This window comes from Lagopus muta, chromosome 1, assembly GCF_023343835.1.
Source record: "Lagopus muta isolate bLagMut1 chromosome 1, bLagMut1 primary, whole genome shotgun sequence".
NCBI classification, from domain to species: Eukaryota; Metazoa; Chordata; class Aves; order Galliformes; family Phasianidae; genus Lagopus; species Lagopus muta.
The window spans coordinates 19,664,719-19,806,555 of NC_064433.1; the positions used below are offsets into that span (position 1 = coordinate 19,664,719).

Sequence of the window (141,837 nt, forward strand, 5' to 3'; positions counted from 1 at the left end):
TCACTATTTTTATAGCTATTTCTGGACCTTTCTTACATGAATTTATACAATAACATCTGTAATAACATTTGTACAAATGGCATCTATTTATCCTTCTAGTTTTCAAAACATCCTGTGGCAATGAGTTACACTGTTAAACTATGTTTACTTACTTTGTTTTGAGTTTAAACTGCTTCTACATAGGTCAGTCTTTTATTGTTCTTGCATTGAGAATTGACTTATTATTATTATTAATAATTTGAAGGTTAAGAATATACCTCTTTATTTTCACTATACCTTTTGTAAGATGGAGGTCCCGCTCAGGACTGTTCAGGAGTGATCAGCCCAAAGACCATTAATACAATAGCACAGTGATGTTGGCTGAATCATCAGTGGCATGATTTGCCTCCAACAAAAAGGCATTGTGCCTCTCCCTTGGTGTATCACATTTACCAGTATATTTACAGCAGAAAAGCCAGTTCAGCACACACCACTGTTAGTAGTTTTGCAACTTCAGCTTCAATTGCAATTTATGGGACCCCGTAGGACACTGATTCTGAGACATTTCCACCAGCTTACTCTTTAGTATGTTTCCCTGTAATGAACTCTACTGCAAGCAAGTAATTCATGTTTTATTGTGTGCCTTAAGCATAAGGTGTCCTTTCACATCTCCATTTCTCGTCAGCTCTGTAGACTCCTTATGGGTCTTCCTTCTCATCTTTGGTTAAAAAAGGATGGTATTTTACCTTTCTTAAAACTACTCATTCATTAAAATCTGCTAGATGATGTCTCACTGGAGGATTTCTGGAAGATATCTTAAATACGTTCTCTTCTGAGCTTTCACTATATTACTTTAAAACAAGATCAGCCTGGAAAGTTTCTACCTTTAAAGTTGCTCCTTTTAATTTCCTTTTGGACACTTGTTCATTTTAGATACTTTCACCCTTTCAGCTGTTCCTTTTAAGTTCCTTTTGAATGCTTGTTCATTTTATATAGTTACCTTCTATTCATACTTTAAAGTTGCAAATTTTTTGGATATTGAACTTGCGCCACTATTGAAGAGTGGCTTTTTAAGTGGCTGCTTGGAAATGCATCAAGAGTTCTTTTCTTCCTACGGGGTCTATGATTACTTGCTCTAATCAGCAGTCATTTAAAGTGTTTAAGTCATTTATAGTGTTTATACTGATTCTTTACAAGGAGAGTGGTTAGGCCCTGGAACGGGCTGCCCAGGGAGGTTGTGGATGCCCCGTCCTTGGACGTGTTTAAGGCCAGGTTGGACGGGGTCCTGGGCAACCTGATCTGAATGTGTATGTTTGGTGGCCCTGCTAGGCAGGGGGGTTGGAACTACATGATCCTTGGGGTCCCTTCCAACCCGGGTGATTCTGTGATTCTGTGATTCTGTGATCAAGTTTCTGGATCAAGCCCTGGGGTAACACTCCTCCATTTCCATAGACGTGACTGGTGTCATTCACTATTATTACATTTTCTCCTCTCTCACTCTTCTCTGATGTTTCTTAGCACATTTCTGTCATAGACAAACACACTGGTTAGTAGCACTGCTATAACACTATGCTCTTTCAGTCCTGAAAGTTTCCATAACAGCTGCTACTGGGTTCAGTGAGTTGTTAATAACCTTGTTGTTTTATACTTTATTTTACAGTAAACTCTTTTAAAATTATGTCTCAGCCAGCACAATTTATATTTCCATTCTCACATAATTTGTATCCTGGTATCTCAAGAGATACCACCATTGCTCAAGTACAAGGAGTATGATCTGGAAACAAAAGTTAGGATAGGCATATTAGTAGATATACCCAACTAGTCAGATATTGTGAGTTCCTTTGTAGGAGTTTAAGTGCAGAAATCTATATAAATTTCAACACACGTACTGACTTTGTTGAGATAAACATGTCAGTGCCTAAGCTGGTAGGTATGCCCCTGTCACATCCAGACTGAAGAAGTCCCAGCCTTCTTTGGTCCACAATAGCCACATTCACACTACATTTTGCAAGAGTATCCTGTGGTACAGCTCTACATACTTTCATGTCTCACCAACATAGGCACACATATTATTATTACAGCTGTCTTGAGATGAAGGGCCATAGCCAGAACAGCTCCATGCCTTCTCTTTGAACTCGGTGTGCAGTCACGCTGCCTGCACCACGGAGCAGACATCTTGCCTCAGGGCTGCTCACATCAACCAAAAGACAGCTGAGTGTTTACAACTCAGCAGCTTCTTGTCATGCTAGGCAAGCTTTGGAGTAGAGCCATGTGGGGTACTACAGTCATTAGAACAAAATACTCAGAATGATTCAGAGCCACTAAGGAGCTGCAGTTTTATAGAAGTTTGCCTACATCTCCTGTGCTAAGTGAGCCCACACACCCAGGTCATGCACTAAGTCAGCCACCTGTGGCCTGGCCAGCCCGCCCTGCAGCCACCCTCTGCCCCACACCATCATGGCAGCAGCAGTGCCCTGCCAAGCAGCCTGGCCCAGCGCTGCGTGTGCAACCAATGTCAGCACCAACCGAACATCAGTGTGTGATTGGCACTGTGTGGGCTGAGACCAGGGCACTGGGAGGGCACGATGCAGTGCTGACTCAAGTGATGGCAAATAACTGTATGCATTTTGATACACTGTCTGAATACAGCCATGTTTCTGTTTTGATAAAGGAATTTAAGAAGAGGTTTTTGCTGTGTGATGGATGGCAGCAGAGGGGCTGTCTGACAGAAGGGTGTCTGACATGGAAGTGCATTATGCAGCAAAGGTGTGTCATGTGGAAAAAAATGTGTGTCTTCCATACAGAAAAAAAAATTGCACCTATTGACATTCATCAATGCTTGCTGAATGTTGATAGAGACCAAGCAGTGGCTGTGAGCACAGTAATGCTGTGCATGGTGTGGTTCAGCAGTGGCAACACTGACAGTGGTTCACCTTCACTACTGCAGATTTTTACGGGTGCAGCATGCAGGCTCTTGTTCATTGCTGGCAAAAATGCATGGCTAATGGTGGTGACTATGTTGAACAAGTGTGTTCTGTAGCTGAGAATTTGCTCTATCAAATAGTGTTATTGTTCATCATTATTCATCAATAATGACCAATGATAAGGCAGGCAGCACCTTAAGAGTATTGCCTACAACCTATAGACAAAACACATCCAGAAATGCAGGTAGAGGTTGGAAATGTCATGCAGTCATGTATACAGTATAAGGAGGAGTATTAAGTGCTCAGTGGGATGAAAAAAGAGAAGACTGCTATTTCATCTGTCACAAGGTTCACTACAAGCAGGCACTTACACCCAGATCCATTGCACAGTTTTACCATTTGACTTTCATTTGGTCCTCTTTGGAAAATGCAACTTTCAAAACATGATCTTGAAGCAGAGCAAGGTCTGGTACAACAGACACCTGCAGATTCATTCCTATGTTTGCACCAGCTATTAATATCATGTATACTGTGTCAGGGCAATAATCTCTAAGTAAGAAAGTATTTACTTCCAGGTAGAAAAACTAGCCAGGGTATTGTGTCAGGCGATGTTGCTTCTCTGTCAAAGCAAAAAAGTCTCTCCTGTGAATGAGTGCCTTTTTATTTCTGATTCTCAGCCCACCCCCCTCCTTTGTATCAGGGAAATGGTAAGAAAGGATGAGTCACTGCTGGAAGGAGTCCCTGCCCTCACTCTTCTGGCTCTGATACAAATGCCACATTAACACACTTCTCTACTGAGCACTTTTATTGGTATGCACTTACCTGAACAGACTCATCCTTGACCAACTTGACAAGTTCCAACGATGAGATGCTCAGCCTGATGGAGTAGGGAGTAAAGGCCTTTCACAGTCGCCCCTTTGCCTGTGGCACCAACTGGTAAGCAATACCCTTACATCAATCCAAAAGCTTTCTCATCAGGGAGTGAGAGAGCAATTGGGTGGGAGTTTAGCCTTAGCCAAGGTTACCCCACCACAGGTGCCAGACAGACACCATCTGAATTGATGTATCGACACCGACACTTGTCTACATAACTAAGCTTTTGATTGATCAGTATATCAAAAATTGGTGTGTTTTTTTCTGCCTCTCCAAGGAAATCTGTGCATTGTATCCATTCTTTTCCACTCTGATGTGCTTACAGACATTGCCTCTGGTATAAGCTATGTAAGATGAGCTGAGCAGTGCTTGCAGCTGATGGGACAGCACTGTTCTTCCTGTGCACAAACCCAGCAGCGCCCATCTGACACCAGCACAATCACTGCAACTAACCCTGCAAAAAAAGTGCAAAAATGCATACAAACATGCATTAGCTACAAGTTACAGAGTGATAGGCTTCAGCTTCTGTGCCAGTCAACAGTGCCCCATTTTTGCAGTAATAATGGTGCTAAACATATAAGGGTTTTGTTTATAACACTGCAAGTTAGTTGCTGATAATAAATCATCTTCAACATCAGTTTGTTAAAGTCTTCATCACCCTATTTTTGTAAAATAAAAAAAAAAAATTAAAAAAATAGAGAAACTAAACGCAAACCCCACATTTTTTCAAAGACCAAAGTGCTCTGAATGACTTTAGACATATGGACACTGCTATCAGTTATCACTTTGTCCAATTTCCAGGGTAGGAGCAGGCATTCAGAAATAGATATGAATATCTCTGCAGTAGAGCTGTGCAAAAAGAGCTGCAGCATTTGCATGTTTTTCTCCCACTTGAAAGTGTTTCCAGAGACAAAGCATGTGCTCTTCTGCTTATTACTCTATGTGCTTCCAGAGAGGAAAAAGCCACAAAACCTAATTTCAGTTGAATCCTACAGCTTGGAAACACTTGAGTGATGCATAATATACTTCAATAACAGCAGCCCTCATGTAGCAAGCACTTTTAGACTTTCAGTGACTGTAGCTGTTTAAGCTGTAATTTAGGCACTTCTCCCTCAGAAAGGTATCTGAAGTTTAGTTAGATACCAGTCTCTGTAGTACATGAGGAGTGTGTAGAGAGAAGCGTGCCTGTAACTTCAAGCATCTTGGCAAGTGGCTATTGGCAAATGCTAAGGGACTGCTCTTTAAACCGTGTGCTTCCTTAAGAGCTGATTGATAACTGCAAAGATACATTTTGTTCCCATGGGTCTTCTCTTAAAAGGCAATGATATCTCCTCTTCACACACTTAAATATCAAAAAGAAAAACAGAGCCAAGCATTTTGCATTAATAGTGGCTGGATTAATGCAAAATCACACACAAATAATTAAAAAGTAAAGACTAGAACACACAGTCCATGGTGGTTTCCACTTGAAGATGATTCAGCCATTCACCTATGAACTGACAGTTCAGGAACTGCAGACAGAAGTTTGAAAACCCCTCCAAGCTGAGAATCACTCTGGCCCCAAGGGGGTTCATCCTCTCAGATGTGTGCCCTCATCCCCAGACTTATACATAAAACATGGACATCAGCACTTCATGTAAAGCAGCCACAGATGCTTTTTAAACAGAACCTGACCTAAACAACACATTAAACATGTTCCTGAAACAAGGCTTTTTGTCAGAACACCACCTAGTTCTTCCTAGACTCTTGAGGAACACTGACTTTAATTTGAATCAGTGTAAACCTTTGCAACACAAGCTGAATGACAGACACTATAATTATTTTTTATCTGGAGAAGCACAATATCCCAAGTGGGATATTTCCAGCAGGGGCATAAGCCTCTTATTTTAATCTAGCCCTGGTGAACAGGTACTTTCCTCACTTGACTTCTTTCCCTGCATGCCTCAGCTAACACTAAAATAATATGTACGCATAGCAAACACTGCACATCTTACTGTCATTCTGAAAGCCTCAAGAAGCACATGAATCTACTATAAGATTCTAGGTAGTAACAGAATTTCTTCCCGAAAAACTACCTGAAAAAGACAAATTTTTATGCTATGCTTGACATTATAATTTGAAAGAAGATCTCGCCTATAAATCCAAAGGGAAAGATGGCAGCAATACAAATTTAATATATTGTATTCCAACAATTTCAACATGCTTTAAAAACAATCAGGATCTCTTTTTTTTTTCTTTTAAAATTTTGCAATGTAAAGACCTATTCATTGTCTTAATCTAATTTTTAGCCATGGCTGGGATTTAAAGCAGTTAATTGCAGTAGCAGAAATGTACTGAACAATAGAACAGTAATGATAAAGTAATTCATTTCTTTTCACTGACTATGGCAGGATAGTCAGCTACTCTGCAAATGTCTTCAATACAGAATAAAAAGGAAACATTTTGCCAGAGGGCCTCTTTGTGCACTTCTGTGCAACTCATGCACACAGAACCATGGCAAATGTTGCACAGAAATGTTGACGCCATCTGTTCAAGGTAGGTGTCACTCTCAAGGCAAGTAATGTCTGTTAGTATTCCAAGAATTTCTTTGACTTTCATCTCACAACAGCATTCAGAACCTTAAAAAAATTAAAAAATAAAAAATAAAGTGGTATTCATGGCATCTCTCAACACTTTGTCCAATCACATATATAATTACAAAAGAAAACATTCCACAGCTTAAGGACTTTGTAACTGTAAGATATATCCAACAGCTGCATTGACATGGAAGAGGGAAATGTGTTTTGGCTGGAGAATAGTTCCTTTGCTTAGATTAGGATGCTTTCTTTTGTAGAAAATAAACTGAGGTTTTTTGGTGGTTTTTTTTGCTTGTTTGTTTGTTTGTTTTTAAGATATCCAGTGGTGTTCATAATATCCACAAAGAGAAAGTCATGTGGAGACTTGCTTATACAAAGCAGAATGAACATCAAATTTGAGAGAAAAATCACATCCTTAGAATACACTCACAGTTCTATCCTTCACCCTGGACAATGATGCCAGCATAAGACAAAAGTTTACCATTCCTCACACACTGGATATCTTGAAGTTTCAACCAGACTATGTCAAGTGAACATAAAGACATTTTGAGAATAGCGAGAAATCCATTCCACTCTTCATGAACCAGTGAACAATTCTCTGTGCACATTCCTAAGTCTGCAGGTGTAAGACAGTATCCACAGTTGTAAAGCCTTTCCCAACCACTCACTGAAAGACAGGATTGCCTAGCACTAGGAAAGCACAGACACAAATTTGCTCGTTGCCCTGGCAATCCTACAGTGAAGAGCTCAATATTGTAGACTCATAGAATATCCTGATCATTGCTTCCAATTCCTGACTCCATCAATCAAAAATCAGACCGTATGTCTGACAGCGTTGTCCAAGCGCTCCTTGAACTCAAGCAGCTTGGTGCCACGACCACTGCCATGGGAGCCTGTTCCAGTGCCCAACCACTCTGGTGAAGCACCTTCTTCTGATATTCAACCTGACCCTCCCCTGATTGTGTGAAGATGTGCCTGATTATGGCAGGACTCGGGTTCAAATTCTCCTTTCCATACTTCTATCCTGATAAATACTTCCTTAGATATACATGCCTTGTTCTGCCCTTCACTGGATCAATATTTCTCTCTCCTGAATTTTTTATTTATTTCTGCAGTTCCCCAGATACCTCCTCTCTCAGCAACCTGCCACCCTGTTTCCCAGCAGATTTGAAAAAATCCTTGAACGGCACAGTTACATCCTGATTATATCCAAAGTGTATTTGGTACCCAACCATATGTAATGTGGGGCATAAACCAATATGGGGCATATACCAAGTATGGTACACGGTTTCTATACTTATCCAGCTCTGAAATATCCAGCCATCATCTAAATGAAATGAAGCTCACGTTAATGATTGTGCCAATGTGTCAATGGAAGCAAGATTCATTCCTTAATCTTTTTCTAAATAATTCTTTGCTTAGATAAAAGCCATTTTTTTGTATAAGATCTTAAGAAAATAAAAGCCACACAAAAGGAAAGAGCAGAATTCGGCCAAGGGCAACTTGTGCAACTAGATCATATGATAAAGTAATATGTATTACACCAGCACATGCCAGCAGTAGGTAAGAGGGATATTGTTTCCCTAACACTTGTCTTCACTCCTCAGGAAAGTCACCCAATGATTGCAAAAGAATGGACTAGATGCTCTAGACAATTAAACTCAGTCAACCTTTTTGATTCAGAAGATATTTGAATTACAATATGAATTTAGGATGCTTACTACAGTTTACAGATACATCTCCATCCACCCTTACAATTCTCTGTACGTCACTGAAATTATAATGTAATTGTTGTACATGAATGTCTAGAACTGTATAAGCAGATGTGATGACAATAAATTTGAATTGCTATCATTTTGTAGTTTCACAGAATCATAAATGTTGGAAATGACTTCTACAAACATCAAGTCTAACCATCAACCCATCCTCTACGTGCCGACTAACCATGGCCCTCACTGCCACATTTAAACATTTCTTGAACATATCCAGGGACAGGGGCTCCACCACCTCCCTGGGCAGCCCATTTCAGTGCCTGACCACTCTTTTGGAGAATAAGTTTTTCCTAATATCCACTCTGAACCTCCCCAGCACAACTTATGGCCATTCCCTCTTGTCGCATTACTAGTTAGCCAGGACAAGAGGCTGATCCTCACCTCGCCGCAACCTCCTTTCAAGTAGTTGTAGAAAGCAATAAGGTTGCCCAGAGCCTCCTCTTCTCCAGACTAAATGATCCCAGTTCCCTCAGCTAATCCTCACAAGACTTGTGCTTCAGACTCCTCACCAGCTTTATTGCCCTTCTCTGAACACGCTCCAGGGCATCAAGGTGTTTCTTGTACTGAGGGGCCCAAAACTGAACATAGCACTTCAGTTGCCACCTCAACAGATTAAAGGGGCACTGTCATCTCCGTAGCCTGCTGGCAAGGACTAAGCTATTTCTGATACGAGCCAGGATGCCATTGGCCTTCTTAGCCACCTGGGCACATTGGTGGCAGATGTTTAGATGGCAGTCAGCTAATACCCTCAGAACCTTTTCCTCCACACAGCTTTCCAGTCAATCTGCCTTAGACAGGTATACCATACCCAGAGGGGTATGAGGTGGCTGTGACCAAAGTGCAGAAGTCAGCACTTGGTCTTGTTGAAGCTCACACAATTGGGCTCAGTCCAACCATTTTGTTTATATCAGTGGGGAAAAAAAAAAAATACAGCATTCATACTTTAAAAATGTATTAATTGCAAACTATGCCTTGACTACTTTTAAAAACAATTTTTTTAAAAAAGAATAACACCTCCATCTGTATATGCATCACTCTTCTTGTTTTTTTCTTCAGCATCCTGTGGTATTCCACTGCTGGCATTTTAACGACGTGCTTGGAGAGGAATACAGAAGCAGCTGTATTCCATAAGTCTTCTAAAATAAATCACATTATTGTAAGCTGTGTTTCACTAAATCTAATCAATACCTCAATAACTCTAAAGGAATTCCACTGCCTATTTGCCCTCTGGAAATGAAACACTGGCAGATTGATCCTTTGACTAACCCTCAGCCTAGCGTGAAAAAAACACTTTGTTCAGGCACTGGGTTGGCACTGCCCTCCTTACTCTGAGGGCAGATCTAAAATTAAAACCCTGCCAAGTTCCTCTTGTTCATATCATCAAACACTCAGTCATATGAAACAAATTTTAAGTGAGCGAATGATATTCACATGCCACTTAAAAATACTTTAACATCCACTTAAAAACTTCTGTATGTGTGGGCTTGCATGATTGGAAGTAAATCTGTCTGTACTTTCTGAACTGTTGCATAATCTTTGTTTTTGTACTTAACAACAATCCTCCTACTGAAAAGGAAGAAATCAGACTCTGGGGAAGTCCAGAGAAACAACCTATTATTCTGATTAGAAGTGTGCTTTGTTTTTGTATTTTTAAAAAGGAACAATTTGTGGGTTTTTTTAAGAGGCCATATTTAAGATGATTGTGCAGGCTGTGGGCATCCAGTCAGCTGACTGATGGAGTATGGAACGTTGGAGAGTCTCAGGGCAGAAGTATGTATTCTGTAAATGACAGCTTCACAGCCTGCATCCTCCTTCAAATACTTTGATCTTTTAATTGCTCCATGCATTTGTTATTCGCGGAGAAGAATCCGATGTTCCTTTGAATGTGGTATCAGTAAGATAAGACTACTTTAAAATAGTTCTTTAATTACCAAACTAAAATGCACTTTTTTCTTGCAACAGTAGTTATTTGCTGTGCTTTAAATACATGCCATGCAAGCAATATCCTCCAGTGGTAGGAAACCTCATATTGTAAGCATGTAAAAAGGAAAGCCTTTCCTTCAGAGGATGCTGTTATTTCTACCTTTAGTACCTGCTAGAAGCATAGCTTTCCAAAAAGTAGGAACAAAAGTATGTAAGCACTTTTCACATACAACATAGCTTATAATTATGACCATTTGCCAATCCATCTCACAGGCATTGCGAATGTTACAGCAGTCATGGAAGCTGTGCAAGTTTCTAAAGGAGGCTTTTAAAAGCTATAAAATTTCCTTCTCTTCTCATGTAATAGAAGGGAATGCATCTTTAAGGCCAAACTTTATAGTTATGCAAACTGTACTCAAATGTTCCTTAAGTAGCCGAATGACTAATGGATCTACTTCATCTTCCTGAAGAACCCTGGGGGTAAATGAGGTATCTTGAAGGTTAACATTTTTTGCATTCTCAGTTACCACTGTAAGATGTACGTTACCAGGACATCTTAAATATCAGATTTTACTTGTGAATGCTCTCTCGCAGGAGAGAAGACAGTGAAGCAACAGAACGTTTCTGACTGTATTTGATGTTGTAACGTGCTCAGTTTTCTAGACCCGACTCAGATTTGGTTTGTCTTTCTAAGTGCACACCTATATGTGAGTAACCTGTGAATATCCTGCATTTGGCAAGGTGAACATCTGCTGTCATTGACTGCTCTGTTCTCTGGAATGAGATTCCAGAGCTCCTGCAGTATGTTATAAAGACAGCTAAATATTCTATGGGAGAATAAAAACCATTCTGACTAAGTGATTGCTTAAGTCATACATTCTGTGGCTTTGTGCAGAAATAGTCGAATATGAACAGTTATTAATTTTATTAATTTCCAGGGGTCTCCATCTATATAATGATGATACAAGTTTTCTTTTTGGATGGTAAGAAAGGAAAACGTCTCTTTGCTCTTGATCATAAGAAAGGACACCATATCTTGCATTTATGAACACGTTTCATCATTGGGCAAAAACTGCCTCATTCACAGTTATAATAAGAAGATTGCTGAAACCAAATTGCAGATAGCAATTACCAGTACTGCTAGGTTTCATAGAAAAGGGTTCTTGTGTGTTTGGTTTTTTTTGTAAATTGGATTACCAGTGACTTCAGAAGTCAAAGTCCTAAAAATCCTAAAAGAAATGACATATTTAGCCTTACTATGCAGGGCTCTAGTAAGTAATTGGATACTTACATCAGCATGGAACCTGTGCTGATCAAGTCTAAGTGGTTTAGAAGTAATTTACAATGTTGTATAAATATTTATGTAACAACAGCTGAGGAGTAAGGATGAGAAGAAGAGAGCAGTTTGAGAAAGTGGAACACCAGGGTTTAGTTTGTGTTTTACTTTAATTAAATCCTTTCTTGGCTTAGGACATATGTTTTTGAGAAAGCATGCTGACCTTCAGCCAACTTGTTTTTTCAAAGTCTCTGAACTGATAATCCTTCATGATAGATCTGACAGTAAGATGGCAGGAAACTTCTACAGAGCTGGAACCTGCTTCAGTGCTGCAAGTGTCACAAAGCAACAACACTGAATGAAATACTGGTGGGAAGGTTCAAGCTTTATTGCCATACCACTATCTGACTCTGACTCTGTGGGTCAAACTAATAAAGTGGGAGGCATTGCTTTTGGAGCAGATCTTGTACTTATTTACTGCTTCGTTTTCTGCTAGCCACCAGGCAAATACCTGCTCTATGTCACGTGTCCGATTCTCAGAGTTTGGCCCAGAGTGACTGTACAACTGAAAAAATAACTTCTGCAACAGAAAGATCATTAAAGAAATTGTCATACTGGATATTATGGTTTGAAAACATAAGCAGCAACAACTCTGTCCAAAGGTGCCATCAGTAACATCTCAATCCCTCAGTTGAACTGAGGGCTGTGGCACCACAATGTAAACTATGAAAGGACACCAATGCAATTTGACAACTTTGTAACAAAGAGTGATGTTGTGTGATTTGAGGGATTTGGGGTTTTTTAGGCAGGACAGATTGAAGCATCAGAAGTGTCTTTCTGGAACCTACTCCACAAAAGCAGGCAGTTCAGAGTAGGTTTATGTTTTTATGCTATCGTTTTTCATTTCCATTTCAATCTTGAACTTCAGGGTTTATACAACATGGATAAAATTCTGATTTTATGTAACTTTTTATATAAATCAGATGTTGGAAAGAACATAAAAAATAAATACAGAGACTGAAAGATGAACCATATTGAATTAAATGAAGCTCTTTCCATAGACTTCAGTGGAACTGGGTAAAACAGCATCAGAAGGACGTGAATAATTCAAACCAGGACTGCTGGCAAACAGTGCATATCCCCAGAACTGAGCCCCAGTGAATCAAGGTCTTTGTCTAGAAAAACAAATACCAGAGCAGTTGATATTAATCCTGGTTATTGGGTAAATGGTGAGACTCAAGATCAGTAATAATCCCTGCACTGTCCTTAGGCGGCAGTGGGCAAGCCAGCCTACATTCTATTACAGAGACAAAGAGAACAGTACAGAGGTAGGTAGTGTGCCATCAGCATCTCCTCTCTCATAGGGCTTCTGAAAGCAACCAGTGCTGGGCAACCATTTCTGGGTGGTTCCTGATAAGAGAATCCCAAAAAACACTGGATATCTGTGATCTGTCTCCACAGATCATAAGAAGTAGAACAGAAAAGTGCAGAGCCAGTTTAAACCTATGAGTCTGCCCTCTGAAGAAATGGCCGCTTGCTAACATGCATATAATAAGGAGTTCTCAGATTAGGAGTTGTATCAGATTTTAAAAATGAGTGAGTTTGGGGGAAAATCATTCACATTTCAAAAAATAAAGTATTGCTTTTATATTTTCTCTTCCTGTAATAGTTGATCTTCACAGGATGGAAAGGAAAAATTATAACTTGTTCACTGAAGAGGTGCAGTTTTTGAAAGAATGAACACTGACCTGGAAAGGTAAATTCATTTCTATAAAGTTCAAATTATACTCTGAGGAAAGCTCCACCATTCCACCAGGATATTTTATACTGGGAGACATCTCCTGTCTTGTAAAAGGATGTATGAAAAACATATTTTTTGAAATCATATTTGATGATCCTAATTTGATATTAACAAAATACGCATTTGAAATTAATTGGCCAATACAAATTGTTTTCGTCTTCATCACTTAAAGCTAGCATGGTTCTCCTGCACAAATCTGATTCATCATCATGCCCAGCTCCAGTTTTGTTACTTCACTCCTTGGATGCTTTCCCAGAGGCAGAAAAATTTTATAGTGAAGCACCTCAGCATTAGACAGGTAACACAAACCTAGGGAAAAAAAATAATCCAAATCTCATCTTTTGGAGATGCATACCTAAAAATACATATATAAAATAAATGACACTCGCATAATCTTCAGGTTGTCGGCTTCTCCCTGGGGGACTTCCCACTCAGTAACATACAAATGTTAGTACTTCTAGCATCTGAAAAAACAGGAAAATATTATAAAACCAAATCAGTCGCCAAAGAAGCCTGACTAATGCAGTTTCTGAAACTAATTTAGATCTTATTATTTTGATCTGATGGATACTCTTCAGAAACACAAAACACAGATCACAAGGCATGCCATTTTCTTATTTGGAGAATACATTTAACTCTATTGATAGTGATCTACCAACACAAATTGTACGGTCAGTCATAAGTTGCAGTTCCTGGTATGGATCACGTACAAGTCTAATTTTTGGAGAAGGGGATGGAAACGAGATGGTGCATATGACTGTGCAAACCATAGGTAAGGAATGTGATGGGGAGAGAGAAAAGAGGCACTAAAAACAAATATTCTGGTGATCTACTTCCACTGAAGTCATATCCCAAGTTTTAAAGAGGGCCATTGAGTTTTTCAGTGTCTTAAGCTGGTTGACTAAAACAGCAGAAAAGTGTTTTGTTTTTGTTTTTTTTCCTTTAATTGATAAATTTCTGTGAGTATAGTCAGATACCAGTCACTGGTAGCATGGGGAAGAAGGCCAGAGGAGGCAACCCATTTCAGCGCTGGGTTACATCAGCTTAGGCATCTCATGCCAATCTCCCCTCTCTGCTGCTGGATATGAATGATAGGAAAGATCTAAAAAGCTAAGTGTCTCAGCCATATTTATTTATTTTAGCTAAGACTATTTTTTGTTTATTTACTTATAAACTAGGACCTTAATCCCTGGTAAGACAAGCGGCTGTACATAACAGTCATTCCGCTGAGTTGCAGTTCCATCAGACTCCCAGCAGGACCCCTGCAGCACGGCACGGTGTTGTGTCACCAAGCTGCCGCTAGAGGGGGCGATGACTTTTGTCCCTTGGATTTATGTCTGCATGTTTCCGACCAGGCTTAAATGTGCCAAAGAAGCATAACTGTGCACCTATGAGTTGTTTAGGGCAAATACCAAGCCTCTCAAACACTCTGGAAATCTTCCTCCAATCCTTGCTTTGGCAATCTTAAAAAGTGCAGGTAGCTTTTAACTGTGGTGTATCGTTTCATGTCTGGAACACGTCCAGAAGACACCTTATTTCCATGGGAAGAACCAACCCTTAGGTTATAGCAGGGCCTTCTCCTTATTTTAAAGTCACATCATCTATCAGCACGCCCCAGTGAACGCTACAGGCAATCAAGAGATTTACTGTGGCATACTCCAACACGCAGGTCACTTGTCTGGGGGTAGCAGGGGCCCACAGAGGCTGTTGCTTTGAGATACAAATGCATTTGACCACAGAGTGAGATTTATAGGGAAGCCTGAAAAAGCCTTTTCATATCAACTGCCAGCCCTATATTGGTTATGGTGTAAAAGCCTTCCTCCTACTTCCACAATTTTCTTTCTTGCTTAAGATAAGTCAACTTGCAGACTAGTATCCATAGTCTATTTAGTTTCCTCTTTATTTTAGACGAATGCTTTTTTCTTCACCTATCATTAAAATACTTCAGTTTCCCAAAGGAAAGGTAAACAAACTTGATTACACTATGTAATAATTAGGCTCTTCCAGGTCATTCCTGAGAGAACACTCAAAATCAGTAGCAGTTTAAAAGATTCTTACCATTTGGAAGAGCATCTCAAATCATTTGACACAAAAAGAGACTAAAGAAGCTCAGTGCCTTGTAAGTAGGGCCTTCTGAGGAAAGCAGATTCCTTAAGCACGTGTCACTTATTACTGATTTCTTCTCCATCAGTGCTCAGTAATAGAAGATCTAATTAGATCTCACCTTCTTCATAATCAAAGCCAAACATCCCTTCACAAAAAAGATACCTCTTTTAGGCACAGATTCATTGTATCCAATGCACTTTATCACATACAAGAAAGCCAGCAGCTGAGATGCATTCAAACCCTTCAATTGCAAGACTGTAGCAGAGACGGTAGTATTGTTTATTTGCCTTGCTGATAAAATGTTCCCACCAGGACCAGTAAACAGCAGCAGCATCCTCTGGTTGATGATGAATTAGCCTGGGCCAAAACAACCCACTTTTTTATGTGAATGGAGAGATTTCTGTATGTGTGTTCTTAAGAAGCACTGTTATAAACTTGAAAGAGTATTCTCTGTATATTAAAATTCTAAAATTATATCAGCTCTCCTAAACAGAATAAAAAAAAAACACTAACATACCTGAAGGGCTCCAACCCTCACCGACATACCTGTTTCTCAATTCCCCTCCCCAAAATTGGAGAGCTTTCCACCATGTTCTGAATAAATGATTTGGTTGCACATTCAAAGAGAAAGAATGAACTTCTGCATTCTATCTTTCAAAAACAAACAGGAAAAAAAAAAAAAGACAAAAAAACCCCCACCACTTTGCAGCTAACCCAATGTAAATTCAAAAGTCTATCAATGTGGAAATTTATATTGTTCATAACCTATTCAATCTTAATTCACATAGGAAGTAAAGGCAATCTGAATGGAGGATATAGTTAAAGAGCAACTACGTCCCTTAAGTTTTAAAGATAGTAAGGAAAAGAAATAAATGAAAAATAGCATGCCAAACATACATTTTCAAGTGTGAAAAAACTCCTATCAGTGGGATCTCTGGTTATTTGACTGTATGTGTTTGTTGTTTGTTTGTTTGTTTTACTTTTACTTGGATTTTTGACAGCAAATCTCCCTTTCTCCCTTAAAAGTCAGAAGACGAAGCTGAATTTGAGAAATTATTCTATTTTCATCTCTACAGGTAGCATATCAATCCATATCCTTGAGCTTTCAGATAACAGACTTTTATTTATATAAAAGCAATGAAACAAAAAAGAACTTTACAACTCCTACAAAAGTGAAGTATAAGCAGAAATAACAATTGTAATTTGTATTCATAACTTTACAAAAGCATTTATCAGTTACACTGACTGCATAACTGCAGTTATTGCAATCTCTTGCAAACACACGAAGCCTACTGCATACAGTCATGTTTTATTTCGCTGTCAGTGTGTGAGTCATTACTTTTTTCCCCAATGATAACTTCAAAAGAAAGACTAAGATGCAGATACCAACAGAAAAGACAGATTTGTTAAAAATGTTATCAACATATTTCAAAAACGATTAGAAAGGCAATATTTATTGTGTTATTCATTGGCTCCTACTGCTGTAACTATGTTGCTGTTTATAAACTGGAAAGTTTTTAAGCCTTAGTTCAAACAGTAGATTTATAGGATTGGATTGTACTGTAGTGGCTGTATTTGCAGAATCCAAACTACTGAGCCATCTGCACCACAACTGCTTTCCAGGCTTTGTCTTTGTCAAAATCCTTTAAGGTATTATTGGAAACCTAGAAGTAAACAAATTTCAAACAAATGGAAACACAAAACAACATTTTGGTTAAAAACAGAATTTAAAGCAAGTAAACATGAGACAATCTGGGAGAACATAAACACAGCTATAGTCTGAATACAGTATATACTGTAAATTGTAAAGCTTTGTATACTGTATAGTACATATTTACAACAGACAAATATAATAATGTAAACAGTGTAGTACTTAAACATTTGGGCCAATGAAATTTGGTCAAAATCCTACTTTAAACACATAACTTCAGATATCGTCAATTTTTTTTTGTCAAAAAATTATTTAAAAGCTCTACAACCTAAATCTCTGAACTCAAAGTAGTAACTAGCAGTAGTCCCAACAATGCAACTGAAGCAAGATTCATCTACACACATGCAAGTAAATTAAGATCTTGCCTAAGAATGCAGACTGCTTAAAAGCCACAGAGACATACACCTTCACCTGTCACATTATTCCTGTGTTTAAACACTACAAGGCAAATAATAAGATGTTGCTTTTCTAGAAAAATTGCTTCTTTTTGGCATTTAACTGATACCTGAAGAGAATGGTTTAGCCATGCCATCACTTAAGCTCAAAAATATAACTTACAGCTGTGGGGGTTGGACTCGATGATCCCTGGAGGTCCCTTCCAACCCCTACAATTCTGTGATTCTGTGAAATGCTGCTGAGTTCCATCTTTTATGCAGAACATAACTCTCAGGTCACAGAACCAAAAGATCAGTGACTTCTACTGAATGCCTTCAGCAGCCTGAAGGGCACTTAAATCCACAGCTTCCATTTTCTATTACCAATTGTGTAACAGCTGTACTGTTGCTGTGTACTTCCTGCACATTCTATGTGTGCTGATTCATTGTGGGTGCTCCTTTTAGAGAAAGGACTGAATCCAGCACTCAACCTTTTCAATGCTGAGCCATACAGAAACCATCCAGTTAACACGACTTACTTTTCCCAGCTCTTTAATACAGCACTTTGCTTTGTTCAGAAGAGATGAGGAAAGCCTACGGGCTAAATGTGCTGTGCTGTGCTAGGAAATGCATGTAGTCAATCTGTGCATATCTGACATGATTTGGATTTCACTATTCCCTGGAAGACCACTCAAGTCACATGAATAACAGCAATACTGGCATCACCATGCTCTATGAAAGTATTTATATATCTGTAACTGAAAGGATGGCTCAAACACTTAAGTGCAGGAAGGAAACACAGGATGTCAATTTTGATCTTCATTGCCAACTTTAGTAAAATAGTTAGGACATGGAGAGCCCTGGGATTCCAGACCCTCTCCTCTGTTCACTACTTCAAACTGACCAGCACAGGTAGCCACTCATGCAGCTTTCCAAGTGTTGATGCTATGCTCAGTGTACCTAACACTTCTCATTTGCAGTTCAGGGAACTTAGAACTAACTATGCTTAGCAAATTCACTCCCCTTGGAAATTCACAGCCGTTGAAAAGACACAACTATACTGACAACTCATTTCATGGTCCAAAACTTCTGCCAGCATTTAAAACATTTAATTTCATTGATTTCTCATAGGATCATGCAAGGGTCATGCAAGGCATATCATTTTTGCTATAAATTTATGCTACTTATTTAAACTTCATTGTGGTTATAAATACTTACCTCTGTAGTTCTGTACTCCTGTTTTTTAACCTGTGATTCTGTCCAGGACGAATCCTGCAGTTTCATTTTTGTCTTGTAATTTACACACTGTATTACAGTTCCGATAGTAAGGCATGCCTGAATTAGCAGCATCAACATCAGAAGCAACAGTAGTACATCATAAGACTGCTGAAAATAGAGACACAGATATCTTCATTCTTTTGTTGCTACATTAATTGGTAAATGTTAATTTTCCAATTGCATCAAAATACGTACTTTAACAGCAGGTGGATAATTTTTAAAGATGTCAACAACTTGCATGATACTGAAGGATAAGTATCCAGAAGCAGTGAACAACAGTGGGGATGTGACACTGCTAATGGCAATCAGGACCTCAACCTAAATAAAACAAGATTATAAATATTAAAAGGGGAAAAAAACAAGTAAAAATGTTGTTTGTGAGCTGTATTCCCTTAAGCAAGCATAACAGAAGTGTAAGATTACACATACAAGATAAATCTTAACAGCCATTTACTGTATGGAGATACAGAAGCAAGCTTTGACTAAATTTCCTAGCCTAAATACTCCTGTTTTATAATTCATTTTCCTTTTAAGAAGTGTGATGGGTCTTTTGTCTAATTATAAAAGTGTCTTTCAAATGCAGATAGAGGAAACAATACGAAATTTAGAAAGCTAGTAAAGAAGTATCATTTCTTTTTCAGTTTGTATGAAATACTGAGAATTAACAGCAGATATTGCAGACTTAAAATCTGAAACAACCATTCAAATCAAATTGAGTGCTTTGAGGCAAATTTATTACAATAAAATAGCAGCTTAGTTTTCATTCAAATATCATCCTAAAGGATCAAATTCTGACTTCTGTTGTGGTCATGCATTATGACTGACTTAAGTATGGTTGAATGACTGTAACTTAGAGCAGATGTTTTAAGGAGACTTAACTACACATCTGGGACACTCAGGGAATAAATGTGCTTTATAGAACATTCTTCAGTTTTCTTGCTAGTCATATAGATTAGAAATTTGTTTATAACAGGTTCTAGATCCTATAAGGACTGCACCCCTAATTTTCTTCCTTCAGAAAGCACATAATGGAAAGGGAATGGAATGGAGCTCAGGAGCATGAAAGCATTTCTCTGTGTACCATACGAGGCTTTTTTTTTCCATAAAGCAGTGTCCATTTCTAAGAAACCAGTAAAAATAAAACAAACAAAACAAACAAAAAAAAACCCACCAGTTCTTAGAATTTCATGGACGGGACTTCTTTTCAGAAAAATCAACTTACATTCTTGTTACACAATACATCTGTTGCATTTGTACACGTAACTACAAACAAACAAGCAAATATGAATATTATTATATATTCTAATGGCAAAATTCAAGGACTTTACACACTTACCAGACATTTACTTGGATATTCAGCAGCCACATGACTTGCGATAGCACTAGGAAAGCACTAAATAGAATACAAGATAAGAAAGTGTAACAAATAAGGATTTACCTACTTGAAAATTGCACAGTTTACAACTGTGTAACAGTGATTCCCACTAGTCATAGATCACATCCTAAATTTATTGAAGACATGAAACTGCATATATCTTTAGTGACAGTACTGTGAATCAATTAATTAAACAGAGATAAAACTAATCTTCATTTAGCTTACATTTAAATGAGGATCATGCATTAAACCTCCACATAATGAAATATTAACCACAAAAGTTGACGTTTCCGCCTTAAAATCTAATGAGCCCCACAGAACGCTGTGAGTTTTGCATGCTGAAGAAGTTGTTTACAATCCTTTTCCATTTCCTGAGAGGGATTTTCCAGACATAGGAGCCATATATAAATCTAGTGTTCATTGCCATGCTTCTCAGCTTGTTCAGCTTTTGGCAAGCAGAGTAACACATCATTCTTTACGACTGCACTGTTCCTAGGTGCAGGCTGTTATTAGTGACAAGCATTAGCAAACACAGTCTCAGGCTTTTAATCCAGTTAATTCTGATGAGCTAAAGGTGATATCCTGAGGAACCTATCACCCTAAAATTTAACACAACTTCTTATTTTGCAGCCTGAAACACTCTAAAATCTAGGAATTGTTTCACAAAACACGACGTCTTTAAAACCCTTATTACTCATTTCCATGTTACTGGGGACTGAAAATGTATCACAATATGTTTTAAGGACCAAAGTCTTGAAAATCAAAGTAGAACCATCATTACATAATAGACTAGATATACTGAAGTATTTATTTGCAATGCAGAAATTTCCAATTAATATTAGGGTCAAATAAACATTCCAGCACAGTGAAAAAGAGAAAGAAAAATCAAATACGCTGTTTTAAAAGAGTACATTCATTTTGAACTACTTACAGCAACCAAGATCCAAAAGAATGTTACTGAAAGATATGGACCTGACACCAGAACATCCATATTTAAAGCAATTATGCCACCAAATACTGATGAAATTCCAATTATCACTTCAATTACCTAAAAGAAAGTAGAACACACAAGTTATAAATAGTTCATTTAAAAAACAAAATTCCTATTTGCCTGTGGAAAAGAACTCCCTGGGAAAAAAAAAAATAGCATTTATGCTATTAGATATACAAAAAGTCAATGTTCCACAGATGTAAAATATGGCAAAACTCCAGCTGGCTTAAATGAAAGCAAGTTCAGCTTTATTATGCATGTTTATACTCTCATTTATTAGCTCCACTAAACAACAGTTCAGTTTACAATATTTATCCTTAGGTCATTAAGTAATCTTTTTCCCAATGTACATGGCAGTTATTTATCTTATAATATTCTAAAAGGAAACATTTTAGGATCCATCTCATATTTCTAATTCTTGCAGTGCTTACCTACATCAATCTGTTTCTGACTTTAAAGGATTTTGGCACTTATAATGATGCAAGAATAAATTGATATAAAGACAGAAAACAAGTACTTACTGAGTATGACTTCAGAATTCGGGCAGGAAAGCTGACATTACTCAAAGCAATGGTACTATCGTATGTGGCATTCTAGAAGAAATTAAAAATTGTGACTGAAAAATATGCAAATAATAGATTTGTTTTTACATTTTGTAAAACTTGTTACAGATCCTGTTACAGGTGGCACGTAACGTCTGGTTGGCCCATCAGAACCAAAAGCGACACTTGGCAATACTTGACAGTGTCAGAGTGCATCAGTCACACTGAAAATAAACAAAGTAGTCCCAGATGAGCTGTTACACTACCACCACTCAACAGTGGAATACAGCCATCTCTCTTTTCTACTTTCTTCCTTAGCCTTTCAAAGTCTGAAAGATTTTTGAAAATCTGATGTAAATCCTTCTGATTTTGCTGACACGGTAACTGAAGGAAGACATTTACAGCAGGACTTTGTCTAGCAAACAGTGCTTCCACCAAATCATGAAATGGCTTCAGTAGTAGGTAAAAAAAGTAACACAGAAACAAGAGTGTGATTTGGAAAAGCACTTAAGGAAAAACCTGAAGCCAATATTCATTGTCCAGGTATCACACATAATACAGGAAAAATCTAACACTTTTTTACAGTTACTTAGAGAAACATCAAAAAACAATCAACTCTTTATCAACTCTAACCTTAGGGTACCTACTTTCTTTCTCATACAGCAGTCTTCAGTAGATCTAGCTGAAATGATCACAGTAGTTGCCATGAAGATTTCCAGCAGAATAAGTAGAATCAAGTTGAAATTTATCTGCCAGTGGAATTCCAGACATAAATAAGTTATATCTTTGATATTAAAAGTAACAAACGGGGCAGGATCCAGCTATCTACATGCTGTGATATTTAGATGCTCTGCTGATTGGATGCTTTTAAAAACTTTTTATTTTTGATGAATTTCTAGAACACTTAGTTATCTACATAATATTGAGAATACTTAATCTGAGAAGGAGATATTTATTTCAATTACGAGAATGATCTGCCTGAAAAACAGTACACCACTGTCTCCCAAAAAAGCAGTTAATAACATGGGGGATGTTCTGGGTATTGCTGCATTTTGCAGAAATGAAACCAGAACAGTGCAGCAAATCATAAAAACTCATGGAAAAAGAAAGAAGACAAACAAGAGGGAGCCTGACTAGCCTGTGAGGCAAAGGAAATCCACTGGGAGAGAAAGAGGGCCACAGGCTTCCAAACTCTACGCTGCAATGCAAATTGTCTGATACAATGCCTAATACTGAATGAAAACACATTCCAAAGAACTGGGCCAAGAATCCTAGCTCTGTGTTCTGCCTAGTGCTAGTAGATGTGATTTTGCAACTCTTCCAGGTCTAACAGACTACATTACCATGTAAAAAAAAAATATATGCTGCCATCCCTTCTGCCATTGTTCATCTTCAAGACAAGAATACACCGAATGGAATATTTTTCTTCAGTTCATTATCTACCTCTTTTCATGAGACAATTCCAACTCTACGTGGGTTTAATAATCTTCTAGAGGTGTGCAAGTTAGGCAGAGTAGATCTCCCTCTGTAAGTCTTTGGAAGCACAATGTTTTTCCAGTAGCAGCCCAAAAAAAAAATTTGGTGGCTAGATGTGGCCATTGGGTAAAGCACCAAAAGTTCAAGGAGAACTCCATTAAAAATCTATACAAGCTGAGTAAAACGCAGCTCAGTGAACTAAGTGCTTCTTCATGGTAGACCTATTTCTGGGATGATCAAATCTAAGTTTTTCTCCAACATTACCTTTCATTACATATATATACATATTTATTTTGAAAAAGGTCATAGCTGGCAGATTTTAAAGGCTCTTTTGGGTATAGAATCCAGCCTGCAAACTACAATGTTTTGACATGTAGCACTGGTACCAAGATATGCTGACAAGGCCACATTTACCGTGCAGTGTCAAGTAGATATTCAAGTTTGGGTCCAGAAGCACCATAATTACAGGGACAGACTGGTGTCTGTCATTAACATTCATGTAAAATGTCTGACATAGTTGTATTGAGCTGTTCTGTGATAGTCTGAGCATTTATCAACACTAACAATAATACCTACTACTGCTATATTACTTCACAGAATTATTCTCACACTTCATATTCTTATATAGAATAGAGGAATCAAAACATTTTACCATAACCAAAAAACCCTACAATGTTACTGTTTGGCTTAGACTACCAAAGACAAGTGTTAAGGCTGTGATTCAAAAACAAAGAACTCTCCCCTGCATGAACTAAGTGCATTTTAAATAATACTAACAGCTGCCTTCTCTTTGTTGACAATATATGGGAGAAACATCAAAACTTTCTTTACTTGGTGACTTCAGAAGCAAAACTGTACAATGTAGAAGATCCAAGAAAGAGTTATACTTAATCTGAAGATGTCATACAATACCACTGCTTGGGACACTTCCATTTCAATATAATTTGACCCTGAAAATTGCCTTATCTGTAACTGAAGTACTAAACTGTTTTCACTGTTATTCTGATCCTGCTCTTTCAGAAAAAAAAACATCAAATAATTTAAACAATATTTTTTTAAGAAGTTTCTTCGATCAAAAGAAAAATAAAAAGACTGTTGGTAAAAGTGGATTACCCTTCAACATCTCATTCATACTCCTGAACTTAAAATACAAGAAAGTCATTTTCATGCTCATCTCCAGTAAGTTAGCTGTATCATGAGGTTTTATTTCTGAATTCAATTTTTCAGGTCTTGTCTTACCCCAGAAAGTAAAGTTACTGGCAGATGATCTCTGTAGACTGAAAACTATGTTGTTACTTTTTTTTTTTTTTTTTTTTTTTTTTTTGTAAAGCAAAGATAAATGTTGCTTTAATTAGCAATTATTCTATGAACTTACATTTATAGCTGACGGATTCAGGACAAGTTTGCATCCAAACCAAATTAAACATGTTGTTGTAACAGCAAATGTAGAGACAAACAGAATCTGAAAATTGGGTATCTGTAAAACAAATTTCAGAATGGGTTTCGCTCTCATCTTACAAACAAGAGGAAAAAAAAAAAGATATAATTGATATAATTGCCAAAAAAAATCTTTCACTTACCACATTAATTTTATTCCTTGCTATAGCAAAGCTCACAACTGCTGAAGGAATACACTGGGAAAATTAAGAGAGAAAACTAGTGGGATATTCTGCACAAAGAATATTAAATATATTTTTCTATATGTGTTTTTAATTGAGTCAGATTTAATATTACATATTACAGCTAATAATTAGACAAACTGAAAATAGAAACTCTGAGGAAAGACCATCCTCCTTCACTGGGCTCATTAATTACAACTGGTTCTGGAGGATTACTAGAAGTTTCCATACCCTCACTTTTGACTAGCTACCCAGCACAATGTGATGCATAAAGGAAAGCATGGAAGTCTCATGAGTCATTCCATGCCTTTGTTAGCTAAATTAACTCTAGAACATCTTTAAGAAGGAAAAGAATAGCACAGCTACTCCTGCACTGGGCCTCCATATTCTTTTAAAAATACAACATAATGGTTGTTTAAAATCTCAACCACACTCTTCTGAAGAACTTGATAAAAACCAGTCTGCTGAGACATTACAATTTAAGAATCATGCCTAGGACCTCTGTTAGTTTCACTAGGAAAACTTCACTACAAAAGAGCAGAACTAAATGGAAAAATCACACAAAAAGGAAAAGTTTCACAAAGCAATTTCTCAAGCCCCAGTTGCTCCCCACCACATTAGATATATTACTATTACAGATCCAACTCTCTTTTTCACAGTATGCAATTGTACAGTATATTCATAAGTAAAATACGAATATACTGAACTAAAATTATGGATAAGATTTTCAGGTTAAGTGATGAATCATGTAATAACCGTTGCATTTGTTCACTAATTATCTTCTAACAAGTCTGAGCACTGACAGTTTAACAATGAAACCCCTATAATTAGATTAATATGGAAATTCAAAATTCTTGGCAGCACTGCCTTAGCACCTAAGTGACCCATCTTTAACATCATGAATTGATACATTTATACCCTGAACGCCCTAGGTTCTCTAGAACACAATGTGACTGCATTTAGACAGCTGAATTCTACTCCTAGTCAAGATGGTCAAGACATTCTAGAGAGCAATTCTGCTCTTGGTAAGCCAGACATTTAGTAGTCAGTAGATTATACAGTTCTATAGACTCTTCCAACTACACTGCCATTATCTGCAGGAGGAGCTGAAACACGTTGCCCATATACAGACCCAAACATACACGTCTTCAACAACAGCAAGCCATTCAAACCCAACATAAAAGTGATTTGTCACTTAACCTTCTGTATCTTTAGAAATTCTCAGTAAATACAACGTTCAAAGAGACCATATTTGAGGCAGAAAAGGATATATCTCAGTAACTACATTAATGGTGCATAGTATAATAGTTCAGCGAAGACACTGGCTTCAAAAACTGCTTCAACATTATTCTAATCTCTCTAACAGAAAGACAAGTCACAGCTCACCCACAGAACTCCTGCTACTTGTGTAAAGCATTAGCCTTGCGCCTAACTTAAAATAAATCCACAAGTCAAGTTGACAAAATAGTAATGACAGTACAGAATCCTGTCACAAACAAAACAAGTACATCAGACTCATCATATAAGCTAAGACCTAAAGAATAAGTTAATCACAGAATCACCAAGATTGGAAAAGACCTTCAAGATCGCTCAATCCAACCATACACCTACCACCAATAGTACTCACTAAACCATGTCCCCCAACACAGAATCCAAACGTTCCTTGAATTCCTCCAGGGTCGGTGACTCCACCACCTCCCTGGGCAGCCCATTGCAGTGCTTGATACAATTACATAAGACAAATGTGAGGGCCTAGATGTGCAGTAAAAATTAGTGGATTTTGAAAATGTCAGATATGATTGATTCACATTTTGTTAAGAAAACAATAATAATACAGAGAACTTCTTCAGTCTGCCTCAGTACTTGGGTATTATGGCAAAATATAATGAAAAATGTAATACACTGAAATACATTCCAACAGCATTTAGGCAACAAATTCTGCAAGTGCATAACAGTACAAATTTTTCTTCAAGTAAGGCATAGAAAAACCACTCAAGCAGATAATTAATGGCTGTCCATGGTAAGCTGATAAACAAAAATGGCAGCACAACACCATTTGTGAAAATTGCTATTCCCTTAGTTGTGGCCTGAAAAGTACCCACTTTAACAGAGTTAAAGTGTTAAAGAAAAATAATTTTTCCATGAAGTAAATTAATAATAAAAAGATGAAATACAGAAGAAAATAAACACACAACATTTACTGTTTTTGCTGTCAAACAGCCACAGCAAATAATTAAGAATGCTTACTGAACCTGCTGCGCAACGTAAATAATCCATTTCAGATGGAAAAATATTTCCCAGATACAGTGAAAACCCAGAGGTAATAAGGAGGCAAGCCTGCAAAGCAACAAATAACGTGGATTAGTACAATAAAACTACTGTAAAGATAAAAATCAGTAATTCCTTTCAAGCTGAGCTACTGATGGACAATAATGTAGTCTTTGTGTGAATAATTTTGAAGCAAAATATCTAAGCATGCTGAGTTCTGAGGAATACATTTCACTGGTTACCAAGACTTAATACCAAAAAAGCATGTCTGAATCAGGTACTGTGCCTTGACTTGGCAAACACCTAAGGAAATTATCACAAGGTAATTGCAGAGGGTTCAACATTAAAAAAAAAAAAGTTCCAGAAAACATAAGTAAGCCTCTACTTTGCATAATCTGCTTGGCTTTACCAAAATTCACAGTTCACATGGGCAACTACCAACAAGAAAATAATAACAAAAATAGTATTAGGATATACTGACTAAGGTACATCCACCTGCACTCCTTTCTCCCTCCAAACTCCCTTCCCACTTTGGTTCAGTGGCACAACCATAAACACTCAACTTCTGCTGCTCCCTCTTTAATCACTCCATTCGTTAGGAATTAGCCCACAATTAGGGCTAAACTTTCAGCATCAAATGATTAGTATCTTCTACCAACCATTTTTCTTTCTGCTCTGAGTAGACATTCCTTCAAAGAGGTTGGGAAAGATGGGGGACAGAACTGCTGTTCTTTATTATTTGGGCATTTTTTTCAAGCTGCAGATTTCTGATGTCTTTAAAAAGTCCTCATCAAAAAACTCACTGTGTTCCTGCACAAGAACAGCCATTGCTAGCCACTCTGATGTCACTCTATAGTTTGCAACCACCCCATGAACACAGTTCTGTTCACCATGGAACTTCTGTTGCCTAGCACACATACGCTGAGAAAATTTAATGCAAGGAAAGCCAGTTCTTATTTTGTTCTTTCTGTGTCACCATACATCCAAAAGGAAAGCCACGTTACACAGACTGTCAGAAGAAAAAAAGCATTCAGTTGTTTCCATGAAAGTAAAGCACTACTTTTATTCACTATGCAAAAATGATTTATTACCCTATAAACAGTGAAACATTTCAGCTCTTACAAAAATTAGTCTTCAAAACATACCAACTCATAGAAAAGAAAAAAAAAGACTTAAGAAGACTTAATTGTAATTGCTATAATGAGCTTTAATTAACTTGGCTAGAACATGGAGTAACATGATGCTTGTGCAAGATCAGCGTCCAGTGATTCTACCAGTGCTACAATTCATATCACTATGATGTTCATGTAAGAAACCTAAGTCATTACATGAGAATTCTATCAAAAAAGTCCATAGCTTTATGAAAACCTAAAGTAAAATTTGACGACTAAATACTGCATGCATTTTTAATGTCAAAATGCCATGAAGGCAAGTACTCTCAATAGTTTAAATAAAAATTTAAAGTAGGCACGTGATTAGGATAATTTACATACTTCACAAAGAGGCATTACTAATTCATAAATAAAGGTTGATATTCACAACTACCACACGTACTTCATTTAATGTTAAATACAAAAATCAGCCTTCATGAAGCATATTTAGTTACTGCAAAACGCTCCAAAGAATATTATTAGTCAATTAAAAGTTACATTTTAAGTTTGCTAAGTATGTTTCTTTCCATACAAGTATTTATATTCAGTCCTATCAAGGGTGTAATTATGACTCCCTAAATGATCTGAAACAGGACAGATTAGAGAACCTCCCCAAGAAGTTTTGATTTTTACTCTTTATAATTTACTTACACCCATCAGCAAAGAAAAGATCCACGTTCTGTAAATAAAGCAGGGGTGCAGCCTCTTTGATAGCTGAAGGTCACTGGATTTGATATCCGGTATATAATTTCCATTCTCTTGCTTTCCCCGCTCCAAAGTTGGCATTCTGTCATAGCTGAACTCTTCTCTGTAACCTTCTTCCCTAGTCATAACACTTTGTAAAGGCAACTAAATAATAATGGCAATGCAGAGGACAAAGAAAGATCAAAAATCTAACTTAGTTTCTTTATATACTCAGATCAGTGCCCAATTATTTTTTTTTCTATTTAAGAAGAATAAACAAGTAAAAATTAGCACAGAGCTGCATTTATATTCTGAAGTATATATGCTTGCCAACTAATTGCACTCAGTAACTAAATTACATTATATAGCCATGGTTCACAATAATACATCATAATACAGTATAAATACCAACAAAATGAAAGTTTGTGTATCTACACACAAACTCAACAGACTTTTATGGGAAGATCTAAAAAACATCTTTGGAGACGTGTAACTTGAGGGTAACCCTACAACCAAATAATTCCCTTCTTTTTTATCTTTTCTTTTTTTTTTTTTTGAAAAAAAAATCTGAGGGATTGACAAACATTTTAAAACATGTCTAGATGTTAAATTGCATTTGATTTTAAAACTTACCAGACATCTGAAATGACAGACTTCACCATGACACCAATAAGCTCACAAAATCACAGTAATTCGGCTACAGCAATTTCTTTCTAACTTGTCCAATAGCAACCATGTTGCTTGTTTGCCCCATTCTGTTCATCTCACTGCCTGCAATCTGTTGAAATACCTTCAGTACCTTACATTAAAGTTACTGCACATTTTTCAACAGTTAAAGAACTTCACGCTTACCTCTGACTGAAAAGTTAACTGTCAGTTTAAAGCAGTCCTGTGAACACAGATGCCCGTCCACTTTGTGATCTCCTCACCGCTCAGTGAGTCATGCCGTCTTTGAAAAGTTCTCCCTTACACTTTGGCTTTCAACAACATCTATTCAGATACGGAACAAAAGCACAGCAAAAACTTGAGTTAAGCCAGGGAACAGGAAAATGCTTCTTGAATTTTAATTAACAGAATACACTAGAAAATGACCGCACTACTCACATTAAGAGCTGCTTCCAAATCACACCAGCAAATTAAAAAAGTTTCAAACATCTTTTTTTGTACTATTCTTTACTCGGCATACTAAATTAAATCTTACTTGTGGTTTATCAGCTTTAGTTACTATCATAACTTGTGATTATGATATTCAACAATCTAGTCCTTGTTTCAAAAGAGCAAGAGCTACTTAAAACACAGCATTTTCCTAGGATAACCTACAAGTAAAAATTCAAGTATCACAAAAAGTTGGGAAGTTATAAGTTAAAAACTTATCAAGAACCTTATCTTCACTGTAGAACTCTTTATCTTTTTTCTATTAACCTTGTCTTTCTAGAGTGCACAGATAAAACCTGCACATTGGCATCATACTGACATTCACACTTATACCGTGATGACTACACAACTTATTTAAAATCTAGTAGGCAGCAGTGACATGCAATGGCCAGCAAACACTGGATCCAGTTCTCCTGCTTATTAGGCAATTAAAAAAAAAAAAAAGAAAGAAAGAAAGAATGCTTTTATCTTGAATATGTTGGCATCTTGACAACTACAGCAATGACAGGGGCTCTTGTGTACACTTCAATGAAGTAACGAAGACACAATTAGATTTTCAGCACTTTTGGACAAGAGCATCACCTTTTAAAGCATGCTAAAAAAAACTTCAGAGCACCCCTACTTTTCATTTTGGGCTGACATGATTTGTGTTCTTCTCAAAGTGAAAGCTAATACTAAAAAAAATATTAAAAGGTACAGTTTTAATAGTCTGAAACATGGAAATTAATCACACACGGTACACAGCTGTGTACTGTGTTAGAGAAGAGGGGAAAAATCTCTGTAGCCTAGCAAAACTGTCGTGAGTAATTAAGGCTTTCTGCTCGAAGACAACATGCTATGCAAGTATTTCCACTCTTTGCACCCTTTCAAAGGCTGTGTTTTAATGGAAAATGGATAACGCTGACTTCACATCCTTTTCAAAGACTGCTAGGTACTAAGAGCAAGAGTTTAACACAAATTAGTAGAGATTTAAAATAGGATCATGTTTTTTTTTTCCCTTTTGACCATTTAAGTCAATATAGGGAGATTTTTTAAGTTAAAAAGAAAGAACTGGGGAGCTCTTCAGATATTTACTTGATTTAATCTCTTTGAGTAAAAATGAATTTAGAAACTTTTATGTCACCGAACAGAGCAACACCCAACAACACCAGGAATCATAACTGAAAATTCCAAGTATTTTAGCCAGAATGGAACCTGAAGGCCATCTCTCTCAAGCAGGGCACTACAGCATTTCCTCTGGTTACACTGTGATTCCTTCTTCACCCTCTCCTGAGCATTTCCTTGTATTTGTTGCTTTACTTTTTGCACAGAGGTTCATTGCATGATACTCTCCAGATTTTTCATCTACGTCAACAAAAACTTCCGATTTCAGCTTCTACCCAGAGTTTTTTGGGTCCTTTATTTTAGTTCCCTTAATTCTGTGTTTCAGATTTTGTACAAAATCCTGGCTCCTTTTTGTGTATACACAAAAGGCACAAGGCACAATCTGGTAGTCAGAGGCCAAATGACCCTACAATCCTAAGTGCTGTACAAAGGTGTTGTATGAAGAGATTCCTACTAATTTTAAAAGCTGCACAGGAAACCTGCACAAAGACTGCAGAAAGTGTAACAGCTCCAGCAGGACATTACAGACCTCTCAAAAAGGTTTACAAACTACGCATTTTTATTCTAAGATAGGTCAAATGATATCAAGAGATGACGATTGAATCAAATTGTAAAAGGCTGTGAAGAACAACTTAACAGCTACTAATGACAACTGAAAGGGTTCAAATTCCCAAAGCAGCTGTAGCAGGTGCTAGGTCATTTGCCAATGTCAGTATCTGTATTACTTTGGTATTTTCAGCTCTAAAAATCAGCTCTTTGAAGTACTTTGTTTCTGTGGAACCAATTCCTCAAAGCGTTTGGTTTCCCAGCTTATGTAATGGGGCATGTACAGAACAAAGTACAGGCCCAGTTGCTTCAAAACTGCTCCCCCATTACAACACATTTTTATTTGCTTTTACTGTCTTTCACGTTAATCATGATCTAAGGAGTTCAAACCAGTCTGACCAGTATATATACTATCCACTTCATGCTACTGAAACATTAAATATTTCTAAATATATGGGTGTAATGAACAAACATAGCACATACACATTTTAAAGGACATCCAGATTAAATACTTGCCTTTTCCACCTTGCAGTAAGATTGCTGAGCAGCACAAACAACCTGTGAAGGCTTTCATAAATAATGTCAGGAGCAGGATCTTCAGACAGGAATTTATCTCCTTCTAAAGAGATCAGTGACTACAGGCACTCATACTCACTGGGAGGTCCCTCCTCCCAGTATGCATCACATCCCCCCAGTTACACCAGAACAAGAGCTGGGAACCCATGTGCAATTACTGGCAGCCAGAATTTCCTTGGTCTAGGAACTGTGCAGAACTCTATAAAAAGCGTCACGCAGTCTGCAATGCATTCCTAGCCCTTCCCTCCCTGAACAGAGCTGAGCTAACTGTGCAAGTACAAAAGGTTGCTGAAGACAACCGCTACCCTAGCCTTGGAATCCGCTCACAGACCACACCACCTTCCCATAACAAACAGCCGTACAGCAGTTTGCCATAGAGGCACAGGCTGCGTTGCCAAACCTTCTGGACCCTCCCGCCCTGGCCTCGTGCTGCTGCTCCCAGTGATGCTACTGGGACACTGAGCTCACCAAATCAGAAACTCACTTGCAAAATGCCCTCTGCTATATGACATTTAAAGGAGCTTACACCAAATACCTAAAGCACACTGCAAGAGAACTGGTAAATAGACCGGCAATGTCCGCTGCAGCCCAGAAAGCCAGCGGTATCCTGGGCGGCATCAGTAAGTGTGATCAGCAGGGTGAGGGAGGTGAACCTCCCCTTCTGCTCTGTGCTGGTGAGGCTTCATCTGGAGTACTGCATCCAGATGTGGAGTCCTCAGTACAGGACAGACATGGACGTGTTGGAGCATAGCTAGAGGAGGGACACAGAAATGATCCGAGGGATGGAGCACCCCTCTATGAGGACAGGCTAGGAGCTGGGGCTGTTCAGCCTGGAGAAGAGAAGGCTCCAAGGAGACCTGAAAGCTGACTTTCAGCATCTAAAGGGGGGGGGTGGGGTGGGAAGGAAGGAGACCAAATTCTTTGGTTCTGCTGTTTACCAAATTTATAACATTCTAGAGTTCTAGTGCTTTGAAGCATGCTTCTATTGTTATTACAGTAACTCAACAACGTGATTCACAGAATCATAGAGTCATCATATAATCGCTTGCATGCATGCACTCTCCCCTGTACTCTGCTTCTCCACATCAGCGGGCCGCGCTTAGCACCCGAAGGCACAACACGAGCACAAACAACAGTCACCGTACAGAGCCAGCCCCTACCACGCGCCCGCGGCGGGAAGGCACAGCAGGCAGCTGCGGCCGAATGGCCCGTCACGTGACTCCGAGCCAGCGCCGTGATTGGCCGGCGGCGCGGCAGGGAGGCCGCAGTGGTGTGTGAGCGGGCGCTGTGTTTGGGGTGGTGAGGCTGTGCGCGATGCTCGGCTTTCTCTCCAGGGTGTTCTCCTACTTCTGGAGACCTGCGGATGGCGAGGAAGGAGGAGGTGCGAGGTGGACGGACTCAGGTAGAAGTTCCAGTTCGACTGTGCAGCTGGGTGTGGAGCTCGCACCAGGCTGGTGGTGAGGGCCGCGGTGGTCTTGTCCCAGGTGAAGGGGCTGGCTGGGAGCGGCCTGCTTCAGGAAGGAAACAACGGGGAAAGGGCTGGCTTTTAGTTTCCGAGCCATGCAGTGCTGTGCCTGGCAGCTGTTTCTCACAGCATCTCCCCGAGTGTGTTGGTCTGTGGTGAGAGTACTGAGAGGAATGGTTTTAAACTGAGACAGGGGAAGCTTAGGTTAGATATTAGGAGGAAGTTTTTCACACAGAGGTTGGTGACACTGGAACAGGTTGCCCAAGGAGGTTGTGGATGTCCCATCCCTGGAGGCTTTCAGGACCAGGCTGGACGTGGCTCTGGGCAGCCTCGTCTGGTGGTTTGCGACCAGATGATCGTTGTGGTTCTTTTCAACCCAGACCATTCTGTGATTCTGTGATTCTGTGATTCTGTGATTCTATGATACAGAGCAGGGTGTGAAGGCCCGTTGTGATGGTGGGCAGTGGGTGCCTTCAGCCTTCCCATGTGACGCTGTTTCTGTGAATAAACTAATTTCTGTTGGGCTGTTGATGGAGGTGATAGCATAACCTCAATGTTTGGAGGCTTCAGAATGGTTCGTGTTTAGGGTGCTTTCAGTGGATTTGCACAGAGGTATTGTGCAGGAGGAAGGGGCAGCTCCACAGTTACACACATGAGAAGCCAAGAGACACTTCTGTCTAAATCTAGGACAAGCAATGAAAAGAGGTATTAAAGGTTGCCTTCTTACTCAGGTAGCTTAAACTTAGTTGGGAATGTAAGTGCTGTACATTGCATTGCATAACTGTACAAGTGCAGTCCATCATGTGCTCGTCCTGCTGCGTGTTCTCAAGTGTGCTTGAGACATCAACATGTCCTGAGGGTTTTTACATGAGCTCCCACTGGAATGTTTGTTTCTAATCCACTGCCTCTGTGAGCTGAGTGCATCACAATGGAGAGAGCTGTCTCTCTTGCATGTGGAGCCTCACAGGTGCTATTTACAACATTACAGCTTTTAAACAGAATGTTGTCTTTAGGTTTGAAAACATATGTGTATTTTTTTATTATTTTTTACTGTAGAAATGTATTGGTTTTTTTCCACGTGTGGTAATGCTATGCCTGGATTGTAAGATAGTACTGAGTGCTTGAGGTTGGACCAAGTATGTAGGGAGGCTTAACATGGTGGAGTGCTCCAGATGGCTTCAGTAGAGGATCTAGGTCAGCTGTAAGATAAACACCAACTATAATAAATGTAAAGGGGTCTTAAAAATAACAGTTTACTGAAACTAGTAAGAGGTACTTTTTGTGTATGTATGAAGACAGAAAGCAAAATACGCTACTGCGTTAACAATCTTGGTTGTTAGCGTAGCTAATCATATGTTGGAAATGAGAAGTGGGCTGAAGTGTGTTAGTTTAAGCCTGAAAGTGTAGTGCAGTGCTGTTGTGTAGAAGTTTCTGTAATTAGTAGGTATATACTACATCTAATTCAAAAGATTTGAAACTATGGCTTTCCAGATGAACAGTACATCTCAGTTCATGGGCATATTAACTATAACATAAACAGCTGTGAATAATTGATTTATATAACAGCATGCTTATTCACTTTACCTCTTCCTGCAGTATAGAAATCTCAGATGTGTTAGATTCTCCATGCAAACGATGTTGAGAACTGTTTTCTTTTAGTGTGGAGAGTATTGAAGATAGTTGTTGGACTAGAGCCCTTGAGAAAAGTTGTTTAGCTTGCAGTTTCCTTTTTGTTGTTGTGGCTGTTGTTTTAATCTCAAGCTCTTCATAATGTATTTCTTTCATACAGTTTCAAGACAAACATTATTTTTGCTTAAGTAGCATTTTTCATTAATTGAAACCATAACTCACTGTAAGGCTTCAAGTTTTAAAAATATCAACAGTTGCAAACTAAACAATTTCATATTGAAGTTGGACAAGGGGATGATTATTTTTTTTAATTAAAATGATAGCACTCTTGGTGGCATTCATTCATTACTTGTTGAATGGTTATGTGAACAAGTGGTTTGCTTTTACCTCAAACCTTTTCCTGTGAATGCAGGTGACAAAGAACTAAAAGCTGTTCGAGGAGTGGTGACAAGATTTTGCAACGATTATGGAATGATAAATGACCTGATAGTCTTCACAGAACATGCTGTTGTAAACAATATGCCGCTGGCTGTAGGACAGGAAGTTATTGCTACTGTTGAAGAGGACAAAATATCAAATGGCTTGAGGGCTATCAAGGTAAGAGATGAATATCAACAGTAGTCTCTCAGAGTCTCACTCTCTCTGTAAGTTATTTGAGACTTTAGAAGTCCCTAAACTAAGTCCCTTGTACTTAGTCTCCTGAACAGTACGAATCTGCCAGCACTTCACCTACTGGGAACGTGTGAGTTTGGACTTGTTTTTATTTTATTCAATTTCCTTTAGAATATTATCCTTTTGTTCTCATTCTCTGACAATCGGTCTGCATGCAGTAAATACTAACGTTGAAGTAATTGTGTCAATATTTAATTACACTCGTGACAAATTTGCTTATTGATTTTTTTTTTTTTTTTCTAAACTTCAGAGTTATTTTATCATTTTTCTTGACACTTCATCTGTGAACTCACTTAAGGCTTGATTATCCATTCCTTCCAACTTTTACCTGCTGTAGTTCTTTAATCGTATAGGCTTAACTCTAAGGTGCCTGTGAAAATTGAGCTCTCACACAGAAAAGCTGTGTCGAGTGGCCTTTTGTACATTAACATGACTGGTGCTTGAAAGGCTGACAGGAGGAGCAGTTGGTAGCTGGGTGGTACAAAACCCAACTTTTTGGCTTGTATCTACTCGGCTTAGCTGCATTTACTTTAAGTACAGCAGTGAACTATTGTATTTCGTCTACCAAACTCATCTGAACAGCAGTGCAAGCTAAAATGAGTGAGTCCAGCTGGACACAAGCTGCCTATGCGGAGCCAATCTCAATGTGATTGTGATTTCAAAGTTAATGTAGTTGTCTTTAAATTGTTATTTTGTAGTTAAGGAACTTAAGAGGTCGTGCTATTATAAGGAACACAGTCATCACAGTGACTTCAGGCATTGTGTTTCAGTTAGGAGGAAGTGTAAGTTATTAACAGAAGTTATGAAGTGTGAGTTTAACAGCCAGTTACCAGATTTAAAAACTTAATAATTGCTGTTCACTTACCTTTACTAAACTAAATCAACAGACGATGTGCCTGTAAACTAGAGAAAGGAGGTAAAAAAAAAAACTTGAATTGATTTGGGATTTCTGAAGCCTCCTGCCTTTCTTTTATGCCATACATATTCTGATTTGTTTTTTTTTTTATCCTGATTTTGTTTCTTGTTTGAGACATTTTTGTCAGTTGCCAGCAGCATCCAGCAATAACCAGCTGCATGATGGAAGCAAGTTAATACTGTCTTGACATGTGCAGCAATTTGGTTGCTAACAAACCAAAGTAAGATCAGACCCCTCCCGTAAAAATCAAGGATTTGATCCATTTATTATAACATTCCAGGTATCTGAAATTCAACAAACTTGAAGCTCTGTAACTACTTCGCTAATGACTAATGAGCTCAAACTATTTCTGAGTTGTTAGTAGTTCATAAGAATGAGTTTGGGTCATGGTGATGATTTTTTTTTATGTTTTTATTTTTTTACCTGGATTTAAGACATCTTTTTAATACTTGATTCCAGGAAAACTTCAAAGGTTGCATACTTCCATTTTTCTCTGTTTTTTTCCCTCCTTTTATCCAATATATACTTTAGTAATTGTTCATGTTTCTGAAGTAAATAAAATCTCTTTTTGCTCTTAGAAATATATCGGATAACTCCAAGCAGTAAAATGATGGGGGAGCTTTTCTTCAGTGAAACCACTTCATTTTGAAGACAGTGCAGTTCCATTGTTTAAGTGAGATTAAGGAAAAAAAAAAAAAAAAAAGCAGTAGGAAGAGAGTCAGAGTATATGGCTAAAACAAAACATGGAAGGTAATCTAGTGAAAGAGAAGTCTTGCTCTTATTTTATTTTTAGTAGAATCCAATAAGCAAGGAGACGAAGCCTGTCTTCAAAGGATGTGGTAGTCTGTAAGGTCTTGCAAATAAAGGAAAATTATTTAACTGTTCTTCTCAGATTAGAAAAAGAAGTGCATCTGAGATTACTTTTAAACGAGTAATCATAATTATACTGTTTTCTACATTAGAAGTCATGGATTTTCATCTTTGGTTAGAATCATAGAATCACTCAGTTTGGAAAAGACCTTAAAGATGGAGGGAGTTCAACCACAATCTAACCATACTACCCTAACAACCCTCTGCTAAATCATGTCCCTGAGGCCACATCCAAATTTTAAACACCCAGGGATGGTGACTCAACCACCCCCTGGGGAGCCCATTGCAGTGCTTAACAACCCTTTCTGTAAAGAAGTGTTTCCTGATATCCAACCTACACTTACCATGGAGCAACTTGAGGCCATTTCCCCTTGTCCTGTCACCAGTGAGAAGAGACCAACCCCACTCTCACTGTAAGCACATTTCAGGTATTGGAAGGGAGCAATAAGGTCTCCCCTCAGCCTCCTTTTCCCCAGACTGACCATCCCCAGTGCCCTCTCAGATTCAGTTTCTACTTGTAGGGCACACTCTCCAAGCCCTTCACAAGCCTTGTTGCCCTTTTCTGGACCTGCTCCAGCACCTCCACGTCCTTTCTGTACTGAGGTGCCCAAAACACAGTACTTGAGGTGAGGCCTCACCAATGCTGAGTACAGGGGCAGGATTACTCGCACACCATTCCTGATACAAGGCAGGATGCCATTGGCCTTCTTGGCCACCAGGGCACACAGCTGGCTCATCATCAGCCAACTGTCCATCAGAACACCAAAGTCCCTTTCTATCAGGCAGCTTTCCAGCCACTCCTCCCCAAACCTGTAGGGTTGCAGTAGAACAGCACTGTTGTCCCTTCTCCAAAGACGTGTTCTAAATACTTGAATAAAAACAAATTGAATTTGTTCTATACTCTTCATTTAAACTGTGGATCACTTTCTACGTAGCAGCACAAAGTTGAGATGTATTGAGAGCATTGCTTGAAACAGTCAATAGCGATTCAGTCACAGCTTCTGAGCGTAGGGAAATAAGATTCTTTAATCCCTCAGGCAGGAGAAAACAAATAACTTCCTGAAAATGTTATCATACTGACACAAAACTGCATGCAGTATTATATACAATAATGGATAAATGGGGTAATTGTTTCCCTTGATGTAATGGCTTTTTATATCATAGCATATTTTGTAAGCTTTTGGGAATAAATTGATTTAGACTTGTAATTACTCCAGGCTGGAACAGCTTTGTGACTGCATCTCACTTGTGCAAACAGTGTGGTGTTGTTTACAGTAAACGGTGTAAGAGCTGCTGTAATGGAGTGTACTGAGATCTGATCAGTCGTGCTGTTAGCTCAGCAGTTACCATGCGTGATACCACAGGAGGTACGTGCGAGGTGTCCTTTGGACAAGTCTTCCTGCAGACTCACTGTGTAAGTCTTACGTGGACACTATATATTCTCTTAGAGTTCTTTGTCAATTCCTTTGCTAAGCAAGGCTCCATTGTAAGAAGAGCCAACTCAAAGGCTGGTTCAGGGAGCTTCAGTGCCTTGCTCTTGTTTTGAGGCAACACATCAGGATCTGCATCAAGATCTGTATCACAGAATCACAGAATTGTAGGGGTTGGAAGGGACCTCCAGAGATCATCGAGTCCAACCCCCCTGCCAAAGCAGGTTCCCTACACCAATGCATGATCAAGAATAACCAATTAATATCTTGCTTTGTAATGTTCTGGGTGAAAATCGTGCCTCAAAAAATGTCCTGTGAAAAATATAGTAATAGCATTTAACCAGTGTAAAATTATTTGTAGTGTTTGTGAGAAGCTTGGGTGTAGAACTGTTTTCCATCTGTGCATAAATGCTGATCTGCAAAGGATAGACAGCAAGGTATGGACTTTTGTCACTGGTGACTTTTTTTTCCTTATATATTAAGAAAATACATTCTGAGTTTCTAATCTTCCTGTGGAAATGAAAACACTGCAGCTATATTTGTTCCCTTTTCCATTCAGTTATTTTTATTGTTTTAGTTACTTACATTGTTCTAGCTTACTGTTCAGCTTCTTTATTTTGGTTTTGAATTTGTGAACAGTTGCTTTCTGAATTAATTTTTTATGGAACTCTGTCTTAAAAAGAGTAGAATATAATTGACTGTGTTAACTTAATGCTCTGGCTTGTACTGTATGTATATTATTCATTGAAAAGGTTGTCTCTAGGCATTTCATTGAGTTTGTTTAATCACTGCAGACATGCCTTGCATGTTTTCTTTATGCTTTCCTCAATCCTCATGCCCATTAGCCTCATAAAAGAATTTGAGGTCTCCTTTCTTGCACAGTGCAGTTTCTCTACATACCATCTGAGTCAGCAGTTCTTGCTGAACCATCAGTAAGTGCTTCTGTCCAGTGGTATTGATGTTGTTAATGGTTCTACCAGTCCTTGCAGAGAGCAAAGAAACTCTAAAGAGCAAGTGTTTCAACTGTAGAGCAGGGACTTCGGAAGCCCTCCTGGTACTGGCACTTCAATAGCAAGGAAGAGAAATTTCTAAGAATTGTTAGAATGCTTCTGGAGTAAGTGTGCCCAGAGATGCTGTTATCTTTGCCCCAGTGCAGCTAGGGGAAAAAAGGGTTTGTATACATTGACAGTTTGTGGTCTGTGCTCCACAAAGGCCTGCTTAAGTAAATAAAGTTATGTATGAGGTGGTAATAGGGAGAGCACTTAAGAAGCAGATGTTTGGATTTTTCTACTTTCAGTGATGAAAGAATGATTGAGAGGCAGAGTAAAATGCATAATGTGTTCATAAGCAGCATTTTGAAAACATTTATGTTTCTTGCTTGATGTTCTAATTCAGCAGGCCTGAAGATACAGTTTTTGTTGTCAGTATAATGTTAAGAAAACTTCCAGTAGACTTAAACAAGAGCATCAAAAGGACTTTGCAGATTAATTTGTAATTATAGCACTGACAACTATGAAGCATAATGCAACAGACTCTTAAAGGGGAAGGTACTTGCTGTTTAGTACTTGTTTTTTTAAACATATATACAAAAATGAACAACTGCTATGAGTACATAATGATCTGGTAAGGAGATTGACTTCCAGCAGCAGTTGGAATTCTGAGATTTATAATAAGAGCCCTTTTAAATATACATGTTTGTAAGTGTCAGCTCTGCGAATGTTTCTGTTGTGTTTTGTTTTTTGTTTTTTATGATAAAAACAGGTAGATGCAGTCCAGAGTACATGGGGAGACTACGGTACTGCTTGTAGTGCTACTGAACTACATATGAAAATATTAGTTGGTAATATCACCTCTCTCTCTAAGGATGGTGGCTATATTAGTCACAATACTCTTTTCATGATGGAAGATGTCTGTGAAGGTATGTAGGAGCTTTCTTGTTTTTCTTTCTTAATTTCTGCTTATCTGGTAAGCACACAGTCCACATCCCAGAGCAGTTCTGAGTGGAAGTGTGTGTAGTGAAACAAAGAAAAGGAAGCAACCTGTTTGCGCAAAGGAAGCAACGTGATCATTTTCACAGAGCATAATGTACAAGCAGTCATGGTGTACACAAGCATGCTTTCCACTGGCTTCGATTAAGGAGTTTGTCAGAACCTACTGGAGACAGGAAGAGCTGAAAAGAAAAGCTCACACTCAGTGAATCTGAACAACTTGTTGCTTTGGCTGATCACGTTATTTAACTTAAACCAGTTCTGCATGGGGATAATATAAATGTAATAGATAGCAATTGAACTTGAGAAATGTTCTATTTTATGTAGGTTTTAGACCTTGTGTGGGTGACTGTGTGCAAGCAAAGTATTTCATTAATCCAGGAACATGGAACAGTAGAGCAGTTGCTGTGAAGCCTTTGAGATACAAGCGAGTGGACAAGGTAAATTACTGTAAATTTATTTTGACAAGAGGAATCTTGTGTGAAGTGGGGGTTTTGTGGGTGCTTCTGGACTTGCAAGTATTGCTAGATCGTATGTAACACAGTATATTACAAGATATCAACTCCACAAGGGATTATAATGATTATAGCTTATTTATAACTAAGCTTTTTGAAATTGTGTACACATTCTAGTTAGTACAGGGTGATTAATGTATGTACTGGCTATCAATTCTGAATTTGGGTGCATAATGTTGGTCTGGTTACACTGATTGTAATAAGGATGCATGGATTTTCAGACTCTTGATAAATTCCACTTTACTTCTTAGTCATTACTTCTTTTAGTGTTTAAATTGTCCAACTATTGTGTTTTTAAAATAGTAATGCTCCCTTCTTTATTTTCCTGAAAATATTTGTGCCTTCTAGGAAAACTTATATTGATTTTATGGATTACCGTATTTTACTTAAATTTCTATATAGAAAAATATTTTTTTGTTGACTATGAGGAAAGAAATTTCCTTCCGTTTTGACTGCTAATACTGAAGTATAAATTAGGTAAGTTGCTAAGCTGCAAGACAGGTGGTGCAGTTCAGTCAAATGTACACATAGCACTCTCCCGTGGGGCCTAATACTTAGCTAAGTGCTTCTGTTTCCTACACTTTGAGAGCTAAAGACAAATAATTATTCAAGGTTAGAGTTGTATATTTGTCTTTCATGTATTCTGGATCTCTGATTATTCTGTACTGTTAAAACTAGTATGACTAGGGCAGAGAAAACTAAGCATTGGTTCCATGTCTCTTAGCTTAAGCAAATAATACCAAATAACACTGAATAACAACTGTTGCAGGTCCACATTACCAGCATGTGTGGAAGAACTGGTACAGTAGACGAGAGTATATTTTTCACTCTGGATTCACTGAGACTTCCTTATGGCTATTCACCACGTATAAATGATCTAGTGAATGTGGTTGTGGTGGAGAGCAGTCAGTCATTTTATGTTTGGAGAGCTCTCTGCTTGACTCCAGTCGACCAGAATGGGTAACATTTATTCTTTTGTTCTCCTTCCACTTGCTAACAAGTAGAGATAAATTGCAGTTTAATTTTTCTTGTGTCTGTTGGGAAGATGAGAGTGATATAAGCCCTAGCTTTTTCTCCTTCCTTTCCAGAAGGTGGAGGATCTGCACCTATTGAAGAAGTAAAACAGGTTGAGCTCAGAGATATAGCTGGGCAAGGATTGAATTTTACTGAGTTTAATAAATGCCAAGCTCATGCTTTTATTTCATCTGTAGTCTGCATTGCTCTTTTACTGAGGATTGGTCTGTTAGAAACCTTAATAAAACTGGTATTAAATAAAATAGTTAAATATGGGAAGAAGCACAGTTTCGTGAAGTAGTCCACTACACAAGTGCAGAATATAAAGTCAAGTCAATAGCACTTCTGCAGGAGAGATCTGGAGCTGGGCTCACAAATTCAAGCTAGCATTCTTGGTGCAAGCAGTTCTTGGTGGGCTGATTCTTCTGGCAGAAGATAAGCAGTGAACCAATCAGATAGTCCAAAGGAGAGCACCACAGATCTCTGTAAGCCTCAAAAATATTGTCTGTGGGATAATTTACTTTGTTCTGTCTCTACAGAAGATCATAGAATCTTTTGTGTATGAAGGGACCTTTGGAGATCATGTAGTTCATCTCACCTGCAATGAACAGGGGCATCTGCAGCTCAGAGCTCCGTCCAGTCTGTCCTTGAATGTTTCCAGGGATGAGGTATTTGCCACCTCCCTGGACAACTCATTCCTGTGCTTTACTACTTTTATTGTAAAAATAAATAAATCAGAATTTCCATACACGCAGTCTAAATCTTTAGTTTTGAAACTATTTCCCCTTGTCCTATCACAAAAGACCCTGCTAAAGAATCTGTGCCCTTCTTTCATAGAGATCCCTCGTTAGGTACTGAAAGGCTGCTTTTAGATCTCCCTGGAGCATTCTCTTCTCCAGACTGAACAGCCTCAGCTCTCTCAGCCTGTCCTCACAGGGAAGGTGTTCCATCCCTTGCACCATTTTTGTGGCTTTACTCTAGATGTGCTCCAGCAAGTCTGGGTCTCTCCTGTGCTGAGTTCTCCACATCTGGATTACTCCAGTTGAGATCTACACCAGTGCAGAATAGAGGGGCAGGATCCCCTCTCTCGAGCTGCTGGCAATGAATCATTTGATGCAGCCCAGGATATGGTGGGCTGTGAGGACACATTGCTGGCTCATATCCAGCTTACTGTGCACTAGTACACTTCACATCTTCTTCAGCAGGGCTGTGCTTCATCCTTACATCCCCCAGCTTGTACTTACAGTGGGGGTTGCCGTGACACAGGTACAGGAGTGGGCTTTGAGGGTCAGCTCTGATGTAGCTAATGAAGAACAGCTGTGTTAATTTTCTACTTTGCTGCATTGGGTAACTAAGGAGTACTTAGAGTATACAAATATTGGAGACGTTATTAAACTCTTTTGAAATGCCTTTTTAACTAACTGAATAGTCTTTCTAGTGAAGGAGTAGAAACAGTTTTTAAGATGTCTTTTACAAGTAGCCAGTCAGATCATTGAGAGCGACAAGAAGTTTGTGACTTTGGCCTTGTAGGCTTTCTTCAGTAGTGTAACAGTAGTGCTTAAGGTTGCTTTTTGGTTTCCAGCTTTTTTTTTTTTTAACTTTTTTCCGTTTTGTACTTCTTTCAGATTGTTGCAGTAGGCAGAAGATGCACCCCAAGCATTTACATCTTCAAAAACCTTTAAACAGTCTGTTCATTTTCTCTTTCAAGCTCCAGTGCTGAGTAGGACTGTTGCTAAGGACCTGGTCTCTGATGTTTCTTGCTTCAGCTCCCAAGGAGTTCCACAGTAGCTTCAATCACCATTTGCTTCAGCTCTTCAAGAAAGAGCTAGCTTCTTAATCATTTTAATCTCGTATTCAAGTTTTTACCCTGGTTTGTAGTGGTGTTGATGAAAGGCTTGCTGTTTTTATTTTTTTGCTTAAACTAATAAAGGTAACCTAAAGGTTCAGGAAGTGTAAGTAGCTGAGGAGGTCAATTCTCTCAGCTGCTTCTGCATAAACATTGTCACTCTTCTTTGGTATGATAGCTCTTAATCCAAGATACTTCCTGAGTGTGCTGAGTTAAAAAATACTTTTGAAGTCTATTTGTTTCAAGACTACTATTATAAAATTCAATCTTCTTACAGAGAGTCTCAGTCAAATGGACATGATACAGATGAACCTTATGAAAACTTAATGAGAAACAAAGGAGGGCTGGAGGTATCAAAAATAACTGATTTTGGAACTATGAAGCAGGGGGAATCTAGAAGCATGATCGTTTGGATAGAGTAAGCCCTTCTGCTTGTTCTGATCTTTTTTCCATTCCACTACTCTGTAGTCTGTAAACCTCTATTTTGTACAGAAGTCTCTCATTGTTAAGTGTTGTCATTTATGGTTTTCAAATAACTCATGAATACAGGGATTTTGGAGAAGTTTTTCTTGTTAGAATTAATGACATTAGGATGATCTTTTTAAAGAGCCTGCAATTTTCAGAAAGTGTTCTGCAACTTTCCAATCATAAGTCTCTTTTAAATCCTAGTTTTTTGGGTATGGATGCAGAAATGGAGTCAAAACTGAATGTTCTGTTTGTTATGATGTCTTCTTATTTCCTAAGGTTCATTTCCCTATTACTGGGGAGAAGGGTTTACTGTTACTTACAGTTTACAGACAGTATTTCTGTATGTATATTGCTGATTCTTCTGCTGCATTTCATACGGTACTTGATATGACCTAGAAGTACTAACATCTGGCAGAATTCTAGTCCTTGTGAATTAGAAGAAGCAGAGCAGTTTCTTGCTGATAGTGGTTATGAAACAGCGGTGAATTAACCCCACGAACAATTACGATTTTATGTAGGATTAAGCTTCCCGTTATCAATGCTGTCAGTGAGTTTAATTATATGATTAATCTCATAACTACTTCTAGGAATAAAGGGAGTGTACCACAGTCCTTAATAAGCTGCAGATTAGCTGGATGGGTGAAAGACAAGCAATTCAGTTTTCAGATTCCTCAAAAATACCAGAATAGTCCAGCAGCATATCTGTCATCTTCTCCAGCAAATCAAGAAAGCATTGCAAAAGCTGCAGTGAGTTCCTGTGGAGCAGCATCACAGTCATTGACTAATACATCCATTATGAAGAATGGAATCATTTCAGGTACAGTCAAATGTTACCATTTTAAACTGTGTGTGCAGACTCCACAGAAGACCCATAAGTTTGTTTGAAAAGGCTTGTCTATGCTAGCCATAACAATTCTGACAATAGAATTTATTATTATCTGTTTTCTGCAGAAGGAGTAAATCCTCAGGAAATAAATTTATCAAAGACAGAAGAAAACTTTTCCCTGGTTAAAGATCAGAATCTGTGTCATAGAGAAGAGCAGAGAGATGTACAGCAACCAAGAGATGATGCTGATATAACCAAAGAAATTGTCATCCCACCAGGTGGAAAAACATTCATAGTGATCATATGCACAGCTGTGTAAGTATTTCTTTGTACTGATTGATGTAACAGAAACAGATCATAGTGGTAGTTGTCAATCTTAATGATTCTAAGATCATCCAGTCCAACCATCAGCTCATCACCAGCATGCCCACTAAACCATGTCACTCAGTGCAACATCTACCCATTTCTTGAACTTCAGAGGCAGTGACTCTACCACCTCCCTGTGTAACTTGTTCCAGTGCCTAACTGCTCTTTCTTATAAGAAATTCTTCCTAAAACTGAACCTCCTCTGGCACAACTTAGGACTGTTATTTACTTCTCATCACTAATTATCTGAGAAGAGGCCAACCTCCAGCTTGCCACAGCTTCCTCTTAGGAGGCTGTAGGGAGCGATAAGATAAACTCTTATGAGCTTCCTCTTCTCCTGACTGAACAGTCCCAGTTCGTTCAGCTGTTCTTGTGCTTCAGACCCTTTCTCAGCTTCATTGCCTTTCTTTGGGCCTCAGTGTCTTTCTTGTAGTAAGTGGTCCAAAAGTGAGCACAGTACTCAAGGTGCAACCTCACCAGTTGCAAGTACTGAAGGATGTTCACCTTCCTCTCCTGCTGATTACGCTGTTTCTGATACAAACCAGAATGCCATCGTCCTTCTTGGCCGCCTAGGCTCACTGCTGGCTCGTGTTGAGCTGTCAAATAACGCCCCAAATCCTTTTCCTTCTATGCTGCTTGTTAGCTACTCTGTCCCATGCTGATAGCATTGCACGGTATTGTTGTGACCAAAGTACAGGACCCAGAAGTTGGTATTGTTGAAGATTATACAGTTGGCCTCAGCCTGCTGGTCTGTCCTATGCAGATCCCTCTGTAGGGGCTTCCTAGCTCCCAGGCAGATCAATACTTCCACCCAGCTTGGCATCATCTGCAGGCTTGCTGAGGGTGCATTCAATCCCCTTATCCAGATTATCAATAAAGATATATACAGGGCTGGTCCTAATGCTGATACCCTGAGAAACACCGCTATTGACCCTTTGCCAGCTGCATTTAATTCCATTCACCACTGCTCTCTGGGCCCAGCCGTCCAGCCAGTTTTTTACCCAGCAAAGATTACAGCTGTACAAGCCATGGGCTTCCAGCTTCTCCAGGAGAATACAAATGAGGCAGTCATAAAGCCTTTGGCTTTACTAGGTACATTACATCCACGGTCTTTCTCTCATCCATTAGATGAGTCACCCGATCATAGAATGTTGTGAAGTTTTTTTGGTGTAAAGTAAGCTGGTATGCATTAGCAAAGGGTTTAGACATCTGTACTGGAGATTGAACATTCAACACTTAGTTCTGATTTTTTGTCAAATGAAAAGTTAGTAGTTAATGATGAAATATAGTCAGACTAGATATTTTATGGAGAAAGGCAGTAAAGCGAAGGTAACTTTTACAGTTGGTTATATTTTCATTTAGAAGTCAGTAGTTCCATGAGCACTAGAGCTAACATTTCTAGGGTTTGTTGTTTTTTTTTGGCTGATGTGTTTCCTTCAGTCTGAGTACTCTGAAATCATATTCACATTGTTGCATATCCTAATCTCAAACTTTCCTGGTCAGTGACATTAAATGCAAGTTATCTGGGCTGGAGAAAAAAGGCTTTCTTCCTTAAAGTAATAATTCATGGAGGCTTGCAGATTTCTTTGTCACACTCGTTGAAGTAACAGCGCATTAACTTGCAGACCACTTATGTTAACACTTTCAGTGTTGTGGCGGGGGGGGGGAATTTTCATGGGAAAATGATTTTGGTGTAGTTTGAAAAGTAACCTGAGTGTTTGCCCTGCCTTTATGGAGAAAGGCAGGTGTAGAAGGAGCAATCTGTACTTCACTGTGAATGCCACAAAGCCTGAAAATCTTCTAAGAATACAGAACAGTCTGCTCAACGCTCCATGGGAGACAGAAGCATGAAGATAACAAATGTTTGCTGGCCACTTTGAAAGATCACAGAGACTGAAATTCTAGACTTTGAGTCTGCATCGTTCATTGTCTGCACTGAGTGCATATCAGAGAGAAAACAGGCCACAGCTTTAACCTGAATAGGTAGCATTAGTTGGCATGAAAAAGCGGTAATCCTGCCAAAGCAAAAGTGAGATGGAATCCTTCTGGGATGCTCCTATTTCAGACACACAGTAACAGTATTGAACTGTGTCATTAGTGCCAGTGAGAGAATCTGTCTCAGGATAGTTGTAGGAAGAGCTCATTAAGGTGTTTTGGAGCACAAGGTGTATGCCAGGGGCTTTGGTCTTTAGTTCCTTAGAACTGGATCTGAAGAAAACATTCCCTATGTTTTGTTTTCTTTTATTTATTTATTTTTTAATGAGTCATTCCCCAACCCCACTTACACATACAAAGTACAGTTTTTGAGAAGATAAAGGATAGTTTGTGCTTTTTCCACTTGTAGTTAAGACTCAGTTCTGAGTCCCTTTAAGCAAGGCAAAGCTAAGCTGCTGCTGTACGCACAGAAGGGATACTCTGTAGGTTCCTCTAAGGGAAATGTTCGTCTCATCTTGTTCAGGTACAGTAATACTCCTGTCATCTTGTTATTCTGTATCTAGTTAAGGAGAGGGATTTTGCTCTTTAGCCAAGCTTTTGATGAAACAGAAGTTTTTAAGTACTTTATTTTTTTCATTATGCAAGGTGATACTTGGACTGAAGGGACTAGGGAAGGAAGTGAAGTGGGGAGTTGCCCCACGTTAGCAGCTGTTGTATTGCTACTGAATTGGCACGAGAACTACATTTTCACTGGGGAAAAAAGTAGTACTTATGACTGGAGAAAACAAAATGTGTACATGATGATTTTAAGAACGTAACTTTTTCTTATTTGAAGAAATCCTGGATACAATAAAGAGCTCTTGTTGCTTGGTTTTTCTGATTTTACTATTGGACACTGTATTGAAACTACTGTAACAAATGAAGCGGAATTACTAATAGCACCTGTGGAGCCATTTTCTGCAAGAAAGGTTGACATTTCTTCAGTACCTCAGCAAAAGAAGACAACGGTTGCTGCCCCCAAATACAGAAGGTATGGTGAATTGGAGAGGGGAAAAAATACTACTTGTGTAGTGCTGTTGTATATCATTTGCTAAATGTGAAACTGAAAGAATTTGTGCATATTTTCATAAGTATTATAAGCATGTTAATTAATTTCAGACTTTACTGACAGAAGAGTTTTTCTAGTAATGAGCTGCTTGATTTCCTTGCAATCTGTTCAGACAGAAACGCTCTTCTATGTACGTACAAATGTAACTTACAAATCAGATTACTGTGCAGCTGTGTCCTACAAATGAGTTATTTCATATTTTTCGTCTCTTAATCACGTTTGGAATTATTAAATCCTCCAGCAGTTTGGCACCTCTATCAGATAAATTTGTAGATGTTCATCTTTGATTTAGAATTTTTCATTTTGCAAATAATTGCAAATAATTCAAAAAATCTAAATATTAACTTACACTGTTTGCTTAGTTATAAAAATATGACAAAAGGAAAGAGGATAAAAGTAGGTTCATAATGTTTTTGTACAATCAGTAGCTGAAACACCTTTCATGTCAGAATAGCAAACTTAGAATTACAATCTTGAAGCAATCATTGGATTCATTTCATGCGTATGTTTTTTAGTAGCTTCAATGATGTGGCATGTTAATTAGCTTTCCTTCCCATAAAATTTAAAACCAGTTAATGATATGGTATGTTTCTGTTTTAGAAGTAGCAGAAAATTTCCAAGCTTCCTCCCACATTACACCGTACCAAACGAGTTAAGAAGATGCGTGGAGCAGAAGTTAGATATTCTGAGCTTTCAGCCTCTCCTTGCAGAGGTATGCAAGTGTAGATTTGTATAAGGAAATTTATTTTATTTGTCTTTTCAAACTGGCTTTTATTTGGCAAAAATTTGTAGCTCTTAGTGTAATAGAAGATGATAAGATACCATTAGCAAGTAGACTGACTGTCTGTATCCTTTAATTTGAATAGGTTTTTGTGGGTCACAGAATCCAAGCTTTGTAAGAAAGAAAAATGGAAAACTGCAAGATTGGAGAAGTTGTTGATGCTGGGGAGGGATGTTACAAAAGGTGGCGAAAGATCAGCACTGCTGATTAGACTCACATTTAAGTGAGAATGTATTCTAAGTGAAAGCATTCTTTGCTGTTGATTGTTTAGAGAGTTTTGTGCTGCTGGAAAAACCTCTTCAGAGAGATGTGTTAAGCTCTGAGGGGGAAAGTTCAGGTTCTTTCAGCTTGTCACAAGCCGTGTAATAACCAAACAGGGTGGGCTGATGTGACTCTGTCTTTGTGCAATGTACAAAGATTTTTTTATGCTTTCTGGGATTGGTGATAAGTAGAATTCTGTTTCTAAACTGCCCCTGAATTCAGGTGTTGAAACTGTCTTTGTAGTTAGGCAAGACATCATTAGCTCTTTAGCTGACTGGCTGCTTTATCTTAGCTCCAGGGACTATACAAATTCTGTGCTGTCTGTTAAGGGACTTTAAAGGATTAGTTTATTTAGGTGCTGTATTTGTGCACCTTATTTGGCAACCTGGTTGCTGTGCAGTGTAATTTTAGAGATGTTTAGTATAATAAAGATTGATGGGATGAATGCACTTCAGTGTAGAGGTTACAAATGTAATGTATACTGTTCTTCTTTTCAGCATCTTAATCTGGAAAATTATGAAGCAAAGTTTTCTACTCTCTTGTGGCTTGAAGAGATCTATCAGGAAACAGAAATAAAAAATTTTGACATGTGTGGGGTTACTTTGAAAAGGAATGGGAATTTGTTAGTGTTGGAAGTGCCAGGAGTGGAAGAAGGCAGACCTCACCTGGCTGCAGGTAGTGATTAATGCAAGATAAAGCTGAATACTGTGTTGAGTATTCTCACTGCAGTACAAACTCAGTTGCATTGTCATTTACTTAAGGAAGTCTTCAACAAGTTTGAACACAAAATCAGTAATCTAGGCTACTGGACAAGTGAACTGCACTGCTTGTGTCTCACAATCATGCTGTGGCTGCTGTCTGAAGTGGCATTACATAGGTCTGCCATTACAAGTGATCTGTTATTTTCAGGCTTCTGGATGATTTTTTCCACAAAAATAAACACTGCAATGTGGTAGGATCTAAAGAGCAACAGGTATATCAAAATCAAAAAACTACTAATATCTAATACTGTGGTATGCAAGGTACTGTTCAGAGGAGATGTTGAAGGTCTGATGGCATCAATATCTGATACCTTTTAAAATGTAATGTATACTTGTATATAGCAGTTCAGAACTAGTGCCTAATGAGCTATGCATGGATACAGCAAGTTTGCTGTAGGATGTGTTATCATGCGAATCTCTTGTAACCATACCACAGAGAAAGTAAAACTCTCACTGCAGTGCTTCGCTTGTATTTCTTGTAACTGTGTGTTATCTTTTGTTTCTAATTAGGTGATAAGGTGATACTGAAAAGTCAGGTCTATTCTGAGCATATAATAGAGTACATTGCCTATGTTACTGAGGTAAGTAAGGTCTGTCTTCTGTTGAAAATACTGTAACCCACAGGATTCAAAGGGGAAGCTGGCAATTAATTAACAAGATTAGAGACTAGCTTAATCTGCCTTCCTCAAAACAGGTTATTTTTTTTAATGTACTAAGTGATGTATTTTTATTGTGAATTTAGTTTTTCCAGGGACTTACTTTTCTCTAGATTATAATCCTTACCTGCCCTGAAGGCACTCATAAAGTAATCTAGAACTGTAATATGTTGGTTGTTAATAAATCTAGGTGGCTAAGGTGTTCAGTTTCCCAGTAATTTCAAATATGCTTTTGTGTATGAATGACTGAACTCCTCATCAGTACACTGATCTTTGCTTTTTTCCTACAGATATGTAATGAAGATGTTACTCTTAAATGTAATGCTGATTTTGAACGGGCTTACAACTCAGAACCCATGGATGTGGAATTTGTTTACTGCAGGTATTTTTATGCCCTTCCAAAAATCAGCATTGATGAACTACAAGATACATGATTCCTCTAGCAAAGTAAATTTTGAAAACGCATGAGACTGTCTCACTGTGGTTTTGGTGGTTACAGGAAGGGCACAATTAAGCTATTAGGAGCCAACTCTTTCACCTCTTTCCCACTATCCTGCTTGATAAAAGACTGCAGTGGTAGTCATTGTGTACAAAGCATTCTTGTCTTGTGTCTCTGTTTTATGTGGAAGTGATTATTCCACCACCTGGCATTGAAGCCGTCACTGGGGTTGTATAAATTTTCTTTTTCGTTGTATAAATTTTGATTCTTTGTGAGTGTTTTTTATTTCTTAAGAAAAAATTCCACCATTATGACTGGAGGACTGTTTATAAATTGCTGATGTTAACTACTCACACTTTATTTTTGGTGTATTATTTGTATATAGGTGCTTAATCTTCCATTTAAGATCAGTTTTTGCAGAAAGCTTGCATGAAAAACTATCCAACTCTGAGACAAAAGGTCATATTTCTCATTGAAGAGCTGGAGATGTATTAATGCTCATAGCAAAGCTGTTGACTGACATGTCTACAGTATATTTTCCAATAAATACCCTGCAGTATTTCTGTGTAGAACTGTTTTTATAAGCTCTGCTACACAGAAAATGTACTGGTTACCTTAATGCTTCTGTAGTTGATGAAAATCTGGGATTTTACTTTAATCCACAAACTGTTGATCTGCTGTTCTAATAACAGGATTCCTAGCAGGCGGTGCCAGATGGCAGTTGAGCAAGCTAAGTGTCTGGGTGAAAAAGGTACACTTCAGTTGATTTAAGCTGTCTGGAGAGGATTGTGGGGAGTCTTGTGTTTTTTATTGCTTTCACATCAAGGCATACTTAGATGGATGCATTATAGTCTCTTTTTACAGGAATTTTCTGTTCATTTAATTGAAAAACAGCTCTCTAAATGTAGAGGGGGTCTTATTGGCCATCAAAAAGAACATGAATGAAAACTTAAGCTTTTGTAAATAGTTTGAACAGATAAGATCTGTATAAATCATACAGTTGTAGCAATGGTATGTGAAATGGCAGTGTTTTGTGTTACCTCAGAACTTAACTAAAAAGCACAGATACCCTGTTCTGTGTTTGAGCAGAACGGTCCAGGTGATCTTTGCACAGATCTTTTCCACTTTTGTGTTAGGATTATAAACCAGCTATAAAAACATAGAGCAGGGTGATATATCAGCAAAATGTGTGTTCATGTGGTTCTCAATTTTTTCTACTTTCTCTTCTGAACTTGAAGTGTTATTTCCAGAAAAGCTTCTCTTGCAGTCACCACAAGATGTCAAGACCCAGAATATCACTGAGTATTGTGGAGCTGATGATGGCCTTGAGCTGTGTTTCCAGCAGAAGAGTGAGGTAACTGTCTGTAAATGTTTGTTCTAACTCAGCAGCATCCAAATTTGTAACAGATATGTACTTCATGGCTGTTGTTAGCAAGTATTTGTTTTAGCATCAAATAATTGAAGTCACATTCTGCTACTTTCTGATGACAGAAGTTTGTTTGCTTACCCGAAGACAGGAAATTTTATGACAAATGATGCTATTAAGCTAATCCTCTCATCTAGAATGGAAAGTTCTCGTAACAACCTGTATTATAATAATATGAACTGTCAGATTTCCCTTAAACTAGTTTTCATAGCAACTTCTGAGATATGTGAAGTTCTCTCCCTGTGCCAGGTAACATCCCGATCTGTGCAAAGTTACCTAGGCTTTTTTATTGCTTGTTAAATTATAGGAAGAAATTGTAGAGGTCTTTCTTAAAACAACCTTTAGAATGATATTTAGTCCTCTTTCCTATTTTGGAGTAGATTGTCACCAGCACTGAATCAAGTCAGCTTTGGGGTTAGGTTTATTTAATTTTGTTCAGAGGTTCCACAACATCTGTATAACCTTTCTCAATGTTTTACAACATTTCCACTGAATGATTTCAACCCCCAGTTCACAGTGTGAATCTTCTATCTGCAACTTCAGATGTGGCCCCTTGTTACATTATATGCTACTACAAAGAATTGAGAAGCGTTGGTCTCTTATTTATTTTTTTCCTTTTCCTAACTCTGTTTTAAGCCATGATAGACATTAGGCTGCCTATTTACCTCTTCGTTATCAAGCTGGAAAGGATAAGTTGTTTCAGCCTCTCTAGTTCTTAGTAACATGATGTTTCTATACATGAAGCATCCATAGTAACTCAGTTTCCTGAACAGGGCCTGGGGATCACTGTTCAGTTAGTGTTCTCATAGCCTGTCCTGATTCATACAGTTACTCATTCCCAGGTGCAGAGCTTTCAATTTAGATTTTCATGAGGTTTTTTTTATCTTACTGCAAAATTTCTTCAAATGAAGATGAGCCATCAGGCATTTCAGCTAAGGCTGTTGATATTGTGTTGTTTGCTAATTTACTGAGTGTGTATTTGTTCACATCGTAGTTGCTGAAGATAATAATATTTGCCCCATCTTCTTGTATCATCATTAAGTTCTGTCATCTGTTTCTGAACCCACACAATGCCTCTTTCCACCACAACTGTTTGCAGAATCTCTTCTTCACAGATATTCTATTTATTGAAGTAAACCCATTTAACGGGGAAAAAATAAAACTAAGCAATTTCAAGTATTAGTGAAGATGGTTGCTTGTTTCTGTAAAGTTATAAATGTGTTTACCTTTGTTTGATATTTCCAGGTCAGAAAGCTGCAGAACAAGCGGGCAAAATGCACGCCATCGAGGCAGATAAACATTGCAGGTGCAGCGACTGCTTCTGCGGAAACAAGCCAGCTTGGTATATTCTACTACTTTCTTCAGTATTGAAGTATAGCCAGTTCAAGATTGCTGTCACTTCAGACAGACAGGCAGAGTACAGTGTCTTTGAGATGTCCTCATGCTGGCTTAAGGAGAAACTTTGCAGCAGGAAGTTTCATTAGAGCCCTTGTGTGGATTGTTTAAACATCTTCAGTTAAGCAGACTTCCAGTGATATAGTTTGTACTCAGTAAATTAACTGTTCCTAATCGCAACTGGAATATTTCTGGTCACGTTCAGAGTTTCCACTTTGTTGCTGGAATGTCTACCTTGCTGAAAATGGTAACTATTTTTGAAAGGTTTCAGAAAGTGCCTATCATGTCTGTGCTTATCTGGGAAGTGTGACTTCAACAGTTAAGTGCACTGACACTGAAAGAGAGGGATTTTATCCCTTTGTAACAATAACATACCTGAATTGGGAAGCAGATTACTTAGATGGCACTTCTGTCCAGGAGTTAATAAGATTCTGTTGTGGTAAGCTGCAGCTAAACTGAATGAGGTGTAGGGGAATTCCTGTGGTCAGTATGACTATCATTTGTCATTTAGTACTGGTACTGTCTCTGAAATGGAAAAAAATAAATTAAGGCGTAATATGAATTGCGGTTGCTTTAATCTGTGTATGCTTAAAAATATTTTTGCAATTTTAATATGTACTTATCTTGATCATAGTTGAGGAAACTGAGACAATTAAATGGAGAGGTGGTGAATTTTTCAATCCTATGCTTAACAAGCAGCAGAAATTGGCAGTGAAAAGGATACTGAGTGGTGAATGTCGTCCAACACCTTATATTCTCTTTGGACCACCAGGAACTGGAAAAACAATAACAGTAGTTGAAGCTATTTTACAGGTAATGGTGAATGATAAATGGATAGACTCTAATCTTTTCAATGTTAGAACACTTAAGGTGAATCTGTGAGTACCATCACTTCTTTATTTTCCTAGGCAAGATTTGGAAATATTCTTCGTAAGCCTTTTCACTGAGCTATTCAGAATGATGAAATCAATGTGACTTTGGAAAAAAATCCTGAATGGCTTATTTTTATATCTTAAGGCTTTAGTGAATATTATCTAACTCGTGAGTCTAGTACTGCATAATAGATTCTTGAAGCACAGTATGCATTAATGTAATAACCATGCAGTAGTTCTGCTCTGAGTGCACTCAGCTTGAGAACCCTTAAATCATAGATGTCGAGAGTAGTGTTCTTGAACTGCAAAAGCATGGATGATTATAATCTGGATTCTGTATTCAGTGAAATAAAACGGATGTGTTTCAGCTATTGCTACTTTTCCAAATAACCTTTTCTTTTTGTGATGTCCATCTTTTTGAATACAGATACATTTTACTTTACCAGATAGTCGAATCTTGGTTTGCGCACCATCAAATGCTGCAACAGATCTGATTTGCTTGAGGCTGCATCAAAGCAATCTATTAAAACCAGGAGCTATGGTCCGAGTCAATGCTACTTACAGATCTATAGAGGTAAATGCTACAGATAACCAGTAGTATTTCCTTTTTAATATTTTAATCTTCAAATGCTGATTTATTAATGCAACTGTCAGTATTTATTAGGCTGCTGAGACTTGGCTAGGAAAGTAATAACTGATCTAGCTTTTCCAGAAGATGAACTGAAAAATATGTGTGTATGAAACATATCTACAGTCTTGATAGGTGAAGAGAATGCATATGTCTTCTTCAGTCACATTCAACCAAGAATCCATTTCAGTGCATGGGTCTATGTCTAAGGATTTTGTTCCACTTCCAAAATAGTTTTTTTGGTGAATTTTTTAAATTATTCACATAAAAACATCTGGAGTGGTATTTTGCTAAGCACACTGTTTTGTTTCTGCAGCATGTTGATGACATGGTGAAACCTTACTGCAAGGACGGTGATGATATTTGGAAGGCAGTGTGGTTCAGGATAGTAATTACCACTTGCTGTAGCGCAGGAATGTTTTATCAAACAGGAACAAGGTACAGTACTGCAAACAGGAGTATTGTTGAGACATCTGGCTTCCTGGCAAACCTCTTGTTCTTAATAATGTTTCAGCGGAGAATTTCTTCAGAGTAAATGTAAGAAAGCGTCTTGACACGGTTGTTTTTCCACCACAGGCAGTGGGAACCTTAGCTGCGACGTTGCTGTTTACAATCATGTTGTCTTAAAAGCATCTAGGAGTTCCACTAAAAATCACATTGTAATTAGTCTTTTAAATAAAATCTTCATTAGCTGTAAAGAGCCACCATGTGAAGTGCTGTTAAGTAAAGATTCTTCTGGTTTTGCTTTCAGCTTTCTGAAAGGACACTCTTAAGTGTCTAACTGATTTAAGAGTTGTTTTATAGAAATAAAGGCTAGCAGTTGTCTTTGCTAAACCAAGTGCATTATTCAACTGAAATAGTTGGAGATCTTTGAGAACAAGGAAATTTTTCCAAATGTCTTAACCTTACTATAAATAAAGCTATAATTAAGATAAGCAGTGGTTGTATATATGAGAGCATGTAGGAGAACTAACAGATGAAGAATTAGAAGGAAAAACACAAGGCAGACTGCCTACTGCCTTCTGCCTTTTGATGTACTTTCAGCCTTTGCTGTTGTGTGTGTGGAGGTGCCTAGCACACTTGACAGGGATGTTTACAGAATTGCTCAGATCAGCCACGGGGTGGCAGAATTAACTTATCTCGGGGGGGAGAGGGGGAAAATGCCCTGTTCTGAGTTCATGTTATTTAATTCTAGGCTTGGACACTTCACACATGTGATTTTGGATGAGGCTGGGCAAGCAAGTGAACCAGAAAGCCTGATTCCTATTGGATTAATTTCAGAAGTTAACGGTCAGGTAGTTGTCTCAGCATCATCAAAAGATTATTAGCAGTGTGAATGATGCAAGATGCAAGCTGCTGTTCCTGATAATGAGTATGAAGTTGTGAGTACATGTAATAAACCTCACGAATGTACAATTAAGTCAGTTTTAGCTTTTGAACACAGTTTTCATTTTCCACACTTTAACAGAATTGTTTTATGTCTGAAGCTAGTCTGCATCAGAAGGACAGAGTTCAGAATATGAAATATGTCGAAAATATTTATTTTACGGCAGCGGTTTACTTCTCTTCTGGGTCTAACCCTTTGCAAACAAATTAGGTGTTTGGGGGGAAAGCAGAGAGCTTGATGTACGTTCATCTTGGAATTCTGAAGTGTGCGTGTTATTGAGACAGCATTTTATAACAGTTTTAATAGATGTTGGTTTTTTTACTACACAGATAGTTCTGGTCGGAGATCCAAAGCAGTTAGGGCCTCTAATAAAATCTAGAATTGCAGTGGCATTTGGATTAAATATATCCTTGCTGGAAAGACTGATATCAAGAGATATGTACCTGAGAGATGAGGATGCTTTTAGTGCTGATGGATCATATAACCCTTTGTTGGTGAGTAAAGTTAAATTGTTTCACTTTTTTTCAGATAAAGAATGATAAACTATGTTTACTTAACACTTTTTTTCTTTTTTTTCTTTTTTTTTTTTTGTCTTTTAATCCCCATGCTGAGGTTTAAGTCTGGATTGGACATTAGCTTACTAGTAAGTCTTTATTATTTTGAATATGTATGCCAAATAGCAAGGATGCTGTAACTTTTTAAAACCTTTCTATGCTTAAAAACAAAATTTCTTCAGAGTTGGTAAACACGGCGCATGTGTCAGAATTCTCAATAAGGGTTTCATTGTCCAACTTAAAGTAACTTTATAACATAATTCTCCACAAATTCGCAAGCATAATTTAAGCTTTTAACATGAAAAGACAAGTAAAGCTGCCTCTTTAAATGCAAAGATTTTTTGAACATCTTACTTCAGGAAGTGAGGGGAAAAAAAAGGTCTCTGAAGGATAATCTTCTGGATTTTTCTCATATAAGCATCAGAAAACAGTTTTTACAGTTTATGGGAGTACTTCATATTATTTCATGGCATAGAGAAGTATTGTTCCTTTCACCTTTGTGCTGGAACTATGAGGGCTGCTCAGAAAGTAATGCCTCCTATTTTATCATGTTGGCCTACAGCGACAGAGGCAGATATTGGTGATATGGCAGTAGAGGTTGAACCTTCCCACCAATAGTCCACTGCATTCTGTTGCCATTTGACAAATGAGAACAGAGAGGCAGTCCTGACAAAATGGTGTCTGAAATGGAAGTGCATATGAAGCAAAGGTGTGTTATTGGATTCCTCCATACAGAAAAAAATTGACATTGATCAGTGCTTTCTGAACATTTATGTAACCCAAACAGTGGATATGAGTACAGTGAGACAATGGGTTGTGCATTTCAGCAGTGGTTACAGTGGGCCACCTACTCTGGTGCAAGTTTTTACAAGCGTTGCATATAGGCTTTTGCTCATAGCTGGCAAGAACTTAAAGCTAATACAGTAACTGTTGTAAAAGAGTATTCTGTAGCTGAGAATTTACTCTGTAAAACAGAGCTGAGTACAGGGGGATGTCTGCCTCCCTGCTTCTGCTGACTGCATTACTTCTGATACAAGCCAGGATGCCATTGGCCTTCTTGGTGACCTGGGCACTGCTGGCTCGTGTTCAGCTGAACATCAGCCAACACTCCCAGGTCCATTTCCTCCACACAGTCTTCCAGCCACTCAGCCCCAAGCCTGTAGCGTTGCATGGGGTGGTTGTGACCAAAGTATAGGACGTAGTGTTGATCTTGTTCAGGATTGTACAGTTGGCCTCAGCCCACTTGTCTAGCCTATACAGATCCCTCTGCAGGGCCTTCCTAACCCTAGACAAATTGATACTTCCTGCCAGCTTGGTGTTAACTGCAACCTTACTGGGGGTGTGGTCAATCCCATGATCCAGATCATCTGTAACGATATTGAACAGGACAGGCCCCAGTAGCAACCACTGGGGAACACCACTCATGACCAGACACCAGCTGGATGTGACTCTATTCACCACCACTCTGAATCCAGCCCTCCGAACAGTTCTATATCCTTTTGGTCCTACATAGCTCTGTCCAACCCTGTTGAAAAGAAGAGAGTGAAAACCATGGGGCAAGAGCACTGTTTTGGGTAATCAGTTCTTGAATGAAGACAGCTCTGCACGTGCATATTGAAAATGATTTAGTTTTTTAGGTACAGAAAACAAACTAACAAAAAAACTGATAACAGCATGGCCAGAGGAAGAAATCTGATGGCAAACTTAAGTTGCTCGAGGGAGGTTGGGTATTATGTGCTGCTTAATTCTACGCGTTAGGTTGTGTTCAGCTTCCTAAGGAAAAGTTTTCTGAAACCCCCAAAATTTCTGTTCTTGTATTTTTTTTTTTAATACAATGTTCAAGGAGAGTTGGCATTGTATGACAACAGGAGATGAGGGCTTGAAGGATCTCACAGGTCTTCAGGTATATGTCAGTCTTCTTACAATACATAATTGGAATCACTGGAATATTTCTTCAAGGGCATTCTTTCATTTGAAGGCAGGCAGTTCTGGTTTCCAAGGCCTGCCTCTGTCAGATGGTACGGTAACTGGCTCTTCTGATGCTCTCTCTGCCTTTCAAGTCTTCCCCTCCGAAAAATAAATTATATCCATGGAAATCCCTTGGAAACAACCTGAACTGAATTAAAAAAAGGAGACATAATGTATCTATAGATCAAACCAAAGAATTCTTCCTTCATCTTTCATGTATTTTTTGTTCCTTTCTGTTCCTTATTTTTTTTTTTACCTTTCTCCCTTTAGAAGGAGAGGAGATGGTCCATTTCCTTCCCATTTAGGGGAGGAAGAGACTTTTTTTTTATTTAGTGTTTACTTAGCATCAAGGCTGCATTTTTTTGCATTTAATACAATTTTTTGGCAGCTTTAGGAAAGCTAACATTGCAAGATGGTAAGTGGTCTTCTTGGGAGCTGCATACCTTCAAGTCTGATGAGTAACTCAATTATCTTTGTAAAGCCCTTCCAACTCAGGATATTCTGTGGTTCTAACTGCCCGTTTTGGTTACAGGTTTTATTTTTTGTCTCTGCAGATCACAAAACTCGTAAACAACTACAGGTCACATTCTGCATTGCTTGCCTTACCATCTAAACTGTTTTATAATAAAGAGCTTGAAGTTTGTGCAGATGCTGCAGTAGTGACTTCTTTGTTACACTGGGAGAAATTGCCCAGGAAAGGGTTTCCGTTAATTTTTCATGGAGTAAGGGTATGTAAAATGCTCATGTAGTCTAAGTAAAAATAAAGAAGCTTCATTTTTTTTGCTAATGTTGTAGACAATGTTTGCTAATGTTGTAGACAAAGGTTTTATTCATTAGAATGAATTTCAGAAAGAATATAGGAAAAGAACAAGTTGTTTGCAAAAAGGCTGGCTTCTTGACAATCTGGTTTTCAAAACAACTACTGAAGACAAATAGATTTCTAAAAACTTATGCAGCTGCAGATTGCAGGGTATTGTGAAGACATTTTCATAAAAATTTAAATTGGCAAATGTAGCAGGCAACTCCATTAGATTTAGATTAATTCGAGTAAGAGTCTGCTGCATTAGAATGAATGCAAGCCTCTAAAACTAAAAGTTTGTTGGAGATTAAAAGTCAAAGATAAAACTGGTACTTCAGGAAGAAAAGTCCTTGTGGGTCTTCCAAGAAGTTAGTGAAGTGATCAGTGGTGTGTCCACTGTTCGGAGGTGCTTGTGTCTGACCTCTTCTGCTTTGCTCAAAAGCAGAATAACAGCTTGCAAACACCTATTATTCTGAGCTGAGATGTATATTCTTTGCACATATATGAAGCACCATCATCATAAAATACAGGTGATGGTTGCTCATTGAAAAGGATTTATAGCAAATAAGGATGTTTGTGTATAATGTTACGTTACAATTTCTGTTCTTTAGATATTTTTTGTTTGTTTGTTTTGCATTTAGATGTGTAAGACAATCAGTTAAATATGTAGTTAGTTTTTGCACATGGCCTTCATCTGCTCACTTTGCTTTTCCTAATACAGGGCAAGGAAACTCGTGAAGGTCACAGTCCTTCATGGTTTAATCCAACTGAAGCAGTTCAAGTAATGCAGTATTGTTGCCACCTGGCTAAAAACGAAAGCATTGCAGTGTCAGTGGCTGATATTGGAGTGATTACACCGTATCGTAAGCAGGTACAGCTAGTATTTAAAACTTCAGAGTTACTGTATTTGAAGTTGTAGTTTTGCCTTGCTGCTCTGGTTTGGTAAAATGGGAAGGCATATCTCAGAGCTTCACTGTGTTTTGTTTCACAGTGTATTGTCATTCACTAATGATGTTCCCATTAAATCTAGAGTTTAGAGTGAAAAACCTCAGTTTTTTACTCAGGTGAAAGTAGCAAGGAATCTCTGCACAGCCCTCTTGCAGGGGTGGGGGAAGCTGTTTGCCCTGCCATACCTGTGGTAAGTCTTGGGTTGGCACATACTCCATTACAGAAGAAGAGCTTGCGTGGATAAACTCCTAAGATCTAAGTTGTTTGTGTCATTAAAATCTATCAAAAAACCTGTTAATTTCTGTTTATGTGTAGGTAGCAAACATTCCCCCTATTGAGTCACATAAGAAGTGTTGTACATAGCAGGAAAAGCTCTGTTTTGTTTTAAAACCTTAATAATGGATGATAGCTAAGCTTGGTGTAGGCATTCCCTACAACCCATCTGTGTTAAATTACTTTACATGTCTCATGTCTTTGGTTTCAAAATAATCCATTCTAAAATATAAAAATAAATTTCTTCAAACATTTTTTTCTAGGTAGAAAAAATTAAATTTCTTCTGAGAAGCATTGATTTGTCAGATATTAAAGTTGGCACAGTAGAAGAGTTTCAAGGACAAGAGTGCATGGTTACCATCTTATCAACAGTATGTATACTTGTGGGCTTGTCTAGAATATTTGTTCTTAATTCTCTGTAGCTTTTTCCTTTTTGAGATAGAGCTGTGGGGAATGAGGATGAGAAAACCAAGGGAGCTGTGATTTTGTCACTAGTCTGTCATAGTATTTGGGAAAAATAATTGAAATGTGTGCAAACAGGATGGTATCTGTGCTTTTGAGGTAGACTTCAAACCCTTCAAGCTAATTCAAAATGAGTTCATAGAGTTTCATATAGGTAATATATCTTTGCTTAAGCATGCTGAGCAACGATGGAAACTGGATGCAGTATAAATAGTAGAGAGAACAGTATAAATCACAGCATCCAAAGTCACTGTTTAGCTTATGAATGTTGATGTAGGTTCTTTTCATTTTCTGTTTGAGAATTACCACATAATTGTATACAGTTGTCAAGTATGTCAAGTGTTCTCCTAACAGTAAAAAAGGGTACTGGATTCTGCAGTCAGCACTGATGATTACCCAGACATCAGTGCTGACTGTAGAATCCAGTACCCTTTTTTACTATTAGGAGAACACTTGACAGTCTTCCATGGTCATTTTCATGATGTGCTGTTGGAGTGTTCTGCTGCTTAAGTATTGGGATGTTGGTAAATGTCTTTTCTAGCTTCTGACTAATTGAATCTGAAGCTGTAAATGCCTTGCAAAAAAGGGACAGGGAAAAGAAGTCTGCGCTGTGGTTGTACTTCAGCAGTACACTGGTCACAGGACATTATTTTCACAGTAATTCACTTCCTTGATTCAGTGTTGGTGTTGGTAGACTACATCTATGTAAATATGGCAGTACAGAGACACAATTGCATCGCTAGAAATTTTTATATAAACATGAGAATGCAGAGCTGTTTGTTTTCACTCTTTGCAATAAATAAATCTTTCAGAAAATTTCTGATTCTGTGATCACAGAATCATAAAATGGCTCGTGTTGGAAGGACCTTAACAGTCATCTGGTTTCAATCTCTCTGCCGTGGGCAGGTTGCCACCCACCAGGTGAGACTGCCCAGGGCCCCATCCAACCTGGCCTTGAATGCCTTCAGAGATGAGGCATCCACAGCTTCTCTGGGCAGCTTGTGCCTGCATTTAATCTAAGTCTCTCCTCTTTTAGATTAAAACCATTCTCCTTTATCCTGTCACTAACAGATTATGTAGTATGATGCTTGTCCTCCTGTTTATAAGCTCCCTTTAAGTACTGGAAGGCTGCAGTGAAGTCTTCCCAGAGCCTTCTCTTCTCCAGACTGAACAAGCCCAGTTCCCTCAGCCTTTCTTCATAGGAGAGATGTTCCAGCCCTTTGATCATCTTCATGGCCTTCCTCTGGGACCGGTTTGAGAATTCCACATCTTTTTCTTTGCTGGATGCCCCAGGCCTGGACACAGTACTCTAGACAGAGCTTCACAGGGGCAGAGTAGAGTGGAACAATCACCTCCCTCTCCCTGCTGGCCACCCCTCTTTTGATGCAGCCTAGGATATTGTTGGCTTTCCAGGCTGCAGATGCACACTGCTGGTTCATATCAAGCTTCTTGTCCATCAGAACCACCACGTCCTTCCCTGCAGGGCTGTTCTCAAGGAGTTCTTCCACTCTATATGCACATCTGGAATGGCCCTGACCCCAGTGCAACACCTTGAATCTCATTTAAGTTCACCTGGTTTCATTCCTCAAGCTTGATAGAAGGGGGTGTTGAGGAAATACAGGGAGATGGAAGTTTGGGAAGATGTTTTGAATTGTATTCAGTCCAACCATTGCATTTGGCGAGGAGGCAAGAGGAGAAGAATGCATCACTAAGTTGGGAGTTTCTGTTGTTATTAGGAAGGTGGTAGCCCTTGCCTTTCACCATAGCTTTGTAAACTTTGCTGAAGCTATCAGTATAACTGATATAAAATTGAGTTTAGAATACACAAAAAAAAAAAAAAAAATCTGTGCTTGCTTTTTTTCCAAATGATAGTATGTTTTTGGTGCAGTAAGTCTCAGTGAAGTAGAAGAGATGTGTCTGGAATGTGGAGTTCTTGCAGTGTTTGTGACTTGTGGTCCTTCAGAGCTGTTCAGGAATATGCATTACAGACTGAGCTCCTGTAAGTCTGGGCAATGGCATAGAGGACAAACTGATCAAAGGCAGAAATAAAACCCTGGGCTTTGAGGCTCAAGGTAAGAGCAGCACTAGACTACCTGTAACAGGCACACACAATTTCCAGGAGAGAGAAGGACAAAACAGCTATGAAAACAGTCAAAGCCCTGAAAATAGTTTGACTTGGGTGCGATGAGGAAGGAAGCAGTTGGTTTGGGTGAGGTGGTGGTTTATGGCTTGAAGAAACCATTTGGGGATTTGCTTCCTTGTTTTTCCCCAATGGTAGTGGAACCATGCTTAACTTAGTTGTTCTTGATTGTATCATAGCTTTAGAATCCAGCATTGTAACTATAGTTTTAGGTATATTCATAAAACCCATTTGTGATGGGAAATTGTTTTATCAAAGATTAATTCAAATATTGATGAGATAAAGCTGAAAATGTAATGGAAAACTGAGTTTGCTCTAGCAGTGTTTCAGTGGCATTTTCTTCTAAGCTAAGGCCAAGATGACTGACAGGACACTCTGAAATGTTGTTGATTTTTAGGACATAAAAAAATCCAGCAACTCTAGCATTTCTTCTACTGAAAGATTACATCTTGTAAAACTGATTTTGTGTTGGTATCTTGTGTTTCAGCTTGCAGTGGATATTCCTGATGCTCAAATAAAGCTAATATACCATTCTCTTGAAATTGCTGAAGTCATAGTAGTGTACTGTTAGATAATAGACCTTCTCTGGGAAAACCAATGGTGGAATATAAGTTAGATAGCTTCAAAATCCAAAATTCAGCTAATCTGTGTATTGCTCATATTGAGCTGTGGTTTGCTGTAGTGAGCAAATTAAGCTTTCTAATAGATTGAAGTTGTGCTGTGACAAAGTAAGTTGGTTTCTCATTATTCCAGTTTTGAATCTGTATCTCTAATCAATTTTCAGGTGCGATCTTATGAAGACACACTTGCTGACGAGGAATACTGTTTGGGCTTTCTCTCTAACCCAAAGAGATTCAATGTAGCAATTACTAGAGCAAAAGCTTTGCTGATAGTCGTAGGAAATCCTCATCTTCTTATGAAAGTAAGGTTGTTTTTTTTTTTTCTTCTTATATCTTTGAATCATGCATGGTATTTGCCATGGTAAATGGCTAACTTGGAGGGCATTACCTGATGCCATTGTTTTCATTTTTTAATGGAGAGAGGTAGAAGTGATTACTCCCAATTAACCACCTGCTAAAGAGGTCTCCTTTTTGAGCTTGTGCATGGTTCTTTCTGAGCTTCAGTATTCATGAAATGAACTGAATGAGAGGTGTGGTCTCCCCACACCTACGTGCAACACACTGAATCCATCTGAAGGTGTCTTCCTGCTATGTTGTTCCATGCTTGCACTGTTTGTGCTGTTCTGTTTATAGAAAAGGTCCTATTAAATCTTCTGCATTGGCATGCCACGTTAATTTGTTGGCAGGTTCATTACACAGAGTAACATGTCTATGTTAAACATCAATCTTTTCTTGTAGGATCCCTGTTTTTGTGCACTGTTAGAGTACAGCTTAATGAATAACGCTTATGTGGGTTGTGACCTGCCTTCTGAGCTGAGAAGCCTGCAGCAGTGAGTATCTAGGCTTCTCTGTAACCATGCTAGACAGAGCAATTTCAGACATGTTTCAAGCTTATGTTATTTGAAGGATGATACATAGAAAAACGTGTGCTACAAATTAAGATTTGATTTTTGCGGTCATAAATACTGTAAGCATAGCGGGTAGCCATAATTCCTCCATCCCATAAGAGCAGTCTTAGCATTAAGTATTAAATAAAGGATGTTTTGGACTTGGTATTTTGCATACCTCTAACATTGCAGCATGTGTTTGGGGAACAGAAGGATTTGAGGGGAGCATGCTGTAGGGAGAAGCATTTACACTAGCTGTACTGAAAGAATTTTCTTGATTGATTTAAACACATCCCTTCTAGGGTCATATAATATGTTGCTATATTGTCTTCTAGATAATATTATACTATATTATTATATTGTTATTATATAATATTATTATCTTCTAGATGAAATTAACTATCAAAGTGTTTGTTCTTGTTCATGGAAAGGTAATCAAAATCCATTTTTATCTTATCTCTTTAATAGACAGGTGTGACTAGTTTTTCAGTATTCAAGATGCATTCAGTCCTCTTCTGTTTTTGAAGCTAAGAATACTTAATAGGAATCCAGCACCTTTTGGCCTCAGGGAAAGACACGCATTCTGAAATTCCTTGAAGTTTATCCAAGAAAGGCTTCTTAATGCTTCCTTTCGAGAGGTGAAAAAGTTGAAAGTTATCAGTATAAAGCGGTACTGGCAACCAGTTTGCTTTTTTTGTTTAGAAAGTGTATGATTTTGCTTCTGCATAGAGCGGGTATGTGTGAGTCCTCCAAGCTCCAGAAGAAAGTTATTGCTGAACTTGTATATTAATTTAACTTTTTTTTGACATTTCAGTTTTTCCTCAGACTTCTGTAGTGCCTCCTGAAACTCTTCTGTCCCAAGAATATGTGTTTGTCTTGTTATTTGGTTATGGAGTGTGACATTTATAATCCACACTGGATTGAACTGGAATGATGCACGAATATCTCCGTTTGGCTGATGTTGAGTATCTTAAGCCAACCAAACTTCAAGCCCTGCTTTTTTGTTTAAAGCCTTTGTATACGTGTCTGAGATGACACAGAATTCTGTTTCTCAGCTGCAGTCCAGCTGTCTGCTGTGGTGTATGTCAGAATGCCTCAAATGGGTTGAAAAGGTGGGGGGAGACAGTGAAAACTGCTGTGTTTCTACAAAGATCCTGTACAGAAGTGTTGTATTCAACTTTGGCAAAATTGTAAGCAATGAATGTCAACTGTAGCTTCATTGAGTACTGTGCTGTTACTTTAAACTTGAACGTGGTGTTCTCTCCAAGTTGACTAACTATTGCCATACAGCATTTCTAAAGTAAGTTGCACAGTTAGCTGTGGTCTTTCAGAGTCTGGGTTGTAACCCAGTGGTTTTCTGCAACAGACAAATATTGTAGGTAACCTACAGAGAAACAAAGAGAGGGGTGAAAACAAGATTTGGTTTGCAGTCAGTTCATATTGCTTTCACTTCTGGTGGTCAGTGTACTTCCTTCTGCCATGCTTTATGTATAGATAGGGCAGCTTATAGCTTGGTGAAACATCAAAGCCAGATACACAGTGCAGTGACACGCACCATGTAGAACCTAGAATATACTTAGTGTGTTTATCCAGTCTGAGTCTCAGCTGTATTTGAGCAGCACTGCAGCCTCATCAGCCTTGTCTCTTTGGTATGTTATTTTGCCAGCTTAATTGTTTTTACTCCTGAAAAAGTCATAGTAGACAGTTTGTTGCAGTATTATACTGAAAATGTCAGTGGCTGTAATGCCATTCCAGTATTCTACATAAAACTTTGGCATCTGTCCAATAAAGGATCTGTTCCCCGTTGAAGGATTTATTGAATGTCTTCCTTTGAGGATTATGATGGACCAGATCTCGCAGCAACTACGTAGTCCTGTTAAATGATCTTTGAGTTCCCTTCCACTCCAAGGCGTTCTATGATTCTGTGACACTTAGAATCATAGAATCACAAGGTTGGAAATGACCTATAAGATCATCCAGTCCAACTGTCTCCTCATCACCATTGCCACCACAAGCACTAAACCATATCACACAGCATGTTGTCCAGATGCTTCTTGCACACTGCCAGGGACGGCAACTCCACCACTTCCTTGGGCAGCCATTCCAGTGCCTGACCACTCTCTGAGAGAAAAAGTTCTTCCTCATGTCTAACCTAAACTCCTCTGATACAACTTGCAGCCATGACCCCTTGTCCTGCTCATTGCCTGGGAGAAGAGGCCAAGTCCCTCTTCATCACAGCCTCCCTTCAGGAAGTTGTAGAGTGCAATGAGGTCTCCCCTGAGCCTCCTGCAGAAGTAGCAGTGAGCGAGTCTATGATCTAAGCAAATCTTAGTTTTCATGAAAACCATGATCCAGTTACTTATTTCAGACATGAACAATCTTTTCCCCCTAAGTTAAAACACATACATATATATAGTGATTGTTTCTGGTTTTTATTAAGTCACTGCCTTACTAGGAAATTACAGAGGCCACAAGAGTGGTTCTACCGTGTCTCAAACAGCAAGCTAAAGGTACATGAAGTCAGAGAGCCCAGGACCACAAATCTACCTCCTCAGCTCCCCGTGCCTAATATATTGAGTTAGATACTGCTGATCTATGAAAAGCGAGTACAGTCTGTAAATAATTCCTGCGCCAGTTAACATAAGCAATTAAGAGTTGAAATGTAAAAAATACCTCCAGAAGACCACTAAAGACATTGGGAAATACTAGAGGTTTTCCAAATGGAATCAAAGCAGGTAGTACTCAAGTGTTTAACAACAGCAGCTTCTTGTTTTCTCACTGCATTTCAGAAAGCAGATGTGTGAGAAGTATGTTCTGTGTTGCAGCTTTATTAGTAGGCCAGCAGCTAATTTCTGTGCCATGGCAATGAGGAACAGGTGTCTTTACTTATGAAAAGAAACATCCTATAATTGGCTGCACTTAGAACACAAGCACAGGAGAAGGTATGCTCTTCTAAGAGTGTTCTAGAATATGAAGTCTTTATTGGAGGAGCAGTCCCTCCTGTTCATTCTACTTTTAGCTCTATATTAATGAAATTGCTGCCGTTGCTCTATTCACAGTGGCATGGATATGTCAGATCAGGTTAAATGACTGATGCATGAGTTGCTGGGTAAATACGCCATTATTTCTTCTAGTTCTGTATTTTGTCATAACAGATGTTTAACTGTGCTTTATCTAATAGAACCTGCATCCCTAGCAACTACATAGCAACATACTGAAGGTCAAACTGGGTGCCTCCGACATCAGCCAAATGATGTAAGTCGTGCCAGCTCACGCAGTCCAAGAAACACGCGTGGCGAGCTGCTGCCCCTGCCGTGCTGAACGGGCTTCACAGGCACAGTGGGTGTACTGTAACAGATAATGGGGGGTTGGAGCCCTGTTCCTTTTTTCTACTCTTCATCCTCCCAAAGAGTGGTCAATCTATACACAAATAAAAAATTAAAATAAAAAATCAAGTTGTAGTTGCAATCTGTACTCTACACCTTGTGTGCCTGCCTTTGTTTCCAGGGCCTACGTTCCAGTAAGGACACTAGATCAGCGGGGCAAGAAATAGAATTCACAGTACATAGACAACTGCACCTGCTGTTTATGATGTCAGGAAACTTTAATGCAATTTTCTTCTTCAAATAAATCAGCTTTGAGGTGTAAGGGAACATTGGGCTGCGTATTTTGAAGCTCGGATATCAGAAGAATTGAGTATTCTAAATCTTAATAAGAAACAGACTCTTAAAATGTGTTACTGGTTTTTTGCAGCTAACAAAAAGAACAATCACAGAATCAGAAACAATTTGTCTCAGTTTTAGCAGGCTTGCTAAAATTCATACATTCTGATTATTTAAACAATTGGCTTTATTCTAATAGCAATGGTAGTGAACATGCAAGCTGGGAGAAGGGTGTTCTAGGACAGTGAATAATGGGAGTGTAAAATAATCCTTCTAAATTGCTTACATCTCCTTACAGCATTAGGTGTTGTTGCATTTCAGTACTTCTTAAATGATATTTTGGTACCAGCCTGTTGAGAATTGCTCTGTGCAACACAAGGAAACACTTGAACTGCTGTGTCCCACTGAAGTGCAGTGAGGAAGTGATGAGCTGTAGAAGGCAAACTGCAGACCGTGGAGTGAACAACTGTCCATAAGCAGAGGATGAAGTGCTGCCAAAATGCTCCATTTGGAAGGGCTTGGAATTTGACTGAAGGGCACAAACAAATTGGAAGGTTCTTCAGAGGAACTGTAACATCAAGAAGGAAAAACCGAGGAGACAGAAGAGACTGTAAGTAAGGAAAGAGTACAGTCAACAAAGGCATAATAGAAAAAAAAGAAAGTTTAAAATAAAATACACCCCCAGTATTTTGCTTTTCCTAACCATTACTCGCTTCACTCTGATTTCCATGTATGACTTCTCTTCCTCTGATATAGCTGGAATGTGTAGTCATGTAGACAACATGGAAGTGCTGAAACTGAACAAGAGATTCTTTCTGATTCTTTCTGATAGCTGCAAGTGCAAATGCCTGAGAGCTGTGTTCCAGCTAGATTGTCCATGCTCCCTTCCTACCTAACAGAACTACATACAATCGTTTGCTTCATCCTACAACGTGTCTAGAATATTTGAATAAATCCCCAGAGGTGCCTCTCTCTGTTGACACCGCAGAGTGAGGTCAGAAGCTGAAATGAGCTGAGTTCTGAACAAGTGAAGCTAGGTGCTCTAAAACCTGCCTTAGCTGCCTGTGTCATCTCTCCCTACAAGCACAAGAGACCATTTTGTGCCTGGTTAATGAAAAGTATGTAAGTAAGAGATGAAGGACAGCATTTGGGGAAATTAAAACATTGGAATTCTGCGGTTCTCGCTCCTGCTGAAGAAGTAGAGGTCACTGATGCAGAAGTAGATTTACCTCTCCGTACAAGATGAAAATACAAAAGTTAATGCTTCAGTGGGCTTCCTAGTGCCGTAATGCTTAGCAGAAGTGTTCATTTCCATAACAGATCAGTGTGTTCCAAACAACGTGAAGAGTAACAAAATGCATCTGTATGTGACTAGCAGGAAGAGGAGCCTGGTCACTGTCAGCCTGGCTGGGCATTGCTATCGTGATGGTGTGTATTTAGAGGGGCCACAGCAGCCAGAGGAGCTGTCCTGTTGGGTGCAGGTTGAAAAGGGTGTAGAATCATCCTTAGTGCCACAACTCTGACATATCCCCCCATGTATCACGTACTATAAGACACGGACTTGAGAGGAGAAGCCCTAACCCTGCAACTTCAGTGATTCCAGCTGGCCCTCTTCAGCAGCACAGCCATGCGGTGAAGTGGGCACATGTGGGCCAAGGGAAGGTGGCCGGGTGCCGTCAGCACAGGGCTGGTGGGGGCCGAGCAGAGCAGCCCCTGCACGAAGCTGCAGCAGTGAGCTGGGTGGATGCACAACGGGAGGCACGTGGGCAGGTTGTGATGTGCTGGAAGCACTGTGCGGGAAGTCATGGGGCTTGTGGTGGTTTCCCTTCTGCTGCTAACAGCTGTGCCCTGGGGCAGTGAGGAGAACAGCATAGCAGAGACTGAAAAATAGTGAAAATTTCCCTTTTGGCTTCCCTTAAATTAACGAGCACACAGCACAGATGGGATAAGTGAGGTGGAAGAAGAAATCCAGCATAAACATTTCCTGCAGAGTGATTAAAATGCAGGCATTCTTTGCATTGAACAGAGGACAGTGATGACCAAAAGGCATTTAAAGCTCTATTGTAATTCCTGTTTTGGAGAGTGCCCTTGAGGTTATGCTGGCATTGCCTGGTTTAATGCTTGATGTTCACCAGATGTCCCAAAGCATAAGTATGATGGGATTGCTGAAAGGTTAGTAAGCAGAGACCAAGTGACCTTCTTACACTCTTATTTAATTTTACTTAAGCCACCACTGATTTTTAACAACCACCCTGTTACAGTTGGTGCTACAGCTGGAAAGATTATCGTGGTGAAAATGGGAAGAGAAACAGAGAAGGAATGCTCACCTGTGTCCAAAGATCTAGGTTTGCAGGGAAGACTCCACAGAGGAGCGATCTCCAGAAAGAGATCCTTCCTGAGGGGCAGTCAGTGCTTAAGTGCAGTCTAGGAGAGGTGCAGCCAGGTTCCACCCCTTGGTCACACAGCTGAATTGCCTTCACCTGTGCTCCCACGGATGACCCAGTCCTTTCCTCAGGCGATCAATCACTGGTTCAGGCCGTAACTCAACAGTTCCCATACAAACCTGCTTGCCAGATTCTTCATGTAGATTGTTTCATCCATTGTACCACTATCAAGTTTTTTTTTGTGCATTGTACCAAGTACCACTACCGAGGCAGTGAGTTCTCACATACATTGCAGGTGAATATTATTGTTCCATTTGCACTGAAAGCAGCAACTGTGATATTCCTTTAAGGTTCTGAATGCTCTCAAGTTATCTTAAAAATGATTGTGTGCTATGAATATAGGTGGCCTTCATGGTAACACTCTCTGCACATCAGCCTCACTTGTGTGGTCAGTCAGTGCTACCTGCACAGAAAAACCTAGCAAGGGAAAAATCCAAGCAACAGATTTTTTTTAAATTGACTTACTGTAGAAATAGGCATGAGAAGAAACAGATTGCGGAAGAGCACAATTAATTTTTACCAAATTTATTAATAGCATAAATAAAAGTATATTCATTACAGGCAGATCGTTGTTGCTAATTGTAAATTGCTCTGTAATCATAATCCAGATAAAACTGCAGATCTGTCTGGGATCAAAGTCAGCAAGCTTAGGTCTGGAATCAGAGGTCAACTTCAGTTGTCCTACTTGCAGAGATACCCTGAAATAAAATGAAATGACACATTTCTCAGTGTGAAAAAGAAGTCTTAGATGTTCAGGGTGGCTTTTCATTCTGCTTTTCACATTTGCCTCCTGGTGCTCGTGTCACTTCATGGCTGTGCAAGAGCCACGGCGTGCTGGTGGAGCGAACACACGGGCAGCAGGGAGCGGCCTGCTTACGGCATCCCTGAAGACACGGCAGCCAGCAGCCTGGTGACAGAGTTCAGCAGTGCACAGGGAAGTGCTGTCAAACGCGTTCCGTGTACAAATGAGTCCTCAGGCATTTTATAACAAATTATTCAAAGAACCAGCTGAATTTCAACATGCTAGGTGCCTTTTTAAAATCTCTGAATGTACTGAAAGTGCTTCAAAAGTAAGCTAAGCTTCTCTTCCTGTGCACCAAGGTCATCATTTCCTACAAAGGAACATTATGCTTGTGATCCCGGAGCAAGTGTGCTCCAAAGCATCTACTTCAGTTTCTCCTTGGGCTCCTACTGCAAAGGGGATTTGCTATTTCTGTGTTCTCACAATCTGGGTTTTTACCAATCACTGGGGGCAGAGCGGTTGTTCTGTGTTCAGTATTAATCTGGGGCCCACAGAACTGGTTAATAACACAAGAAATTTAAGTTGAAGTTTACCCTGAACATAAACTTTTAGAAGTGTTGGTACCTGTGCATCGTTTTCATTGGAAGTCATGTTCTAAGTGGATGTTTTTGATGTTCTGAAATCACGTTTTGAAAACCTCCTTTACACAACGCAGGTACAGGCTGTGTATAATGGCAATGTCTGCTCTCCACAGACAGCAGAAGGAATCCCACTATAGGGTTTGGATCAGGAAGTGACGGAATTTAAACACCCAAGTACAGGTTTCAGGAAGTGGATTGTCTCCACATCAGTATAAATCCGTGTGCTTTAGGCTGAAAACCTTTAAGTGCTGATGTTTTGTCAGGTACTCGTGAGTCTCTCCCCTTGTGATCAGAAAATCACCGCTTTAATGCAAATTGTTTAACAGCTGCCTGCGTGCACTGCGGCAGAGGTATGTGCTGTAATAATCCATCAGCACCTGAGCAGACCCACTGACAGAATGAGACCAGCAGTTCTTCTACCTCACTGACAGCGTCTGCGTCAGCAGTGCCTGGGAATGCGCACCTCCCTCTGCAGCCACGCCAGAAATTGCTGCATGCCCTCTGCAGTGCATCACAGCCATCGCATCCCCTGCAGAAAGAAACTGCACAGCCCCTTTAACTCCCGCTGCCACCGCTGTCCTGCTGTGCGTATGAGACTTTGGTAGAATTAGTTCTGCTGTCTCTTAGCTGGTGGAGGGGGAGGTTTGCGCAGACGTCTTCTTCTGCAGCGCACATGTCAGCTTTTCCCAGATTTCATCAGGATAACTGGTACACATTCTTACCTCTGCAGCATTCCTTTAATAATTTCTTCCGGATTCATTTATGTTGCTAATTAAAGACCGGTATTTCTCATAAATGTAGTTAAGAAATTATATTATGATCTAATATTGCAGCAACTGATTTCCCTTCCATGGCTTTGGGAAGACAATGAACAGCCAGGTGCCCCGTGGGCAGCATCTGACTTTGCAGACATTACCCGCCTTGCCTTGGACTTAACTTTTTTTCTCACTTCTTTTTTTAAACTTACTTAATTTTAACAAGAAAATGTCATTATATCCTAATTTAATTCTGTTCCAGCCGAAGCTTTATTGAATAACCTAAACCCATAAGCCTTTTCCATCAAATATCTTTGCAGCTCATGAATCTGCATGAGGCTATTCGTATGCTTTAATTTTCCACATCAGAGTTGCATGAGTACATATTTAATGTTAAAGATGCCTTTAAAAATACTACTACGTCAAGTCAGTTTTTCAGAGTTTATCATCCAGTTTTGCCCCAATATATTAGATAAAATTAGTTGCATTTCTGGAATCTTGGTGTGACACCTGGTCTTCTCTTCAGCTTCTCTGCAAAATACATCAATTATGAAATAGAGGAGCTCTGCCCCTGTGCTGAGCTGGCAGGCCTCTCCTTCCTGCCTGCAGAAAGGACTGCAAGGTGCAGTGGCAAAGGAAGGACAGGAAGAGATCATATCCACTGCACAGCCTTCACACCAGGGCAGGTCTGCCCTTGTCTCAGTGACTGATGTTATGATATGTTATGTTCTATTCTCTACCATTGCTCCTCAGGGAAGAATACATTGCCTGTGTCATGGTGCTCACCCACTGTAATGATGGATAAAAAGAAGTTCTAAACTTCTTCAGGGTTCAAGAAGTTGTTTAAATTCAGAATTATTCTGGATATTTTTAAATAACTTCATAATAAATCATCTGCAAATTAATTGGTTCCTTGGCCACGAGGGGTTCATTTGTTCCAAGTCTGCACACAGATTTCTTCAGTTGTCCCCACAGACAAAAGGGTTTTGGTCAATAACCACTGCTAGCGTTAGGCACGCTCTTTAAATTCAGCAGTTAGGGCTTATGTCAAAACCAGCGTTTTATAATACACGTTCAGCATAATCAGACATGATTCAGCTGGTGATGTTCTCTAGTCAGGGGTAAGCAGCTCAGTACAGCCAAGCTAATAGCCAGCAATGCTAAGTGATGGACAATGCAGGCCATGTGCAATCTCACATGCAATGCCTTGGCCTTACTCATATCTGCACTTCAGTACGACTGGCTGTGTACGGCCATCAAATTAGGAAGATGTGTCAGAGTTTACAGGACCGGGGACACAACCAGCAGCATGTGCAGATTTGCCAAAACCAACAGCAGATGAGCTAGAAATGTTTTGCCCAAGGCTACAAAAGTACATTCACAAGATTACAGGAAAACCAGTAAGCTTTGTTGACAGATGAGAATCTGACTCTCTGGGAGATATGGTGCATGTAATCTTACCCTAATAGATCTTCGGGGTGACATAACTTACAAAGCAAAATGTTTACAGCCAGGAAGGGAAGGGCATGATTTGCAGCAGCCATACAGCGCTGTGCATTGCACTCAAAGGAGTATTTGCTTCCTGGGTTTGGGCATCCTTCCAGTTTGTAACAAGACCTGAAACCACTGTAACAGAAGTTTATAGAGCAGGTTTAGCTTGGAAGGGGCATCTGGAGATCTAGTCTACTCCCTGCTGCTCAGAGCAGATCCCACAAGGTCAGCTTGGGCCATGTGCAGTCAGCTTTTGGATAGCTGCAAGGGCAGGCCACAGCTTCCCCGCATTACCATCATCTTTTGTTTTTAGCAATTATACACACCTAATCAGAATTTCATCAAACTCGTGTCCTTTGCCTCTTCTCTGTACCCTCCCACTCAGAAAATGGAGAGAAGAATGTGTTTTCTGTCATCTTTTCAAGACTAAAGTCAAAAACAAATGTGAAATTCATCTAAACTGTTTCAACCAAATGGAAATCCTTCACAGTGTATCTAGGAAGATTTGTTTGCGATGTTATCCTTTCCTGTAGGACTTGCAATTACTAATTTTCTCTGGAACAAGACAGTATTAATTCAAACCTTTTTCAGCTTTGTTTTGTGATAATTTTAGATGTTGGAGTTGTTTGTGTATCTTTTTTCACATCAAGTCAAAATACTCAGAGAATATACATGAGAGAAGTGAGATTCAGGTTTTGAGTTGTAGTTTCAGCAGTTCACACAGCAGTTCATCCTACTGCAGGATGCAGTGCAGGTGCTTTCGGACGTGAGCTGGTTGTGAGAGGGGGTAAAACAGTTTTTCACTGCAGTACAGAGAGAAGCACCTGTATTGATCACTGATGTTGAGAGTTGTTTCTATTTCTCACAAATATTTGTTTTGCTTTTCAGCAGTGCCGCAAGAATGTTTCCCTTCTCATCTCTTCTGTTCAGCCACTGCTAGTTCTCGAAGCTGAAATTAGGCCAAAATATTTGTGCCTATGCTACATTCAAAACCAGAAGGATGACCACAAGTTCTTCAACGGTGATAGCGTATTATTTTCTATGTTAAATCATTCTTATTACATTTATTGCCATATTACTATTAAAAAAGCACTGGTTTTATGAGTAGTTTTCTTCCAGTCTTCTTGTTCCAGAAACAAGTTTTGGCATCCATAAGAAAATATGCCCATGTCTGGAAAGAAATGCCAGAGTCTCCATTTGTACGTGCCAACTGACAAACATCAGACAGCCAAAGCCACTGAAGATTATATTCTGGTTCTGCATTATCCTTTCTGTGCTATTTTGTTCTAACAGAGAAGGTGCCATCAGCTAAAATCTTCAGGACACCGAGTCCTTCCAGTATCCAGTCCTGTTCATGCTGGAACATATCAGAGGATAACCTGATGCCCAAAGTAACTCATACCCAGCAACATCCACCCCAAGATGTGACAAAGGCTGTCTGACCTGTGTAGGTACACAGGAAGTAACTGACCTTACAAGGCAGGCCCATAATTGGGAAGTGTGCACGCATTTGTACATCTGGATGCCATACTTGAGGCAGGCACAAACCCCTTGCTCCCACCCATGCTGTCATGCCTCACAGGTTCCACGCAGTGCCTGAGTCCTTGTGATAGCTGGTAGGGGCAGATCTGTCCTTTCCACGAGAATGCAGAGCTGTTCCCAGGAGGGCTCTTCCCTGTGGTGCATTGTGAGACTTGCTTTTTCTTAGCAGGCTCAAGGGCAGAAGTCGTGTTAGCCTGCCAAGGCATATGTCTTTGCTGGCCTGCATACTGTTTGCTGGCAGCTGTGGTTTGGGACACTAGATCAGAGAGACCATTCCTAATTATGTGAAGGCATTTAGTATGGAGACTGAACACGGCATGTATCATAAATCTGGCAAAGAAGATGAATGCTGTGACTGCTTTCTCATCCGTCAACACTTAAGGAGCAGCTGAACAAAACAGACAGCATGGTAGGTGGGATTATACAGTCCTGCTGACATGGAATGACCAGCGATGGCTCCACAATGTCTGAAGGATGTCATGACTGTAAGGGAAGTCCCCCAGTCTTCCAGAGCCGTGGTACATGGCTGAAGAAATTCATTCCACTAATGAAAGAGGCCCTCAGCAATTTGACTTTGCAGTTCTAGCTTGTTTGGAAGATTCCGAGCAGGGCTGGCCAGTGCATGTGGAACACAAACAAAACAGCACCAACCTGAAAATCACCTGCATGTCAAGCTTGCAAAAGCATGTAGATACATCCATGACTCGCTGTGTCGTGGTCTGCAACTTGGAAAACCAGAGGCAAGTATTTTTGTTTAAAGCAGAGCCTACATACTGATGCATCCCTTAACCAGTGCTCCTTCAGTAGTACTATAGAATTAAGGTTCAAGCAGGCAAGGGAAATTAGGGAAACCATATGTGCTCAAACCCATGCCATGCCTAACAATTCTGATGAGTTATTACTCAGTGCAGATGCATGCACTGCTTTGTGGATTGTGAACTCTTGTTAGACGTGTTACCCTGATAGCTTACAGATTTTGAAGAGTTTCTTCTGCCTCTGGGGGTTGATTTTTTTTTGTTTAGGGTTGGGTGGGTTTTTTTTTTCAATGCTACTGGGCTGGTGGTACTGTTAATCTTTATAGATTATTCAGTGCCTGATTAATTGTAAGGACTTAGGTAACTGAGGGCTTCCATTTTCCTTTCAGAACAAAATATCAATTAGAATGTGAATCTGTGCAATTGCTGGCTTGGAGACATGGGGATCTGTATCATTGGACTCTGTAGCTTATTCTCTATTTTCAACTGCATTAATAAAACTGTGTTGTCACAGCTTCTCCTTCTCGTTTGCATACAATTAAATGGGCAATATCAAGTATCCTGATATTAATTTTAATTTAAATCAAGTGCTCACTATTAATCTTACTAATTTACCTGAGGGGGCTAAAATAGTCATGTAGATAGAGTGGCTGATTGATAGTAAGTGAATGGTCTGCATCAAAAGGACTGCAACCTGCACGAACACAAAAACTGATGAACAATGCAGGAATTCCACTTCTTTCCTTGCCTCTCCTAATTTCCTTTCTCCCTCGCGTCTTTCCTTGGACACGTGATTTAGGGATGACCGGAGATTACCGCAACTTTTATTTTTATTATCCCTGTGCAAAATTCTCTGCAGTGTTCCTTCTGCATTCCTCCACCTCCCTGAACACAGCCTCAGCCTTTTGCCTCTGCGGCAGCATCTTCCACAGCCCTCCCTACTCCTTCTCCAGGGGAGCAGCAGTATGTTCAGGTTGCTGGCAGCACAGCTTATCCTGCAGATCTCAGAGCTCCCTGCAGACCCCATCCAGCTAGGATTCCTTAACAAGCGTGCAAGAAAAGGAATCTCTGCTGTACTGTTTCTGTATGCCAAGATGCGGGGTTAAAACCTTCCTTATTCTTAATGCACCATCTGTTTGAAGGTATGGAAATAGCAAGTTAATAACTGAGCATAATTGAATGCTTGGAGCAACTGTAAGTTCACAGCATTTGTGTTTTCCTTTGTTTTTCTTTAATGCCGTTCCAATACACTATAGCACACAACATGGTATCACAGGGGCTAGAACACTTCCCTGGGAAGTGAGAAATCTGTGTTTTAGGCCCTCTTCAGCCTGAAGAATTTGAATATGTGCTTCTCAGTAAAATGCCTAATCATGCCACAGAATCAGCTACAGCAGTGTTGTTCTCCATCCGTCCTGCTGTAGCAGAGCCAATGTGCAGCAGAGGGCAAGATTAATGGGATCAGAGAGAGGCAATCAGCAACCTGCAACCAGCAACCTGTGCTGTGTGCAGCACAGTGAGATGAGTCCTGGAGATTTTTGCTCCTTCCTCCAAATGATATTCATGTATTTTAGTTTGTGATGCTTGAACACGCAGGACTAGCAGCAGGAATCAGCTCTTACACCTACAATCAAGTTTAATTAAAAAACAAAACAAAAAAAAAAAAAAACAAAAAAGCCCCATCATCTCATCTGTACTTCCTTGTTAATTTGCATTATGAGTTTACTTCAACTTTAAAAGCTCCTGGCTACGCTGAACTGGAATTATAACAGCCTTCCATGTGATAAATAATACTGCTGCCTGGCAGGATGAAGCATTTGCTTTGCAAGCTTCATACCCGAGTTTGAAAGAATGTTGCTGATTGCAGTCTGTATTGAGCAAAGCAGGTAAGCCTGTGCTTTGCTTTCTGTTGTCAGAACGTGAAAATGTGAAGGAAGAGAATAAAACAAGAAACAACACCAAAAGAAGCAAGCAGAAAGACAGCATCAACTGAATAAGCAATACACTTACATCTCTAGTCTCCTCTGAAGTCACATAAACTGTCAGAATTAAATTCAAATAGATTTTTGACATGTTTTTTTCCTTGGTCTTAGTTTCTCTATTTCAGTGGGCTTTGTCTAAACGTATCCTTAGTCTCACCGCCAGGTCACAGGCACTGCCATGCCCAGCCTTTCTAGCACCCTATGCACTACCTGCAATAAGCAACCTGCATGTAGCTGTGGTCTCTGCTACAGAAGCATTCCAGCACCTTGTAAGAGGCAAGAAAACCTCTGGGTTTTCCAATGTCTTCATCTGCAGTATTGAGCCACCACAAAACTTCCATATCTGGACCCCGTGCAGCCTTTTGGCTTGCACTACTGTAAGCTCTCTTGATTCCACAACACCATAATGATATTACAACAGAAGCGTGAAGGCAATGCTGCAGGACACAGAAGTACAACTTGTTGCATCTTCTTGTTTGTTGTAAATAACAAGTTGTTGGGAAGGATTTGGAAAAGAAAACCTTTTTAGCTTGGGGCACGTAAAATAGCTTTTGAAATAAGGACTAAAGCATATTATGTGTCTGACTCTTCCCCTTTAGATTGGAGACTTGAGACATGGCTGATAGGGTGCTTACTGACTGAGCAACGCATCAGCAGAGACTGATAGTACCTTTATTGGCTAATGAAAAACACAACTTATTTTAGTAGCATTCATTCACAGATGTATATATATGTATATATACATAGATGTATATATATACACAGATGTATATATAAATCGTATATAAACCATACACAAATCATACACAAGCTCTATTACATTACAACTGCTTTCGTTTCCCAACTCAGTATTAGGCTACAAACGCATCCCTTTTCACCCCATCCTTCCATGCAAAGTCTTTTGGAAGCAGATGTGACAAGGGTCCAGTGAGCTGTCCCAGGCAGCACAACCTCCAGCATCCTGGGCAGCCTGGGGCCACAGGTCAGCTGCTCCTCAAACATCTTCCCTCTAGACTCATCACTACCTTCATAGCCCTCCTCTGGCTAACTGCACCCAGTGCTCAGAGCGAGGCTGCACAGCACAGAGCAGTGGGACATCCCCTCCTCCGCCCAGCTGGCAGCACTGGCCCTGGGGCGCACCATAGCACGGTTGGCCCTTTGGCTTCATCAGCTTGATGCCAACTGGAACCCTCAGATCCCTGTCTGTAGGGCTGTTCACCAGCCTCTCATCTCCCGGAAAAATGGGACCTACTTAATAACCAGCTCCTAAGTTTTCTTTATCGGTCCCAATTTTACTGCATCAATACTGAAATGTATTTCTAAACGTGCTACCCAAACTGTTTTTTCTTTAGCCTTGACTTCCCCGAATAACTCTGATTAAGCCAAGCAGTTTCTCACTTCATGCAGAGACAGTCTGCACATCACAGCAAACCCATTTTGTGCTCACACAGTATCTCTGCCCTTGAATGGTTAGTTGCAGTCAGCACTCTGGCTCCCATGGAAGGCTTAAGCTGATGTTAAATCCCAGGGTTTGAGCAGGGCCTCTTGCTCACAGCATGCCCCTGCTCATGCCAGGGTTTCTACACCAGAGAATCCCTGAACAGGACAAGCAGACAGCGCACACACAGCTAAGAGAATGTCTCTCTACTTTAAAGCCTCATTACAGGTCTTTCTTAGCACAAAGGGACACAAAAAAGGACAGATACAAAGAAAGCAGAAACTGGTGTTTGCTTGATGGGCCAGCAGGCAGAACAAGGCAGGTAGCAGGCAGAAAGAACCCAGGCCAGATAGAACAACCTCCTGCACCAAGCACTTCTGCACAGAAAGAAGCTGAAGCAGCAGCTTCAGCAGAGGGGTGAGCAGCCAGCCAGCCTCACACTGCTGTTAGCTGCCAAGCCAGCATGAGCTCCCGTCACCTTCACCATCCTCTTCTCCTTAATGTGTGACCACTGCTCAACAATCAGGAAGGGGACCCGGATTCAGCAGTGCTTCTCCAAACATTTTAACAAGTCTGGCTGTATAAGCTCTTCAGACCTAAATGAAAAGGAGCTAAATTTGCTTTTTGATCACGCACTTCTGCTTGAGAAATACAGTACAGCACAGAGAGCACAAACTTTTAAGGTCCAGTTGAGTGAGACCCATTAGCAAGGAGATGTGCATTGCTGCAAAAAATACTTCACCAGTGTCAGCAAAGGCATTACATCTTACTGTTAAGTCACTTCTTATTGACAGGAAGCACACAGCCTCCTCTTACTGCCAAAGCCTCATTCAGTGCCAGCAGCCACAGCCAGGCTGCACTGCCGGTTGCCACTCTTCACTATCATCTGGCCTTTCGCTTTACTTTACTGCCAAAAATCTCACCTCTGTGCTAAGACCCACTGTCGCAAGCCACTGCCAACTGCCAGTCCCCCCTGGCCACTCTACACTGCCTCATCTCGCTGGGTGCATCTGCACTGCAATCACACAATGACCGGTACCCACGCAGAGCTGTGGTAGCACAACCTGCAACCCCAGCGCAAACATCTCTGCACCACAGGAGCAGCTGGTCCCGTGCTGCTGCGAGGTTAGCTGTGCTATTCCTGAGGTGGGCTGATGGGGCTGTGGCTGAAGAAATGCCCCACAGTTCCCTCCCAGTCCTATCGCTCCTTTCCAGTGCTACCAACACTCAACCCTTCCGTGAAGATACCCTGAGGGAATGAGTGAGAGTCCTGGCAGCATGAGTGATGTTAAAACTACCAATAAAAAGACAGAAATTCCCAAGTGATTAGGAACTGACAAGGGCTGAGGAAATGGCTGAGCTGGGCCAAGCTGAACTGTAATAGTGAGGGGGATTTATGTGTAAACTGCAGACATCTACAGTGTGGAAGCGATTCATCTCGTCTTGAAGAAGACATCTGCATTTGGTCACATTAACTGCATTGCTACATTACTTATTTCTCTTCCTTCTACTGATTCAGAACACACTCTGCAATATCTAGCTGATGCCTTCAAGTTTGAACAGATATATCTCATGCTGCATTCAGAGGTAGTGTAACCTCTCCTGAGAGGATGAGTGCTTCTGGAGGCTGCAGGTCTCCCTGTCAGAATTTGCCATCAATCTCCCACTGTTACTCGTTCTCTTTTAAACTTCTGAACTTTCAGAACTTAAAAAGTCAAGATTATAAAAGGTCACACACTTCAGCTTCAAGAAGCAATTCTGAATGATAATACCAAGCGATTTATTCCAACTGTGTCTACAAAATAATAATCCTTTTTTGATCTTTTGTTAGAATTAATTAGAATTCATTCACAAGGCTTTCCCCTTTGATCTGTAAATCAAATTGTGACCCTGCCAGCAGCCTGTGAAATATTTATTAGCATGAGATTATTATCACAGCCTGATCATTGTCTGGATTATCCAGCAGCACACAAACCAGCATGTTATCGCTGAGAAACTTGGCCACGCTGTCTGTCAAGAAACATAATGGTAATTTTTTCTACATCTCATTCTCTGCCCCACTGTGGGTTTCTGTTTACCCTCATGTTTTGGTTTGACAGTGCTGTCCCATCTTGACTACCTCTTTAGCTTGCGATAGAGACTTTACCTTGCCAAGCAAGATTACAGAATCGATCTGATTAAATCAAATAACGTTATTATCATGAGGAAAGCTTCAGAAGAGAAAATTACATTATTCATGGACATCATGTTTATTTTAAAAAGGGAGTGACTGATTTACAGCTATTTTTCTACAGGAGCAGGACTCCATGCATATTAAACGTGGAACTAGATATGATTTGGGGGAAAGATATAACATGTCTACAAAAGCATCTGTGCTATGGAAAAGATGGATGGGAGCTGAGCCAAATGCTTTTCCATAACTAAGGGCCATCCACTTAAACAGTGCTCAAAACAAACAAAAGAATTTGTTTCTCATATAGCAGGTTATAAACCTGTGGAATTCCTTAATAAAGATTCTGTGGATGCCAGAATTTTGCACAGTCCCAAGGGGAGAAAAGAAATACTCTGAGAATGGGCTCTTTGGAAGTTATTACAACATCACAAACATTCCCCGAGCACAGCTGGAGGCTGAGATGTGCTAAGGAAAAGGCATCAACACACGCTGCCTCATTTTCACATTGCCCTGTTATGGCCGCTCTAGGAGACACAATATGGGACTAGGTGGACCCCGTACTGCTGCTCCTATTGTACAGATGTCTACATTGGGCTTCCTCAGAGGTGCATCTTGAGGCTGGTACTACTTCCTCAGGCAAAAACATGAGGAAGTATCCAGAGTCAATATCTCAATAGCAGACAAGGAGAAAGGGCTTAGGCAGGGGAAGAAATAAGGAGAAACAATAGAGATTGGAAAACAAGAAGTAAGCAGCTTGTTTTAAGTAATTGGACAAGGAAAAGAGAGGATTTGAAAAGGAGATTACAAAGCAAGGATTAGGAAAGTAGTCTTTCAGCAACACTTCAACAAGCAGGACAAGACTGTCAACAGAAGAGAAAAGTATGATGAAACAATCACAGTGCTGAAAGTCTGAGCAAAATTCTGCCGTTTCACCATACCAGCTCAGGCTGTCAGTCCTCCTTGCTCAGTATGGTCCCACTGACAGCACAGCAACAGATGCAAAAGACACACAAGTTTTAAGTTCTTTGTTGTTAAAATGTAAAACCTGTACTTCAGAGGCTTATAAAATGCATGCACAGCCCAAATATGGCAAGAGAGTCTAGCACATCCACCCTGCATCTCAGGTAGGAAACTCCCCTCTGGAGTTCACTGCAGCTCCTCACTGCTCTGCTTCCCACCTTGCCCTGCCCACACTGCTGTCAAGGACGCTGTTGGTGACCAAGAACTCTGCTGAGCGAGTACCTGCTGTACCTGGACAAGGGGGGAGAAGAGTGGTATGTTTTCCCTGTCTTCTGCCCACAAGGCAGATAATGAGTTTGGTCCTCAGGCTGCCTCTGCTGCCACAGAGCAGGTGGAGGGTGAGGAATAGGAAAATGTTCTCCTCCCTTCTCACCCTCAGAGCTCTTCACTGCTGTCTGGGCTCGTTCATCAGGGCTGTCACCATCAGGTCATCCCTCTTGCCACGCTTATTTTATCCCCGCTTGGATGGAAGGACCCCTGCATGGAAGCATTATTTTAAGTTTGCATCCATTACTTAAACTTGAGTAATTAAACTTGAATAACAAACAGGATCTCACTATTGTTCACAGCGAGTGGGGAAATTTCAAGGCAAAGATGAAAATCTCTCCTCATCACGCAGGGCTGCAGATGACAACTGCAAATCTTCGAGGGGGAAAAAACGTCACCAATATTTGTTAAAGCGTATCTCTGCCTTTCATCTGAGCACTGCTAAATATAAGCACCCAGAACAACCCAAGAAGGAGCCGTGACCTGCAGCGTTTGTCAAGATGCCATCGCTGCCGGCTGCCTTCTGTGGGGCAGCGCGGTCCGGGTTCTGCCCGGGGCCACGAGATGTGCTTCAGTGCCCACCCGGCCCGGGGGCAGCGGGAGCTCTGGGCACGGTGTGAAGGCGCGGGCCTGATTCCCGTGAGGCAGAGCTGAAAGCCGTCCTCCCGAGTCCGGGGCAGGCTCTCTACCCCTCAGGCTGCTCCATCAGCCGTGAGTAACCCGCGTGAGCTTCACCAGGCGAGCAGCTGGCGGGGCTTCTAACGGGAGCGCCTTATCCTGACACGCACCAAGTCGGGAACCTCCAGAGCCGCGTCTGCTCGGCTGAAGCTCCAGCTTTCACCGCCCGACCTTCCGACCGCTACCGCGCTGCCACGGCCGGCGGCGGCTCTGGGCTGCCAGGCGCGATGCGGTCGGCCGAGCCGCAGCCCCGCGGCCCCTGCCCGTTCCCCTCCGCCTCGCCCCTCGCCCCTCGCCCCTCGCCCCTCGCCCCCCGCCCGCCTCAGCGCCCCGCGCGCCCCCGGAGCGCCTCCGGCGCATGCGCGGTGCCGCCGCGCGGTGCCTCCCGCGGGGACGCGGTCGCGGCGCTGCCCGGGGCCCCGCAACGTGTTGCGCGCCGCTGCCTCCCGCTCGGCGGCTGCGGCCGTTCCCTTTAAAACCCCAAAGGACCTCCGCGCTCCCGCCATCCGCTCCGCTCCGCTCCTCCCCACAGCCCCTCTCGCACGCCGCTCGGCGCGGACGGGCGCTCCCATGCAGGCGCCAGCCGCCCGCTGCAGCATCGAGTGTCGGCCCCGCGCCCGGAGCGACCGTGTCGCCGCTGGAGGTGCGGGGACCCTTTTCCGGCAGGAAGGTCCGGCGTGAATTGATTTGCAGCTTCCGCCGCTGTTTCTGAGCCGCCGGTTCTGCTCGCCGGCCCCCGGCAGCCGAGAGAGCCGCAGCCGCCAGGTAACGAATGCTCCATCACCGCCCGCAGCGCGGGGGCTGCTGTGCGGCACGGGGCTGCTGTGCGGCACGGGGCTGCTGTGCGGTTCGGGGCGCGGTGCGGCTCGGGGCGCGGTGCGGGGCAGCGCTCGGCCACCGTGCCGTCAGAGGGCAGCTCCGGCGCTCCCGCCTCGTGCCGCGCCGTGCTCCCCGCCGGGACTGCGCTACCGCGCGGCGCCGCCCGACCCGCCGGCACCGCTCTCGGCGCCGAGGGGCGGCGGGGATGGCGAGGCCCGGCCGCGCCGCCGTTACCGCTGCCGCCGTTGTCCCCGCAGGCCGGGAGCCGCCCGCAGCGCAGCACCGCAGCGCGCCGCCCGCCCCGGGGAGGCCCGGCGGTGTGAGGCCGCCCGCCGCCGCCGCTTATGCAACACATCATCGATAACCACCCCGACATGGCCACCGCGCTGCTGGCGGGCGAGAAGCTGAAGGAGCTCATTCTGCCGGGCCAGCAGGATGACAAGGCGGGCGCGCTGGCGGCGCTGCTCCTGCAGCTGAAGCTGGAGCTGCCCTTCGACCGCGTGGTCACCATCGGCACCGTCCTCATCCCCATCCTGCTCGTCACCCTCGTCTTCACCAAGAACTTCGCCGGTAAGGGCGGCGGGACGGGGCGGCCGCGCCCTCGCGGCTGCGGGGTGTGGGGCGGGGCGCGCGCTTCCCGCCCGAACGGCCGCTGCTCCTCGACGGCGCTGAGAGGCCGCGCCCGAACGGTTGCGGGGAGCGGCGTGCTGCGGCCGGAGGGCAGAGGTCCTATGGAGACTTAACGGTCCCTTGCTGTGCTGAATGGTGATGGCAGAAATCTCCAGCGTGCTTGGCTTTTTTAAGGGCCTACACTTCACACACAGATTCTCGCAGTTCAGGAAGCCCAGTTTGGCTGCCCACCACACACAGAGCACAGTCCTTCCTGCCTGGAAGCTGGCTCAGGTGTTGATGAGCCTTGAAAAGTAGTGACCCAGCACATTGCTGTGCGCCTCTCGGGCTGTTAGCAATGTAGGGAGCCATCGCTGCCTTCCTCATGCATCTGCCTGAAGAGCGTGCTTGGCAGCACATGGCTTGTTTGGTCCCCTGGAGCTTCACATGGAGATCCATGTGAAATTACCAGTGCTTTAATACACAGACTGGCAGTCTGAAGCTCGTATGGTTAGCAGGACTTAGCTAGGTGCAGTCTATCCAAACTCATCTGAATGCAGTCCTTTACATGCTGCTTTGGGGTTGACCTCCAACACACACATCCTTAATACTTGCTTTCATTATAACGCTACTTAGAAGAGTAACTGCTTGTGAAAAGCATCTTAGGTGGAGATTTTTCTAGATTATAGCTTAAGCGTTTTGAATTTACTTCATATTTTGAACATACATCTAAATTTCTGAAGTCCTTCAGCCACAGTTGATGATAGCCTCATGTTTTTGCATGGTCATCGGGAGGCCTCTTCATGAGACCATGTTTTCAGGAAACTGTGAGCTTGCTGAACACCTGAGAACTGTCCTTCTGCAGTGACTGAGAGGCAGGGAACTGCTGCTTTTGTGGATCCTTAGTGTAGAATGCAGAAGTACTCGGATCCCTTCCTCTGTTTAGTTTGTAGAAAGGAGACAGTAATAAAAAGGTGTTTGTAAAAGGCATTTAGAGTGCCTGCTTTGTACCTGCCTTCGTAGTGCTGGAGATTTACTGTTCTGGATGTGAGTAGGCCTTGATTTGACCTTGGGAGCAAGAAAGGTCATGCACATTCCCATATGTGCCCTTACTGTTGTGTGAGTTCTCTGACAGAAATCTGTTGATGAATCACTGCTTGTGCAGACAGCAACAGCTTGCTCTCTTTGAACAAATCCTCTCAGGCTGCAGATTGTAGAGGGAGCTGCAAGTCTAAAGGACTCTGAGGTTTGTACAGCACGTGCTCCTCTGCATGTCCACACCGTGGTCCATGCAAGTTTTTGGAAGAGAAGACATCTACTGACTTCACTCATTGCTCACATCTGCCCAAGTTTCTGCGGTTGTGTTTGTTTTATGCTGTGGAAGACTTCTTTCTAAGATGATAGTCATGGTCTTGAATGTTTCAGTTGATTTTTGTTTCAGAAGTGCTAAAAGCAATGTCATTTGTTTCTAGTCACAGACCTTGTGTGCTCACTTGACCCTATAAAAGCATCTGCTTCTTAAGAGCAGAAACCTGTTGTGTCTTGCCCAGACAAAGATGTACAAGGCAGCGCAGAAATCTCCTTTATGTCACTGGGACAGTGCTCTTACCTCATGTGATGCCATTTGTTTGTTCATTTGATCTACAGTCAGAAGAATATGAGAAAAAGATACGAGAGCAAGTTGTACAAGCTGCAGGGGGCTGGTGAAACTAGGTTGCTTTTTTGGGCTGTAGTCTAAGAGCTCAGGATTAGTGGATTCAATTCTGCTTCTTCTGAGTTCAGAAGCAAAACTCTTGCTAACTGTAGTGTGACCTGAATCAGGTGTTTCAACTCTGTTACCAGAACAGTATTTATTTACTCAGTGTTTTCTGAGTTAAGCTTGTCTGGAGATGTTGAATGTGATCATAGCAGTAGCCCTCTGACTGTGTGCTTGTTCCTCATTCTGCTGTTAGTGTTATGTTTCACACGTGCACAGCCTCTGATCTTTAAAACAAAACAAAAAAAAGAAAGTGGAACTTTGTTTCCTTGCTTTGGATATTGCAGTTTATTTAATACATACTAGAAGTGCAAAAATCACTGAGAGAAATGCTGTCTAAAGGTTCCTCTTTGGTTGTTAAGATCATAGCAGCTTTCCAAATCTTTCTTGATGCCCTTCTGGGCCTCAGTTATGGCCTCAGAATGGGAAATAAAAAACTAATCTAATCTTTACATCACTTTTTAGAAATTAAATCACAAATTCTGTAATGCATGCACAGGCTGTCCTGAAAAAGAAACAAATATAGCCTTTCTTTGCGCTGCCCAAACTTTCTTTTGTAAGATAAAAGGAAGTCCCTCAGCCAACCACTTACATTATCGTTTCTGAGTCTCTAAATCCTCCGTTACTGTTTTTTCAACAAGCTACTGTGATTCTAGAAAGGAAGCTCTGAGAAAAATAGTTACAATAAATGCATGTGCAGGATTTGTACTGGGCATCATAAGGTCATCCAGGAAAGTAGTGAGCTACCTGACACAAAGAAAGCCCAAACAAGCACCTACGAAATAGGAGTAAGAATTGTCTCCCTTCTTAAAACATACCAAAGGACAGGCTTCATATACAACCAGGGCACATGATATTTATGGCCTAGCATGTGTTGACCTCAAGGACACCCAAGGAAAGTTTTGGAGGCCTGTATCTCTGAGCAGTGGATGGATTGGTCTGTCAGTGGAACTTGTGTTCCAGAGAAACAGGGCTCTGAGCCCTGCTCAGAAGGGTGCCTGCAGCTGGCAGGGTTGGCTGAGGGAAACCTCTCTGGTAATGTTTTTCTTGTTGAGAGCAGCGGTGAATACAGGTAATAGTCCCAAGGGAATTTACCTGTTTTTCTGTTTTCTTTCAGAAACTACGGTTTTAAAGATCAATTTATTCCTTTATACAAATCTGAATACTGACGTGTTATGGTTTCTGTCAGAACAGTGATGTGACCCCCATTATATTGTGTGTATTTCTAATACTGGTTACAACACTCCTGCACACATAGTGCTTGAGTTTTATTCCTTAGAAGTTTGATTTCTCATACCTGATGATTCAGAAGCCTAATTTTTTTTTTTTTTTTTTTTAATTCCCCAGCATCTTGAACAATTAGTTGTCCCTGTGCAAACTGAAAGTAAAATACAGCTTATAACCTCTGAGTGGAGAGTTCTGATTTGGTAGTCCCACAGTGCCCCAGTGCAGGAATAGATAATCATGCCAGGTACCTGGCAGCAGAAGAGCAAGTTGTAAGCCTGTAAGTGTAGGCTGTCACTTCTTAAAATGTGGAGAATACATAGTACTAGATAGACTGCAATGTGCAGTATCTGTTTGATGGGAATCAGTTGGTCCATGGTCTTTTTCATCCTCTACTCTCCCTGGTTTTACCATGGAACTAATTCACATGAACCACATGGAACTAGCATACACGGTCCAGAGCCACAAGCAGGGAAGCTGTTGGGCATTCAAAGCTACTCTTCGTCAACTTGTGCCATGCTGTGTCCTTTGGCTGGCAGTGATGGTGCTGGCAGTGAATGGCAGCCTTCTACAGTGAAAGGTCCTGAGGCACTCTTCTGTACAGTAGAGGAAGAGATACTTGGCTCTCATTATGAGCTGCTTTGTGTTTAAACACTGATTAAATGTTGTGCTGTGTTGCGCAGCAACACCATCAGTAATGTCTGTGGGACGTTTGCTCTATAAGGGACCCGTGAGAGATGGGCCCCAAAAGAGGATACATTGCTGGTATTGTTGTGTGTTATCTTCACAATATTGAAATATTTTGGTTTCCAAGCTTTAGGATTCATGTTGTCAACTACAGCTTAGTGATGGCTAAGTCATATCCCTCATGTATAGTGCCTTGTGCTTCCCATACACAGTGAATCATTCTATTATTGCAGTCATGTTTGCTTTTCCTCAGAAGTTCTTCAATACCAATTCTTTATTAAAATAAAGCAAAACAGTCATCCAGTTGATTGCTACACTGCAGTCAGAAGCCAAGCAGTGGCATTGATTTTCTTGCTAGGTTTGTAAATCAGAGCCTGCCAAATCCCAGCAAGTTGCTTATGAGTATTTCTATGTGTCTTAGCAGTTACTTAGCTCAGTTACATAGCCCTCTTAGAAAATTCTCACAAGGAAGTCATGGAGGAAGACAGTAAGTTAAATGAAGGGTCACTTCAAGTTCTACGTTGTATTTTCTGATTTGTAATAATTCTGCATTATCAGTGCCTACTTCACCGTGGCATACAGTGTATGTGTCAGCTCAGTGTTGTTATGCATTTCACCTGTTTGAAATAGTATGTGTTGAGGATTTCTGTATTAAAAGATGGAATTTTAATTTGTATTTCTGGTCAACTTCTCTACTTTGTATTTCTGTTACAGACTGTGGGCAACATATTTACACACTCACTTCCCTGACTTGAGTGTTAGCTGGCTTTTGAGCTTATTTTCCATGTTTACTATTTAAGTGCACATAAAGCCATGCAAAATAATAATTAAAAAAAAAAGTGTAAGGCAAAATTGTTTTATATATATATATATATATATATATATATATATGAGAACGTGGATGCAGAAATTGGTTGTGAGGCAGTAGTAGTAGCAGCAAGAAGAGAATTTAGGCAGTGTCTCAGTATCACCTGTGTTTCAGTGCTTTCTGATTATGTTTTTAAAAAGAACTGGAGTACTACAAGCAACCACAGGCCAACTGTGCTTCAGCCACTGACTGTTGGCACTGCTGCTGGAACTCCTCTCAAAGGGTAAGGGCACTTCTCTCTCACACACACGGGTGCAGAGGAGGCATCCATGACATACACAAGCTGGTGTTCCATGCGTTTTGATCACAAAGATTTGCAGTTATGCAGTGGAATGTTGAGTATAAAAGTAATCTTGAGGAAATGCATGAGCCTCACATAGGTAATAATTCTGCTGTGATTTCCAGAGGCCACAGACTTTTTTATATCCTGAATTCAATCTCTCCATCTTCACTGACACTCACATGCCATCTTGTTTTCATACTGACTTGACCTTTTCTGCACTACTGACCCCTTCATTTTCTTATGTCACTTATGTGAAGAGGTCCAAAACGGGGACGAGATTTAGCTTAATGTGTGCTTGGAGATAACTTCAACAATCTGAACAGGTAGATGGTCAAAACTATTTTTAAGAGCTAATTAATTAATTCATCTTTCTCAAGAGGGAAATAATTTTTAATAAATGAGTAACACTGAGGCTGTTCTTGGGTTTACCGCAGAGCTTTTTTCTCACTAAGCAAGGTAGATCTACACATTGAATTACAAAAGCTGAATTATGTCACAGCAGGCTGGCAACATTCTTGTAGAGGTTTCTTTCGTTTCACATGGTGCAGGATTTATTCTAAGATAACAGTGAAAGCAGTGCAGGTATTTCCATCATGAAGGACTTAGTATATTATACTCTTGAATTTGGCAGTATGGTAGTACTTCTTACCATAGCAAGGTTTGGGATTCATTTGCTTTTCTTTTCTGGCACCGTGCCTGTCGTGCAGATTTGAAGAAGTTACCAGAGCAGCAGTGCAGACAGTTGCTGAGATGCATGGAGCATTTTTGCAGTTTGGAGCTGATTATTTCTGGGGCATCTCAGCCATTTGCTGAAGTAATCGTTTTTGAGGTTGAGGTGCCTTGTCCTCTGTGGGATCCACAGCCTGCAGGAGGGCAGGAAACCTCCACACTGGAAGTTGTGGAGTCCCCGGGAGCATTTGGGGTCAGATTCTCATTGCTCTGTCATGATAGACCAACACAGTTGTGACACTTCATAAAACTCAGTATCTCTGTACATAGAATCATAGAATGGAATCACAGAATGGCTTACGTTGGAGAACTCCTTAAAGATCATCTAGTTCCAACTCCCCTGCCACGGAGGAATCACTTTTCCATAATGCAGTAGGCAAGTCATCTCTGCCTCCAAATACTATGGTGTTAAGATAACATAAGTACCTAATGAGCTAACTACTTGCAATTTACTTTTTAGTAAGTTTCCCAGCTGCTGGGTTTATGGCCATAGGTGTTTAAAACAAGCCACCTTTTTCATTTCTGATCATTAAAAATGCAGTGATGCAATAGAACAAAACTGCTGTTTCCTGTTGTTTCCAGTCTGTGTTTTTTGTACTTCACCCTTGATTTCAGAAATCACCTCTGTCTATCATCAGTTGCACAGGACATTCAAAATTCATTTCACATTGGCATCTGTGTGTTCTTGCAGTTTGCTGTAGGTGTTGCTCTGGTTCACATCGTGGTGGTGACTCAGTGTCTGTGTAGCTGCTTTGAGGGTTTCATCTCTAGAGGGCGATTTTTGAATTGCCTGAAAATATTTTTTGATCTTTGGATAACATTGAGACATTCATTTTTACAAATTATCTCCACTGCTGTGCAGACCTGTATGTCACCAAATCCCACTTACCTCCTCACATTAAGGGTAATTGTAGAAGTAAAGGTTATTCCAATCTCTCTTGTAGGCCTTTTTGTGTGGCTGAATTTCATTAACTGTGTTTTGATGAATGCAACCTTCCGAAGATCAAACCTCTCCTCAGATCTTAACCTAATATGAAACAACATTATAATACAGAAACACAGCTCTAGCTGCAAATATAAGGACTGTAATTTCCTTCCAAATATCTTCTGTTTTCTCACAGAGCTGCTGAATGTAGGAAGAAATGCTCGTGGTGTTGGTGAACAGTACAGTGACTGTAGATGAGCTCCTTTCTAATGACGTTACCACCATACTGCATGGCCACCACACAGTGATGGTTGCTCATCATTGAGGGAATATTTCTCCATAGCAACAACCCAAGGGATTTCCTTTAGGTGTTTCTGCACCTGCCGTGTAACAGTTGCCATTTCTGGAACACTCTAACAGACTTCAACATATGAACCAAGCAGGAATCTTTCCCTCCTGGAGTATGCTGGGCAGGTATTACGGGTTGTTAAGCTTTCCATTGCTAGAAGTGAACTTCAGCATACCAGCTAATGGTAGAACAGCTCATGTCTCTAACATACAGGGAGTGTAGTCCTGCAAATTTATGTATCTGCTGCAAGTGTGCATTATCATTTTAGTGACTGGATAACCAAATACAGGCTGTTCAAGCGGCAGTCTTGGAAGAAGAAAGGTCCCATATTCCAAGCAGGGAGGCACCCCTGCGGGTAACCAGTTACCTAGCAGTCTTTGGAACTGCTTGGCTACATCTCATCCATTCTGACTAGCACTGCACAAAGTCACAGAACTGTAGAGGTTGAAAAGGAGCTCTAGAGATCATCTAGTCCAACTCTCCTACTAAAGCAGGTTCCCTAGAGTTGGCTGCACAGGAATATACTTGTAATATACTAATACTTGTAGAATATGGATAAGTGGATTAGCAGCAGTGGTTTCCTGTCTCATTTCTTTAGGGACTTTCTTTTTAAGATTTTTTTCTTAAACAGGACAAGTGGTTTCAGAGAGTGATCAAAAAAGGCTGTACCTTACCTTGTTGGTCATGGAGAAATTTGTACCATAGGAAGACTCCATGGGAACCTATATTCTTTGGAAAGAATATTCCCTAACAAAGGTAAAGGTGTTGTCTTTTTGTTTCGATGAATTAGTAATTCTTAATGGCTAGCTTGTTAAGTTAAGGCTTAGTTCTAGGAACGCTTTATATTCGTATTCAGTGAGTTAAATAGGATTGCATGACTACAGTTGATACACAAATGTAATTTCAGGAATCCATTCTCATGTTGTACTAATATCTAACATTTAAGTACCCTTTAAATAAAGTAGTTGACATAAAGCTGTTAAATTAAGGGAGTTTTTCATTTGGCTGTGAGCTGATTTGGATACTAGCCATCATTTATTAAAATCGCATCCAAAGCAGAGAGTTTGATCTTCCTTTTGGAAGCTTCTGGCTGGCATGTAAAATCTGTTTACTGTTTAGATGACATAATACTTCCTTAGACTACATTTTCAGCCTTAGTAATACGAATATTTTTTGTTCTGTTTTTCCAGGAAGAAGAGGACTCAGGACGTTTCTTCCTTGCCTTTTAAAATATATTAAAAGCTAAAAAATAAATTATTTCAGTTTCATTAATAAACAGTTTTCTACCTGCTTGCTTGTGCATTCCTTTTAGTACACAAGATGAATGAGGCACGTATGCCTGACTGCTTACACATGATACAATGGAGGGATGAACATCACGATAGGATGCATTTGTCAAATATTAGCATCTATGGCTGAATTCAGGGAACATCTCATTTATCTTGGCTATTAATCAAGAGAGCCTACATCAAACACTGAATTTCTTCTTACAGACAAGAGGAGAGGACTTTACAAAGAGCTCTTTGGAAAACTTGACTGACGTGTCACCTCTTCTGTGTATGCAGGTTGAGCATCTGCATAAGGATGATTTAACAGTCCTCTTCAAGAGGATGAAAAGCCGACTGGTAGAAAGTTCTAAGGCCCAGGGTGAATCTGCAATTTATTATACTTGTTAAATAATAAACTTAACAATATGCTTACCTATAACTTAACCACAGGTGTCCAGAGTTGGTATGTCCTCCCCGTTGGCATTCCCTCTTAGCCTGTCTGTCAGTCAGAGCATGAGTTAACAAGACTGCCTGTTTGGCCTGCTTGCATGTTTATTTCTTGAGTATCAAATAATTATTTGGACAAGAGACATGCTTACCTTCGTCTTGGTGTAGCAAGTACGAGAATTTTGTCTATTTCATTTTTCATGCATTTTTTTTTCTTTTGTCTGCTGTTAGGAAATGGTTCTGTTCCACCTCCATTATTGAATTGTTGGTCTAGAACGCTGAAATCGTGCAGTTTAGTTGGGGGATTAATGAGGTGTGATTTCTTTCTCAATCTAAATTCTAAAAGAAGTCACAAGATTCATACACAATTAATTATACTTTGCAGTTTGCTTTTGGTGAATATACTTTGTTTTAGTGGGTAGGTGTAAAGGGTCATTTGCCCCTTTATATATGGACATACACTGTGTATCACTAATATTTTCCTTTATTACTTTTCAGTGTTTACCAAAAGCACTGTAAATGCTTTGTCCATATTTAAACGTATTTTGACTATTGCATGTAACACTGCTTTTTAAGCTTGAAATTGAATCCCCTGCAGCGTCGGCTCTTCAAAGAGATGCACATGCCTACTTTTATGCACCGTGAGTAATCTCATTGGCTTCAAAGAAACTGCCCAATGCATGAAGTCGGTTGAGTCTTTTTAGGAGCAGGGTTTTTTACTGTGTTGAATACTCAGAGGTTGGTATTGTTATCTTTTTTTGAATAACAGAAACGAATGTTTATGTTAGATCAATTCGCTCAGTTGACCAGGAAGACTTGTACAAAATGAACTTGAGGAGATAGAGGAGAATGATGTGTAACAACCAGTTTGACCATGTCTTCTTGACTGTTGTCTCCATGTTCACACACCACCTCACACATCACATTTTTTGCAGGTTTTTTTAATGATTATTTTAATATGTAAATGCACACAGGCAATACACGCACACAGCTTCTTGGTGGACTGTGCCATTGATATCTTTTCCTAGGACTGAGATGTAACGCTGTGGCCTGAACTCTGGGCACTTGCACTGTAGTTCTCTCTTTTGTGTTTGTTCTTGGGCATGGCTGTTTCTCAAAAGTGAACAAGGGGGAGAGGGGAAATATCACGTGAGGAAAACCAAGCATTGGGGCAGGTTGCATGGGATAGCTGTGCAGCCCATACCTTCGGAGGTTTTTAGACTGGACAAAGCCTTAAGCAAGTTGCTCTGAACTCAGTGTTGTCTCTGCTTTTAGAACAAGATGGGATTCAGTAACTTTAAAGGTTCCTTTCAGCTTTTCTGTGATTCTGCATTGAGGTATATCTTCAGATGGAACTTCTAGAACAGCAATTAACCAGATTTTTTGTTGGTAACTCTGTTTTCAAATCTGAGATTGATTTTTGCAGTGGGAAGTTGCACAGGGGTTCCAGCCCCAGATCTCAGCCCCTCATTTGAGGAACTGCAGAGCATACAGTGTTGAATCTCCAGGGGGAAATTAAGCACTTCATGCTTAATGCTTAACATGTTTAGTCCTTGCAGCCTGACAAAGTATATAGTTCAGGGACTGCTGAGGGTGTGCTGAGGTATGGGGAGGCTGGGGAACCATTTGAAGGAGGCAACGGTAGAAGTGGTAGCCTGCACCTGAGGAAAGTTCCCAAGCATTTCTCAGAGTGTGTATTAACAGGCAGCAGGCATCACTTGGTTTCTGTGCTTTACCTTCGCTCCTGCCCCCCATACAGTCTGTTTAGATTCATTCTAAAGAGTTTTTTGAGCACAATCCCTGCTTTCATCCCTCTCCCTACTTTGGTTATCATCTCCCAACCGTGTTCTCTAACTTCCCTGAAGTATGCCCTTTGTACTGCTGTACTGTCTAGGAGCCATTTTTCCCTGTTTAAGTGGTATTTAAACTCACTAGGATTGTATGGCACAAAATGAAACATGAAAAAACTTAGCTTTCAAGGGTTTTTAATTTTTCAAGTGGCATATCACAATTATGTCCCACAGCTGAGTCGTTCCTCTTTGACTGTTTCATCTTATTTGTATGTCTGATTTGTATGAGATGCCTCATTAATGAGACCAGTGTTAGGGATTTCTAGAAACCACTTATGTGAACAGCAAGCAGGGTAAGACGTGTTTATCTACATCTGCTGAAAACATCTGATGTACTGCTGCTGTGGTCATCTAAAAAAGGGAAGCTAAGCTTCCTAGTATGCATCTTTATACTCCATATAGGATAAAGTATAATATACTTCATAACCTATTAATATCAGTCTTTTTTCTGATGTGGTAATTATTTTTGAAGATTAGCCCGGAGTTGCTTAATCTCTTAGCAAGTTGCTTAAAAGGTACAGTTTGTGGGGATGACAGTGACTGTAGGTAAGTATTGCAGAAGACAGAACTTATTCTCAGCTGTTTCAAGTGATTTTGTTCTGGTACAACTGTGTTGAAGTTCATATGTTGGCATGCAGTTAACGCATTTCTGTAGGTGGACCTTAGGGCAGACCTTCAGGCTATGAACTTCCTGAGATTTCACTCAGAAAATCGTACAATAGGCCATGACATTTAATGGAGAAGTGTTGAGTTGAGTATTCCAGCTCCCCATAATGATTACAGGTTAGTTGAGTACCGTGTTCTTATTTCCACTGTTGCTGCAGATGCACACAGTAGGAATTACTGTCCCCTGAGTTCACAAGGATGAAGCTGTCAGAGAATGTGTAGGGATAGGTTACACTTAAGGCAACACCCAGAAGAAGACCAACCCGCTCAACCATAATAGTGCCCCTTAAGCTTTCCAAAATTTTTCCTGACCATACCTGACCATTTCCTACACAGTTGTATAATTATTCCATATTAAACTGCTGAGTTTGAGGGAAAAGCTACATTTCATGGTAGCTGGGTTTATTCAATGAAAAAGAAAATTCTTGAACTGCTTGAGGGTGAAATACAAGCATCAGTAGAAATGTATCTGAATGTGTCTATGTATCTGAATATAAACATAGAAGCAAATATATTTTTTACACTGCGTGATCCAATGTCAGAGCTGTGGTGATAACACTCATACAGCTTTTTTATTGCTGCTTATCTATCACATCATTGCATCAGAAGAAATCTGCTGATGTGTCTTCATGAAACTGAATGTGTGTTAAGTAGGGCTTGCAGCTTAGTGAGCAGTGTGTGTGAGAGCAACTCATCACTCTTCCATCCTCAGCAGATAGGCATTTTGAGATCCAGCTGTATGTTGCTGCCATCTTCCATACAAACAGGATTCATTACTGACATCGTGCTTTTCTTTCTCATTTATTCCTGATTGACACAGATTGCAGTAGAGGAGAAACGGTCCATGCCCTAGTATGATGGGATCAAACACCTTCATGGTGTTAAATGCTATGTTAAGTGCAAGGTAAAATGCTGCTATTGCCTAAGGAGCATTCACAAAAGCTAACTTAAACGGAGTGATGATCTTGCTTGGCAGCCTCTTGTCAATGAAGAGAGACAGGTTCCTGCAGGCAACAGGTAAATTAGTCTTCTGCTTTGAATCATTGTCTGGAAGGGTCTTCCCCTCCTCTCCGCTGTCTAGATGAATGAGCTTCCCCAGAGTGATGCTGTGCTTTGTGAGTCATGTGCTGTGCTGTGAAGGTTAAGCTAAACTCCCCTGTGCAGTAGCTACCAAAATCAGTGACTTTTGCTGACGGTGGGTATGACTCAAACATAGTAGAAAACAGCGTTTGAATAAAATCGCATTGGAATCTTTCTGCCACATCAATCCATTATCAAGTCCTGCTGGCTGGGGATGGGGTTTTATCTGAAGGGTCACCTGGCACGTAATCAAAGTCATGTTGATTTAATAAACATGCAAAAAAAAGTAGACTAGCATCAATAAACAACAACATTGAATCAACATGGGGCACCATGCTCAGCTATGCCAGTAAAGTAGAGATCTCTCACAGCTTAGCAGGCAATGGGAGCAGCTAAACAATATTTGACAGGAAAGCAAACAAATTTCTTTAAAATGGCATTTGCTTTCCTTGTGCTTTCCTTACTGAGCTGGACAGCCCCATTTTTGAAGTAGCCTCCACTGCTGCTATGAAGTCCAAACTAAAGTTGTGCAGCTGTTAAGTTTTACAGTGAAGCAGTGTCAGCGGACAGAGTGCAGATAGTCTCCAAGTGGCTTGTCCAACATAAATGTAAATGTTAAAAGACATTTTTATTTGTTTCCTTTTTATTCTTTTTTGTTTGTTTGTTTGTTTATTGACTATTTGCTGTTTTTGTGACATTTTGGCAGAAATCACCATAACCTTTCAGGCCTCAGTGAGGTGAACTTTCTACCATTTATTTGGTAATAGCAGCTGATACGTGATTCCAAAAGTAATCCTTGTGGATGAGTTGAATGAATGCTTGTCATCTTCCCGCGTATTCATGCTGCTGAGATCCAGGAGAAATGAACTCATGTCTTCCACAGTAATTTAAATTCCACGTTGGCAGGTTCTACTAAGCCTGGGGACACCCAATTCAAAATCTCTCTGTTTATGAGAAATACTGAAAGCTACTTGCTTGTTTTTTTCCCGTGGGAATATTTTCACATAGGAATCTCCTGGGAAATCATACAGTAACTCTTCTATAGTTTGAGTTGACTTTTTTGTGTGTGCATCCCTTCGTGGTTAGAGTTTGGAGGGCATGTAATTGCTGAAGATGAGAGTTAATGAATATTTTTCTCGTAACTGATGACTGTAAATTCACAAAGGTATCTAAGTGGGAATTTTGGTAACACTAGAGTGCTTTAAGCTCTCCTCTGAGAAAGATTGAAGCTAAATCATGATAAAATAGTTTTCAAAAGTGATTGTCAAGAATTTACAGGGCTCTTTCAATTTACATCCTATCTTGGGTACCATTATCCTAGCAGGCCTGTTCAAATTGGTTATATTTTTAGAAGAGAATCCTCACTGAATTACTTTTTAAAAATGCGCAGTCTTTAGTGTATAGATCTCTGAATATCAGGGAATACATTTATACATCAGCACTTTATCAGATCCCTAGGAAATGCTTTTTATTTGCTTGGACATGAGAAGTAGTTGGTTAACTAAGGATTCTTCTGCTAAGCCAGGATTAGGGCTTTTTTGCCTGCCTGTTAATTTTTAGTGTTCAACTACTGTTATCAAACGACAGAACATTTTATTATTTCTCTTCATAATTTGTGTTATTAAGAGAACAGTACCACCACTCTCTTCAACTGAGCTGTTCTCCATCTGAACTGTAGACTGCGTTCAGAACTGGAGCAAGCTTGGTGTTCTTGAGCAGTTCTCAATTCCAGAGAACATACCTTCTTCCCATGGATCTCATTTTAGGATTTTTTAAAGGTTTACCAGAACACTGTAAATTATATTCCTTTTGTTCTGCTTACCAAAGCATTAAAATACAGTCTTCATACTTGAAGAGGGTGTTTTGAAAGGGATCGCTGTTCTTGGGGCAGTTAATGCTATTCTTACTTTCACAAGTTGTTCTGACTTACTTTCATATCCATTGTTAGAAAAATGTAATTACATGAAAACAAAAAGCATCTACTGGGTCAAAGCCCAGTATCCTGCCTGTGGTGGTGGCAAAACCCAAACGCTTAGCAAGAAGTAGTAAAATAGACAAGCATGTGGCATTATTTTCTTGCATAAACCCTCCCACTGTCCAGCAGCCTGTGGATTGAAGTTGATGGGAGAGAAAAACGGTATAATTATCTGTGTATTTAATAATTCTTGCTATACTTTCTTTTCCATTACTTTGGTTTAGTGGCTTTCTTGATCCACTGTATTTGTTGCTTCCATAATACTGTAGGGCAATGAGTTGCACCATTTAATTGCACACTGTAAAAAAAAATATACAATTGTAAATACAGTGGTAAATACAATTAACACAGTGGATTGTGATTTGGTTGGTAATGCTTTAATTCAGACTCTTAGCTGAGATACAGCTGACTAAATGCTTTTAGTGCAGATATTTTTTCACCGTATCTAATGAGCAGACGTCGTTAATAAGGACTAAAAAGATTGTTTTCAACCATATCTTTTTTCTATTTTTAAGAATATTTAGCTGGGATAAACCTTAAGTGTCACCTAAATGAGCCTTTCAGTGTTTGTACGTATGCCAGCGTAACATGCTGAGCTGCTATATAGTGGATACTAGGTCTTGTATTTCCAGAGTTCAGACCGCAGTTTAGCTTAGGGTATTGTTCTCAGGGAGGTAACAGAACTAAGGCATCAATTCCTAGCTGATGTGTCTAGCATAGGTTCATTATAAAGCTTCCAGGCAAATAGTTTTCCCTGTGGGCTTGTGAAGATGCACGCAGGCTGAGCTGTCTAATACACATTGTGGGATGAGCAGTCGTGTAAAAATACAGTAAAGTAAAATTGATATCATTTGAAATGTTTATTTTCCAGAGCTCCTTTTGTAGGTTAAATGCACAGCAGTGACTTTTCTCTCTGTTATACAGAGGAGCCAATATACTGTTACACACCACACAACTTCACCCGCGATCAAGCCTTGTATGCCAGAGGATATTGTTGGACAGAATTAAAAGATGCCTTGCCAGGAGTTGATGCCAGCCACTGGCCCTCCTTGTTTGAGCATAAGTTCCTACCTTATGCACTGCTGGCTTTTGCTGGGATAATGTACATTCCAGCTCTGGGCTGGGAATTTCTGGCCTCCACCCGACTGACTTCAGAGCTTAATTTTTTGCTTCAGGAGATCGATAATTGCTACCACCGTGCAGCTGAAGGACGGGCACCAAAAATAGAGAAACAGATCCAGTCCAAAGGCCCGGGGATCACAGAGAGAGAGAAAAGAGAAATCATTGAGAATGCAGAGAAGGAAAAAAGCCCTGAACAGAACTTGTTTGAGAAATACCTGGAAAGAAGAGGACGAAGTAACTTCTTAGCTAAGCTTTATCTCGCGAGACATTTGTTCATCATCTTTTTAAGCATCATACCCATTACATACTTGTCCACCTACTATGCTACACAGAAGCAAAATGAATTTACGTGTGCTCTAGGAGAGCCTCCGGACAAGACAAGCAGCTCCAAATTGCACATCAGAGTGAACTGCAAGCTGCCATCTGTCCAGCTCCAGCGGATTATTGCAGGCGTAGATATCTTTCTCCTCTGCTTTATGAACTTGATCATCCTTATCAACCTAATTCACCTCTTCATATTTCGCAAGTCCAACTTCATATTTGATAAACTGAACAAAGTTGGAATAAAGACCAAGAAACAGTGGCAGAAGTCCCAGTTTTGTGACATCAATATTTTGGCTATGTTCTGCAACGAGAATCGGGACCACATAAAATCACTGAACCGTCTGGATTTTATCACAAACGAAAGTGACCTGATGTATGACAACGTGGTGCGCCAACTGCTGGCGGCGCTGGCCCAGTCCAACCATGATGCCACCCCAACCATGCGTGATTCAGGGATCCAGACCATAGACCCAAGCGTCGACCCAGCAGACATCGATGGCAACGAGCAGCTCATCATTAAGAGACCAAGGAAAAAGATGAAATGGATCCCAACTACCAACCCACTTCCTCAGCCTTTCAAGGAGCAGTTAGCCATCATGAAGGTCGAAAATCATAAACCTGAAAAGCCTAAGCCTGTGCGGAGAAAAACGGCGACGGACAGCCTTATTGCTCCTTTGTTAGAATCTGCTGCAAAAACCTCACAGCAATCAGCAGCTCATAAAACTGAATCAAACGCCGTCCCGAGCACAGGCACTGAAAAGAAACACACACGGCACTTTTCCTTGGATGTACATCCATATATACTTAGTAGTAAAAAAACCAAGCCAGAGATTCCAGCCATCCCCTCGATGCCTACATCAAAAAGCCAAGAGGGTGGATTTCTAAACCAGGAAGAGAATGTCATAGTACACGTTACCTCCTCTCTCAAAGGTACAGTATATTGTAATGACAGTACCACCTTCACAGACGATGATTTTTGTAGTGATCTTCAGGAATGCAAAGCTTATTTGAACTTTTTGACCTACTTTGCTAGATTTTGGGATAAATAATAATATTAGGATGTGTAGGCCTCAGAAACAGTAGTTGTCTCTACCAGAATACAGCTATGTGGAGAATAAGGATTATGTCAGGTACAGCCATACAAAACAGCCTGCAAGTTATTGCTGCAGGTAGTTTTTCAAGTGTAAGCAGATTTTCACAGTAATTAAAGTAGTTGTGCCTTACTAAGAAAATGAGGAGAGTTCAGCCTCTAAAACACTTTTCCTGCTCCACCAGCATCTGGCATTTTTCAGATTGGCTTTATTCTCAAGTTATATAGAAAAAAATCTCTTTGACTACCAGTTCTTAGGGATTGGCATTTCCACCTACAAAGGCTCAACTCACATTATGTTGCTCTTCACCCCAAATCCTAATTTGCCCTTTGTCTCACATGGACCAGACAGTGAATGGTCTGAAGTGTGGGTGCTGGTCTGGGATTCAGGAATTCAACCACTCCCTTCCCGTGTGGCCTCACAAGAAGCACTCTTTCTGTGCCTCAGCTCCCTGTGTGTGTCTTGCAAATACAACCCCGTTTCTGCCTTAAAGGACTTTTCCAATTATATCAACAATTGCTGTATGTTAGAGTGATGGGGAAAGCCATGTAGGCACTAAGAAAAGCGATCAGTAGATAAGCTGACAGGCAGGTATCTATCTTCTTGTTGATTTTGTAAGCTACTGACGTAAGAAACACTGTGCAGAAAGATTTGTACATCCTTAAAGCAATGGCTCTCATCTCATTACAAGCTAAGACCTCCCTCTGGGCCTCGACAGACTGACAGCTACCGTCACCCCACTGCCCAGCAAAGAAGTGATTTGAGGTATAAAAGTTTCTGTCACTTCCAAATCGTTATGCTCCTCAGAGCCCTCCAACTCCCTGATGTGCATGTGAGCTACTCTGCGGCTTTCCTTATCCGATCACCTGCTCTGATTTCAACTCCTCAAAACTACTGGGGTTTTCTGGTCTCAATTACCTTCATCTAAATTAGTGCTTGAATATTTTAAGAGTGAAAAAATGATTACTGTAGTTTTGGGGCTCTGTTACTCTCCATTGCAATTGAAAGTATTCAGCTTTGCTTTTGAGTTAGAGCAACATTGCAGTCCATCAGGTAAGGCAGACTTCTAATTTCTGGAAAGAGACATCAGTTAACGACAAATTGCTGAGTTCTTCCTAAAGACAAGTGGCTTACAACATGTAACCACTATTTTTTCCCATTGAAAATATCAGCACATTTTGTATTCCATCTTGTGGGTTTCAACATTCATAACATTTGTCAAAACATTAAATCATAACACGTAAAAAACATCTGCCAAACCATAGAGGAGAGTAAAAGATACTTTTCAGTTGTTTTCTGTTCATTTTATGAAAATACCATTCACATTAGGAAGCATGAGCATGCATAGAAAGTGAGATTTACAAAACCCATTTGTTGTTTGTCCCGTTTCCCTGAGCTTACAACCCTGTTGTTATGAAACAGCCCTGTTGGACTTCCCAGAGGATCCTAAGAAAATTCATTTTGGAGTCCTCTCCTGCTCCCATTGGAAGCAACGGCAGGACTGCCTTTATTGGCTGAGTACACTGCTCTGTGATGCACTGGGAGGGTGAAAGACTGCCCGTCTTCTAACTGGCTCTTTTGATTTCTTCTAGACACCCCTCATCCTGCAAAAGAGATGCTGTACTCATCTGAGACATGCAGAACTGTGCCTGCTGCTGGGGCTTTTGTCACATGCAACCACAACCATATAGCCACGACCACGGCGACAAGTATGACTTTGAACCCAGCCAAAGCAGAACCAGCCCCTGCGCTGAACTGCAACCCCACTCACCCTCTGCTGCACATCAACACGCTGTATGAGGATCACGAGGAGGAAGTTTCAAACATAATCGACAATGGGATTCACTCCCCGACTGACGCAGGGGAAATTCTCTCCATCCCCACCCCTAAGCAGATACGGCTGGCAACGTTTGATGAACCGATGGCAATCGTGAGCTCGGTGGAGTACTGAAGCCCCATGGCTGCTCTCTGGTGGCCAAGCCCAAGGCAGAGCAGTGAGAAGCGTCGTCCCCTTCAACACTGCACTTCACTGCATGAGCATGGAGAGCTTTCATACAAACTATAGCTCTTGGTAATAACACCAAACCGTTTTTCAGGATCACGTCATGAGCACTGTCATTTACAACATAGAATAAGTAAAACCTGGTGGAAGTAGACCTTGAACACCAAGACAACCGTTAGCTCTAGCTCTAACTATAGCTTCCTGATTGAATTGGTTTTAGCACAACTTATGAACATTAGAAGTCTGATGGCATGCCACAGTAATTTTAGCGAGTATTTAAGCCGTTTGCATTCAGAGTCACTGATGAAAGCTAAAAAGACACAGAGGTGAGGTATGCTTTTTTAATGGCAGTAGTTAAATAAGAGTTTTTTTTTTCTAAGCAGAGAGGGGCTTTTTTTTCAATTCAGAATTACACAAAAGTTATATGCAAGCCAATTTTTGTTTGTTTGCTTCTTTAGCTCACTGACGTTGGGCTCGATGGAGACTTAGCTGAAAGGGCCTTACTACCACCAGCAGCATTTAAGTGCAAAAGGAATGGATACATTCAACCTCTTGCATTTATAAATTAAAATACCTGAGGTACGCCCCGCCCTTTAACGAGCTTTTATTGTGATGGAAGATGCTGAAATGAAGAGTTTATTTTTTTAAATATATTTTACCATGGGAAAAAGATTACTTTAATAACTTTTCAAACCAGGTGTTTGTTGCTTTTAACAAAATATGTAGAAGAGAGTCATTGTAGCTGCTTATTTTTTCATAGTGTATTTATGAACCAGGTTAGAAACTTCTATGGGTGCTTCACTGATGAAAAATCTTACAGAGGTTGTTACAAAACATCTTACAAAATATGAAACCAGCAAAATCGTATTCAAATAACAGGATTAAGGAAGCCTATGAATTTAGGTGTCCAAGCTTGGCTAGTTCTTGATTCAGCAAACACTGAAGGCTATGGATGTCACTGAAACGACCCATATGTTCTTTGTAAAGCTAAGCACATACTGAAGTGGCTTTGCTGGATCTGGACTCTAGTGCAAGCAGACAATGATCCTGCTGTACGTGCTATCATTCTGATTCAGTATTTGCCTTCCTTGGCTCAAAGCACATCTTCATCCCCATCTTCCTATAACTTTGATATGTGTGATTTAATAGAAAATTCTAGTATAACTAAAACATCTATTAAAAATGTATCATGCAATAACCATTCTCAGCAAAATGATAGTGAAACAAAAAGTGACTGTGTTGAAATAATATTACTACCAGAATTATGGACTATGTGTGTTTGCATCAAATTATGTATAATGAATGGTAGAAGAAATATGCAGCACAAATACAGGATTGAAATCTTGAATTTATTTTTAATTTATTACCTCAGACATGGATATATGATACCAGTATTTAATGAAAATAGCACTGAAAATAAATACCTATTATTCTGAATAGCTCAATGTGTACTGTGTCCTAGTGTAGTTACAGACAAGTGGGATTCTGGTAGAAGCAGTATGTGGGACGTGTAAAACCACTGTTCCCCCATGCAGTACTTCATTCCTGCATGGTGTTTTCGGCCCAAACAGCCAAATATCAAGAAGCAAACCACAGGATATGTAGCACAGTCAGGGGAGGAACAGTGGGAATGGCTGAAGGATGGGCCTGTGACTTCCTGAGGTGCCAGCACTGTGGAGCTTTCTGTGTGAGGCTGCTTTGAGGTGAGTGAGCACTCGAGCAGTTGGCCAGCTGCCTGTGGCTGAAGGCTTTAGGTTGACTCCTAACGCATTGGAGGGTGCTTGGCATCACTGTCATCTGTCAATTGGTAGAGCAGTGTGTGAAGGTTCTAAAAAACAAATCTGTACCTGCGCAGCCAAGTTCTGCAAGCTTTCTCCTGGTGGGCAACCTGGGAACGGAGCATCCCCATGAACAGACTGCAAACAAGGCCAGTGGCTGCCATCTGGGGAGGCTCATCTGAGTTCAGTGGCATATCCAGGCTTTAGTGGTGAGCTGAATGCCCCACTGCATTATAATCACGCATACACAGTCCTGTCATTAGAATTAATTTCTTTTTTCAGGCAAATTAAATGTCTCCAATTTGACCACCCACACAACTCACGTTTTTACAGGACCTTCTGTCCCATTGGTATTAATGGCTGCTGTTCCACAGAAACCCTTTTCTTCAGAGTACTTCTTCAGAGTGCTTTAGACAACCAGACAGTAAGGATAAGTGTCAGCAGCATCTTTTGGACTACATTTAGGTTGTCCAAACCTAGCAGGAGACCAGCCAGCTCTATCACTCTTAGAGAAGTGCTTTTGTTGGGATTTCTTTAGTGCACTAATGCTTTTTAGTATTGGTGTTACTAACATTTCTCTGTAGCAGGTGAATGTGCATATACACAAACATATCCAAGCTTCTCTATACAGCTGTGTAGAATCATAGAATCATAAAATGGCCTGGGTTGAAAAGGACCACAATGATCATCTAGTTTCAACCCCCCCACTGTATGCAGGGTTGCCAACCACTAGAATACCACTACACACCTATAAATGCTGTATATACATGTAAATACATATTGCATATAGAAAATAGTCTCTATTTTGCAAAGGAGCTATACAAGGAAGTCTTCATTTCCAATAACCATTGCCCAATTCATCAGCATGTTTCATCTCTGACTGCTGGGATTTTCTGCTGCTAGGCATGACAGTGACAGGCCTCTGCTCCATGCTGAATTTGGGGTGCTGGGTAGTTTATATTTTGATGTTGACAGCAAATTAGTCCCTGATTTTGAGCTTTAGAAGATATATATTGTCATTGACCCAGCTTAGAGACAAAGCCATTGAGGCACAGGAAAGTGAGACAATTTGTCCCAAAGCTATTTAGGCCGTGTCTAAAGAGCTGAGATTGCCACAGGTGGGACACTGCCCTGTTCCCAGCACAGTAATGGGGTATCTTTGCATGGTGCTGTAAAGCTCTTGGAATTCTAGCAGAAAACACCTTTTTTTTTTTCCTCCCCTTCCAGAAGCACTGTAGAATATTGATCACAGAATGTTTTTCTTTAAAGAAACAATGGGTTTTCTCAGTAAAACTGCTCTGCTAAAGCACAAGCCTCAGAGCATAGTAGGAGTTTTAAGCAGAACAATTATTTTTCAGACACCTTCCAATATTTTCTGGCTTTTAATGAGGAACATTCCACTCTGCCTGTAAACAGACTATAACTAATGGGAAAACATTCTATGTGCATTACTTACAAGCAACAAATTTTCAGCATTTGCTGTACTCTGAGCAGTTTTAAGGCCTTGCTTAGCAATTTTGCAACACCATGCAAACAGAAAAATTTACAAATGACTCCACCACAACACCAGTGAGAACCTCAGGGTTCCGCAGGTCACATTCAGCGAAACGCTACCCAGCTGATCCTGCTGTCCTCGGTGGTTACTGATGTCCTGACTTAATGCTTTGTTGACTTGCTGTTTATTCACAGGATGAATTAGCCCAGAGCCAGAGCCAGCTTAATCTGAAAGAAGTTCTGGGGCTCCTGCTGGGCTTAAGAGCAAAGACTCTATTGGTTAACTAGAAATCATTTTGCTTTATAATCTTAGGGCTCATGGCATTCACCAGTCTGTCTTTCCAAAAACACATCCAGGCAGTGCACAATAAATCCCTGGGAGAGGAATGCATGCTTTGTAAGCAAAATCTGATGCCTTGCATGAGATAAGAGAGAAACTCCCCCCTCTGCACTACTGCAGATGCTTGCCTGTAAAGAAAGTTTGTGTGCTTAACAGATTCTACTGGTCTTGGAGCTTTTGCAGTGTGTCACTGAAGTCATGAGAGTCACTGCAGTTGTTGCTCAGGAACAAGAAGCGGGGCGTGGGGAGCAAAGCAAGGGGGCAGATGGGGACATTTTGTTGTTGAGAGAAAGAGCTCCTGGGAGCAACTCAAGAACTTCCTTTGTGAAGCTTTCATCCATGGAAGCTTGGATAGAGGATGTGCCAGAATGAGAACCAGGAAACCTCTGTACTCTTTGTGCTATACATACAGTCCTGCACACTTCTCACTGACAGGTTTACCCTGTTGTTGGAAAGGCCTACGCAACGTAAACGGGTACCCAAAACCACAGAAAAAATAAGCCAGAGAGTGAGAGAGATTAATAGTCCAAAAGAGGAAGACCTGATGAAACGTGTATCCCAGCAAAAGCAAAGGGCTGCTTCAGAGGGTAAACCTGTCAGTGAGAAGTGTGCAGGTACCCTGGCTAAACTGGGCAAGGTATTGCCCACAGGTCAAGGGAGGTGATCCTTGCTCTCAGCAGCCGTGAGGCCTCACCTGGAGTACTGCCACCATTTCTGGTCTCCTCAGTACAGGACAGACATGGACATACTGGGAAGAGTCCAATATGGGGCCTCAAAGATGGCAAAGGGATTGGAGCAGATCTCCTGCGATGAGGGGCTGAGGGAGCTGGGCCTGTTCAGCCTGGAGGAAGCACAGAGGGATCTCATCAGTGCCCACACATAGCTGAAGGAGGGTGCAAAGAGAATGGAGCCAAACTCATTTCAGTGGTGCCCAGTGCCAGGACAAGGGGCAAAGGTACCAACTGGAACATAGGAGATTCCATCTCAACAGCAGAAAGTACTGATGTGTTGTGTGGGTGACAGAGCACTGGTACAGGCTGCCCAGGGGCTGTGACGTCTCCTACATGGAGATCTCCTCCAATGCCTGGATTTGAGGAGATCTGCTCTGGGTGTCCCTGCCCGAGCAGGGGTTGGGCAAATGGATCCAGAGGGCCCACAGCCTCAGCCCCTTTGTCATTCTGAGACCAGGAGCAGCCAGGACGAAGCTGAGCTGGAGACTGCCACTCCCACACAGCGCCTGCTGCTTCTCTGCTGCACAGCAAACATCCTTCATAGGCAAAGTCTCACAGAGCAGTATTTGTTCACATTGAAGCAACAACATGTCTAACCTAGGCAGGCAGGTGACGGCAGTAACAGGGACTGTATTCAAGATACCTGAGGTCTCTGCCATCATGCAGACCCCCAACTCCAGGTCCCATAGCAGCCCAGCTGCCCTCTTGGCAGTCACTCTCTGACCACATGAAATCAGGGGACTGCTGTGGAAAGGGAGAGCCCACCTGGGAAAAGCCAATGCTAAAACATATGTGCAAATATGTATTTTTCTCTATATATTCCCTTATCTTCGCAAAGGACTGTTTAACTTCTGTCCCCTCAGATTTGTCAGAATGTCCTACACCACCAATCAAAATGATCTCCCTGCAAATCTGTCTTTATTTATGAGTTGCTGGCTTGTCCTGCCACCGCTTAATTTGCTCTAAATCATCAGTTTCTTCTCAAGTGCTGGGGAGGCCTGGTCTGCTGCCATAAGACCTTTTGTTTAAGCTAAGTCTCATTTTAAAGTAACCACAGAATAAGAACCAAGTGCAGAACCAAGAGCAATGTCTTGGAAAGAGATTCATGCCCATAAAGCAAGAGCATTTTCTTCTCCTTTTCTCCTCATTTTCTCTTCAACTATGTACATTAAGGTTTACGATACGCAGACTCTGAGAAACATCAGAGGAATTGTGGGCTGTCAAATGAAATGTCTGCAGGAGGAAAACTCCTCTCTTTTCCCACAGACCAAGCATCTCCTCTGGAGGTTCTGGCCCTAGGCTTTACATCGTTAAAATCAAAACTTAATGTTTTATATCATACTGACTTCCCCAGCAAATTTATATTAAAATAGAAACATTATTTTCATTGCAAACGCAAATTTGAGTTTTGATTTTTTTAGCCTAAGCATTGAAATTAAACAAACAAAATCCATGGAAGATTATCTAATTTCTGTCTAAGTTGTGTAACAAATTATGATGTATAATTCACTGCTTTTAAAATGTTTCTTGCTGGGGCTAACAATAGATTACAGGATTCTTGATGACAGCTTACACGTGCGACATTAAGGCAGGAGACTTCTGATGAGAATCATAGAGTGGCTTGGGTTGGAAGGGGCCTCAAAGATCGTCCTGTTCCAACCCGGTGCTGTGGACAAGCTGCCACCCAGCAGCTCAGGCTGCCCAGGGCCCCATCCAACCTGGCCTTGAGTGTCTCCAGGGATGGGACACCCACAGCTCTATGGGCAGCTGTGCCAGGGCCTCACTGCCCTCTTAGTGAAAAACTTCCCCAACAGCTGATCTGATGAGATAACTTGCTAATTCATATCAGTACCCAGTGTTTGGAGAGCAGTAATTCTTGGCAGCTGACATAGAATAGTAATGCAGGCCAAGAAGCCTTTGCACTGCTTCCGAGAAGGCACCAGTGTTTAGTTATTACAACACACCCTCTGGGGCTGGAGGCCTGCCCACTTTGTTCCTGCAGGCAAAGCATCACACAGTGAGAAATGAAAGCTGCTGCCTTTGCTGTACAGTATATATGGGCACCAAAGAGCTTACCTGGCCTGCTTGCTCTCAGAAGAGAGCAGGCAATGAGCACAAGGCAGCTAAACCAGGGCCCAAAGCAACCAAAGGCAACAATCGCACACCATCAAGTCACACACAAAGGCTGTGCAGTCATGATATCTTCCACTGGAGATACTCAGTAACTCATTTCTCCCTCCTTTCCCTTCAACCAAAGTCCACAGTTTTCTCCCAGGACCCTGCCTGCCAGGCTGCCTTCTGTAACTCTGCCCTCCTTCTTCTCTACGTCCCTCTCTGCACATGAAATCTATTCCAAAGCCATTTCCTGCAGATACCACGTCTGGGTTTTACTGGTTACTTCTTCATCAGCCAGTAATTCAGTGCCATGGAGTTAAATTGCACTGTGGATTCACAGTGCACTCACTATACACCCCTATTGAGAGGGGATCTAGAGATGAGAACACCAGTATCACCATTGCAATGTTATATATTAATCTGTTAGTTTTGCTTAGGAAGCCAAAGACCTGATGATAAGCAATACCAAATGTGCCCAAATATGCTTTGACCGTGCTGAGCAATCTGTCAGGTTCAGAATAATACACAACTACACAAATAGTTAGGCTTAATGATGCTTCCTCCACTGATTTACAGCAGAAGCAAAACCTCAAAGCATTTGGCGCTCGAGGAACACTGATAAAACTTGCTAAGCGTGGATGGCTGACACATAAAGGTTTTATGGCAAAGAAGTTGTTTGTGTACCTAAATACAAATGGAGGATTTTATGGCATCATTTCCATTTTTTTTCCTCTGAATATTAATTAAGCAGCAAACGTATGAATAAGATAACATTGATTCTGTTAGCAGGTTGGCAGTCCCTGTGCGCTAGGTAATGAGTATATGCTGGTCCCATTATCTCTCATTCCTGGAGCAATAACTCCCAGTATTTAGCAAAACCATTATGCTGGTGATACATGGCCTCCAAATGTTTCTGTTAAAACATCTTCCTCTTGATAGTTCCCATAACTGCCATCTGAAATTTTTAAAATATATCTGCTTTTATTCTGACATGTCGAATCCTTCCCTTTTAGTTGGAGAGTTCAAATGCGAAAGCTTTACAAGTGAAATGGAGTCAACCACCCTTTAAATTAGCCTGAATTGTTTGTATCCCAATCGCTTGGGTTGGACTAGGAGCTGTTCCCTTTGCCAAACTGAGTTCTGTGTGGCAGTTAGGATGAACTCTCTGTGTTCAGTGGGATGGGGCAGCAAATGTCTTTGTCCCAGTGCTCAGAAGGACCACAGCTGCAGGATGGCTGTCTGCTGATGGGCCTTTATGGCAGACATGGTCTGTGGAAGCCTATACTTCAGGTACACAGCTGGAACACTAATCTGGGGGCATGGAGATGCAGATGGAGTCTGAAAGAAGTTTTTAATGACCTTCCTGCATCACCCTTTTTTCCATTCCCCTTCAACAGAGCGCTGATGAAGTGTGGATAACTGACACTGGAGAAGGGGTTTGATGGGTGGAGGCCTGAGGGAGTTTGGTGGGTTTATTATGAGTGATTCTGTTGCCAAGGAGCTGCTTTGGGACTGTCGAAGAAGGATGGAAGCAGCCAAATGTCTCACCTGCAGGTCGCTCCAGCAGTGCTCTGACAGCTGAGGCTCCTCAATAAAAACACATCTCCTCCCCTGAGACCTGTAGGGTGGAACACCAGCGCAGGCAACTATACTGACATCCAGTGGTGCAAAGGCTGCAGCAATTTCACTTTTTTCCAATAGCTGATAAGAAGCGTAGACTTCAGCTCAGCCCTTTCATTTCCTAGAAAAATACATACAATTAAAATGTAGTTGGACATTTTTTTTTATCAGTGGATAAAAAAAATGGAGAGGTCTCTCCCTCTTTCCTTATGGCCCAATGCTTTTCCATCACCTTGTCTGATCATTACTGATCTTGCAATGAGAAAAAAAAATTGTAGCCAATTATTCTGATGCTTTAATTAAGACAGAGAACAAATTCAGAACCTGCAGTCTGAATTACTTTGAGCTAAAATGTGCTGCTCAATATTCATACGTTACCTGAGGGAGTCCAGCAGGTCTGCTCGGTCACCAGTGTTGTGTGCATGTGTAAGAATACACAGTGTACCATTCCTACAAACAATACACAAGGAGTGTTTCTAATCAGCTCACAGCAACTCCTCCCTCTCTCCCCTGGAGACTTTAATAGTGTAAATAGAAGCTAGATGTAGAAACATCTCCATTAACTTCAAAACTGCATTTGATCACAGACAACGCACAGAAGTGGAACTGAAAGGCTCAGAAATGAGCAACCATCCATTTCCTCTGACAAATTAATCCAAAAGCTGACACTTCCTATGTGACTTAGCAAGCCTGAACATGAACCAATCCTAACTATACTCATTAAAAGTCCGATTTTGTTGGTTAGTATTCTTACAGAATCCATTATTAATGTCACTAAAAGAGATAAAATGTTGCAATTTGTTAACTCCATCTAGCCTGGTTTTAATAAAAAGTATTTGCTCCAATCTCAGCTGTTATCCAGGCACTAGTATCAATAACAGGCTTCCTAAATGAGCTACAAGAGCAATTAATTAGGCATTACCTTAATGGCATATTGCATTAATTATACATTCACCCAATGAGAGCAATTAACATTCAATCCATGCCTGAAGGTAGATATAAGAATTAGCAAATACATGCTTGAAAGCTTATCGCCTTCTATGCAATGTTAAAATTAAATCCCAAACTATCTTAACTGCACATGATGGAAACAAAGAAAGTATATTCCCACAGAGCTCGTGTAACAGGATTCAAATCAATGCCAGGGATGGATGGGCAGAAATTCTCCTTTTACAAAGGCTGCTACAAAGAGACGTTCTCCTGGCAGTGACCAGCAGCACTTCTTTGGCCACTGCAAGCCGTGCGAGGCTGTAAGCACTCAGCCCTGACTGGCGAGAAGCTTTGCAGCTTTGATAAATAATATATTAATACTGCACAGAAAGAGCTTGCAATTACTTTCCATATATCTGCCAAGTGTGCTTTGTGTTTCCTTCATGGATTTAGAGTGCTCCCAGTGGCACTGCAATGAAGTCAATGCAGTTACCGTAATTGGATTTACCTTGCCAGGGGAAAGGGTCGGCTTTCAGAAAAAGAAGGATAACTTTACTTTCTGTTATCAGCCAGACGCCTCTCAGTCCTGTGCCTGGAAAGCTTCAGCTTCCACCTCCTTTGCTGACCGACACATCCACTGCGTTCTGCCTGTAAACAGGAAAAGCAACCCTCAGCTGAATGCGCTTTCATGCTGTGTTCAGAAATCACTTCACCCGCTTGTGAAGCACAATCACCTCAAGTGAAGTGAAATGGCTTTTCTGATAGCAAGCAGGGACAGAATTTCCAAGTGCAGTCACAGGGGCAGAGGAGATGAGTGGGCTGCAATTACACCCAGAGAAAATGAGCTGGGACTGAAGGCCAACAGAGCAGCAGAATGCTTTAGTGACTGAAAGCAGCAGAGCGTTCCCATCACGGGGCAGGAGTGAATGATGGAGAACAGACAGAAAAGAGCAGACGCAGAGGCTGTGGGGAGCAGCAGCACGGCTGGGGCAGGCTCTGCACAGGCAGCACCTCTGGGTGGCACCAAGGCACCTGCCTGTACCCAGCAGCTCAGCCCTGCACTTACTCAGGGGCTCTGCATCCCCATACAGTCTGTCACATTTCTCTGCTCTAAAGTAGCAGAGTAAGTGTCCTTATAGACACCCAGTGACTCCAGCAACTCCCAGGGAAACATTTTTTTTCCTAGGCAATGTCTTGTTGAAGATCAGTCTGAAGTTAAACTCCAATACCCGATTTGGTACAAATCAAATCAATAGAGATGTGCAATGAGACCAGTTTCACAACTGGTATAAATGTCTCCGGGTAACAAAACTGAGCAGAGGTGGCAGCCAATGTACAGCATGTATCTGCAGCACCGCTGGGGGCAGGGCTTCTCCTCATCACTCTGTGCCTCTGGCTGCAAGAAAGATTAGAGAAAGATCTTTTTAACTGCATATTTTCAGATGAGCAAGGTCAGCCACTGAAATGATGGGTATTTGATGGTGTCATGCCTGAACACCAGTGTAAGTGACCCATGAAATTAAAGGACGTTTGCTGGCATTTACAGCCCAAATTTCCCGAAGGTGTATTAGTCTGGAAAGTGCTACCAACAGGGCAAAGGCATTCTTCTCTAGGGGGAAGAGATACATGCAGTAAAATTGCACGCACAGAAAGGGTCAAACTTCAGATTAATGAAACAGGAAAGTGGTGGTTTCTTGTTTTCTCTTTTTCTTTTTTTTTTTTCAAATCAGAGAACAAAATGCAAATTGGGAAAAGTCATTGCATAGATGTGTGCTATTGTAACACCTTTAAGTAACTGCTTCAATAAGGGCAGCCTATAGGGAGCAGGGCTGGGTCTGCAGAGACCCAGCAGGAGCAGACACCCAGCTGGGTTCAGCCTGGATTCTCTGTGCTATTTCCCCTCATTACATGGTACAAGGCTCTTCAGTAAGAAGCCTATGAGACACACAGTTTTGCTGCCCTCTGAATCCAAAGCTGCCTTGCTTTGGCAGTGCTCTGAGCTAGCATCTGCAAAAGACAGCTGGGGCCTGCCTTTGTTCTGCAGGGGCTTTGGGGTTGGCCTCTCACAGCTCCACAAGAATACTGCGAGGTATTCACCAGCCTGATCCACCCCCTGGATTCCTATAACCTATAAGTTCCTATAACCTTAAAGCTGTTTCTGTTCTTTTCAATAACGTTAATAAATACATGGTCTGAAAATCAACATACCAACATCAGGCTGCAATGATTTGTGGAATCAAACTCTAACCCACATAAGGTTATAAGAGCAGGTATGTCTTTATTTCAGTGCTGCGCCACATGCCAGGTGCAAGGGGATTGCTCCTCCTAGCTTGCACATGATTTGCCAAGTCATACATATTCAATAGCATTACCCAAGACCCACTGACATATTCATTACTTTTCTGGGATTTCATTTACATACTGTCCCCCCTCCCCAAGGCATGCGCAGTAGCTTCCATTGGATGAAGGCTCAATGTCTTCCTCCCCATTTGGTGGTCGTTTGGGATGAAGTCAGTCATCTACCTCACCAACCTTTGTCCCAGTTCTGGGCTCTTCTCCTGCCCAGCATGCCTCAGCAATTTCCTATTCTGCTTAGCTTCCCTTTTGCATTGCTCTCTTAGAGGCCCCTCTTGTACTGACTGGAGAGGGCTCCCTTTTTAGAATATGCTTGGGCAGACAAAAAGGTTAGACTAAGCAATCAATTTCCCCTGAGTTAGCAAAAGGTTAAACAAAGCGATGCTATTTGCAACCTCTTTTGAGTTAGCACAACCAAGTGATGTTATGGACCCCTTACATCTTGTATTCTTCAGCTTACTATCTCAGTAACAGCCCATCGTAGCCTGCTGGATAAACACCAAAAGCTTTGTAGTGCCTCAAAATTGCTCTGTCTGATCACTTCTAAAAAGGGAAGGGGACATTTGAAAGAGCTGACCAATGCCTGCATCAAGCAAAATATTTATGTCAGCTCCAGAATATGCAGTAGAATTATATCACACTGATGTTTCTATGCTGTGTGAAAAGGGGCCTGTGCACCACTTTGATCTGAATGACAAACAACGCTGGCAGGCTCTGCAGTGACCTCTCCAACCTACCACACCTGCCTGCTGTTTGGAGCCTTTGTATTCATCGTGTCATCACGGAATACAAGGCAGTGGTTTGCAAAAGAAACATATAGCCTAACTGTACTACAGTGTCATGCTCTTACTGCCAGAAATGGCATTAATATCCACTAATGACCTGCTCTGTCAAAGTGCAAATGTTTTCTTACAGTCATCTTTATAGAACATGTCAGATGCTCTGCCCAGAAATGGGAGTTAAGTGAATAACTAACTTCTTGCCTGGTCTTTACATAAGGGGCTTTATGTTCCCTATTTATTTCAACAACGGGTGGATTTTGAAGCTGGTAATTGCATGTTCTGTACGGAGAAGTTTGTTTAAAATACAGAGCAATAAAACAGGAAATCATATATAAGGGCACGATGGAAAGGTTCCTGGGATTGAAGAGCTAAACTTAAGCTACACAATGCCACACAATATTGATGTTTTCTCTACGCTGAGTTTTCTTTATAATCAGAAATGGTCCACTAACCTACTGAATTACTCCATTATTTCTTCCAAACTTTAAACAATAAACTAAAATACTTATCTTCTCCTACTTCTTATTTCCTATTTTAAAAATTACTGATTTGATTTCATGGGTTAGCTTTACTCCTGCTGAGAATGTAACAGGGCACTGTCACAGCAAAGAAATGGGATATATGGTGCCTTTTACTTTGAGGTGGTTTCAGTTCTTGGCACCCCAGATTTCCAAGATCCGTGTCAGCCTTCCAAGTCCTGCTTCCAGAAGCACATCATCTCAGTGAGCAGTGTGCCTAAGGGCATCTCCTGTGATCTGACACCTATGATCTCCTGCTTTCTAAAATGTGCCCACACAAACAAAAATACTCAACCACAGCCTCAAGGCGTGCTGCTTAGTAAGTGATGATACGATGCATCACAGCATCACACTGCAACTTCCCAACCATTCTACTGAAGATTAATGTAGATAAAACGTAGCTGAAAGGTGCCAAAAAAAATTGCAGCTTATTTTCAATATCAGGATTTCTCTTACCAGGTTTGGATTTATAACACATTTGTAACTGGCATTTGTCCTGGCCTCTTCAGAGTGTGTAACACGTTCCCATGTCACAGAAAATAAAAATGCAGGACTGTACTTCAGCTATATGCTGGTCCAAAGGCAGCTGCGTGCTGAGGCTAGGCATCCAGAACACTTGACTGCTCTAGCCACATCTGTTACTATTCAGTGGCTATTGTTCAGCATTTGGTTATGTTTCTCCTGAAGTGTGATCCAGCCCTTCCATAAACCAGCGGTTTGACTCTGTACACAATGAGTACAGACCCATCCAGGCTGGTGACCACAGTGAGTAAACCCCAGAAGTGGCATGCAGAGATGCTTCAGTTAGCTCCACGGGAGCCATCGCTGCAGCCAGAGCAGGGTTAGCAATGCCAGTGTGTGCTCTGCCCCAGCTAGACAGGAAGCTTTGCGGCCCAGGCTGGCAGATTTACACAGCACTTCACTGAGCCATGGAGACTCACCAGCTGGGATGTCTGTCCTGGGTTCCTCTGGGCCTCTGCTCCTGGCTAAGCTATACTTCTTCAGCCCCTTCTAAATGGAAAACCTCCATAAGAGCGGGTGAGGGAAGGACAACTGCACAATGGGAACTTGTAGCCCTCATATGGGGTGCCTCCTCTTGGCACCGCTCCACTCAGCCAGCCTGCCTCGAGAATAGGAACAGGAAGGTGATGAATGATGTAAAAAATCTCTGGACATAAATATGGACCGAGTTGTCCTGAAATGGCTGGATAAGGTAGTGAAACAATCACTGCTTTTTGGCCCTGACATAGTGGGACTGAAATTAAACATTCATCTTTCTTGTAAGTAATGATAGGTTGCTAGGAGATATCTGGTGGAGTAGTGCTGGGACTGCCCAGTCATGTATCCTACAGACTGTGTCTGCTCATCTAAGGGTTGTTTTTTCTCATTAGTTTTGCCTTAGTCCTGAGGTGTGACTATCGTGTCTCAGTTCCAACGAGCGACCACTGTGTGACCAAACAGTGCAGGATCTGCCAATGTAGACAGCTCTGATATTCAGAGAACTCCATACTGGGTATCCTAAAATGGTGCCACAAGACAGGGAAGGACAGCAACGTGACTGGCTGCCAAGTCTTCTCCTCTCCAGGCTGAACAAACCCAGCTCTCTCAGCCTCTCCTCATCTGTCAAGCTCTCCAGCTCCCACACTGTCTTGGTGGCCTTCATTCGGATAAATTCCAGCTGGTCGACTCCTTCTCATCTGAAACCAGACCAGAAACAGTGCTCCAGATGCAACTTCATGAATCCCAGAGATAATCAACCTCTTCTCTGAACCTGCTGCTACACTTAAATACAGACCACGACATGGTTAGCCACCTTTGCTGCAAGGGCATACTGCTGGCTCTTGTTTGATTCATCCTCCTCAGCTGCCAGGTCCTCTTCTGCAAAACTAAAAATGGAACAAAATTCTAAAGCAATGGCCTTCGAAAGAAATCCTAAGGAGAATGATTTCATAGTTTCTTCTCATCTCTAGTGTCTACTCTGCTGAACTGACATCCTCAGTCAGCATTCCCATTTCAGAGTAGCTTCTTATTTCTGAACATATGCCTACCCACACCAGTTAACAGCCTTCACACAGCTATGATCTCTCACGGTATCAGCATGACACAGCCACTGACCTACTCCATGTGGAGTTTTCTGTTTAAACACACTATAAAATACAGTACTAAAAAACTGCTACTCCTACAAGTCCTGCATAAATGAACATGGATCTGGGGGGTTGTGGTGGGATGGACAGTGATGTCTGATTTCTCCTTGCAGACGAGGATGCATTCTTCACATAAGGTGTCTGTCCATCCAATACATTTGTGGAAAGACAAATGGAAACACTTCATTTCTCCTGTTGCTGTACAGCTCAGTAACACTGCACTGCACTTCACTGATTAAATTCAGGGAGAATCACTGAAGAGGAACACTGCTGTGACCAGCACCAGCAGCCATAAGGATTCTTCTGCTACTATACTGTGTTACAGCTGGCTACTTTCAGAGACACCAGCTGTATTGTCAGAGCACATCTATTGATGGAAGTCTCAAAAAGCATGTAGGAGAACTGCCCCCACTTTTAACTGTAGACTAACCCCAGGTTTAGGAATCAGACTGACATCTGCTCTCATAGGTAGCTTGCTTGGAGTCAGTATCTCAGGTAATGCCACGCGTCACAACCTGAAAAGTCACCTGTCCTGAACACTCTCAGCTCCTTTCAAGGCTGGTACAGCTCTGACAGACTGCTGTTGCCACATGTTGCCACTCTGACTTCCCTGGAACGCACCACTGAATGAAACCAATCTCTGATAATTCTTGGCTGTAAGGACTTCCAGTGTACACCCTGATCGGAACCAGGCACCTTAATGCAGCTAGACAACAAATGCCACAAAAAGACTCTGCTTTCCATAAGAAGGATTCTGTCTGAGCAAGGAGAGCCCAAAGCGAGCTGTGTAGGCACACATATTCATAGAATAATGGAATGGCCTGGGTTGAAAAGGACCACAATGATTATCTAGTTTCAACCACCCTGCTATGTGCAGGGTCGCCAACCACCAGACCAAGCTGCCCAGAGCTGCATCCAGCCTGGAAATATTCACAGCAATGCCAGATATTCACAGATATTCACAGCAATGCCATTTTCTCCTTTCCAAGAACTCAGTTCATACCCTACTGATTGTCCTGGCCCTACTGCAGAAGGTCAGAGCCCTTCCAGAAAGCCTGGAAGGCAGTAACTCTCTGTTTCTGCCAGCCCAGCCATCGTGCCTAGTGGCTGACCCAAGGGCAAGTGGTATACAGAGATGTGCACACACTACTGTGTAGACTGCACAGTCATACTTTCTATAATCATGTATATAGGTCTCTATCAATGGTGCTATAAAACAAAAGAACCTAAAGATCCTGCTTCTGAAGTCTGATTTTAAGTTCCCAGTGGCTTCCAGCTTTGTGCCAACCTGCTCTGGAAAAGAGTTCCAACTTGAATTACAGATAACCTATCTGAGATGTAGGGAGTCAAACACATTTTAAATTTTATTTAGAACAGAATAGCACAGTCCTGAAATCATGTGAATACCAGATAGGTAGAAATAATAGGACAAAAGCTAGGGTGAAGAACAAAGGAAATGCAGTTCCCAGAAATGTCACAGCTAAGGACCTGACGGCAGCATCCTGGTTGCAGATTCATAATTAAAAACTGGGGAGAACCAACATTGGGGGAATTACATTCATAAAGCTTAGATGAGCAAACTCAGAAAAAAAAGGCAATGATTTTTAATACAGTAGAAGGCTCTATGGACAAGATTAATTTGTGTTTTATACTATAAATTTGATTCAAACAAGATACTGCACAGTGTAAGCTTGAAGTAAAACAGCACTGCCTTTTTTTTTATTTAAGAGTGACACATACAGTAAGCACTGGAGAAATTTCACTGTATCAACTTGCAAGGAAAGAATGGTGTTTCAACACTGCTGCCACGCCTCCTCCAAAAGGAAAAGAACATGATGACAAGTGACTTGAGCTAGAAATTGAGTCATAAATAAATGTGAACGTCACAGGGACACAAAGAACATCATACAGACTGGAAATAAAGGATGATGTCCTGACAAACTGGAAGCATAACGTATACAATGTGTGACAGAAAGCTTCAAAACAGCACTCATCTGCATTTCCTGGTCTAGCATTAAACGTGGAGGTTGGTGGCCCTGCCTGTGGCAGGGGGTTGGAGATTCATGATCCTTGAGGTCCCTTCCAACCCTGGCCATTCTGTGATTCTGTGGTTTCTATTCATTAGGGAGAGCTGTAGTAAGCAGTTAATTTAGTAGTGAGCATACATTTCAATGACTTCTATCAGGTGATTTAAAATTAATCTCTGTGCTGTTTTCAAGCCACGAAGATGAATTTCTGGGAGTCTGGAATATATCTGGAAGATCTGAATTCTGCCTCCACATTCTCTGGAAAGCATCCACTGACAAGTTTATTTGCTGATGAGCTCCCTCAGTGGTACCTTCTAAACATAATTACCTACATTTATTAATCACTTCAGCTGGTCCCAAAGACACTTCATTTCCTTAAATGTAGCTTCTACTCAAATTTCACAGATTTTTATCATTTCAGCAAACCAACAGCAACAACAAACTCGACCAACAAGCCAACAACCAGGGTATGTGGTACACTTTTGTTTTGATAAGAAACAAATATCATCTCATAGAAAAACAGTTCTCTGAAAATGTGTTGAAGTGTGACTTTCTGCCAAATTTTTCATAGGATTAAAAAACATTCAGGTGACTGCTAAGGGTTAGAAAGCTGCTGCTACTTAAAACCAGCAGATGGAGGTTTCTTTTCAAAAACCAGTCCAACCAGCACCTGGGATCTGGAAAGACTGTCTGACTCCTGGGGTGGGAAGCTGTGCAAAAGAAAGGGGAGTTGGTTTGAGGGACCTAGAAGGCTGCTGAAACCTAACTGAGAGATCATTATAGAAAAAGCACTCTCTGAAAAAGAAAAGAAGCAGTAGAAATGTGGAAAGGCAAAATAGACAGGAAAGTGTGAACATGCTACACTTGAGGGATGTTTTGCAACTTCTTCATGGGTTATCAAAATAGGACAGGATTTGAAGGCAAAGTCAGTCAGCTCCAGAAACAAGTTACTGAGACAACAGTGTCATAGAGAACTACAGCCCAGAACTACAAACAGATGTCCTGTAAAGAGGTAGAGCAGCTGTTTTCAGAATTGTGCTTCTTGCCTAGTCAGCCTGCTGTTTTCTACACCAGCTTCAGTGAACAGACCTGTCTCTAGCCATGAGATAAGCATATTTAGTTGTGAAATCGTGTTTTCCTTTTATGATTATCTGTCTGAACTCTGCATCAAAACTCACGGTGCCAATGCAGACAGCCTCCACCTCCTCCAGCAGTTCCTTGGCAAGAACAACACAGCCTGGAGGTTCTGAGGAGAAAAGCACGCTATGGCAAGGAACAGGACTCCAGCACAGTTATCCAGGAAAACAGCGTATCAAAAAAGCAGTTTCAGGAAACTGGAGTGCTGATGAGCCCCAAATTCTGCTCAGAGAATCCTCTCGCAGCACTGAGCTGCTACAGAAGTACCTTCAGCACAGCAGGGGTCAGCATGAGCAGCAGGGACACCACTGCTCTGGTCCTACAAAGGGATCTTTATCATGTGGAAGTATCATCATTTCAATAAACAACAACAACAAAATCTAAAAGCAACAGAAAAGACATGCGTTACCTAGAGAGATTTCCTTTATAAAGTGTTAGGAATGCTGAAAACACAGAAAGCAGAACACTTTCTTGCAGAGGACATTTTCCCGATGCTACCATTTTAGTCAGCTGTAAATTACTAAAAGGTAGCAGCAACCCAACACAGCGCTGTCTAAAGTCAAGAAATCAAAAAGCACAGGAAAGGCCATGGAAAATGCACTCTGAATAGTAAGAAATCATTAAGACTATTGTTACTAACACGGGTATTAAGGACAAGATATTGTCAATCCCAAGACAACCAGTCAGTCCTAGAACTGACCAGAGATACTCCCTGCCCTCCATCCCTTGTGAGCTGGAAGAACTGGACCTATCAGAAATGATGAACACTAAACAGGAAAGATTCCTTTCCTGAGGTTTTATTACAGAGCACAACTTATCATTCTAAAATGCTGGTACCAAAGGGTACTAAGAGGCCTAAGAACAACTGGGCTCCATCAGAAGAGGGGTGGCCAGCAGGGACAGAGAGGTGATTGTCTCCCTCTACTCTGCTCTTGTGAGGCCCCATCTGGAGTACTGTGTCCAAGTGTGGAGCCCGCAGTACAAAAATGACAGGGAGCTGTTGGAGAGGGTCCAGAGGAGAGCCACAAAGATGATCAGGGGACTGGAGCAGCTCCCCTATGAGGACAGGCTGAGGGAGCTGGGCTTGTTCAGCCTGGAGAAAAGAAGGCTGCAAGGTGACCTCATTGCAGCCTTTCAGTACCTAAAGGGAGCCTACAAACAGGAGGGGAATCAACTCTTTGAAAGGGTTGATATCTGCAGGACAAAGGGAAATGGTTTTAAGTTGAGGGAGAGGAGATTTAGGTCGGACATCAGGGGGAAATTCTTTACCCAGAGAGTGGTGAGGTGCTGGAACAGGCTGCCCAGAGAGGTTGTGGATGCCCCGTCCTTGGAGGTGTTCAAGGCCAGGTTGGATGGGGCCCTGGGCAGCCTGGTTTAGCATTAAACGTGGAGTTTGGTGGCCCTGCGTGTGGCAGGGGGTTGGAGCTTCATGATCCTTGAGGTCCCTTCCAACCCTGGCCATTCTGTGATTCTGTGTTACTGTGAACTCTAGACATTAGCACAACAGGAGAAAGGGAGAAGCAAAGCTTCACAGAAATTGCTCTAAAAAATCTTTCTAGAATAATTAGAACATTTGAAATAGTAATAATAATAAATAATGCTTACTTTGATAACTTTAATCCTGTGGCCCAGATAAGAGTCTCGACTAAATTCTGTTGTATGGATTAAGATCATTAACAACAGGCAGTAGTGTTTGCTGCAAATGAGAGCTCATGTGGACAGAACATTATGATGCTTCAATAGCTCCTTTTTTTTTCTGTCAGTGGTTTATGTGCAAACTCACATATTTGATCAGTAAATCTAAGGCTTCTGAAAATGTGTGCTTAAATCTTGCTTGATAGTGTGCAGACATTATGTTCTTTCATATTGTTACTGCTTCATAGAGTTTCACTGGTTTCTCAGCAAATTACATTGGCCTCTTCCAACTTTTCTTTTGTCAGCTGTTTGAGACACAATTTAGGATGTGATGAGAAAGAGACCCAAGAACACCACCTCTTTTTGAGGTTCACAGTCCATTAAGAAGCTAATTTTTAATTTCAGCTATCTGTGAAGTGGAACTCAGTGATACACAAGTACACTGAGCAACTGATGTAAGGCAAAAGATCAAAACAGCCGTGAAATTTGCTAGTCGTATTTTTGATCACTGTTAGGAAACAGTCCTTGTTTCATAACAGGGGCCTAATCTTATCACTGCTAATCCTAAATCTCAGTTGGTCCAAACAACAGCACTGTTGTTTCTACACTTGCAACACAGCTTGCCCCCATTTTGGTATGTTTTTTAATTGATCAAATGTAGTTGTAAAAGATGGGATCGGGCTTTCTTAAAGTCTAAGTAATTGCTCAGAGGATGACAGAAGACAACTGCATACTGCATCAAGGCCTGAATGGGGCCTCCGCTTTAACATTTCCACTTACAGCTGTTCTGACCATTCAGAACAAAAATAAGACTGAATCTAAAACATTTTTTAAATTAAAATTTGGTCACTGAGCATGAAAAAACTGAGACAACTCTAACAGCTTCTGGGAATCTGCTCATCTGGGAGTTAGTTAGAAAAGAATGACATTTCTCCCATTCATCTACAAAAGTTAATGTTGTGATTGATTATTCTTGAACTAGCAATAAACAGCCAAGGAGACCTCACAGCCACTCTGTGATGTCTGCAGTGTTACAATGATATGTAACCTTTCTGTGAACACGTGCCAAGGTTTCTCGTACTCCAGTGAGAGCAGACCACGTGTAGAGCGGTTTCCATTTTCAGCTATTCATCACATTAATGTGATGTCCTGACAGTCAGGCCTGGCCACCACACAAACACGCAGTGGTTCGCTTAAAAGCTGGCCCCTATCACTCCTATTTGTTTCAAACTTCTTTAAACAGCTTAAAACAAAACATGCCCTGAAGTGGGATATCAACACAAGTTTTTAGAGCAAGCAGGTTTCAGCAGCATCCTTCGTTCCGATTGCTCGCTGCTTGTCCTACCATGCAATCTGGATCAACATCAGAAATAACTGAGCAACCTGTGGTGCTAAAAAAGACCTGAGCAACATTCTTGTAACTTTCCAAGGTTACTGATTCAGGTGAAGACAGCGCTCATAAATACAGGGCAACTCCATGTTCCTTGCCAACATCCCCCATAATCTCTGCTTTACTGTTTATTTTTCTGAATAATAAAAATACTTCTGTCTTTGCATCTCAATGTACACTTCATTTTTCTTGCACTTGAACGACGCAGAGACACACACAAAGTATTGAGTTGGATTCAGACAGTGACTTGCATTGCTTGTAACATTACTTTATTTCTGAAGTACCATTCCTCATACAAATTACACTTTTTGCACACTGCTAAGACTTTACAAAATGACAGTGATTTTTCAGAAAACAGCAGAGTTCCATTAGTGCCTAGCTCCAAAAAAACATCAAAAACATGTTAGTACAGGGACATTCATAAACAACAATGGCAATTAAATTATTTAAAACAAGAAACAATTCAGAAAAAAAAAAAGAATGAAACTTTTGCTCTAAAAAGAGAAATTCCCAGCACATTTCCAGAGTTCATCTATGCAGATGAACTGTCAAATGGCTAAGAAGCCTGTTTACATTGCACTCATTACCTGGAACCTGATTATCATGCTACTTAATATAGCCACCTGACAGCTGAGCAATTGGAAGGTACACAAAACCACGACTAACGCTCAGGCACAACATAACTGTTAACCCACACCTGTAAGCTCCATCCATCCGTGCTGACTAGAACGGCCCACCCAAAAGGCATACTACAGACCTCTGTGACTCAGGCACAGCCCTGAAAACCTTCCTGATGAGGGCATCTTACTCCTCCTAACACTGTTAAACACATAAATCATCAGGACAGAACCCAATTTCTCTTTTTATATTTTTGATCTTGTATTCTTTGATCAAGAGAACTGACTCTGAGGACTGCTGACTCCAGCAGCAAAAGCAGTCTGCAACACTCGAGAGTACTGGATATTCCCTGGTCCTTGCAGAATTTTGCTTGTGTGCAGGTCTCTCCGAAAGTACTGCCTCCTATTTATTTCCATGGAAAATACAACAGATACAAACAGCAAAATAACACTGTTTGACATAGCAAATTCTCACCCATAAAGCACCATTTTTCAACAGTCCCTACCATCAGCTTGCTTTGCTCTACAGAACTATTGCACCTTTATGATAGCAGTTCATGTGGTGGGAGGCTGTCATTAACAGGCCAAATTACAGTACTGTCACCAGGTCAGAAACAATTACAGTTCTACAGACTGGACAAATTCATCACAGAACTGACCAATCAGTCCCTCTTTCAAACAAAAGGAAACAGGCAGAGAGCAAGAAAAGGGCTTTGTTACCACAAAAGACAGAAATAGTGGCATTTCCAGATATTTTTAAATTCACAAATAGTGAAAATACCTAAAATCAGAATCTTTGGGAGTTAAATACAAGTTTTGCCCTGGCTTCATCCCAGGAACATTGTCATAAAATCCCAGAAGCCTACTTCTATGAAGTCTAGTTTTTCTCACTCTCCATTCCTGTGCATTCTTTACTTGGGCCCTCCTGCTAAATCCCTTTGCCCTGGGAAACTCCACTCTCCCCTCCCAAGCTGTTACTAACGATTTCCTTTCCAGCTATCATTTGTTGGCATTTACCTAATTCTCTGCAGGTTTGCTAGCTACGTTCATAATTCCTAGGCTGGAAATGTCTAGACCTGGACATCTTTGCAAGGAACTCACTAGAGTGAAGCACGGTGGTGTGGTCCATGCTACAGGGAGCACAAGCAGCCCTCAGAGGCTGTCCCCAGACCTACCCAGACCCCACATGCCATTTGTGCACTCCAGTATTCCAGTGACACTGATCTTCCAGCAGCTCCTGGTCTCAGAACATGCACACAATAAAATGCTGAGATGTCTGCATTGCTCCCACAGGCCTTCTCCTCTTTCCTGCTTCCATTTCAGTCTCTGTCTGTTCACATCACCCAGACACCTGCTCAGCTGTCACCCAGCTTCCATCTGACCCAACAGGGTGATGTCTGTCCACGCTGTCACTCTCCACTCTGTGCCCAGAGGCTCCGGAGGGAAGTGGAAACCTGCTGTCGCACAGGGACACAGCCAGGATAGGAGGTAGCTCCAAGGGGCCGTGGAGATACCTGTGGTGTTGTCATATCCGACACAGGCTGCAGCAGAGGAACAGACCATGAGGAAGGGTGAAATGGGGATGATGAAGAGGTCTTCCAGATGGGGTGCACTCAGATCTCCCAGATCCAGGGGCAGGAAGGGAGCAGGAGGTGACAAGGGCCAGACCTGGGGAGGTCTCAGTGCGGGGCGCTAACGCGAGCAGGGACGCGGGCAGCCATCAGGCACGCCAGCACGATGCCGACGACCTGCAGCACCGCCAGCCCCAGGGCAGCGGTGGCAACACAGAACATGTTGCTGCTGACAAAGGCCGAGACCTTGCCGAAGCAGCCCTCCGGGTGCAAGCCGCGTGCGCCGGCCGGGCTGAGCGGGCAGCCCCGCCGGGCCCGGCAGCAGCTGAGCGGCACCGAGGCGTTCTGCTGGAGCGCCCAGGGCGAGGCGAGCCAGTCCCGGTAGCTCTCCACACCGCAGCAGCCCAACGCGCGCTGCAAAGCGTCCAGGGCGTCCGCCTTCCCTTCGTCCTCGCCGTAAGCGCTCACGGCCTGGCGCAGCCCCTCCCGGAAGCCCCGCGCGATGTCCTGGCGGTACACGAGCGCCGAGAGCCCCGCGGTCAGCGCGGCCAACAGCACGGCCGCCAGGAAGGCGCCGTAGGTGCGCAGGAGGCCGCGGTGCTCGACGGCGGCGCCGAAGCAGCCCAGGAAGGCCCAGACCATGACGGCGGTGCCGGTGGCCAGGAGGATGGCGGGGGCGCCGGGGGTGTCGCCGGCCGACAGCGCCACGTAGCCCCCCAGCCGCACCTCGGCCCAGAGGCCGACGACGAGCATGGTCAGCCCCGCCGCCCAGAAGACGAAGCTGAAAGCCACGAGGGACAGCTTCAGCACGGTCATGGCGTCGCTGAGGGGCCGCGACCTTCGGCCGGCGGCGGGCGGGCTGTGAGCGGCGCCGCTCCGCGCTCCGGCCTTTTTCAGTGCCTGGCGCGGGGGCGCGGCCGCCCGCGGCGTTTGGCGGCGCTGCGGGGCTTCGGCGGGCGGAGCGCGGGGCTGCGCGGAGCGCCCTTCCCCTCACGCGGGGTCCTGCCCGCCGCACCGCTGAGGCGCTGAGGCGTTCCTGCGTTAACGCGCTGTGGGAGGACGCTTGAAAGAAATAAGTCTCAAAATGGGCACTCGAACGCTTACTGACGGTGCGGTCCGTAGTCGTTCATCCGTCTCGGTTTGCCCGGTTGGAAATTATTTTCCAGCCCTGTTAAATACTCACCTGATTTTCCCCACCGTCACGCTGAGCTCCAGGAAGGGCATAAAATGCCCGTGGAGAATGTGCTTGAGTGCTGTGGTACAGGCGGCCCATGCGAGGTCACCAGCTACAGTGTACACCAGCTCTGCAGTGCAGCCTCATGGATAAAGAAAATCTCCTACGTGCCAGATAAGAAATGTCAGATGGGAAGCAGTAAAGGAAGCAGAGTAGCCAGCAGTGATAGCAGTCGCCTCCCCGCTGCTATTTGCACTGAGTGACTGATGTCTCTTTAGCACTTCTTGTCAACACTGTGAGAGGTACGTAGTTCTCCTCGGTGTAAGATTCCATCTTCTGCGAACAGAAATGACTCAAAGCCACCTCAACACAAAGCTGACCTTCGTATGTCTTCAGCAGTTTGAGAAATGGGTTTTGTTATATACTGACAATGCTATCAGACTGCCATAAATGTTTGCATTGCTTAAAAAAATAATAATTTTAAAGAAATTTTCTAATAAAGTGCTTATTAAGGTTTCACAAGCTGGTGAAGGATCTGTAAGCTGTGCAGTTTGCGGGATCACTGTGTGCTTCAAGCTGCCAGTCTCTTCTTTATTCCTCCAAGGTCTCATCCTGAGACAGTCAAGTTTCCCTCATATAACTTGAAGTAAAATGGAGGTTCTTCATTTGTGTATACTGAAATCACATGGAGAATTTAGGTCTGAAAACCCTGTTGCTCGTATCTTTATCAACTCCTTCAGTACTGTCTTCTTGGGTTTAATTGTGTTCTGACTGTAATCTTTGTGTGAAAGTTAGAGAAAAGCTTTCTGTTAGTTTCTTTCTGTTACAGAGAGGGAAGAAAGGAGGTGCCTTTTATGTCAGTTTACCACATTCCATCAGAAAGTTACAGTTGTCAAGGCATCAATGCAGCATAATTATCACTAATGTATTCTTAATTAGTGGCCTCAATAATTTAAGTAGCAGGGGCCTTATAATTCCTGCATTTACAGATTCTCCTCTTGCTTTTTTTGGCAATGAACTCTCCATCAGTTGCTTGGCAGATCTGAGCTACTTCCTTTGATTCTCAGGTCTTCTCAGCAGTATCCAAGATCTTTACATCAAGATGATTCAGAAATGATGATTCCCTGCTCCGAAAGTATCCCACAGTATATTGCATTTCATTACTCACTTCAGCACTAAATCATGTGGCTAATGTCCTCAGTGAGGAATAAAAGTTTACGACAAACTAGAGGTTGTCTGGTCTGGCATTTGATAACCAGTAGTTAAAAGTTCATGGTTTTTACAGTTTCACACCTAAAGGAAACCTATCAAGTTGGAGAAAATTTGTTGTCAGAAGGAGTGGTAATGCATTGGAGCGGGCTGCCCCAGGAGGTGGTAGAGTCACCATCACTGGAAGTGTTCAAGAAAATGCAGATGTGGCACCGAGGGACATGGTTAGTGGGAGTGGTGGTGATGGGTCGGTGACTGGACTTGATGATCACAGTGGTCTTTTCCAACCCCCCATGTTTTTATGATTCTGAGTTGGGAGGCTCTGAAGGTGACATTTCGTGCAGAGGCTTTCCTGTGAAGCAGCAGGTCTCTGTTGGCCCACCAGGTGTCAGTCATGCAGGGAAATGTCTTTGCCGTCCTTGGAATGGGCTGGTTGTTGCAGAGTTGCCGTCCTCCGGCCGCTTGTTTTATTCTCTTAGGATTTTACACATTTTAATATCAGTGTTTTTTCCTTTTGAATCCTTGAACTGTAAGCTATCCACGTTTCAGCATAACCCACTGCATTATTTTTTTTCTTATCTCACATGACTCTGTGTACTTTTCTCTCTGCAGTTCTTTCTCACTACTTATTTTTTTCAGAAGTTTCTCAGAGCTGCTGCTATCAGAACTAGGTCTTGCACTGCAGACAGCTGAAACCTGTAGTAAGGCTGCACTGGCTATGTTGGACAGTCCTAGTGAGGGGCTACAGCCCCTTCTCTGTGGGGCAGACTAGAGAGTTTGTGTCTGCTTTGAAGATCTGAAGATTAGAGAACCATAGTAAAAAAAAAAGCAGCTAAAATGCTTTTGTTATTAATTTTCCTTATAGTGAAAGCAGCTAGACAGGGTGAGATATCTTAGGGTGCATTGTGCCATGTAGGAACAGTCAAAGTGCAGGACGTGTGATCAGATCTGTCACCACCCAGGCTCCTCTTGGAAATCTAAGTGACTCCTTAAAGAAGTTTTGTGATCTATTGGTGCTATTATGAATATTTAATGCGTACTGACTGTTATTTTCACTGACACATAAGTGCTGAACACCCTCCAGAAATCATGTTAGCCATTACAGGTTAGAAGATGGCAGATGTCAGTGCTTTTTAAAAATAGGGTTAAATGGGTATACGGGGCCAAATTCTTAACATTCTCATAAGCTATGCCACTGGAACTGTTTGGGTAGGTAAAAGAAGCAGGACTGAGCTCCATGAGTGTATGATGAAGCAGCTTCAGTTATAAAAAATAATGATAATAGAATTGCTTGATTTGTCAGACTGACAGAATCTGCATCTCAGTAAGCAAACTTTAAAAATCTCGTAAAAAATTATTTGTGGAACAAATGTTTGTGATATTGCATGTGCTATATGGACTGACAGTTTAATAAAATAGAAGTGATACTCCTTTACATGGAATCTTGGACTGCAAAGTGCTGTGGGCTCAGAGATGCCCCCCCAAATAGTGAGAGCAGCAGTGCCAGTTATCAAAGAGTGGTTATAAATTCAGGCAGCATATTTGGTGAGATTGACCTTGGGCAGTGCAAACTAGTGTATCTTAGGGAAAACTGTTATGAACCAGCAGGAAGAAAGCTGCCAAACAGTGAGTCTGTGAGATGTGTGAGTGATAGCAGAGATCTCATCAGGCTGCATTTTGCAACACTATTTGGCACAGAGAAACAGTCTGCTTGAAGCATGGATTTTCCTTTTCACTGCAAGATTATGAAGTTGGGGCTTCTGCTATAACAGTATGGGCAGTAACTTCAGAAACAGAGGAACATCGGAGTCACTTCACAGTTTACTTTTGGTGTTTGAGAGTTCTCATTCTCCTTTGGAAATCAGAACTGTTGTGAAAACGTGTTCCCTTGTTTTAGGCCTGTCTTGAGTGCTGTAAATCATGAAAAGTCTGAATATACCCTGCTTGAACTGAGCTGTGATTTATATATTTCAAGATAATTGTCTTTTCTCCACAACAATACTCCTTATTTCTCTCCCAGCGCTTACTTCTCTTAATAGTGTTCTCCGTGGCTTTCTGCTTGAGCTCCCTCCTTGGGAGAGAGAATTAATCTGAAGGGGATGCATAGATTTCCCTTGAAAAATGAAGATTGCTGGTGATAAATTAGATTTGAAATTACATGGGTAGCTGCTAATACCAGCTAAATTCACAAAAGGGATGAAAGTATCAACTTCTCAACTTAGATTCTGAAAACTCCACTCCCAACTCCCAGTGGCAATTTGGGTTTGGATGCTGATTCATATTGCTAGCTGTGCAATATTCTGTACGAGTTCCTTTACACTTGGGGTAGCAAACTGGAATCCTGCTCTCTCCTCTGTCTCAGGAGATACCCAAAATCAGCTCTTCCTGTTGCCATGCTCTCTGCAGTCTGTTTGTGCAGGTCTTCTCAAGGACAAATTGGTTTAGCAACTAATGCAGAGGAGGAAAGAAGTCCTTTCCCCACCCTTTGCTTTTTTTTCCAGCAACTTCGGGTTGTGAGCACCTGCCTTAAATAGGGAGACCTGAATTCAACTTCTTTTGCTACTGCAAGGAAGTGAAATAACACTTTGTGTGGGAAGGCTGAAAGAGCCATGCAGTGTGACATTCTGGCTGGTGTTTGCTTAGTATTTCTAGTTGAATCTGTTCTTTGGGCCTGAGAAACTGCAATTCAGAACTTTTCTAGTTTTGTTTTGTCAACTAGCAGTGCTAGTTGACTGGCTTTGTTAAAGGGGAAATGAGGTGCCAGAAAGGCCTTGTGACAGCTGTGATGGTGTCATCCACTGAGGTAGTCCAGCTTTTTTTCCAGTACTTACAGATTTCGGAAGAAAAGCAGACTTCACAAGTTGGCTTCTCTTGGGCACCTGAATGAGATTTTCATGGCACAATTCACAGAGCTGCATTTATCTTGGGGAAAATAAGAACGCCTGTGATGCTCTCGTAGTATCCTGCTGATGTTACAGCAGCATACTGTTGATGTAACCACTAATGGGTATTTTCTTGTCCTGTGATATACTTAAGAGCTCAGTAAATGCACCACAAGAACATTTCTTTATGTTAAAGTCTGATTTTGGACATATGATACCATTTAATTCAATAGAGTGGGTACTCAGTGTGAGGAGAGTTATCAGAATCAAGTGAATGAAGTGATTTTTATGTAAAACTGAACGATACCTTAACTCAAAGGTAAATGAAATGGGAGGGAAATCATAGCTTTTCACTCCTTCCCATTGACTGCTGTGCAGCATGGGTCTGGTGCAAGCCCAGGCAGGATAAAGAAAGAAAATGGAGGAGGAAGAGAGAATTTCTCCTTGATCTTCTCATTAGCTCTGGGAAGGAAACGTGTTAACTCATTTCCAGTTGCAAGTGTCTTTGGGTAATTACAAGGTTACAGATCACCACATACACCTGGCACCTTCACAAACGCCTGATATGAGAGGAAATGTGGGATCAACTGCTGCTATCAGCAGCACAGACTGTGATACGCAGTCTGCACAGACCAGAGCCACAGAATGGTGCAATTACAGCTAGCCAGCCTATCTGAGCAGGAAATGTCTTAGCCTGAAGCAAGTGTGATGCCAGGGCAGAACGCAGCCTTCTGTTTCTTGGAATGTACTTTACAAAAATAGTAATAGCAGCAGTGGTATGTTTTTCAAATGGAACTAATTTTAGAAGCTAAAGTATACAATCTTTATTATATATCAGCTACTTTGCTATTAATAGCAAGGATCAGAGCTCCTCTGGATTAATAATTAACATCTAATGTGTTTTTTAACCTCAAAATAAAAGACAAACTGTAATTTTAGCTGCAGCTTCACAAGAGTTCCAAAGGGTAACATGACCCATGCCTTGGGCAATTCTCAAGGAAAATTCAGTGCACTTTCCAGTTAGCCCCCCCCCAAAAAATTATGCTTATGTGCTGAACATCAGATATGTTTCAATGCTGATGTATCTAGATAGCATGCAGGCTAGATGGGTGGGAAAGACTGATAACATACCATGTCAGAGGAATTAAAAAATAAGCTTTTTATTTCAGAGAGCAATAGGAAGAGAAGACAAGCTCTCATTGTCAAATTTTATGTCTGAATTTAAAAACATCTGAATATATTATTATTCATTCTCAATCTCCTCTTGTTGAATTAGATTGGGAAGGTATTAAGTATTTCAGATATTGGGATTTATATATTGTGTATTTTGACAGCAGTTAGGTGTACTTGGCAGATCATTATTCATACAATACTTGCCTACACTACTTACCTACACTTCTCAATAAGAATTTCTGCAGATAAGGGGGATTTCCAAGATCTGCAGCAGCAAAAATCAATCCTACCTTTCACTTGGTTGGTGTAATTTTTCATCAGTTTTGCTGGCTTTGATGATACCTTACTTCATTAAAAGCCGTTTTCTTATCTTAAACAAATACCACAGTACTAATTATGACAACATTCTTTCTGCCACATTTCCAGGCTCTGACAGATAATGCCATCACAGGCAGAGGACAGTGTGACCATGCACTCTGTTCTGAATAGCTGAAGAATGCCATGGGGCACAGACTGTTATCTTGGGGTCACTGTAACCTTTGTCCTTGCTGAGTTGAACAGTTATGGAGTTCCTATAAAGCAGCAACATTAGAACACCAGAAGACTTTCCAAGCCTTGGGGTCCAGATCTGTGGACTTTTACAACTTCCTTGTATTGTCACGTGGCGTGCTGTCCTCAAGCCAGCATCACTCTTGCCTCTTGTAAAGGTCACAGAAAGAATTATTTAGAGGAAACAGTCCACATGCAAACAGGGCATCACACGAGGATCATTGCCTTTATCAAGGCAGCAAATTGTCAGCCTGCCTGTCACCTCTGATGACCCCAGATATGAAGAATCTTGTTTATCTCTCCTAGGATGGCAAAATCTTAAACATTCTTACTATAGTTTTCTTTGAAAAAATGTCTGTTGCACTATTCATGAAATGATCTTGTTTGCCTATATGCATAAAACACTTACCAGCACGATAGCAAATATGAGGATTTTCTTATAGGAAAGACTGCTGACTACTTCCCATTTCTTGAGACAATTTTTGTGCACTTTTAAGGTTACTAGTCTTTAACTACCCTGGGCTGAAATTGTCCATGGCAGATATTTATCTGAGTATGAAATATATATGCATATATATGTATATATAGACTACACTTCCAGCAAGAATGGTCCCACACTATTTTCCTCCTTTAAAAACAGTACTTCAGCCATCTCCTTATAGCACTTCCATGGTTTTGGACTAGAGACTTGAAAGCTGGCACAGTTTAGGAGAACACTGTGTTAACAGCATTGATACTGTACAACCTTAACTCACTTGCAGAGCCTTAGAGCTGATAGCCAGGCAGGCTGATTGCAGCACTGTGACTATGCACATGGGGAAGCCACTGCACCATCTACCCCAAATTAAATTACTGTTTGCTTTGAACATTCCCCTGGGGGGAAGGGAGAGCAGGCAGCACCCTGCTCTTTCACTCCCCAGCTCAATTTGTTGCAGGACAAGCTGTCGGTCTTTGTGCGTATTGCAAGGCTAACAGTGCACTCATGAGGAGAAAGTAATTTAACAGAAAAGCCCCATTGCTGCATCTTTTCAATACAACCTTGAATTAAAGTTCTGGACCCATCCTTTTAATCCTTGTACACATATCTCACATTGACATGAGCAGTGATTTTTAGCGATTCATAACTCCGCATTTATCTTTAACTCATTTATGTATATAGTGTGTGATTACACCAAAAGGTTCTCATAAGGTCCTATGGCTTTCAAATCTGAGGCAGAATAGTGTGTGCTAAGGATTGCAAGTTGGCTTTAGCCCAGACTTTTCTGCTCTGTGGCTCTAATCCAGACTGTTATTATTTGAAAACAGCCCTGCGTGGATTAATTGTTTGTGTGTAGGAACAAGACCGTCCATAATGGCTCCATTGTCTCTCTTTGTCTTCCAAAGCCTACTTTGGAAGATGTTCTAATGTGATCTAATATAGGACTGCTGGTTATGTCTGGTGAGCAGAAACATTCACTGGTGCCACCCTAGGCTCCCTCACTGGGCACGTCCCTGGTTTGCTGCTTTCCCCGCCTTCCCTGTGAGGCAGCAGAAACTTTGGTTTACCTCCTGGGCTGCGGCATCAGTCCCTGGAGAAGGGAAGCCCAGTGCTGCTCTCACGTCTGCCTGGCAGTCATATCAGCCCAACGCTGCTCGCTCCGTGTGCCTCCCGCACAAATGATCCAGAACACAGCCCTGTGCTGACACAGCTATCAGCATCTCTTACCCAAGCTTACTCTATGCTGCACAGTGCTGTGCTGCACCAGTCTGCTGTTAATTCAGTGGGAAGAGGGAGAGGAAGAGGAAGAAGCAGAGGAAGAACAAGGGGGCAGTAGGCCTTGGTCCCCTCAGCACCATCCAGTTCCATATGGACACAGCAGGCTGCATGCCTGCCTGTGTTGGCCTGGGCTTAGAGTACCAACAGGTTACCTACAGCCATCAGCTTCCTCCAGTGTCGCTTCACAGGGCCGTGAGTGATGGGCTGGCCCCAAGCACAGTAAATGGGTTAAGGTTAAATTGTGAAGCTCAGAAGAGGCTGAGCTAATCCACTGTGCAGTGTGGCTCATGCAATTTCCCAGCTCAGCTTTATCAGAGCAATACTAGGCACATGCAGCATTTCACGGCCTCCAGTGCTATGCTAAAGGAGCAAATCTGAGAGTATGACAGCACTGCTGGGGGTCATGGCCCTCAGAAACTGGTGCACTGATACCATGCTGCCCTCTGAGCCTGGCTGGCAACCTTCTGATGTGGTTATCAGCAATGTCTGCCTGCCCCGGCCTCTGTGTGAAGAATGAACAGGCTGCATCCCTCCCAGCAGCAAAGTGCTCTTTGATCTCCCTGTCAGCAGACTGCCTGCAGTGCAGATGATGCCCTCTGTTTTGGAGAAACATAAATACACTCCATACCGCTGAGCTCAGCGAATGAAGTACCTCAGAGCTGGCCTTAGGACGCTCGTTCTGAGCGGTAACAGAAGCGCGGGTGTGAAAGGAGCGAGGGGAACCGGGGCCGCTGCGCAGTCGGAGGAGCGCTGACGCCAGGGGACCGCCAGAGGGCGCCACAGCCCCGCGAGCCCGTCAGCACCCGGTCCCCGCCCGGGGACAACGGAGCCACCGCGGGTGACGGGAGAGACATGGAGCAGCGCAGCCACTTTTGTGTGCTGAACCCTGGCCGTGCCACACCCTGGCCGTGCCACGCAGCCCGGTCCAGCGCGCCGCTGCTGACCAGAGGTCGTGTCTCGGGAGGTAAATGTTAATTTGGTTTCTGTTGGCTGGTGAGTCTTAAGGCATGAGGACGTTTGAACAGGTAGGTATGCTGCAAAAGCATGGGGCAGGTTGGCCTTCATACCTGCAGCAAGGAGTGCAGGGATACTGTGCCTCCATCCCGGCGTTGGGTGCCTGAACGACTTCCTGGTGCTAAGGATTTTTAACAGCAGGACTGTTTTGTGTGAATCCTTTGTTACTGCAAGTTCTTGAGAGCCCGTTATGAACCGGAGAGACAAATGCCCACCCAGTGCTGCCCACAGCCTGCCCTGGGGCTGATTCAAATGTCTCATACTCTTGTGTTCAGAGGACACAGAAGACAACAGAATTGCAGCTAATGCCATACTCACTGCTACTGGTTCCTAAGGAGAGGAGATGAGAGGGAGAAAGGTGAGAGAGAAGGGATAGGGAAGCAGGGTGGTTGTAGTGAAGAACAGAAGAGGGAGGGCAGGAAGAGATGTGCACCCTTTTCTGAAAATACCTATGTGCAGAAGCCTTTCTGACTCTCCACACATTCATAAAATTACCTCAAATGTACTGTGCTGTGCCTGATTCAGTGAGGCTGTTTCAGTTTAAAATATATATATATATTTAAAGTAGAGTTGAAACACTGAGAAATCTGTGAAACAGCTGCCAAACTCTCTTAACTATGGGCATCCACACCTGGCCTCCAAGTAATCCCATGGCAACAATGACATTCAAAGAAGATATACTAAGTATTAAAAGCAAACTTTTAAAGCCCCAATGTATGTGTTACAGCAGGACAGTCAGCAGACACCAGTGATCACCTTGTAATTGCAAATTAACGGGGCATTCAACTACAACAAATCTTGGCTAATATGGACCAGAGCACAATTTGCAGCCATGCACGCTCCGGCTCTCAGCCGTTAGCAGTGCCAGCTGGTTCACTGCAGAGCTCTGGCATGAGGGCACCTCAGACCACCCCAGCACGCCTGCCGGTCCCTGGGATTGCTGGCCGCAGCTGGACCAAGGCCTCCTCTGTCTCATAAACTTCTTCCCATCTCTGTGCTCCTTCATCTATGAGAAATGTTGTATACCACAGTGCAGGCAGAAACAGCACAGGCACTCCTATGGCATTGCTTCATATTCGCAGAGACCTGCGTCTTAGCTTGGTCCTTGTAAAGGCATGTTCAGCTACCTCAGCTCTTGCTGATCCAGCAGAGGAAGGAGAGCCTGAAGCAATTATCAGTGAAAGTGCTGATACTGTTGACACAATCAGGGTGCAGCATCATGAACTGGAGAAGAAGCAGGCTTCCAGGGTTCATGCTATGCCCCCAAGCAGATGAATTGCCAAACCAGAGCAGATCAGGCAAGGTGTTTTCTGCAGGCTAAGACAGTGATCCTCAGCTCTGAACCAGAAGTTATCAGCAGATCTTTGCAGCTGAAGTAGTGGGAAGTTTGGGAACATGTCTGCAGTCTATTTAAGGGCTCACAGTGTTTGCTCAGAACGTGAGTAGTGTTGTGGCAGGAGGGACAGCTCAGAAAAAATGCCAGCACTTCAGATGTACAGCTGAAATCGAACACACTGCACTACAGATAAAGGGTTAAGCATATACTTGGTACATGCTCAAGTCAAACAGATGAGAATGAGAGAGGATAAAATGTGATTGGCTGTGTAAGGACTTATTACAGGTATGTGGCTTAAGGTTCAGGTTGCTGAGTTGTGTCACATGCTGCTTAATCAATGCTAGGCAGTGATGTAACTGCTTCCTGCCTCCTGGCAGCCGATCGGAGGATCCCATGATGGGGAAGCTTGTGGTGAAGCTGAGCCCTGTAGGAGGCCAGATCACGATGAGGCTCAGAAACAAGCAGCTGCAGTTAGTGGGGAAAAGGTGCACCTGGAAATGGCAGTGCTTGGGGCAGGGAGTCCCCAGGGTGCCAAGAAACCTGGCACAGTCCCTGAAAGCAGTGACCAACCTGCTGTTGTACTGCACAGTGCTCCATCTTTCTAGTGGTCTTCACCCACAGCTCTGGAAAAAAAAGGTGTTTGACATCTGTGAATAGATTAAAAAAGCCCAAAGCAAAGTTCTCTTCCCTGTATGACAGATGCTGGATAGCATTTTTTCAGAAGTGCAGGGATGCGTATCTTACACCTTTACCTGGCTATGATTATGTTAAAAGTCCAGGCCATCCTTCACACAACTGCCTGATCTGTGCCTGCACATCAGGTTGAACTGTCACCATGCCAAAAGGGAAGTGAGAGCCCCGTCTGCCCCAACACGTCAGCACTTCATTTCCATGTGCCACGTACTTTCAGACCTCAGCCCTGTCCCAAAGTAACGCTGGCCAGGACATGTCCATAGAGTCAGATATTTAAGAAAGGACCAGAAAATGCATCTCTAATCTGTTCCAGGCAAACCATACTTAGATGATAAACTTGTGCTCAGATGCAGTGTTTCGCTGTGACCTGTCAGAGTGCAGGGCAGAGACAGCTTCATAAAATGATCACCATCTGTAACCTCCTGACATGTCTTTCTCGAGCCAAGCTTTTGTGACTGATGAAACACGCGTATGCCTCCACACGCGAATATGAAGCATCCTCACGCACAGGCTGCGTTTAAACAGATCGCGCGGCGCGGCTTGTTCAGGTTTTGTGGGTGAAGCATTAACAGCCAGCAGCCGAGGAAAGGCCGCCGGGAAAGACAAAGCGCAGGGGCGCCCAGGGCAGCGCCGCAGGAAGGCGCGGGTTCTTCCGAGCGACGCAAATCGGAGCCGGACTTCTCCAGGGCTTCCAGCCACGCTCCGGCCGCGTCTCGCCGCGCTTCTTCCCGCAGTCCCACGCGGAAGGGCCGGCAGCAGCCGGCGGCCCGGGGCAGGAGACGGGATGGGAGCTGCCGGGGGAGCGCCGCCCGTCACCC

At 41.5% G+C, this 141,837-nt stretch overlaps 4 protein-coding genes across 10 annotated transcripts; 2 read left to right on the forward strand and 2 right to left on the reverse strand.

Annotated features, from left to right (window-relative positions):
- Positions 1–16,327: 16,327 nt before the first annotated feature.
- On the reverse strand, positions 16,328–29,689 carry MLC1 (modulator of VRAC current 1). Of its 3 annotated transcripts, none has more exons than XM_048941379.1 (12): positions 29,552–29,689; positions 28,667–28,864; positions 26,844–26,933; positions 24,558–24,611; positions 24,353–24,454; positions 22,149–22,250; positions 21,481–21,552; positions 20,900–21,016; positions 19,930–19,986; positions 18,789–18,911; positions 18,534–18,698; positions 16,328–16,894 (listed from the first exon to the last, which is right to left on the reverse strand). In XM_048941379.1, the coding sequence occupies exons 2-12, from the start codon at positions 28,844–28,846 to the stop codon at positions 16,820–16,822; spliced, it is 1,137 nt and encodes a 378-aa protein (XP_048797336.1). In that variant the 5' UTR covers positions 28,847–28,864; positions 29,552–29,689; the 3' UTR covers positions 16,328–16,819. The 3 variants fall into 3 exon arrangements, with proteins under 3 accessions (XP_048797336.1, XP_048797241.1, XP_048797433.1); XM_048941284.1 differs by having other exon boundaries at positions 18,534–18,701; XM_048941476.1 differs by lacking the exon at positions 24,558–24,611 and having other exon boundaries at positions 18,534–18,701; positions 24,353–24,439.
- Positions 29,690–33,323: 3,634 nt separating this feature from the next.
- Positions 33,324–69,805, forward strand: MOV10L1 (Mov10 like RISC complex RNA helicase 1). Of its 2 annotated transcripts, none has more exons than XM_048935125.1 (27): positions 33,324–33,564; positions 35,587–35,771; positions 40,824–40,980; positions 41,378–41,490; positions 42,335–42,525; positions 44,703–44,843; positions 45,481–45,710; positions 45,845–46,034; positions 48,856–49,050; positions 49,729–49,840; positions 50,668–50,845; positions 51,442–51,512; positions 51,878–51,969; positions 52,719–52,777; positions 53,265–53,380; positions 54,698–54,794; positions 55,482–55,660; positions 56,147–56,293; positions 56,664–56,785; positions 57,543–57,642; positions 58,064–58,228; positions 60,811–60,984; positions 61,777–61,926; positions 62,540–62,647; positions 65,663–65,800; positions 66,237–66,328; positions 66,854–69,805. In XM_048935125.1, exons 1-27 carry the CDS (start codon positions 33,444–33,446, stop codon positions 66,861–66,863), a joined length of 3,633 nt encoding a protein of 1,210 aa, XP_048791082.1. In that variant the 5' UTR covers positions 33,324–33,443; the 3' UTR covers positions 66,864–69,805. The 2 variants fall into 2 exon arrangements, with proteins under 2 accessions (XP_048791082.1, XP_048791179.1); XM_048935222.1 differs by having other exon boundaries at positions 33,325–33,482.
- Positions 69,806–86,366: 16,561 nt separating this feature from the next.
- On the forward strand, positions 86,367–110,514 carry PANX2 (pannexin 2). Of its 4 annotated transcripts, XM_048938896.1 has the most exons (4): positions 86,367–86,740; positions 87,052–87,364; positions 102,435–103,886; positions 105,640–110,514. In XM_048938896.1, the coding sequence occupies exons 2-4, from the start codon at positions 87,139–87,141 to the stop codon at positions 105,996–105,998; spliced, it is 2,037 nt and encodes a 678-aa protein (XP_048794853.1). In that variant the 5' UTR covers positions 86,367–86,740; positions 87,052–87,138; the 3' UTR covers positions 105,999–110,514. The 4 variants fall into 4 exon arrangements, with proteins under 4 accessions (XP_048794853.1, XP_048795021.1, XP_048794929.1 ...); XM_048939064.1 differs by lacking the exon at positions 86,367–86,740 and having other exon boundaries at positions 87,268–87,364; positions 102,382–103,886; positions 105,640–110,513; XM_048938972.1 differs by lacking the exons at positions 86,367–86,740; positions 87,052–87,364 and adding an exon at positions 98,148–99,472.
- Positions 110,515–127,295: 16,781 nt separating this feature from the next.
- Positions 127,296–130,150, reverse strand: LOC125692212 (tetraspanin-7-like). Its single transcript, XM_048942470.1, has one exon. The coding sequence runs from the start codon at positions 130,047–130,049 to the stop codon at positions 129,342–129,344; it is 708 nt and encodes a 235-aa protein (XP_048798427.1). The 5' UTR covers positions 130,050–130,150; the 3' UTR covers positions 127,296–129,341.
- Between the last annotated feature and the right edge of the window lie 11,687 nt (positions 130,151–141,837).

Excerpts from the sequence above, each read along its gene's own strand:
- MLC1 (XM_048941284.1), bottom strand. The coding sequence starts at position 28,846 with ATGACTAGGGAAGAAGGTTACAGAGAAGAGTTCAGCTATGACAGAATG. Across the intron at positions 26,934-28,666 it reads TCTTTTCTTTGCTGATGGGT|GCTTGCCTCCTTATTACCTC; the intron begins GTAAGTAAATTA and ends GTTGCTTTGCAG. Across the intron at positions 24,612-26,843 it reads TACGTTGCGCAGCAGGTTCA|TGTATTCCTTCAGCAGTTGT; the intron begins GTAAGCATTCTT and ends TAATTTTCCCAG.
- MOV10L1 (XM_048935125.1), top strand. The coding sequence starts at position 33,444 with ATGGCGAGGAAGGAGGAGGTGCGAGGTGGACGGACTCAGGTAGAAGTT. Across the intron at positions 57,643-58,063 it reads TTTCAGAAGTTAACGGTCAG|ATAGTTCTGGTCGGAGATCC; the intron begins GTAGTTGTCTCA and ends TTTACTACACAG. Across the intron at positions 58,229-60,810 it reads GATCATATAACCCTTTGTTG|ATCACAAAACTCGTAAACAA; the intron begins GTGAGTAAAGTT and ends TTGTCTCTGCAG.
- PANX2 (XM_048938896.1), top strand. The coding sequence starts at position 87,139 with ATGCAACACATCATCGATAACCACCCCGACATGGCCACCGCGCTGCTG. Across the intron at positions 87,365-102,434 it reads CTTCACCAAGAACTTCGCCG|AGGAGCCAATATACTGTTAC; the intron begins GTAAGGGCGGCG and ends TCTGTTATACAG. Across the intron at positions 103,887-105,639 it reads CGTTACCTCCTCTCTCAAAG|ACACCCCTCATCCTGCAAAA; the intron begins GTACAGTATATT and ends GATTTCTTCTAG.
- LOC125692212 (XM_048942470.1), bottom strand. The coding sequence starts at position 130,049 with ATGACCGTGCTGAAGCTGTCCCTCGTGGCTTTCAGCTTCGTCTTCTGG.